This window comes from Saccostrea cucullata, unplaced genomic scaffold (genome assembly GCF_032062105.1).
Source record: "Saccostrea cucullata isolate Sc308-1 unplaced genomic scaffold, CSIRO_AGI_Scuc_v1 ctg25, whole genome shotgun sequence".
In the NCBI taxonomy this organism is placed as follows: Eukaryota; Metazoa; Mollusca; class Bivalvia; order Ostreida; family Ostreidae; genus Saccostrea; species Saccostrea cuccullata.
In genome coordinates this window covers 606589-725939 of record NW_026937967.1, presented here as the reverse complement: position 1 = coordinate 725939, position 119351 = coordinate 606589, and the positions used below count along the sequence as shown (strand labels likewise).

General features: G+C 32.3%; 5 protein-coding genes, 1 long non-coding RNA gene, 1 other non-coding gene and 1 pseudogene across 29 annotated transcripts; 4 read left to right on the top strand and 4 right to left on the bottom strand.

Moving 5' to 3' along the window:
- Positions 1-7214: 7214 nt before the first annotated feature.
- LOC134249178 (M-phase inducer phosphatase-like) lies at positions 7215-9218 on the top strand. Its single transcript, XM_062731553.1, has 7 exons — positions 7215-7265; positions 7409-7543; positions 7783-7965; positions 8076-8321; positions 8511-8644; positions 8837-8954; positions 9066-9218. Exons 1-7 carry the CDS (start codon positions 7215-7217, stop codon positions 9201-9203), a joined length of 1005 nt encoding a protein of 334 aa, XP_062587537.1. The 3' UTR covers positions 9204-9218.
- A 3548-nt stretch (positions 9219-12766) lies between these two features.
- Positions 12767-37218, bottom strand: LOC134249160 (zinc finger protein 768-like). Of its 19 annotated transcripts, none has more exons than XM_062731528.1 (6): positions 37133-37218; positions 33979-34161; positions 32215-33641; positions 31713-31984; positions 15810-16252; positions 15203-15336 (listed from the first exon to the last, which is right to left on the bottom strand). In XM_062731528.1, exons 2-5 carry the CDS (start codon positions 34102-34104, stop codon positions 15837-15839), a joined length of 2241 nt encoding a protein of 746 aa, XP_062587512.1. In that variant the 5' UTR covers positions 34105-34161; positions 37133-37218; the 3' UTR covers positions 15203-15336; positions 15810-15836. The 19 variants fall into 19 exon arrangements, 18 of the variants coding, with proteins under 18 accessions (XP_062587521.1, XP_062587518.1, XP_062587522.1 ...); XR_009988227.1 differs by lacking the exons at positions 15203-15336; positions 15810-16252 and adding exons at positions 23879-23994; positions 24094-24601; XM_062731525.1 differs by lacking the exons at positions 15203-15336; positions 15810-16252 and adding exons at positions 24474-24598; positions 24756-25195.
- Positions 37219-48114: 10896 nt separating this feature from the next.
- Positions 48115-60916, top strand: LOC134249159 (zinc finger and BTB domain-containing protein 18-like). Of its 4 annotated transcripts, none has more exons than XM_062731518.1 (5): positions 48115-48201; positions 49559-49708; positions 50399-51534; positions 51668-51891; positions 60288-60916. In XM_062731518.1, the coding sequence occupies exons 2-5, from the start codon at positions 49583-49585 to the stop codon at positions 60704-60706; spliced, it is 1905 nt and encodes a 634-aa protein (XP_062587502.1). In that variant the 5' UTR covers positions 48115-48201; positions 49559-49582; the 3' UTR covers positions 60707-60916. The 4 variants fall into 4 exon arrangements, with proteins under 4 accessions (XP_062587502.1, XP_062587503.1, XP_062587501.1 ...); XM_062731519.1 differs by lacking the exon at positions 60288-60916 and adding an exon at positions 58664-59235; XM_062731517.1 differs by lacking the exon at positions 60288-60916 and adding an exon at positions 56672-57695 and having other exon boundaries at positions 49577-49708.
- Positions 60917-61041: 125 nt separating this feature from the next.
- LOC134249177 (uncharacterized) lies at positions 61042-71074 on the bottom strand (the record flags this gene model as incomplete). Its single annotated transcript, XM_062731551.1, has 5 exons — positions 61042-61141; positions 69612-69654; positions 69894-70037; positions 70355-70608; positions 70966-71074. Coding segments are annotated over 5 exons (585 nt in total), but the record flags the coding sequence as incomplete, so codon positions are not given.
- Positions 71075-82219: 11145 nt separating this feature from the next.
- Positions 82220-91531, top strand: LOC134249176 (cytochrome P450 3A8-like; annotated as a pseudogene).
- Positions 91532-93552: 2021 nt separating this feature from the next.
- Positions 93553-100114, bottom strand: LOC134249158 (uncharacterized). Its single transcript, XR_009988225.1, has 3 exons — positions 99785-100114; positions 95206-95267; positions 93553-94376 (listed from the first exon to the last, which is right to left on the bottom strand). It is a non-coding gene; the product is annotated as an uncharacterized LOC134249158 (long non-coding RNA).
- Trnam-cau (transfer RNA methionine (anticodon CAU)) lies at positions 94150-94240 on the bottom strand. The gene is given in 2 exon segments: positions 94150-94185; positions 94204-94240. It is a non-coding gene; the product is annotated as a tRNA-Met (tRNA).
- LOC134249157 (cytochrome P450 3A11-like) lies at positions 99181-109675 on the top strand. 2 transcript variants are annotated; one of them, XM_062731515.1, is made up of 14 exons: positions 99181-99348; positions 102455-102551; positions 102680-102732; positions 102992-103088; positions 103367-103483; positions 104711-104799; positions 105009-105157; positions 105247-105374; positions 105574-105646; positions 106123-106280; positions 107227-107315; positions 107412-107549; positions 107983-108145; positions 109170-109675. In XM_062731515.1, the coding sequence occupies exons 2-14, from the start codon at positions 102489-102491 to the stop codon at positions 109242-109244; spliced, it is 1392 nt and encodes a 463-aa protein (XP_062587499.1). In that variant the 5' UTR covers positions 99181-99348; positions 102455-102488; the 3' UTR covers positions 109245-109675. The 2 variants fall into 2 exon arrangements, with proteins under 2 accessions (XP_062587499.1, XP_062587498.1); XM_062731514.1 differs by having other exon boundaries at positions 99181-99391.
- The last annotated feature ends 9676 nt before the right edge of the window (positions 109676-119351 follow it).

Sequence of the window (119351 nt, the reverse complement as noted above, 5' to 3'; positions counted from 1 at the left end):
TCATCCTCATTAATTCTTGCTTTGCTTAGCTGTTAGATCAAACAATAAATGGTTCTGTTGACACAAAATACTTCCTTTTTTAAATCTAAATTGTTTTACTAATTTCACTTGATTTATATCTTTTGAGCAATTTGCAACAGACACGTACATGTAGTATCGTTTTTGAAAAGCGGCTCTTTGCAGAGGAAACAATTTCAAATTGCCGTGGGGAAGGGAGGTTCCAAAAATGTTTATAATCAAATTATATTAAAAAATTATCACATTACCCTGATTTAAGAATAGTGCATAAAAAAGTGGGAGGGGGCAACAAGCTTTAAAATATCCATTTTCAATTTAAAAAAAAAATTGTTTGGAAACAAGAGGCCCCATGGACCTTGAATGGCACTAATACATTGTACAACCTATCATTTCTATTTGAAGCCTCTAAGTATTCTATTTATTTAGTTAAGCCTGGAAGTTCAAAATGTAGGACATTATGTGACGTACATTTTGATTCAAACACAATGAGAATCCAGGCTACACAAAATGACAAAGTTTGATGATTCGTACCCTTTATTTATCCAGATATAGCCATGGAATCACAGGAACTACATTTATATCACCTATAAATAATCAAAAACAGTTCATCATGGTTTATATACATAATGTACATGGTGTACATTACGTAAATAATGTATATATATTTATGATTAAAACTGCAAATTAGATCATACATGTAATTAATCCTTTTATTAGAGTATTTCAAATTCTTTATAATTGTAACAAGAGTTATTAAGTGTACAGCAACACTTTTACTTAGGATTTTTAAACATACATTAACATGTAAGCAAACATGCATTATTCAAAGGAATATACATTGCAATACTTCATTCTGGCCAGTAATAGATAGCAAATATTACTTTTGTATTGATCAACAAATACTTAGTACTCCAGCCTTCTGTGTAAATTTACAAGCTGTAATGGACTTCATCAATGATGGTAAAATTACATTTTACACCTCCATTTATTCATGTTTAAATATGAAAAATGAAAAGACAAGTTTTGCTCATTAAACGTACTACTGTAGTATTTAACAGAGGTCAGTTTAATATTTGGGATCTTAATTTCTGACACCTTGACCCCTTCCTCAGATTCTAATACTTTAAGCCTTTTCTTCTCCTTTTAAATTATTATTCCATGCAGTTCATTTTCTGTCTCCTCTATATACACAAACTCCAATGTAAAGATCGCTTCTGAAAATTATGTCTTCGAATAGACGAAGAAAAATCTCCAAAGAGTAAACACTGGTATTTGTACATTAAAAAAATTGTCTGTATTTGGTCTGTATTTGGTTTATTATAACCATCCATCTAAAATCTATTAGAAAAATGTTGTTTTTTTTTTTTTGTTTAATTGCGGTATTTTTTAAACGTGTTTAACATGTTTAATGTATGTTTAAAACATACATCAAAATTGCTGAAATGAAATAATCAGACTGTATTGTGTACATGAACAAATGGCTAACCTAGTAATCCTGCGGATAATTTTTTTTTATATTTTGATAGTGAATTGAATGTTCAATTACAGGTTGCATTCAGCTGTGAAATGGTATCTCGAAAATCTGATTTTAGTCCCAGATCTAGATGACCGAATCGCCTTCTAAGAAAAATACAGACTAGATGAGATGCCTGCATGTGTGAGCAAAATAATGCGCAATATTTAATTACTCGTTTATTGATGAGATCCGAGGAGGGATTAGAAAAATGTAACGATTCTGACGTTGACATTTTATTCGTTAAACAAGTTAAACAAAAGGAAAGAGTCAACAAGGTTTTGTTAACGAATATAATTAAAAAATTTCTTTACATGGGCGGTATAGGTAAAGAATTATGAAATCAGGGATTAAGTATTCTTGTCAGCTTTTAAAGAAAAATTAATCATACCAAACGTCTTGTGAGTTATTGTTCAAGAGAGAGTTTGTGAAAATGAAATGAATTCCTAATAAAACAAGAAGCCATTTGGCTATATCGCTCACCTGATTATAACTTTGGTCATGTCGTTCCTTACCAGATTTCCCCCTTGTACTACCTACTGCGACCCCACCCACCCCCGATGTGGTCATGATTTGAACAATTTACAATCTACACTACCCATGGTCCTTCAACATAACTTTTAATTTGTTTTTTTTTTAGTTTGCTAAGCCGACCTCAAGTTTTTGCATTTTCAAGTCTGTTTTTTGCACTTATCGAACCAATATCACATGTAGTAAAACCATCTAATAAAAATTATCATGCATCTTAAAATTATACTTTAAAAAAAAAACAAAATTATAATGTACTATACTGTTTATAATATAGATCGATGTATATTTTATTTTAACAATTAAGATTAGGAGTGCCTATGTTGGATATTAAAGGTTCAGAATCAATGTTCAGTTAATTAAAGAATTGTGCCTTATACATGTAGTTTACAAGTTTTCTTGGGATGAAAATGCTACACATGCAATATATTTCACATAGTTCCTTACACTGCAAATAGTCTAGATGTATCTAAACCCAAATACGGACATAAACGATTGGGCATAATTTACAAGTATTTAGAATTGTATTTTTTTTCATTTATCGATGAGGATGTCCAGAAAATCAATGGGTGATCATGTGATCATGTTTAACGTTTACCAAGAACAAAGTTAACAAAATTAAATTCACTCACAAGAAAATAAACTGACTTTTATTGAAACTGATTTTATTGGAATTTGAATTGCACATTTGTTTATAAAAATTGTAAAACATGAATGTCATTAAATTGAATGTGTCACTTATTCTTGAAGACTTTCATTCAGGTTTTACTTCCGTTAGTTGCAAAAGTGAACAGCTGTGTGTGTGATAAGAGGAATTCTTGTAGTTATGCATGACTGCATCACAGGGCTCCGAATTCCAAACACACTTATTCACGCATGCATGGCGAACGCTGCTTATTGAAGTTACCGCAGTGTAAACGGAAGTTGTTTTGATGGTTGAATAAATTGAAGAAAAGTACCTAAAATATGTGTCTCGGATGGTTGGAAACACTGTAAAAGAAAAGTTGACATTATTCATCTACTTAGAAATGAAATTGACAATGAAATCTGATGACACAATTAAATTGACGTTGCCATTAATTTTACAAGACATTCTCTACTTTCCCTTACAGTAACACGTTTGACATCCAAATCTGAAGAGGTTACGTGAATGAATGTACATTTTAAAATCGGGAATTGTCCTTAAATTTTGTATCACAAATACACAACAAGTCCTAATCATTGATAAATTATTATACTTAAACTACTCGGAACCGGTCTCAAAAATGCCTAATGATGAGAAGTTGAAATTCAAATTATACAACTTTCTAGAAATTTGAACTGTTACATGTATATGAATATCAATACTCACGATTACAGTGTGTATTGTTTATTGCTGATCGAAAAATACTGTAGCTATAGCGAGAATAATAATACTCTGTTGTACTTCTATTACATGATGTTCCATAGCTCCACCAATTATAATCTGATGAGCTAGAGAATCCCCTTTCATTTTTATTGCAGTAATCATAATAACCATCTGATGGACAAGGTTTGCATGCGTCACTTCCGGAACTGTTCTGGTAAGTTCCGGTCTCACAAGAGGTACAACTTTCTTGACCTATTTCGTCCTGAAACGTTCCTGGGGGACACAGGTCACACCATGATCTGTCCTGTAGAGCTTGGAAGCTTCCAACGGGACAGGACTCACACTCTTTACCATTGAAAAAGAAGCCTTTGGAACAGATGATGCGGTCCTCTAGACAAAATGTTCGGGGGGAAAAAAGGAAGAAAAACGGTTTGAAAAGAATTACTATGATTCTAGGTAACCGTTATTACTGGATAGAATTGTATAAGCACAATTATTTTGTCTAAAGATTTTTTGATCTTAGAATTAAAGCCTGTATTGGTTAAATATGAAATAAATGTTGAACGAAGTACATGTAATCATCTTACTTGTAACACACTTTTCTTCAGTATTGTGAAGAACAGTCAGAATCTGGTGGACAGGACACAAACTAGAGGCATATGCACCGTATTTGAAACAGCTTTTCGTAAAAGGGGTCTGTCAAATAAATATTATAAACTAAACATTATAATCAGAGGAAAATAATTCTGCAAGCAAAAATACATTTACCCCCTCCTCAATCGACGAATCCTCGAGGAATTTGGCAAAGAATTTGAAAATAAGGAAGATATATGATATTTCACAATAGATAAAGAGCATGAAAAACACACGTACTTGCTTTAAAAACAACAGTCTATAGCTAGAGAATATAAATCCCCTAAAGACACATCAGTGTATTAAAAAGATTGCGCAAAAGCATCCACAAAATAGGAAAAAAAGAGCATTAACAAATTTGGTATCGTAAACGTTTTACATCACTCGATATCTTACATGTATATATACCGCTTTCATTGACCTTTGAAGAAGATTCGTTTATAAGAGGAATAACTTTCATAATTTGAATAATAAAAAAAAATGTGAACTTTAGCCGATGTGTGTTCTTTTTGATAGATGTTAATTTTAGAAAGGTAAAGATATTTTTTTAATCTGGAGATAATTTGGTTTAAAATAAAAAAAAAGATTCGGATGAAAAGTTCTTGCCAAATATATAATTCGTAATCAAACATATTTACTAAACATTTGAATTAACTGTCTGCATAGCTTAGAAACATTGACCCTCAGGGTGCCAAATCTTAAAGTTAGAATACATCTTCAGTCAAAGAAACTTAACTTCATATTTTTTTATTTTCAAGAGAGAGAGAGAGAGAGAGAGAGAGAGAGAGAGAGAGAGAGAGAGAGAGACCATCCAGCATATCTACCCTGGTATTTGTTTTTCAACTTATTGTGTGGTAAACTGTTTCAATTTAAATTTTATATTATCATGTCTTAGTAATAAATTTTGAAAATCATATCAAATCCGAAACAGTATATTGTAATCATTTCATAACACAATAATGAATTTTTAAAAAGACCTTTGAGAAGTTTAATTTCTATAGTATCGTTGAATGTTTCGGTGCAAAAACATTATATGTTATTATTTTCTATATTTAAAGTATGTGTTGGAAAATTTGTTAAATATCAACATGACAGAGCTTCAACCCCCCCCCCCCCCCCCCCCCCCCACCCCCAAGAAAACAAACACTTACAATCAACTGTAAATCCACGAAATAAGTACCATCTTCTGTGTAAAAATCGGTATCATTGCCCACTTCTGTTTGCGCAGCGTTCAGTTCGCACAAAAAGGTAAATTTATTGTAATTAACGGACAGACATCCAGATAAAGCGCGGCAGTCCCGAATGCACATCCCAATTCCTATATTTGTTCTATTTTGGACGAGATGATTCGCCAGACGTGTATTCTCTGTGAAAGTGAAGTCACCATTCAGAAGACTTAAACTTTCACAGTACAGAATATTTATCAGTAAAATTGAAATTACGAAAATCCGAGCCATGACAAAGGATTTGTTCTGGGGTGGCTGACAGATATGTGCTATTTAGATCCTTTGCTTTTTCTGTTTTGCTGAAATATTGTTTCATTTTTTGGAGGTACAAAAAATGTCATGCAATAGTTCCATAAATTATTCATATAATTGGTGTCAAAAAGGTTAATAATTGGATTTTGAAAATGTGACATAAGTGAGCAAAGAAAGGGTTTGTTTGTATTAGAAGAAACAGTTCATATTTACTGATAATTAATAGGTCCGGACATATTGAATTTCTGAAAAATGTACACAGTACAAAATTGCTAATTATTGTATTTTCTCCATTGATTTATTTTTTTTTAAGAAAAGTTTTAAAAGTTTCCCAATGATTTAGATCTAGATTACTTATAGAAAATAAACTAAACTTAAAATTCTGAGGCCTGGATTATTAAAAAAAATTAATTATGTTTCATTCCTCTTTGAGACCAGAGTCAAAACAATTTGGATAGGAGTTATGTCGGAATCTGACAGAACAGCGGGAACGGTTCTTTACATTAGAAAATGAAATTTAGCTTGTTATTTTTATGAATCCGTTCTTTGTACACAATAAAAGTAAAAATATTGTATTTTCAAAAGAAAATCATAAATATAAGCGAAAATTTATGAGAGCATATAGCCATAGATAATAAAAGTATCGATTGTATAATTAATGATTTTAATATAGATAATTATCTATTTTATTAAAATAACGAATTCATTGATTTTGTTAACCTTTGAGTTTTTTTTTTCAGTTTTAAATTCTGAACTATATTTGTAAAAATAATTTATGATATTCCATACACACAAATGTTGTGAGAAAAATACAAATATTTTAGAACATTTCCCAAATCCTAGCTTTAAAAAATATACGTGGACAATAAGATATGTTCAGGTGACACATTAACATACGTATTAAAATAAAAATCATTCACACATACGCACACAAAAAAATAAATAAATAATTAAAATACGAAAAAAAATAAATAAATAAATAAAAAAATAATAATAAAAAATAAATATAATCACATTTCATTATTTAAAAAAGCAATGCTGTCAGTATTTGTTTAGAATAAGACATCATTCATTTTATAAATATATAAAAATATAAATACAATCTATTATCTCTATCGATAAATTATCTAAATCAATTTTTATGATAATTATAATTGATTGACATTCCGCTTGGAAAGTGATCTACATGAGAAATATATCAATAACACCGATAGGTAATTAAATACAAACATATTAATTATCCGTTATTAATTAATGCTTGGTCGTTACTCTGTCGGTCGCTCTACCGGCGGACATGACAAGGAAACTCTTAGCGGGAATCGTGAACACTTTTCAAGATAATGAAAGAGAAGTTCATTCCTGACGATGAGTTAGTCCATATTCGTTTATAAATACCCGTTTTATAAATTTTTTCAAATCATAAACTGAATTTTCTTTACAGGTAACAACGTTGGATTTCCTCGCAGGTATCGAAAGGTAGACTTAACTTAACATCTAATATGATTTTCGATTTAAAAAAAAATGAAATTAAAAAAGTAAATTGTAATAATTTACACAAATGCACTTTTTAAAATATAAATTATACTTTTAATTCTTTTAAAGATTCAATTAAAACACATGTACTATTACTAAATACCCCTAAGCACATAATTCGTTTATAATTTTTCATAATCGGATAATAATTTGCTATTCTAGTATGATGCAGTCTTTGAGGGATGCCTCTTTTGAATGCAGTCCTGTTTCTCCTGTAAGTACTTAGAAAATGTGATTTTTAATTTAATTTTCATTTTTGTTTTGCTTTTTTTAAATTGAAGAAAATTGAATGTTTTAATATTATAGTATTTTACCTTTTTATTACATGCTACATAATTTAATTTTTCCTTCTTACAGCTCACAAAGCAGCTAATGTCGACTCTCCGCTTTGACACCGTGGAGGATGAGTTATCGTCCGTGATAACTCCTAAACGAACAACAGACTCTAAAGTTGTTAGAAAAATTTCGATGGTACCTCACATTCATGAAGAGGTATTAACTCAAAAATGAATTTAATGAAGAGGGATAAAATTTTTAATGAATTTTCAATTTTTGATTTTATTGCATTGTGTTTATAATTATTTCAGTAAAACACTAGTTGTTATAAACTTTTGCATGTATAAGAAAGGATTTCTCTTGAAATTGAGAGCAAATACATTTAAAAAGCGTAATTGCTGATCAATATTATTTAATGTTCATACTGTCAATAAAATATTATGTATTTTCGTTAGAAGCTTATAGAGAGTTCTGAAGGTTTTGAAATTAGAAGAAGAAGCACCGGTTTGCAGCGTTTTGCCACCTTTGAAAGCAGACGGTCCTTGTTTAGCAACAAGAGAGAAAGACCTGAAAATGCACAATGCCAGAAAAGTAAAAGAGCGAGGCATTCCACCGGAAAACAATGTCAAGAATTCACGGTAAATAACCTCTCAGACACAATTATCGTCATATAGACAATCTCACTATGCAAGATTTAATGTTTTTTTTCCCCTTGAAATTGATTATCAATTTATATTTCTATCGACAGAATGATCAAAAAGCCTTGTTCCAAATCGTCGATGCCATGGAGGCCGTTTTGGAGAAAGACGGAATTACAGGCGACGGACAAACAACGCTGGGACTCCCAACCATTCCAGGAAAACACCCAGATCTGAACAACATCTCTGCAGAGACTTTAGGCGAACTAATGAAAGGCAAATATGCGGATACTATCGGGAGTTTTCGTATTATTGACAGTCGCTACCCATACGAGTTCGACGGAGGTCATATTGAGGTTAATATACGATTTTTTTCCTTGTAATTTTCCTATGCAAATAATGTTATTAAAGACAAATATTTATTTTAGGTATAATCTATTAAAATTAAACCTATTATCCATAATCTTTAACAACATTACAGCAGCTGGACTCTAAAAATAAACCTCGGACAAATTGATAAAATGTGTACACTTTCTTGATTATAGGGTGCCGAAAATATATACACGGAAGAGGGTATTCTTGATTTGCTTCATTCCTGCAACAAAAACAACACTGACAGCGATAAGCGCAATATTCTCATCTTTCACTGCGAATTTTCTTCAGAGAGAGGCCCCAAGAAGTGAGTTTTGCTGCCCTTCCATTTGAAAAAAAATGCCCTATTTAAATAGACTTTTCTAAGCTAAGCTTATCTATAGCAGTGTCACGTCTAAAGTTGGTAATCAACATTAATTTATAATGTAAAAAACATATATTTTCTGCACTACAATCCGTTAAGTAACTCAAATTAATTAACGTTTAATTTTAATTTTAGATGCCGACTTCTCAGAAACAAAGACAGGGAGCTAAATAAAGAGAACTATCCATTCCTTAAATTCCCAGAAATCTATCTTCTGCACAATGGATACAAAGAGTTTTATGCAACTAACAAGGTAATACTGCTTTTATAATCATCCAGAAATTTTATCAAAATAGGGATAGATATCTTTCTGTCTTTGTTTCTATATCTCGATATTTCATCAACACATATCTTGATATTTCAGACATTCTGTGAGCCTCAAAGCTACAAGCCTATGCTGCATAAAGATCACTCAAACGACCTCAAATTTTTCCGTCAGAAATCCAAATCCTGGTCTGCAGGCGAAAAAAAGAAATACGCACGTCAGTTTCTCAGATTATAAAAAGCCAAGCGAATTTTAAACTGAATATTCAGATGATAGTAAATTATGAGGGAGGGTGCAGTACCCCTCTAAGGCGGCCCACTGATGAAACCCATAACGAGGACAAACGATGGATGGATGATATGAAACACTATAGCGATTCCAATCTCTACAAGAAGGGCTTACAGGATAGGATTTCTAAAAAAAAGAATAATCTATATTCATAACATGACTGCTGAACTGTAGATATTGTTAAGTTTGAAATATGTATTTAGTGCTTTTTTGTCTGTGATATGTTTTATATTAGATATTATTGTCCATGTTACTGATGATTTTAACAGGGACCTATATAGGCCTCTGGTATACAGATTTGTTATAAATATGAAAAGTTCAATTTGATGTGTTCATGTTTTATCATTTTAACAAATTAAGTCAGGCTATCAGCTTTATAATGAACAAATTGGATTGCGTAAAATTCGGAAAAGGGAAAGGGGGCACTTTTTACATAGTATAGTCTTAAATGCTGCAGTTTTAATTTGGAAAAGTTCAGTTAGATGCTGGTTTCTGTGATGCCAAACACTGGCAAATTACAGCGTTGTTAATCAAAGATTTCGAACCTTACCTTGGCGAATACTATCTGTAAGTAAGTTAAATCTCATATATTTTTTTTTCTAGTTAGTGTACATCCTAAGATCAATATTCGTGCGTTTTGGATTAAGTAGGACTTGTGATTACTTGAAAATGGACCTGCTCAAATATTTAATCCGTTTACTTAATATATTATCGACAAACTTTCAGTCATTCTCAACAACCTAATAAAGTCTGGACATGTCCATCCTTACATGCATTTTCCATGCAGGCTTAATGATACAAGTAACAGGTCATAATAGAGCGACTCCAATAACATTTTCCTGGTCACTCAATTAGAAAATATAGGTCAGATTCATAATCAAAAGCAAGTCTTGAAGTGATACATCATCAATACTATTCTGGTAAAAGTATGGAAAAATTCACTAAGTTGGAAAACTTAGGTCGGATTCAGCATCCGATGCAAACGTGGTAGAGTCCCTAGATGCATCGTCGACACAAGTTTGGTCAAAGGAGAACTTATAGGGTGGGAATGGAGCTACTCCAAAAATGAAACCTAGCTGGTCATTCATCTGGAAAATCTAGGTCAGACCCAGCATCCGAAGCAAATGCTTAAGTGTCCATCCCTATGTGCATCATCCATGCAAGTGTGGTCCAGATAGGGCTTATAGTTACTCTGGAATGTACCTTTCCAAAAACTTTTTACCCCAGCGGTTACTCATCTGGAAAACTTAGGTCCTAGGTAATCCAGCATTCGAAGCAAGTGTGGTAGTGTCCATCTCTAGATGCATTATCCATCCAAGTTTGGTCCAGGTAGGGCTTATAGTTAATTGGATATTGACTTGCTCCTAACGTTTTTACCGGGATATTAGGAATATGCTCTTCTCGACCTAAAATTTGTTTTCATACTCATTAAACCCTTGTCAAATTATTTTGGAGATTAAACCACATTCAGCACACAGTACTGTACATCCTGAAGTGTGATTAAAAAAAAGTCTGTAATAAAGCGCAATTTTACACTTTAAGTTAGCTATTTTTCTCCCATCGCCACTTTATACGAATGTTCCTATGATAAAGTACACCTATATAGATATCCCTTTGGAAAACCCAACTAAGTGTCCAAATACACAACCACAAGTTAGTACAAAGTGTTCCTTTAAGGGGAAATGAATTAAAAATTCGTGCGAGTTTTTAACATTTACTCTATTTAAAGTCAATATTAATACAAGAGATGTTTGTAAAACATAATTTTTCTAAGCAAGGGCAAAACTAAAAATGGCACGTTGTACCCAAAACAGAACCTGACTTAGATATTCATCTGATAAATTAAATCTGTATACTAAATTTCATCTCAGCATGTGCAATGGTTGTGAAGAAAATAAACGGAAACTGCAAATTGGAATTTTTCGAAGTCCAAGGGGCATAACTTTGTCAAAAATGGTGCAATCATACCTAAAACAGAACGTGACCTAGATATTAATGTGATATATCTGTATACAAAATTTCATTTCAGTATGTGCAACGGTTGCAAAGAAAATGAACGGAAACTGCAAATAATTGAAATTTTTCCAAGTCCAAGTGGCATAACTCTGTCAAAAATGGTGCTTTTGGCCTAGATATACATGTGATATATCTGTATAGTAAATTTCATTTTAAGGGTATGAACGGAAACTGAAAATAATTGGAATTTTTCTAAGTCCAAGTGGCATAACTCTGTAAAAATGGCGCGATCGTACCCGAAACAGAACTTGACCTAGATATTCATGTGATATATCTGTATACCAAATTTCATTTCAGTATGTGCAACGGTTGCGAAGAAAATGAACGCAAACTAAGTGGACCGACAGACCGACGGACCGACAGACAGCAGCAAAGCAATATGCCCTCCCTTCTTCGAAGGGGGGCATAATAAAAACGACAATTAATATTTAGCCGCAAAATCAATCTTAATATTAGAAATTCCTATATTCCTCGCTTTTGACCCATCCAGACCATTTTACTTCTTGAATGAAACAGATAATTAATGTATATTTGTACATGTGGATAATTGCATAAACACTGTAAGTACAAACACGTAAAACATGTATTTCGACCTTGTATAGATACTAATTTATAATCAAAGAAGTTGGGAAAATGAAGCGCGCAAAATGCCTATTGTGAATGACAAATCTCAACAAGCGCAAACTGCTAACATAATGATTTTAATATAATTAAATAACATAGTTTCTTTTTTTTTTGCAAAGATAGACATAATATAGGCACTGAACATTGGGGAGTAGATTAAGCCCTCCCCTCCCCCTACTTCCAAAAGACAGTGCAGTGTAATCAAAGAAGGGTAAGCAGCAGCGTTTCAAAAGAATATTTTGGTACTGAAAGATGTTCAAATAAGATTTTTTCCATTTTTCCTTTTTTTTTTTTTAAGCAAATGAATTATAAGTTGTACATGTACATACACAAAAAGGAATATGTTTTTAAAAATTACACTCACAATATACATTCGTTTGTTAACAAAAAAAAAGTGGCCAAATGACCGACCATGAAAATACACTTTTAGTACACGGCACTTGTATATATCTTTTCGAGAAATGTTTGAGGTCCATTTAGTCAAGAGCTAGGGTCATATGTATATTTTCGTTATAGCATAGTACAACTCGTATTAATCTCAAAAAGGTTTCATCGAGTAAACTGATACTCAGGAAATTTATTCATTGGATTCTAACCCCCTAAAACTTTCTTACATTCATTTTCCACAGAGAAGTTTTGTTTTGTAATAATTTCATACTTTTCAATGAATAGAACTTATTCTTTTGCTAATGAATATTGAATGTTTATTTTAATATACAAGTACAATGTATTTGAAGCAGTTGACATTTTGCTAACCGTGTTAGCCCATCGCCTTATACCAACTACTTGGTATTTCTTTATATAAAAAATTAGAAGGGAACGTAACTCTTTTTGGAAATGCAGCAATGTAACTATCAAAGATAAATTCTGGAGAAGGCTAAACACATTTATTTACATATATATGCAATAGTAAAAAAAAATAAACATTGATATATTGTCTACTCCTTTTGACAAGAAAATGTGAATGTTACTCTGGAATCCTAAGATACTCTATTCATTTAGGTTTTTTAACATTTCATGATATAATTGGAAACAATTTCGACTAGCTCGTTCTCCAACACAAAGACACACATTACATTTGGAACACTTATATTGTGATTTAGTATTCCACCCGGACTTGGTTCTAATTTTCTGAATTTTACAATAATAACAATATCTGTTCTTATAGCTTTCATTTCTGACAGGCACGTGATCCGAGTCTGGTCCGCCATAATTAGTGCCAGAAGTTTCAAAATCCAGGATACCTAAAATGAAAACAATGAATAGATTATATTAAAATGTGTTCAATGTATTGCTCGAGATATGTTTATTTGTAACGACGACATCATCGTAAACAGACAAGGTATTAATGACATTGCCATGATAATGTAACTTTTGAAGTAATTGCAATTGGTTGGAGGTAAACATAAGTGATGCATTATAACCAATGCATAATAAGAAAGAAACCGTAATTATATAAAATTTTATAAAAAAAATTTAATGAAGTATGTGTGGTGCAAAGTGTCAATTTATTTCTTTATTATCGCTTAAAACTGACTTACATTTACAGACATCAAATATTCAATTCAATCACTTAGAAAATGGCATACGTCTTCATATTTTCCGATTCTAGTTGAAAAAAAATCATGCACAACTGCAATACTAGTACATGTATATTACTTCACATCGTTTTGTAAAATTTTCAAAGAAATCATAATTATATATTGTGGAAAAAAATGACTAGTAAATTTTACACATTTCATTTCTTTTGGGGAAAAAACAATAAAAAAAAAAAACAATTTAAGGAACAATGCTGCACAATACATATTATAAAGTAGCATTATATTATTCACATATAGTAATGTACTCCACAATTATTTATTTTGTTTTTTTTGATGATATATTTCAGGGCGTTGATCTATTCAGCTGCTCTTAAGCTGAAAACAACTTCATTTCATCTCCCATTTCGGCGAAATGTCGGGCTCCGAGCTCTTTTACAACTTCAGTTGCTTATGGTTTTCGGGCTCCGTACATTTGTTATGATCACTTGCTTATGAAAAAGCTGACGACTTCATTTTTTTTTCGCATCTCCCTATTAGGTGTAATTTTGGGCTCCATGCTCTATTAATGACTTCAGTTGCTGATGATAAAGTCGAAAACAACTTTGTCTTTGTTCTCCCCTCCTGCACACACAAAGACATACATTGCAAGCAGAGCACTTATGTCTGGATTTTGGAACATATCCACTTGTGAGCTTTAGTTTATGTGTTCGGCAATACCGGCAGTAATGTTGCCTTCTGTCTTCATTTCTCACAGCGATATGAGCACCATCTTCCATTTGCACTCTTCGGTCACCATTCAAAGCGGTCATCCAGACAGGGATGTGTTCTGAAAAAGTGAGGAACGCCCTTGTCATTTTTTTTCAAATCATGTTAGTTTTTCAGAAAATGCTAGGTAAAATTTAAGGTGTAAACAAAGTATGACGTAACTCACGAAGAATTTCTATAAAATCTAATATGGATTACATTTTATATAAATTTTTTGTGAGTTTGCAAACCTATTTGCAAATAACTGAAATTATATTAATGATATTTAGCAATAGATTATCATTTATCTTAGTCCTAGGATGTCCAAAGATAAGACACATTATTATTATTGAAGATTTTCATAAAATATTCATCGTTACTAAAAGAACTTTTTTCTCTCTAGATATATACATGTACATGTACTTGTACATTGTCTGTGTTATGAAAATATGAAATTTTGTAAATCTTAAAAAATATTTCGTATTTGCTGAATGCATGATATATTATATATTCATATATCATCAAAAGTTCAGAACACCCGACTTCAATTCATATATAATTCAAAAAGAGCCAAAGGACACGAGTACATGTACGAGTACATTCGAGCAGAAAAAGAAGCACACTCATATGTACAAAGCATATGTCTTATTCCAATTCCATTTTAAGACTAGTTCTATATACATGCACAATAACGAACAGCAGAATGAAATATCAAACTTTATTACAAAAATACATGCTTGTTACATTTTAGTATATAATTATATATGCAATATGTTTGTATTGTTATAAACATAATATTTTTCTTAAAATTCACAAAATTTACAAATCGGAAAAACGTAAATATTTCGAAATGAAAATATTAATAGTATAAACTAAGAAAATCCATTGTCCACTCTGTGTAACAAAATTCCATATCTAGAGCAAAGGATAGTGACTGTGGAGTATAAAACAGTTTCTGGTTCCTTGTTTTCCAGCACATAAACAAATATCACATTCTTTGCACTTAAATCTGGATTTGGTATGCCACCCTGATTTGCTCTTAATCTTGTGTTTTTTACAGAAGGCGCAGTATCTTTCTTTTTTATCGTCAAAGTAAACCAAAGTGTGTCCAGGGGCTGGTGAATCGAGAATGGTAAACATGTCCAAAGCCATCCTGCCTGTAAAGGAAATTGATTTTTAGTGAATTAAAACTGCTCAAGGAAACCACATTCTTATACATGTATAATCCAAAGTTTATCAGTTCTGTCATTTTTTTTAAGGAAACGTAACTACGAATTCACCTTATAAAAATGATACCTGTATAACAAATATAACACATATAATTCAATCAAAATGAAGACATATAAATAATTTGCATGCTTGCGTAAATTTGAAAAAGAAACAAAAAAAAAATAAATAAATAAATAAATAACATATAAATTTATCTGTAGAATTGCAGCCCCAGCAATCACATAAATGACAATCTTAAAACACAAGCAACAAGAAACAAACACACAAACAAACAAAAAAAAAAAAGAAAAAAAAAAAAGAAAAAAACCCACAAATTTTATTGGAAACAGATACCATGTTTGCTTCACTGCATGTGCATTTCTAAAACAATAACCAACAAGTACTTTTCTGTTTTCAGTACCTTTGGGAAAAAAACCAACATGCAAATCTAATCGTTTTCGGTATTTATTCCAAAAGCCTGCGACACCATCCTCTCAGGGCTGTTGGTGCTCCCGCCGTTACGATAAAGAATCTGATGATAGTGTAGATAACATCCTCTCTCGCCTTTACAAAGAAAGACCTCGCAAAGTCCACACTTGTGTCTCGTGGAAACCCTGCATCCACCCGCCGTTCTTCTCCTTGTCACCTTGCATATTAAACAGAGTCTCTTTTTGTTGTCCGTTAGTGGGACTATTTTGTGTTTGACGAATTCTTCCCGGAACCCAATCAGATGTTCTTCTTTGCCTAAATAACTGGGTGGTGTTCCGATAGGCTCATCATTCACGAGTCTCAAATTCCCGCGATGGAGAGGAGAAACCACCAGCATATTTGGGGGAAAGTCATGGTACCTAAGATGTGCCGGCCCTGAATAGAAAAAAAAAGAATTTTGATCAAGCTTAGATCCAATAAACAGAGTCATATAAAAACATACCAAAAAAAAAAGAAGAAAAAAAAAGAAACAAATATACCAGGGCCGTCACCGAATTGAATCACATGTGTACATGATTTACAAAGAATGACTATTGAATTTATTCTAAAATTTATTTCCAACCATGCAAAAATGTCTACACAGAGTGAGAAAAAATTATTTACACCACAGTATATTATATTGCAATACTATCTAAATTCACAAATATGTTCATGTATCGATACCTTAAGTAATTTCTTTACAATAAAAAAATCATATGAATAAAACACAAGCAATACTATTGTAATCTGCTCTAAAGTCAAATATGGAATAAATGTCCATAGTTGCAGAAGTGGATTTCATGAAAACACACCGAGACATTTATAGGATTTTTATCATGATTATAATTCTTACTAGTAATTAAAAAACTTTAATTGATCATAAAATGTCACATAAAAGTATAATTCAAGTATAAAATGCGTATCATCATTAATATTATGTCATTCAAATGCCATTTTGTTTTCCACTTCGAATAAAAACTGGTATAAAAGTGTTCACCACAACGAAGTCGCAAAGCACTGAGTACCCACGTATAAACACTGAATAATGCCTTGTAAGAATTTTCTCTCTGCCTTGTCGTTCTCTCAAGCACGAAAACTCTGGCACTTAATGATCAAGTGGTGTACAGGGCTCATTTTTCTGAGGCGTTTTGCATAGCTGTAACCACTGCTTCCAGTGATGAGCCGTGTAACAACCCCTTGGCCCTTGACACAGAGGAATATTGCATTTCTGGCAGTGGTATCTGGTTATTATCATACTTCCCGAATCATACTTGACTCCACCAAGCTTGCAGTTCCAACAAACCTTCTGCTTTCGACCTTCATTATAGATAAGAGCATGAGACTGAATGTATTCATAAAACTCTCTGGGAAAGGACTTTGTGTTGTAAGGCGATGGGATCAGACGGCGGTTGTCAGCAGCTGGTGATTGGCGAGAAATATTATACAGTTCTGAAAGAAAATTAAAATATACTGATTTCGGTATCTGTAGCTAAATGTGCTCAGCACATTATTATTAATAACCATGCAAACATGTTTTATTGTCTAGCTTGCCTATGCTATGAAAACATAACTTCTGAAATGTTTGGCAGGTACACTTGCATTCGATTCGTTATTGGAAACGTGGGAAAAATAAATATGAGATTAAATACAATTTAACGATTTTATTGGGTATGATAAGTATAGTGTATGCATGTATATTCTTCATTTTCCTTTTATTTTCGTCATGTTTTTAAAGTAATCATTTGAATAATATGATTAAAATTTCTGTAAGCTTAAACAATTTTCCTTTCTACTCATATTCTCAACAATGTTCCACTAAATGAAAGATAAAAATGAAACGAAAGAGAGGATTATTGTATATATACTGAAAAATGATTTTACAAACACATGTATATAAACATGTAAGTCTAATATAATCTTACAAGCACGTATAAACATGTATAAAACTCATTCTTATTGATAATTGCACGTTAAAATACTTCATTTTGTTTTTATAAAGTACACCTTTTCCATTTTTGAAACAGCACTTGTAGGCTACTTATGAAACGGGTACCGTACTCATGAAACGGATTCACTACCCTGGTATTATAAGCTGTCTTCATGACACTGACTAAACATGTAATAAGTAAATTGTCCACACATTAATTCCAAAACTCAACACAGTTATTTACAAACATCTTCGTGCTTTTTAAGGGATCCTTCATATTTGAATGACTTGTCACACTTTTTGCATACGAAATTCCTTTGGTTCGAATGAGATCTCAAGTGAACAAGAAGTCGACTAGAACTGGCAAATTTCTTCCCGCATATTTTACACATTGGATAATTGCAATCAGCACTGTGAAACATTTTCTTGTGGATATGGAATCCCGAAGGCGATTTGAAGCCTTTTCCACAGGACTCACAAAATGCCACCATCGCCGAATTGTGTTCGATCTTTCTGTGTTGTAACAAGTACAATGGATTGGAAAAACAGGCTTGACATTCTGGGCAAGTCAGGACTCTTTTCCCCTGCTGGCTTGGAAACGCTGCGGTGGCCCCTGGCAAAAGAAATATGGGGAATAACATCAGTCTGCAGCCAAAACCCTCTTCCACAAATATCATTTATTAGCTACTGTAATAGTCACCGCATTGCAGTCATGCAAGTACATGTACATGCAGGTGTTTACGGATTAAGCATACGTACATGTGGATACATGAAGATGTAATCTTTCAAAACACAAGGAATTGAATATATACACGTCCTCAACATCACGAACAAATAGGCATCAGAAAACATAGTTTCTTTATTTACAAAAGCAAAGAAATTACAAAAAAATTGAATATTTCATACGTACAAATGCATTTTCAACGTATATGTATACAATGTTAAAATATCTGAATTAAAAATCTACATTACAAATATATGAAGAGTATATTATAAAAAATGCATGTATTTACAATGAAAACTTTTGTTCAGTCCGACAGTTCAGGTAATTTTGCTGCATGATATGGTTCTTTGTCACCGTGACGATTAACTAAATGACGATTCATATCGGCTTTGTGTTTGAAGGTCGATTTACAGTACTGGCATTTGAAATGACGTGCATCGGAGTGAGATTTCAAATGGCGGTTAAGATGACTTCGGGACTGCGCTACTTTTCCACACATATCGCACTTCAGCTGCACTGTAGGAAAATGAACTTTCTTATGCAGGTAACATCCCTGCTGAGTTTTAAACATCAGTCCACAAATGTCGCAATACGTAACGTAGCCATGTCTTTTCACATGCTCACTGAATTCATCACCATCCGAGCCTTGGAATCCACAAATAACACACGCTCTTGGTGTTCCGAGGGAGTCCGGTTCATCTGTTGTACTGCTTGAGGACTGATTTGGTTTATCTGCAGGAAAAATGTAAGATTTAATGTGCTGATAAAAAATATTGAGGTTGTCAGCTTCTTGATTATATTTTGTATGTGTGTGATAAAAACTTACAAGACACAAATTACGTATAGGAATACGTTCTGAAAACGCCTCGTTTGTTGGAACTGTTGCATGTTATCCTTGTCTTTATTTTGTACATAAAAAACTCCAATTATCGGCGGTTGTACTAGTTATTTATTGACAAAAAATATACAAAAGAAAAAAAAAGGAACAAATGAATACCTCCAAACACATTTTAAAAGATGATATTATTGTTGTCATATAATATCTAAAAAAAAAAAGATACACGTAACTTGTTTAAAACTTAATGTTCTACATGTAGAACAAATAATCTTCGTCATAACATATGTTAGGGACTATAGGCCTGTCCAAAAATAAAAATCATACTAGTGTTATACAATAGCTTTGCTTTAATCGGTGCAAGCATGTGTTTTTAATGAACTGGCGTATTTGTAAGATTTGTGGCATCGTTCACATGTGAAAGTTCTTGATGCTGAATGGGAGAGCTCATGTCGCATCAGACGGCTTGCACTAGCAAACTGTTTTCCACAGAGATTGCATCTTGGATAATCCGATATCGCAGTGTGATACATCTTCTTATGAATCAAAAATCCAGAGGACGACCTAAATCCTTTGTTGCACATGTTACAATATGCTGCAAAATGCGCGGATGTACCCTGTGCATTTTGTTGGAAATTACGAGACATAGCTTTAGGTCTATCTTGTCTTTTAAGTTGTGTGGAAGTCTGCTGTTGTCGACAATATATTCCTAGAGAAAGTAAAAAGAATTTATTGACCATTTTGTAGGATAAGATTGGTTTTAAAGGTTTGGAAAAATACAAGTTAATTTAAAATATAACAGATACATGTAGTATGGACCAAAAAATTAAAAAGATAAGTAGATTTAATAAGTAATTTATTCTAAATTGTACAGCTAATTTTAAGAAAATTACAAAAAGAAAGTACCTTTGATTTACAAGCATTAAAGATTTTTTTTATATTCCTTTAAAGGAATAAAAGAAAAATTTCTGAAATAATCTATTCCACCGTTTTGTCATTTCGAACATGCGTTTTAAAATGAGTGCAAGTCACATGCTTTTTAAGATGATCTTTGCGTTTAAACGCACTATCACAGTATGGACAACCAAATGGCTTTGCCCTTGAATGAATGGCCATATGTCGGCGTAAATGAGTTTGGGTCTGGAATCGTTTTCCACAAACGTTGCATTCCGGGCACTCTTCCGCCGATCCATGAACCATTTTCTTGTGAAACTTGAATCCTTCAAATGAAATAAAATACTTTCCACATTCATGACAAATCGCAAAGACGTGTTGTTTCTCTACTTCTTTCATGTGGTGTAAAAATGATTTCTCATCAAGAAACCAGGCGCCACAGTTCTTGCAGGCAATCCTGCGACAAGGCAGTGACACGGATCCATTTGCTGATTCGGACGCTCCTGTAGAAGAGAGACTGACTTTTAATTTATCCATTAATACTAAAATACTTTTTATTTTCTTAAACTCTTTTGCATAAAGAATACCCAAACAATTCAATTTTAATAAAACTTTATTTGACACAAACAACTACATAAAACACATAATTTTTACAGTGAAGGAAAAAAAATCCTTAATTTTAAATCATTCAAGACAGACAAATAAATATGTACAAGTAAAAGAAAACAAAATTTACAAGTACCCAATAATATTTTAAACTTCATGTTACATGTATCAACGTTTTACATGTTTGGAGCAAACTTTCGCCCATGTTTTCTTCTCATATGGTCTGCTAAATGGTCCCTACGTTTAAAAGCATTTGAGCAAATACTGCAAATATGTGGCCGAGCTTCCGAATGAATTACCAAATGCCTTCTATAATGACATAAGAAAGTAAAAGTCTTCCCACAATGCGGACAAATGAAAGGCTCGTTTCCGCTGCTCTCTACCGGAGGCTCGGCAATCATGGAGCGCTCAATGATATTCCTGACATGTGCAGAGAAGTCACTCTCTCCAGGTACATGTTGTGCTGAAAATACAGCAAAGTCTGATTATCAGAGGTCAACTACGGGGATCAACTACTGGATCTTTCAGCACAACAAATCAAGAAAGTTAAGCTACGAGTTCATCATATAACTCCTCATAGTAAAAAAGTACAATACATTATACTTTTCAGTGACATTTATTAAATAAAAGACATCATAACATATATACAGTCGTAAATAACTTTTCTGAAATTTTACAGATGAAAGGGCAATGAACTAAAATTCAATTCAATACAGTAAAAATAAACTCTAACAAATAATTAAACGAAGAATCTCAATAAAATTAATAAAAGACGACGGGTTTTAAAAGAACGATTCTTGTAACTACACTATTATTTATCTTTTGACTGATTCAGTTGCATTTCTTGTTGCACTGTATTCTCTAAAACAACTCTGCAGAAGCGCAAATGATTTCTAGCGTTGTCTTTCAGTTTGAATGTTTTTAAACACCGATTGCACTGAAATTTCCTCACGCCAGTGTGCACCACCATGTGGCGGTTCAAATTGTAGTTGTCCTGAAAACATTTCCCGCACACATCGCATTCCGGAAGATTCTGCGGTATTTTATGTTTTGCCTGCAAGTGGTACTTATACGTTGCCTGTACAAAGAACACCTTATCACAATGTTCGCACATTTCACAGTATTTTCTCTTTTCGTCGAACTTTAAATGGTGCAGAAGAGACGGGCCATCCTGAAATGTTGTCATACAGATCTTGCAAGTGTATTTGCTGACTCTGCGACGCAACGTTTCGCTTAATCGTGAAATTCCTCCTAAAACAAAACAAACCAGGTTTAAGTCAGTATCTACTTTAATGATTTCAAAAATGAATGCAAAACTTACAACTAGCATAATTTATGAAAAAAAAAATTATGAACACAATTTAATCACATCCAGCATGAAAAAAAAATGTACAAATGTTTTTTTAAACTGGAAAAGTAGAGACATTGATATTGTTCTGTATAATGCACAACTTTCTGGATTTTGGTGTGATATACATTGTTCACTCTCTGTTAATATATTTATCTAATGACTAATACATATATCTAAAAATACTTCAAATCTGAGATATCGTAGGCCATTTATTAGAATGACATGGACTTAAAAAAATCAAACCAGATCACCTCTCATTATGATGAAATATCCAACAATGAAAATAAACCAAGAGACTTGTTTTCAATTATGAATCGCTCTAAAATTGTGTTTCGGCATACTAGTATTTTTATATAGCACAAATCGTACACAACAACCGCTGACATAAATATCCAAAGTAAAGCTGACCACTAGAAAATTCGGGTCTGGTTCACAGTAATTATATGCCGATTGACATGTACTTAACATTCAAAACTGGAGTTTTTAAAATTGGTATTCTTAGATTTCTGGTTCACTAAAAATGGTCTTACTTACAATGCTGTATTTATGTATTCTCGAATTCAATCAGTGATCATTCACTGCCACTTAGTTAAAATTACAATATAAGAGGCAATCGTAATAAATCATTTTATTCTGTTTTAATTAATACAACATAATTACAGGTACACAAGTAGAGGACATGAACCAAGTTTACAAACACTATTAATTGTACAAAAAATTAAGATCCCTGTTCATGGCGTTTTAAATGATTCTGTAAAACCCAATTAAATTTAAAGGACATTGAACACACTTTGCAGACGTATGGCCTTGAAGACGAATGTATTTTCATGTGCCGCCTCAATAGGCTAGGAGTCTGAAATCTTTTTCCACATTTGGAACAAGGATGACTAGAACTCTGATCGGAGTGGAACATCATCATGTGATGCCCATGTCCCTCTCTAGACTTGAAGTACTTCGGACAGATGTCGCACATTGCGATATATCCATGATACTCCCGCAAATGTTCCAATTTGTTGGATGGATCGACCAATTCTCCGCACAATTTACATGCATTATTAAGGAACACATCAGTTGAATGTAACGAAGATTGGTCTGTGAGTGCATGAGAGGCAACAATATGAGCCGAAACTTGCTCGTGTGTTTGAAAGTACTTCAAACATATCCTACATTGTTCCACAAACCCATGAGAATTTCTCAGGTGGTTGTCCATGACTGCACTTTCAACCAAAACTCCACAAACCTGGCACTTCTCTTCAGATAATGAAATCTCTGAATGGTCTATCAAAGAAAATAAACAAACAGTAAATAAATAGTGATTTTAGGCATCAGTTTATCTATCTACCGGTTTACGACTGTCACTACATTTCAATCATACTGCTAGGCTGAATGATTTATTATAGAGTCTGATCAACGTCATTTTCTTGCACTGATATGTGACCAGATTCATGTCTCTTCCAACTTTCTTTAAATCTAAATGTTCTGAAGCACACTCTACAAGTATACGGACGGTCATCAGAATGACATCGCAAGTGTCTTTTAACAAAACTAGGACCCTGAAAACTTTTTCCACAGATGGGACAGAAATGCACTTCGCCTGCTGAAGTTGATCCATGCATTAATTTCATATGGTAATTATAACCAGATTTAGATTTAAACGTTTTCCCACATAATCCACAAATAGCGACTTGGTGGTTCTCCATTGAATGCTTAAGAAGAGATTCTTGGTCGGGAAAGTTCAAACCATGGCAGAGTTGACAGGTGTTGATCGCAAAATGGGGATGGGTAACTTCAGCACGTTTGCCTGACAAAGAAAACAGAACCTGTATGGAATCTCTATAAGATGCTTCCAACAAACTGGCTTAATTACGCATGCATCAACAAGTTACATATAGGATCATACGTTTAGGTATTTTTAAGTCCATGTTACACAAAAAAATGTTTTCTTCATACGCATAGTCTACAACAACAAAGTATGGAATGTATGGCATATCATTTAATAATAAATGCAGGTATTTGTACAAAGGATAAGTCGCTATAACAAGTTGCATTCTAAAAACACTGAGTGAAACAAGACGCCCTGCTTAAAGGGCAACAGTCAAGTAGTCTGTAGCAATGGATTGGTTATGACTGGCAAGATGAACCGTGCTGTTTTAAGCTCCACTTATTTTTATACGACTTTCCACAATGTTTACACTTATAAGGACGAGCGTCAGAATGTGTGCGGATATGGTAAACAAGTTTAGTAGGTGTCGCGAAACGCTTTCCGCACTTATTGCATGTTGGTACTTTACTTGTGAAATGATACACTTGTCTGTGTTGTTCATAGCCTCGTTTTGTATTGTAACATTTTCCACAGTCTTCACATTGCAGTGTAGATTTTGACAATGGAGATGGATGTTGTCTAACTGCTGAAAAATATAAACCCTCTAGTTTGAAATGCAGATTAAAATTCACCATTAATGTTCCCTAGGGATTAATAATATTAAATGCTATAGAGTAAACCTTAAAATTATACACGTGTTTTTAAATCCAAGATATCCTTATTCCAAGATAAATTAAAACAGCCTCCTAAGTATCTTTTTTCAACTTTTCCTCATCTTTGCAAACAAATTCTAAATGAAGATTCAGATCTCTTTTATGCTTGTAGGATTTTCCACATCTGTCACATGAAAATGGTTTCTCTGATGAATGGCTCCTTTCATGAATCAAAAGATTACTCATGGCGGGAAAACATTTTCCACACGTTTTGCATGATGGCAGATTAGCGTTGGGGTTATGATGCATCCTCCTATGTGTGTTGTACCCTTGTTGAGACCGGTATCCTTTTCCACAATCATGACAAATTATGCTGTAGCCATGATTAAAAACCCGTTTAAAATGCTGTGACAGATCTTCTTTGGATGAACAAGTTATCCCACAGATTTGACATTTAAAAGCTTTTTCAGAGTCCAAGGAAGGCAAACTTTTTTGAAGAAATGGCCCTGCTTGTCGTAGCTGGGGTCCTAAGAAAAGATGAATACTTCGTCAAATTCAGCTATAGAGTGGATATCATACGTTATGGTTCTGGATTATGACTTCATCAACTTTATCCAATACGTTTGAAAATCATGACACATCACATATCATCATAGTAATTTAAAGGCAACAAAACATGAAATATTTTAATAAAATATTGAGTATCGGTATATACCCTAAAAAAAAGTAAATAAAGAGCAGCTCGCATTTTTTATTACTTTATTTTTAGTGCGTGTATTTCAAAATTGCAGAACACAGAAACATGTACGGTTTTAAATTACATACTTACTAATGGAACAACTATAATCAATATTCATTCCAAAAAGTCATCTTAATCATATTTACAGTATGTTTTCAGAGGTTTTTGTCAAACAACTTGTAAATCATATACATGTATAACAATACTGAAAATGTGTATTAACATTTACATTGTACAAGTTTGTGTTTTTTAAAAAATCAATCAATATAAAACATAAGCTTCTATAGAATACTTTAAGTATGATAAAGCATACAATATATAAAAGGCCACTTATACCTTTTTCAAGGACATAGAACATATGCCTTGATTATTCAATATCAAAATCTGTTACTCTTGATACAAAATATAAAATGTCAACATCGCAAGTGGAGAAAAATAGGAAGAAAAAATGTGGATGAATGGACTGACCAATAATAATGGAAATATTGTATTAAATACAAGACAGCGGAGAATAATTCTTGCTGTGGCCTAGTGAAGTTTCATGTGTGACTTAAGATTTGCCTTAAATCTGAATCCTTTGTTGCAGACTGAACACACAAAAGGTCTATGATCTGAATGACAAGCCATGTGTCGCTTTACAAGACTAGGGGACTGAAACTTCTTTCCACAAACATTGCAAGTAAAGAGCTCACTGCCAGAGCTGTGTTTCATATTGTTATGGTAATTAAAACCTAGAACAGATTTAAAGGGCTTTCTACAGTGATAGCAGTATGCTTTGTATCCATGCACACGAATATTATGGCTAGTAAATTGTCCGGAGTCTGCAAACACTATGTTGCAATCCCTGCATAGCATTCCTTTGTTGCTCTGACTTATAGAAGACTTGGATTTTGGTCCTATCAAAAACAAAAAATGGCAGTAAATGGACTGGTCTTTATTGTTTCAGAAAAGAAAATGAGAGAAGTTTACATCTTGTTTCAGAAAAGAAAAGGAGAAAAGTTAAGATATTTCACATAGCGAAATTATTAAGCAATTTCATAATTATTCAAATTCAGTGCCATTGCACATCATAATGTACATGTACCAACTACATGCACAATTACCACAGGTTCTTAGTCATACTGGGTTATTATTCATTGATACTTAATTTTTGCATTTATTACAAAATTTGGGTTCACTATTCATTTTTATATTAATACAAATTCTAAAACTGGATAAACTGATATGCAACACATGTAATAAAATTTTAACAAAATAAATCTAAGGAAAATTTGCTTATAGAAACAGTACTCTAAAGCTGACAATCTATTGGACATACTGTGCCAATTGAAAAGCACAAAGCTTGTAAAAATTCCACTAAATTGGTATACAATGATACATGCATAAAAGATTATTTTGAAGTATGTTGACATTCTAAATACTTCATCATCATAATATGTTGGACATTTATGGTACAAAATTTCAATTTCAAATCTTTAACAATATATAAAAATAAAAACATTATACAAACAACTACCCTTCCCCCCAAAATCAAATGCTTTCTTCCTTAATCATCAGGCATGTGTCTATTATACGAGTACACAAGATTTCTAGTCAGAAATCAATCTTTCAACATTTTACAGTAAACACATGACAACATATTTCCTACAAAATTATAATATCTAAAACATGAATTCATTTTTGTTTTTTTTTTTTAAATTATGACAATACTCTTATATAGGGAACAAATTAATAAAACAACTACTAGGGAAAAAAGTCAAACATAATGTAAACCGAAAACTTCTAGATACAATAATTATATGACAAACTGAACACTAAAAAAAATTTTCAACATAAATTACATGTACTGAAAACAAAAAAATATTCTTATCAATTTAATAGAATGCTTTACAAACAAGTAAACACAATTTCTCTTTCCTAATATAATTGGTCATTTTGAAATGATATTCATAGAAAAAGTACCCTTCAATCATAAACTCACAATTACTATAAAATTCAAAGTAGACTGATTCTTAAAAAACAAAATTAACAATTTGTCAATGTAAACATTACCTCCAGTCTTATAGATTATCAAACGTTTTCTTGATGACCAGGGCATCCAAGCTTTAAAAAACACGTTTAGAACATTTAATCACGATTCTCATTTACCCGTATTCATTATTCATGTAAAAGCATAAGAGAAGCTTGATTATCATATTCTTACAAATTTGCTGTCAGGTTAGCATCAATTTCTTTTTCACCTACATGTAATTCATACATACTGAATAAATCTTCTTATGTTTGATTAAGTCAATATGAAACAATTCGTTAGAAGCTAGTTCCAAGATCAGTGAAAGAATGATGTCACTTTCTACAACATTTATGAAAATACTTTTCCTGAATTTAATTGTCCATGAGATGTGCATTATTGTATTGTTTGTTGTTGTTTATCGTCCCTCTTGAGAATTTTTCACTGATAAGGTGACACCACCACTTGCCAGAGGAGGGCTGCAAATTTATACTTGTACTTAGCACTCAGGGACATTGAGCTGTGAGGGATCTTTTTCATGCCAACACCAACAGCGACACGACATCTTCTAAAGGATAGATCCCCATATTCCACAGTGGATTGGAACCCACAAAAAAATGACCAGCTATGTATCCACCTTGCATGCAACTACATTATTGTAGGATCATACTTTGGAATAATAACATGCATGTCAAAAGGGGAAGATAAAATAATGTCCCTTTAATTTGGGCATACATGTATTCTCTTATTTACAGGGGTTTCCCAATGATCCAGGAGCCAGGAGTTTTACCCTCTTAAAATGAAACAAATCTCAGTTCTGGTTTTCCACACAACCTTATTCAAGGGGTAGAACCCAATATCTCTTACTATTTTTTTTAATTTCCAGAGCTCTTTCAGTTTTTAGTGACAATCCTGAGCACAAGGTAGATTTTAAGGAGTTAAGAGAAGCTGTCCTAACTATGGTTCAAATACATTTTTAGGCCCAAAAATATCAGTTAACAAACAATTAACTTTACATGATTTGTGATCATTTTAATTATAAATATAGAATGTTATGTTTAATCAATATACTCAGTATTACAATTAATCCCTGAAAATAGCAAACTGCAGTGCTCCATGTTGCGACTAAAACGGTCGCATTTGCAACCCAAAAGTTGGTTTTGCGACTAGAAATTAAAACTAAGTCGCATTTTCGCGACTGAGAAAATTTGGGCTGGCAACGTCCATCTTTTTATGATCGGGATCGAGATTTACGTTCCAAGATTCTCTATCAAGACAACGTTTGAAGATAAATACTTTAACACACTTTACAATGCATTGTATGGACTTAGATCACGTAATGTTATGACAGCATGCTGTAATAGTTAAGTTAGATAGAACCAGGAACATACATAACATTTCTGAGAAAATGGCATCCAAACGTTGTAAACTTTCTAGAGTTTCTCTGACTTTGTTATTAGAGCATTTGGTCAATGACTTGCATATCACAATTAAGTGTTTTGGCGGCATTGATAACGACTGAGTTATGGTTAAGAAACGTAGTAGTAAGTAAACAGGTAAACATGATAAACAATTGGCAAAGTCCTGTCTTAACAATTGGCAAAGTTTTATTTTATTTTGATTAAACTCTAATTCTAGGATCAGATTACTTATTTTCTTCTGTGTACATGTACTATACAAAGGGTGGTTGTATGAAATAAAAATTTATCCTTCAACTAGCAAAAGATTTCTAGTCACAGTAATTAATAATCTTTGATTTAATACAAACATAACACAAGTGGAAGTTAGTTCATTGTTTTAATAGTGTTATTTACATGTTTTAATCATGGCGAGTGAAAAATTTGTTTATGGCGACCAAAAAAAATTTTAGGTCGCCATTTAGCGACCTAAAAGTAAGTGCGACTTGGAGCACTGAACTGTGCACAAAATCTAAAATTACTAAATAGAATGCACAATTTATCCATGTTTATCATGTGTTTCTACATCAATTTAAAAAGATAAAAACTTGAAGTCCTTCTGATTACGATGATATGCTTTGAAACACTTAAAACATAGATTCACATTGCACTGTTCACAACCAGATAAAGGTTCTTTTCTGATTTTGTGTTTAGTACACTCTTTGCAAACTCTCTTCTTGGGCATGACTGTAGGCCTATAGGTTTGCTATACATGCAAAAGTACATGAGCTACATTTGTAATAAAAAGCACAAAACACATTTTACTCACATGTTTGTCACAATGTTTATTTTAAGATGTATATTTGACAAATTTTACAAGTTTACACAAAATTATTTTGTAAAAATTTTACAATAATGACAGAAGCTACATCCAAAGTAAACAAATACATAATAAATGTAATACAATTTCTGTGTTACAATGTTCATTACGAAGCATTATGCTCATCATGCTCATTTTCAACATGTCTCTAAGTATTCTATTTGTATATTCTCCCAAAGCAAATTAAATTTGATAAACTAGACTAAGTCTTCCCTACATAAGAATGTCTTCTCTTCATCAGAACAATCTGATTATATTTTTGATTATCATTGTGAATACCAACATTGCACTGATAGATGGCATAAAGCATAATCAAAAGCAGGGTCAGTAATTTTCAAGAAGGATGTATGTTTCATACAACAATGCAGGTTTAGATTTTTATCAGAAGTAAATCATTATGACAGACTCTACTTTGACTGATATATATATTAAAATTTATTTTATTTTCACTATTTGTACTATTGCAATCCCCTTTTCTTTGAGAAATTTCTTTACACAAAAAATTTGTTTACATGTAGATTACACATGTTAAATTCAAACAATGTAATTTATTTTTCAACAATAAAACCTTAAATAATTTTGTGATATTACACACATCAGTGCAAACATTGTTTTTGCCCTTTATTCAATGTTTTTTGTGTGTTTTTTTGTATCTTCAATCAATTTCACAAAACTATGCTGTGATAAAAATTTTGTTTCTGTATAATATTCTTAGGAATTTTATCTAGAACTGTCAAATGTACCAAATCTTGTTCTAACTACAGTAAAACATGCTTAAAACAAATTGACACTTACAGCTATGTGATTTTTATTCCCTATGGCTTTAAAATATATTGTAAACTTATTCATGTTAATGGAATAACAAATTATGCATATAATGAAGCATTTCCTGACACTTCATTTTAAGCATGTTTTACTGTTTATTTATGTTGGAAAACTGAAGAATTATACCTTGAATACATCTTAATTTGTACTAATTAATATTAAGGATGGATTTTCAAATTTGCAGCAGGTTATTTTAATTTCATATATAAGTATATAATTATGCAAGACACACAGACTTGTTAAATTTGCAATCATGGGGACAAATTGAATAACAAATAAAAAATTCTACATTTTCATGAATTTATAAATTTTCTAGACTGTATTAAGACAATTTTTGATGAAATCCTTTTTAGAAAAATAAATTCAATTTATTTAGGGGGGGGACATGACCGACATGACAGAAAGGATTCAATTTGTTGCCTATCCCAGTAAAAATACACAGAGGGAATGGAAAACTATTTTAATTTTTGGTTCTTCTGGGATTATTAACCTTTTGTTTTTGTATGTACAGGGAGGGGTAGATGCTTTGATTTCTCATATTTTTGGAGGCTCTCTGGGAATTCATGAGGGGGGAGGTTACATTTATTTCCCCGTTTTTGGAGGGATTGTATTATTGCTCCAATTTTTTTTGGTCCCTTCCCCCACCTCCTTTGTCAATTACTTTCTGGTTGTCAATTTATTTTTCCTAGAGGTGGGTGATCCACCCCTCTCTGAGGTTTTAAAGGAATAGCCCTGATTTACTGCCTGCAAATATTTGAAATTCCATTCTTATAAATGGTAAAGGATGGTGAAATTTATCTTTTGATCTACAAATTCATGCAACCACTTTTATACTCTTTACACTTGGTTTATGTACTTTCAATCACTGAAGTGGAGTTTCTATGTTTGATTTAAAAAAGCCAGTTCTTCCACATTGGTAACTTTCAACTTTTCCTTAATGATTCTTTCATAATTTAAAATGAATATACTGCATCTCAAGAAATGTCAATAACAAATTAGCATGATCTGATGACATACCTAGATTATAATTAAAGGTTTCAAAGGTTACATTTTTTAACTGTAAAGACTTATGAACTTTTGCCATGTTTAACAATGTTTAAAAGATTAATACCTTCTGAAATTGCTACATGTAGTACCTAAGATGACCTCAAAATTTCACCATCCTTAACCTCAAATAAAGGAAAAACAGACCTACCTTTATTAAAGGAATCTTGCCAGGACACATTTGGGTCAGCACCTAGATTGCTGCTGCTCTCATTGGAGAAGTCATCCCTTGACCATTCCCCTGGAGGATCTTCCAGTTCACCAGTGTCTTCCGTATCCTCGGGACCATCATGGTGGACAGGCTGCTTGCTGTCCTCCGGAATATCAACATACATGTCCAGTCCCCCTGTGTCTTCCTCCTCCTCTATCTTTATAATTGTCAAGTCTGTACTCGACTCTCCTGCCTTCCCACCAATATTATCACTGCAAAAAATTAAGTCTTGTTAGAAAAGCATTCAAATCAATTATGTCTGATAGTAAAATGATACAGTCTATTTCAAGTCCATGCACTTAAAAAATTATTTAGACATACCGGTATTTGTTTGTGAAAAAAAAGTTGTACTGTACAATGTAGATTCAGACGGGATGTAAGACAATTATTATAGCCTATAACAAAATATTTTATCAGAATTAAAAGTGGAGGGCAGCATTACCTCTGTGAAGTGACAGGTTCAGATGCTGCCAGCAGCCTTTCTACATCTTCAGAGTGGATCTCAATCGACTTCTGGCCTGCAGTGTCTTTTTCTTGCTGCCTATCTATTATGGAATCTTGACTTTGTTGAAGACTATCTGTTGAAGGCTGATCAATCACAACAGTTTGCTGTCGTCTGCTGGCATCTGTTGAGGGTTTGGTGGGTGATGGCAATGGCTGTGAAGATTCTGAAACACTTCTGGGACTCATAGATACTGTGCCCATTGCAGAGGGAGGTATATGAGGACTGCTTGTCTGTGGCCCACTACCAGCTGCAAAACTGGGAACTTGTGATGCACTGCCTGCAGCAAAACTGGCCTGGGATGGACTGCCAGCAGCAAAGGATTTCTGTGTGCTTTGGACACCAGACATTGACATGTGTTTTAACTGTGGAGGGTGTGATACTTGATGTGGTGCTCTGGGTGGTGTCTGTTTATTGCTAGGTAATGCCTGGCTGAACTGCTGCTGTCTTTGGAAAGATCCATCTAACTCTGTTCTTGGTGACTGGGACTGTTCTGTACCATAAGATGGCTGTTTTTGAGTTGATCTTGTTGATTGTGAATGGTCAAAAGTAGTGGGAAGTCTTTCGTTTGTTGCATCAGACCACCCTCTTCCCGTACTTGGTGGCTTACTTTGTGGTGGTACTGCTGAACTGGAAACATTGATTATCTGTATGTCACTGTCTCCTCCCTTTACTTGGCTGGACACTGCAATGGACATACTCTTCTGAACCGGTGGTCTGTCTGACTTCTTTGGCCACCCATCTACATCTCTCTCTGGAGGTTCAGTATTAACCAACTCTACAGAATCTTCTACAATTTCTATTACTCCTGGTGGCGGTTTTGGTTGAGAAAAACCTGACCCGAGTCTTGGAACACGTTCAAATGGATCTTGTGTATAACTGTGAGCCATGCTGTACCTGTCGTCTGCCCTCTGGCCTATTGCACTTGGACTAGATGGATGTACTCTTGGCCTTTTACTGCCTGGACTAGGGGGTCTACCTCCACTGTCTGAAGATCTTTTCATTGCACCTTCTTGAATTGTCTTTTGGATGTTAGTGGAACACACATAGCGGAATTCAACACCATCTTGAACCTCAAAATTAGCACCTTCATATGATGATATGCCAGATTTGACATTCAAACATTTCTGAAAATCGATGCAGCATTTTGCTACACTGTCTGCATGTAGCAGCTTTGCAATCTTTTCCACATCTTTGCAGTTTTCTTCTGTCAGCATCATGTAGCCTTCATATAAGTACTGAAGAAAGGTGTTGACTGAATTTTGCTTGATATCTGCATTTAGGCGAACTTCTAAATGAGATCCAACTGATGCATTTTCCATATGTTGAAGCATAGGACAAGCTGCTATCAACACCAGCCTGTGTGCCTAAAATAATCAAAAAGAACAAAGTCTGATCTTAGTTTCTTTAATAACTGCAAACAAAAAGATTCACAACAAATTACCATCAAAACAAAATAGCATTATCTAAATTATACAAAATAGTATTATCTACAACAATGTAATACTTTATAAATACAAACCACAACTACATAAGGCTTCTAGAATCAAACAAACAATTCTTTTTTGTGAAATTTTATTTTAGATTTTATATTTTTGTGCTTAAATAAGAGTTAATTTTTAGATAACGAGAAATATTCACTTTTTGCCTAAATTATAATTTCTAACTTTTCAAATTTTACTATATTCTTGGATGAGATTTTACCTTAGTTTGAACATTGCCAGTTTTAATGACAGCATCACACAGTAGCTGGTTCTTCCACATCTGAGCCACCTGTCTCATGATAGAGCTGGAGTAGATCTGGTTCATGTAAACCTTCTGGTAATTCATGGTGATTGTTTGCGTAGGTAAATGGAATCTTCAGAATCAAAGGTATAGAGTATTTACCTGAAATTACAGTCAATTTAAAAGTAAACGTAAATGATACAGTCTATTCCAGGTAAATCATGTAAATGGACATAAATAGTGTCTTTACAATAATTCTATTGGTTATATATGTACAATAATACAAGAAGCCATGAACTGATCACAAAATTTTATAGTCTGTTTTGCACACATCTATATTGAAAATAGGTGGTTCTGAATTACTTGTTTACTACCAGATTACTTTACTTGAAATAAAAATAACTAAGAAAAACTGGAGAACAACACATTTAGTTTAAAATTGTGGAAGATTCTCATGTACAGATACTGAAAGGTATTCAATGGGAACTGTGAGAATGCAGCAGTAAGGCAAAAAAAAAAAATTAATAGTTTTACAGGCACCGCCGCATCAGTTCAAAAACAGTCGTATTGATCAATTTTATTGACATATTGAAAAGGGAAATAACTCAATACAATTTTCTATTTTTCCAAGTTGAAAAAGAAAATTGAATTATTGCCCTTTTCATAAATGCTAAGTAAAACATTTTTATTAGAAAAACAATATTTTTCTTCCAAATTTACAGTATTTTATAAGTTAACTTTTAAATAAATGTTTGGAATAACATTATTTAAAGTTGAATACATATCATTACTAATTTCAGAGAACAAAACTTAAGAATTAGTAGATATTATCATTTTGTTGAACAAATTACTTTAAAAAAGTGTAAACTAAATCCTGCTTTAAAAAAGAAAAAAAAAAGCCTGCCTGCCGCATTGAATTCTGATTTTTTTGGCCTGAGAAGCTATTGATTAATTTTTTTGGCCGAAATTTATTTTGTTATACAAAAAAATTTACTGCTGCATTCTCACGAAGTGTTGGTGATATGTTTTTTATCTTTTAGTTTACTTGAAATATGTTCAGACAAAGACAGACCTAGCTGGACAGATGTAATAGTTTTCAATAGGCCTGAATTTAACAAGACTTATTTCCTGTTGGCCACCATATTGGGGGTCCAAGAGTAAATTTTCCTCTTTGAGCAGCCAAATTTTAACTTGTATGGCAGAAAATATAAGGGTGAAAATCTTCAATATACTAAAATTATGAATTAAAAGAAGTTAGTGTCAACATAAATTTGTAAGAAAAATTGTGTTATCTGACCCAAATGCCCAGCATAACAAGTTTAAATTAGTTGAATAATGAAGGAATTTGTGCTTGTACATCTCCAATACGTGGAGCAAGGGGGTAATAACTTACTCAAATTGTTTCGATCAAAAAATATCTATAGGTTGATGTCTACATGTATAAGGAGCATAGGGACACTTAGCAAGGCTTTTACTAGCAGGAGTACTTATTGAATTCTCATGCTTTACTTATATTTTAAAACCTATAAAATCAATTTATTTTTAAGACCAAAAGATGAGGGAGTCATAATTTTTTTTTTTTACAATCATCAAAATGTTGCATATAATTATTTAACGAAGTATGAATGTTTATTTTTATTTTTAAAAATACTTTTTTTGAAAAAAGACTTTGAGTTATCCCTCCTTTCAGTATTGATCAATGCATTGTGCTGTTATATTTTGTTGTTTTCAGTCAATCACTCAAAATGGCAGTGTCTCTCAATTTTCAATTGGTAATGAAATAATATCCAATAAATAAAATTCTTGTTCAAACATTTCACGACTTTCTTCCAAAATTTGTTAGATATTTGATGAAATGGTGTTCAGCAGGTCTTACAGATCAGTGATTGGGATAAGCTAGGGAGTAAATGTGACAATGGCGCACTCCAAGTTAGTTTCAATGTGACATTTCAAAATTCAATGCGCCGAACAGACTTTTTAATGGGACATTTCCTAGTTACAAACTTGCAGTTGATTACTTGCTGTTAGAATTTCAGTTGATCTTGACTTGACTTAATTGAAATTGTCAAATTCATTATCCTGGCGTCATATGACTATCGGAAACATATGACGGCACGATAATAAAGATACAAAATTAGTATATTTAAATTCACAAGTGTCAGAAAATAAATAAATAAACACTGCAAATTAATTTCAATTCTTTATTTTTTGTCTCCGATGTTTGACATCTTTAAAATGATTTAAAGCCTTGTTTAGATCTATACTGCTTCCCTCCGATTCATGTTAAATTTTCGTTTTGGTCTTTCCTCCGAGACTACAACAGTCTTACCGCCAGATTCATCTCCATTCGTTCTGTCAGCATGTTATACTTCTTCCGCGACATTTTCTACCGATTTACTGGAATTCTATTTGTTAGGATTGTTAAAATTAAGAAAAGTGTGCCCTATATCGGTACAAGGTATTTTCTTAGGCAGCATGCTGCACTCCTAACACCAGTTTATTTCGTGCGCATTAGCCAATCAGAAAACACGTAACTGTGATTAGATACTGGAGAAAAGAAAGTCATAAGAACGCTTTAATTGAACGACAGTAAATACTATTTTATCAAGCGTAAATTAACAGCGATTGTTTTGGGAAACACTACAAGCGCTTGGGGGAAAGCTCAAAGTTTAAAAGTTTGTAGTGCATGATTATATATGCGCCACGATGGCGCAGCGATTTTAATTTTAATGTGACATTTTGAAATTTAATGCGACTATGGCGCAGGGCGCGTGCTTATCCCAATCACTGACAGATTTGTAGTAGTGTCAGTCCATCTGGTCCTTAGTTTGTACAATATTTTAAATACCCTCTGGCCCTTATGTTGTGTCTACTGTATTTGAAAACAATAAAACTAGATATCATTATTTTAACAAAAGTCTTTACATTAATTAAAACATCTATAAGAAGTATAAAAAATATATTTAATGTGCATTTCTTTGTTTCATACGAATTTTAAGACAAAGAGTTGTCGGTCATGCGACGCTTGTGAGAGCTAAAAATAGATACTATCACCCACTGACCCTTTCAGCATAAATACTCTCAAAAATGCATTAATATACAATTATATATGCTCTTGTCCAAAAATACGCACCAAATTACCATTAACTTTGGCCTGAATTATTGAAATCAGCAATGATTTTTCTCGCACCTGCTATCCGCCATTTTTTCTTTTTTGTCCCTGATCTTTATAATTTACAAATCATGCCGGTAAGTCAAAATATATCCGGATAAGTTTCGCCTACCTATATTAGCCCAATGCCCTGATAATTTCCTGAATTATTTTCAATAATAAGTGGTATTTGTTATTTACGTCCAAATTCGAATTTTCACTGATGTTGAACTTAAATATCCCCACGTTTCTATAGTTAAATTGACTTTAAAAATGTGGCATTTAATTCCGTGAAAATGTGATATTATCTATATGAAACGCGATTAATTTACAGGAAAGTGATAGTCCTATCTTTATAAGAAACAAAACAGATAGAAAAATCTTTTCAATTAATTTTAGTTATCTGAACTTATCAAAAATACGCCATATATGATTGAATAAATTAATGAAAAATGGGCTAAAATTCACCTCTTTTAGTTTTTGTTATTCTCTGCAGCATTCAGTGAATCACCCCCATGATAAGACATGTGTATCTAGAATGTTGATTTTATCAAAGCGTAAAACATTATTTTTAAATTCATTTCTTTCTTTCTCATAAATTCATTTTCACATACTAGCTTTGAACATACAAAAAAAAAAAAAAAAATAGTATGCATCCTCCACTTTACCACCCGAGCATCTATAAAGGTCGTTATGAATACACAATGACGCCATGTATAGTCTGGTTTGAAGAACATTAGTCGTCTGTTACTGTAATCAAAGTAAGAAGGTGGAGCAGATCTTGATTTTTTTTATTGCTAATTATGCGCCCGGATCGATAGATCCGAGGCGTATATTGTTTTTGTCCTGTCTGTTTGTCTGTTTATCTGTTTGTCTGTTTGTTTGTCTGTCTGTTGCCAACTTCAACCTTCACTATAACTTTTGAACCATGAGAGATAGACTTCATATTTGATATGCATACTCCACCAATGAAGCTCTTGCAAATCACACCAAGGTCAATGACCTTGTGACCTTGACTATGACCTATATGCTAAAAATAGCTTTTTCGAACTTTCGCCATAATTTTTGAACCATGAGAGATAAGACCGCGGAACATTAACTGGCAAAATCGGAAATATACAGCTTACGTCATTTCTATCTGTTACAATCAAAACATTCAGTGATAGACAATGAAATGGGCGGGTACAATTCAACGCGGACGTGGGGAAAACATCGGATTGAAATTGCAGATCGAAATTCATTTTCAATCCACCTCAGCTACGCTAGAAGGCACATTATTACTGATTGACCCAGAAGACAAATAATTTCAATTTTGGTACAGTTTGATTTTTTTTTGTCCAGTGTTTTAAATAAATTAATATTTAAGAGACAAATATTTCATTTCTGTTTGGTAAATATATGTATTATATCTTTGTGTTGGGGGGGGCGGTTTTTAAATAAAGTTGTCCAACAGTTTTCAGTGAGAATAAGTATAAGACTCATGCACTCTTATAATCCTAGAAATAAAATATATTGTCATGTTAAGCCATGACCCGACTCGACAATTTTTTACCCCCCCCACCTCCCCCTTCTAGAATCAAATATTTCCTGAAAAATAATCTTCACACTGCTCAACGCGTTACTCGGTTGTTATCGGACACTCGGTTGATAACAATTTTTGACAGGTTAGTGAATTATTTTAAATTAACTCTGTTAAAATAGAAACAGAGAATATTCATTGTGCTTTTTGTAACAGAAATGAATACGAATACAAAATAAAGCCTCGATACGCATTAGTACAGCATTTGTTAGCTTTGGAAGGCTTTAAAAGTCACATTTGTTATATTTTGCAAGTTTTTCTCCGATTGGCATTGTTGTAAATAGCCTTTTTTCTTCAAAATCCTTATATTTACCTTGCGTTGATGATTGTCCACAAGAAGACTTCCACAAAATCCTGCGAATATGTAATTAAAGAGCAAAAATTGCCCAATTTTAACTTTCAGTATGTTATCGGAAATGCGGTTGAATAATGCACTTTGTTATCGGATAACTCGGTTTTGGTTATCGGAAACAAAGGTTGTCATAGATTAGGGAAAAACGCAAAGAAATGACAGAAATCCGTATGAAACCTAAATATTTAAAGTGGCTGGCACGATTTTCTAATTTTTGGCTTTAATTTGACTCTTTTAAGAATTTATAACTTTTAAAAAATGAGTGCATTTTTGGCATTTCTCACTGAATTCTGCATGATCTTGACCTGTTCGAAAATATGGTATAAGTTTTAAATTTCATTTCAAGGTACCGAGGTCGCCCGTGTGGCGCAGTGGTTAAAGTGCCTGCTCTAGAGCCGCCAAGTAAGGAGTCGATCCTTACGTCGCGGGTTCGTATCCCACAGTGGGACGTCGCAGTAGGTGCTGGCACAAAAAAGATCCCTCACTGCTCAATGGCCCTAGGTGCTGAGTATAGAAAAATTTTGAAGCTCTCCGCCGGCAAGTGATGGCGTCTCCATATGACTGGAAAATTCTCAAGAGGGCGTTAAACAACATACAATCAAGGTGCTGAGCGCATGGAACTGTTGCTACCCATTTTTAGGTCACCTGAGTCACTCAGGTGACCTATTGCTATCTGTTTTTGTCCGTCGTCGTCCGTCGTACGTCGTTCGTCGTACGTCGTTCGTCGTCAATCGGTCGTAAACTTTTGAACATTTTCAGCTTCTTCTCTGCAACCACTGAACCAATTTCAACCAAATTTGGCACAAAGCATCTATGGGGGAAGGGGAACAAAAATTGTGAATTTCATGATCCCTGCCCCCCTGGGGCCTGGGGGGTGAGGCCAAAACCACTACAATTAATGCAATCTTTAAAAATCTTCTTCTTTACTCTTGGACATCAAGCAGTCAAACTGTTTGCATGATTGTAATCAGCATTGAGTCCTTTACCAAAATTGTGAAATTCATGGCCCTTGGGTCAGGGGTTCTTGTGCTAGGGCGGGGCTAAATAAGTATATAGTGAAAATGCATTATTTCTTTGAAAATCTTCTTCTCTGCTCCTGAATATTAAATAAACTAACTAAGTACATAGTTATGATGAGCAAGAGTGCCTCTACCAAAATTGTGAATTTTATGGCCCCAGGGTCAGGGGTTCTGGTGTTAGGGCGGGGCTCTATTGATTATATAGAGAAAAGACATGAATTCTTTGAAAATCTTCTTCTCTGCTCCTGGGTATTAAATAAACTAGCTAAGTACATAGTTATGATGAGCAAGAGTGCCTCTACCAAAATTGTGAATTTTATGGCCCCAGGGTCAGGGGTTCTGGTGTCAGGGCGGGGCTCTATTGATTATATAGAGAAAAGACATGGATTCTTTGAAAATCTTCTTCTCTGCTCCTGGGTATTAAATAAACTAGCTAAGTACATAGTTATGATGAGCAAGAGTGCCTCTACCAAAATTGTGAATTTTATGGCCCCAGGGTCAGGGGTTCTGGTGTCAGGGCGGGGCTCTATTGATTATATAGTGAAAATACCTGAAATCTTTGAAAATCTTCTTCTCTGCTCCTAGGTTTTATATAAACTAACTAAGTACATAGTTATGATGAGCAAGAGTGCCTCTACCAAAATTGTGAATTTTATGGCCCCAGGGTCAGGGGTTCTGGTTTTAGGGTGGGGCTCTATTGATTATATAGTGAAAATACCTGAATTCTTTGAAAATCTTCTTCTCTGCTCCTAGGTTTTATATAAACTAACTAAGTACATAGTTATGATGAGCAAGAGTGCCTCTATATACCAAAATTGTGAATTTTATGGCCCCAGGGTCAGGGATTCTGGTGTTAGGGTGGGGCTCTTTTGATTATATAGTGAAAATACCTGAATTCTTTGAAAATCTTCTTCTCTGCTCCTAGGTTTTAAATAAACTAACTAAGTACATAGTTATGATGAGCAAGAGTGCCTCTACCAAAATTGTGAATTTTATGGCCCCAGGGTCAAGGATTCTGGTGTTAGGGCGGGGCTGTATTGATTATACATGTATAGTGAAAAAACATTAAATCTTTGAATATTTTCTTCTTTGCTCCTAGGTTTTAAGCATATGAACTACCTATACAGTTATGAGTATTCCTTAATCTTCAAGAATTGAAAATTTCAAGGCCCCAGGGTCAGTTGTACCATAGAGGGGGGGGGGGCTGTACTTATATACTGAAAATGAATGAATTGTTTGAAATGTGCTCCTTGGTATTAATCAAATATTTTTGAAAAGCAAGGATGCCTTTCCAAAAATAGTGCAATGTGAGGATCTAGGCCTAAGAGTCAAGGGTTCATGTGTGGTAGTGGCACTACTGATTATTGCTGAATATTACTTAGTTGAAATGCATTTGTTGTTCCCCTATCCTGCCTATGGGTATAAAGTAACCAAACTAAGGAACTGCTAAATGTATAGTTATGATGACCAAATTGTAAATGCTATAGCATCTGGCTTAAAACATGGATCAAATTCAATCACTGGAAAGTTTTTGAATAATGCTCAGGTGACCTATAAGGCCCATGGGCCTCTTGTTATCGAATAAGGTCAGTCACCGCCGAGAATCAAATTCACAACCTTTAGAACACGAATACATTTATAAGTTTGGTATATACATGTAAAGCAATTAAAGAATTTAAACTCAAGGGTGGTTAGATGAATTTCCAAATAGGTGCAGTTAGACCAAAATATATGACATAGAATTCAAAATTGTGAGGATAATAGAGGTTGACTTTAAAATATTACAAAATCATGCATAAACACAGATCTCTAAATCACCGGAGGTTGTTTAACGTACCAAGAAGGAATAAGAACCCCCTGATGAACGGTCATATCCCGAAGTGTGTTCAAATTCAATGTGTAGATAGAGCTAAATGCTCGGATGGAGGGGTGTGTGTGGCTGACATAGATTTTGCATTGCTATTGGATGTTTGCGAAAGCAAAAATACTCTGCCCCCCCCCCCCCTTGTAATTGAAAACGCAAATAACTGTTTGTAGAAAAAGTTAAACATACGAGGAACTGAAGTGAAACAATCAGCACCCCTTCCTCCTAAGTAGTAGGTATTTTTAGCGTTTGGAAATTGAGTTATATATATTTTTTAATTAAAGTGTTTCTAACACAATAAAATTCCAGTCGGCTCCCTTTATCTTATTTTTTTTTTTAAATATTTTTTTCTGGACCATGTTTTTTTGAAAGGATAGTCTCTTTAATCTACTACATATCCAAATTACATTGTATAAGAAAAAATTAAGAATTATTTTTCTTTAATGTTGACAGCTGTCTGATTGACACAAGATCACATTATCAAGTATTTAAAAAGTCCTATAAAGTGGGTGATTCTATTTTAAGCTTCTAAAAATATGTTAAGGTTCTTCTGCGGAGCAACATAAGTCCTGACGTTACAGTCACTTGTTTCATATACGGGGCACCCCTACTTAAGCCACACCTGCTTTATGTGTAACTGTGACGTGATAATAAATTGACATTACTGGACAAAAAAAAATTAGTTCCCCGGGCAATGGGGTAATTGAACATTTTTTAAAATTCACGTATCTGGTATATGGGAAGTCTAAAGCAAAATTGTTATGATTAATTAAACATATTATATTTACGTCTGAAACCGCCTGAAGCGAAAACAAGAAAAATGATTGAACAGGTGAGTAGTTCTCTTATGAATTTATAATTATTAATTTTATCTATATACATTCATATCAAAACAAACTTTTACTTTTGCTATTTTCAAGGATTGGCAGATTATGATGGACTTTTTTCAATCCATTTATGAAGTTAAAGGAAACTTTTTAACCTGGGTTTCCGATAACATACACCCGTCAAAAACCGAAGTATCCGGCAACATCAACCGTGTTGCCGATAACATGTTTTCAACTAACGAGACATTTTAAAAGACTGTTTACTAACCCTTAATTTGGATTTTTCATCTCAGTTTGCTGATCTAAAGGTATCTGATTGTCCATAGAATAAGTAGATTAGTTTGTTTGATAGAATAAACTAATTTTTAATTCTACAGAAGTAAAAATGTGATCACATATTCCGATTTTTTGGTAAAATATCATTTGAAAGAGCTGTAGATCTTTTGAAAGAGAGTGATTTGGTTTGTGCTTGCTGCTGCTGAAAGTATAATCAATTATATGTCATAGATCACAAATTTTGTTTGCTGAAATACATATTTATCGTAGAAATATGAAATTTAAAATTACCCACATTTTCTAAACATTGCTTTTCTTGCACCGAGTGTCCGATAACAACCGAGTAGCCGATAACGCGTTGAGCAGTGTGATCTTTGTCTTATATGATCTTTCGCGTTCTTAAAGGTACTTGGACACAGATTTGAAGTCAATTTTTTCTCTATAATATTACGACTTATATATTTTAATAGCATTTCACACAAAAATCAATTAAAAATCTTATTTTATTTATAAGTTATTAAATTTTTTATTTTTTTGGCGGGTTTGATTGACACGTCCTTGCACTTTCACAAATTTTAACTTTATTCTCAATCCTTAGGGAAAATGGCAATCTTGTTGTGTATTAATGAAAAATATTAATACTATAATCCAGAAAATTAAGAGTAGACATGTTCGAAAGCAAAACACACACACAACGTATTGTCAGTCCGTGCAGTTGTGGTGAGCAGACTTTGGCAATTAAACGCACCCGGTGAATCGTAAACACAAAACAATAACACGCTCTTGCCTTGTTTACAAAAACTGTGTACATAACACGAGTGTGTTCGATTTGCTAAACTCTGTACACAACGGAATGACAATACTTGTGAAGGAGTTTTGCTTTCTAACATTTCTACTCTGATTAAAATTTTTTTCTGGATTTAAGTTTTAATATTTCCCAATAATACACAACAAGATTGCCATTTTTCCTAAGGATAAAGAATAAAGTTAAAATTTGTGAAAGTGCAAGGATGTGTCAATCAAACCCGATCACAAATCAAACCCGCCAAAAAATTTAAAGTTTTAACATCTTTTTAATGAAATAAGATTTTTAATTAATTTTTGTGTGAAATGGTATTAAAATATATAATTCGTGATATTATAAAGAAAAAATTAACTTCAAATCTGTGTCCAAGTACCTTTAAAATTATAAGCTAAAACTCAAATTAATATGAACTTCAAACAATATGTATTTGGGAGATGATACATTCACTCTTTGCTTTGAAAACAGCTCAGGTGGATTGAAAATGAATTTCGATCTGCAATTCCAATCCGACGTTTTCCCCACGTCCGCGTCGAATTCTACCCGCCCATTTCATTGTCTATCACTGAATGTTTTGATTGTAACAGATAGAAATGACGTAAGTTGTATATTTCCAATTTTGCCAGTTAATGTTCCGCGGTCTTAGAGACTTCATATTTGGTTTGCATACTACACTAATTAAGTTCTTTCAAATGACACCAAGGTCAATGATCTTATGACCTTGATTTGACTTATCTGCTAAAAATAGTTTTTTGAACTTTGTTGTCGCCGGGCGCATGATAGTGTTTCACAAACACACCAGGTTTTAGATTTGAATTTTGACATTGACTGTAAATTTCGAGTTTCGATTGGAATTGAGCTCCATTCGTTTTTAACTATACAGTAGGAATAAATGTCTTACAAGTTTTTAATCGACATTGTTGGAATATCATAATTTTGAGAATTCCTTGTAGAGGCCTGTGTTACAGCGCGTATCTGGAAATATCGTCCATGAAGTATTCTGGCACTAATTAAATTATTATGAAGTTTGAACATTGTTTTTAATCTAGCTTCTTGTCTTCTACAACTAAGAGGTTCCCATTCCGTTTCAAAATAGAGTGCATCTTTGGAGTTTGGAACCTATAGTTGTTAACCCTGTTAAAATTCTATAGCTGCATAAAGTTAAGTTTTTCTAACTTATCATTATCACCATGCACACTGAAGCGTAATTAAGTTGCTGTCTTATGAATGATGTATACATGAGTTTGAGATAGAGTTTTTCGATTTACTTTAAATTTTAATTTTTTCAAAAGAGATGTTTTATAGGCATTAGACAGTATATTCATAATATGAGGTGATTAACTAGCATCATGTGAAATAGTACTCTGAGGTGTGTTCAGTAGTGAAGTCTAATTGACATTGTCAAAAAAAGCTTTAATTAATTAATTAGGATATTCAATGCATGTTTTTCTTTGTGCTAAAAATTATTGCTTTAGTTTTAGAGGGATAAAATTTCAATAACCATTTTAGACCAAAGTTCTATGTCTAGCATTTAAATCTTTATTGAAGTCTCTTTCAATTATTTTCACATTATATATGTGACGAATGCTGCAAAGAATTATCATCAGCAAATAATCTACAAAATGTAACCATATTACCATCAGCATCAGTCACATAAGTTAAGAACAAAAGTGGTCCTAAAACCAACCCTGGGAAACACCAGCTAGCTTATAATAAGGGTCTGGGTGTTGATAACAAGAAAGTTTTTGTGTTATGTAATATTCAGATGCAGCATTTTTAGAAAGCGTCAACTTCAGATAAAACCAGTTTCAAAATACAGAGAACTCCCGCTTTTGATAGCCCCTTTTTGCCTGAAGGAATTGTAGCAGAAACCAACAAATGAAAGATCCAACTTTTTTGTTAGATTGGTAGATTAGCTGTAAATTTGACAATTCGACATTAAAAAGTAATGCATTTCACTACAGAATGCATCATATCCATCTAAGAAAAAGAGTATGACAAATTATGCAAATCATACATTTTTCAACGTATTGTTCTTACTATGAGTTTCTATTTTTGATGAGTAATTAACATTTTCATGAATAATGTTTGCAAATTTCTTATTACTTTTTGAATTGTACCATCATGACTCTAGATGCCAATGGTAATATTTACATAATTTTATTACTATTGTTTTCATTTTACATGCTTTTACATCCAAAATATTTCTTTTTAACTGTGTAATTAACTTATCGGTAAAACAAAAATATCTAATTAATTTTTAGCATTTGTGATGTCCTGCTGAAATAGAAAATAAAAGTCTTAATAAATATTTTTAAAGGTAAACCCGACTTGATTTTTTCCATAACGCATGGTCTGTAAAATGGCCAGGCCAGGGGTTCGGACCGCGGATGATTCCGCTAACTGGTTATTATACCGTAAATTCGTCACCATTATAATGCATGTGTCGAAGAAAAGCGATACGTACATGTACAGGTTTATCTTATAAATAAATATAAATTTTCACTTGACTCCTGACCTGAAGAATGTTACGATGTTGTCATATTTGTTTTAGAAAATAATTGTATTTAATTCCATGATACTGGCTTCAAACGCAGGTCGGTTTATTTCGTTAATTATGGAAGAAGTAAATGTACGTTAACTCATGTTTTGACACTGAAGTTAAAATTATCTATTGTAATCTTGAAATGAAATCCCCCTTTTAAAATTAAAGTCATAATATACATGTATATATGCATGATTTTTCTTATCATTTATTTAATTATTTGATAGATTGATTTTATTTATGGCATATTCTTATGAATTAAAAAAGAACGCTTCGATAGCTTCTTAAGTTGGCCAGTGCGGTAGGCATCAAAAGCCTGAATGTTAATTCGATGGTCGGTACGTTCTCCAGACATTGAAGGTATACAAGATATACACAACAGCAGAAAGCTAAATGTCAATCAAATCAAAGTATCCAATCCCATGTTAATTTCAGATAGCTGAAATTATCAAAAGCCTGAATGTTAATTCGATGGTCGGTACGTTCTCCAGACATTGAAGGTATACAAGATATACACAACAGCAGAAAGCTAAATGTCAATCAAATCAAAGTATCCAATCCCATGCTTAATTTCAGATGGTTGACGGGGTTCCAAGACCAGGTAAATTTGAAGGAGTTGCTTATTTCCACCCCCCTTTAAGGCGAAATGGGAACACCCCTTTTATTCGTGCCAACACCTGTGACACGTACAGGACCTCGGTATATTCGGTCTCACCCGAAGGACCGGCCTCCATGATTGTGGGACGTGGCCAACTCCTTACTCCGCGACTGTAGAACAGACGCTCTAACCACTGAGCCGGGGGGGGGGGGGGGGTAATAATTTTGGGTATGAAACATACAGGACATACGCTACGCACCTCACCTAGTTCATAGATAAAAAAAATCATTGTGCAATACCAGGTTAATAAAAAAAGTTATCAACTGTTGAAAAGTCTTGGATGAATCAAAGAAAAATATATTAAAAAAAATTCTAAACATATATATTCTATATGTTTGTTTTATCAAAAAATGTTTTAGAAGTGTACAACACCATATGTAGACATTTTAAAATATAGCACACAGTTCCTTCAAGAATTAAAACTCTTCAACTCCATGGAAAAAGACAAAAAAAGTTCAAACTACGTTGCGTATGTCCTTAAGTGAGAAAAACCGTGTTATGATCCGGAAGAACTTATTTAAAGAACAAACGAGCGAATGAGTAAGACCAGTGCTCACAGTACCTCTTTTTTTTTTTATAACTTAATTGAAAGCAGGAGGGGGGGGGGGGCAGAGAACAAAAAGTCACCTCCCCCGAAATAACTTTACAAGCAAAAAATTAATAGTCATTTCCGGGGGGAGGGGTCAGGTTCTTTTAGTACAATTTTTTAAAAACTCAATCATGCGACATTACCCTTATTTGACTGAACTACAACATACAACAACAATGTTCAACACAAAGGGGGTGTTCAATAAGAGAAGAATTTTTGTTATATAAATGTATGTTACATATTCTACAACATGTTACTATTGAACGAAGTCTCTGGTATGAATCAGTGGAACTGAACTAGAGCTATGTATTTCTCAACCAAGAAATTTTGAACATCTGAAAAAATTAAAATGTGCGCATGACGCGTACATTTGTTATATTATTCCGGGAAAGATACGTCCAGTTTTATTCATTTTAATCATTAGAATTTAGTCATATCCGGTTCGGGAACTGCAGGAAATATTGTTTCATTTTTTACCGATTATTGTTTGGTAGTCATCGTTGGTGGTTCCTTGTTCTTGTTGATTTAGCCATCTATGAGGTGATAAAACAATCTACAAATAATTTTTATTTTACATGACTTTCCACGGTAAAGGTACTATTCAAATTGAATAAATACACTTTGTCCAAATTACCTCCCTTTCAGCTTCATATGAGGCTTTTTTGGAATATTTTATTGACTCTTCGTACTGTCTTAACCGAATTTCCAACATTCTGTGTATTTTTTAAAACTGCTCTTTTAATGTTTGTTTGTGAAAAGAGACTGATGTTAGTGAGACCACTTTTTAAAAAAATAAATACCGTATAATCCCTATTAACAGGTCCGGCACAATGTCTTGATTAAGCTATATAGCTTAATTTAGCTATATAGCTTTATTAAGCTATTCAGAATAGCTTGATTAAGCTATTTTTTCATACTTTTTTCTCAAATGTGTTATTTTTTCAACATGTGCAAAAAGTTTCATTTTCACTTCCTGCAGTGGAAATATTAAACTTTGTTTTCTTCTGAATACAATGCATGTAAAAATTACTCACCAAATTGCGTCTCATTGAGAGACTTTGTACTCAAAAATTTAAAAGTTTTGTGGCTATTGATGAGTTACAACACAGTTATTTCTTGAATGAAATTATAAAGGAGGCCAGTTATGGCCAACAGGATAATTGATTAAACAGTTCACACAATGAGAAGCAATCATACTTACCCATGCCTCACTGCACATTCAGTTCCTCAAACAATGGAAATTCTTATTTTGCTTAAAGTATTCAACAGCAGCAATGTAAGAATTTTCTATGATTTAGGTTGTATTTTTGGTAGTCCATAATACATATATGAATAGTCAAATACTTGCGACTTTTTGTTTATTTCTTTCAAAAAACGTTTTTGTGAAAAACTGCATATAAATAGCTTTATCAAGCTATTCTGAATAGCTTAATAAAGCTATATAGCTTTTTAAAGCTATATAGCTTAATCAAGAGATTGTGCTGGACCTGATTAACCGCCCTTAGAAAAGGGCGCTTAGAAAATTGCGAAAAGGGGCGGTTATTTAGGTATTCTCTTTGTAATATTTAATATCAACTTCAAAAAATAATTTGAAACAAAAATTAATTCAAAGAATCTCCAAAGTAATGTCTAAGTTTACTTTAAAGAAAGATAATCCATCCAAATTATGCTAAATGAATCATTTTCCACCAAGAAATTGGATAATGAACAAGTTTCATTTTCACTTCCTTCAAATTTTGGTAGACTTTTGATATGATTCTTGATAATTCTAATCACTGTACAGGGGGCCCTTATTTCCTGACAATTGAAAAAGACCTAAGGGGGCGCTTATGGGGCAGGGGCGGTTAATAGGGATTAGACGGTATTCAGATATTCTTACTCTGAAATATATTTTCAGTGAAGATAATCATTTAAGATCATCATGAGTTACCAGAAGGTTTACATGAACCAGATCTACTCCAGCTCTATCATGAGACAGGTGGCTCAGATGTGGAAGAACCAGCTACTGTGTGATGCTGTCATTAAAACTGGGAATGTTCACACCAAGGTATGAAAAAAACCTCTTTCATGATGTAATATGTATCATGAAATTTTGTCTGCGTTATTATCAATACAATACATTTTGATGAAGGGGGCAGCGAATTCAACATTGTTTTGGGTTGTATTTTACCAAGCCCAGTCAATTTATCTAAGTACAAATTAACTAGAAGACATTGATTACAATGAACATGAATTGACTGTTTAAGTTTATTTTACAAACTATCGGTCATCACTCCTGAAAACTTCACATTTTAAAATTATGTTAAATTAATTTTGCTAATACAGTCTGATGTTGGTTTTATATTCACCAAAGGGACGTCAGTTTTATATAAAATCAACATATTTTTATTTATATCAATTTCCTGGTGCAACAACAGTTAATTTTTGGTTACGATTGTTGAAATTTTTTGTAAATTGTGTAAAATGTCGTATGCCAATAAAGATAAGTTGAAGTTCGCGGTCAAATGTCATGGAATTCTACTCGTGCTGAATGAATAAATTTAACCTTTTTTAATAGTTCAAATTATCAATTATATAATTGATTGTGTTCTTCCGATTCAATTTGATAATCGATAGTAAAATTTGTCCGATTTTACAACACTAACATCTACAGAGTACAGAATGCATTATGATTCCTATGAATTTTTTCCTAGAATTTAATGCAATTAATATGTGAATTTCCTTTTCATCTTTTCAGGCTCATAGGTTAGTGCTAATTGCTGCGTGTCCTATGCTTCAAGACACAGAAAATGCCTCAGTGGGATCACATTTAGAAGTTCGTCTGAATTCAGACATCAGTGAATCATCCGTGAAAATATTTCTGCAGTACTTGTATGAAGGCTACATGATGTTAACAGAGGAAAACTGTAGAGATGTGGAGAAAATTGCCAAAATGCTTCATGTAGACAGTATTACAAAATGTTGCACTGACTTTCAGAAATGCCTGAATGCTAAGATGGGATACAGTTCATCCCAAAGACTGAATTTTGATTTACAGGACAGTGCAGATTTTCGTTTTGTCAACACAACAGATTTGCAAAAAATGGTTCCAGAGGGTCAGCAAAAAAGACAAAATGAAATGATTTCAGGCAATCCGGCATCCAAGAGACCCAGATTCCAGTCATCTAGCTATGTCTCACATAGGCCAGATGATCACTTATCTATGAATGACAGCTATAACTCAGTTAGGAATTCAAAAGAAAAGGAGGGAATCATTGACATCAGTGAACAAAGTGTAGAACTAATAAACATTGGGCCAGGTGCAAGAGATTCAGATGGATGGCCTATTAACACTGATCTACCACCTATCAGAACCAGTTCCTCAGTCTCAGTGGCTAATCAACAGGAAAGAGAAACAGATGTGCAAATTGTTAATGTTCAACCAGCCAGAGTTGACAGGGCATCACATCAACCATCTCAACAAGGCAGCACTTCCACATTTGGGAGACACCAGGACCCAAGAAGCAGCACCATTGTGGCTGGTCAATCTCAAGTCATACCTGAAAGACCGTCAATTGTTCCAAGTCATTCACCAAAATCTACAAGGCGTCCTGATGAATCTCCACAGTATATGTCTTCAAACATTCCTCAGTTGTCACCCTTAAGCTCAACTTCACCAAAAAGTGTTCAGAAGCACAGAGAAAATGCAGATGATCATGACAGGCCCTTTGCTCTAGGCTCAGCCCCAACTGGATCAAGGTCTTTTTCTCTGCCCTCTTCCTCCACCATTCATCCTGTAGATGTTGTGAAAAACACTAGTCTGTACGAGTCACAGAAATTCACTTCAGACAACACAAAGCAAAATAGCACGACAATGGAGACAGGAAATAAAAGGTTTGCTTTTGAAAGTTTTAGAAGAACATGAAATTTATAGAGCAACAGAAAATGTAAAATGGCATGTTGTGGTCCTTATGTTAGAGTCAAATTTTATGCACATAGAAAACTAATTATACAGTTTATAACACAGAACTTCAGCTTCCCCAGAGCCAATCATTGTGAAGTTAGAGGATGATACCACTGAGTCTGGAGATATAGAACTGTACATCCAGAATCCTCAGAATGACTCCTTCAGCACTGATCCAGGAGATCCAGGTGGAGAAAGCCAGAGTGAACTGGATCCAGATATGTCTAATGATGGCAGCATGAGTATGGAGCCAGGGCCATGGCAGCAACAGGAAGGTCAAACACAAGGTGAGGACATTGGTTTTATAATAAGTAAAAGTTGCTGCAAACACCATAGGAATGCTGGTATGTTCTAGTTTTGCAAATAATATTTTTGAACATGTGAAGAGCTTTTATTGTAGTTGGACCTGGTACATGTATAATGCATTATACATAAATTATTATCCCAAAGTGACATGCCTATAATCCAGTAGCTGTCCGATGAAATTCATTACCTTTTGCAATATCTTCATAAATGAAAATTTTCAATGCAGAAAGCTCCTATTCTTCTTAAATATCCATAATCTTATCCATTTTGCAGAATGCCTACAATTCCCCTCCTTGAAATTATACAGCATTGTAAACTATCATAACTGCTATTTATATATGATTCAATTTTACAAGTGAGAATTAAACTTTAAATTTTAAAAAGAATTCTAGAAACCTTGAGAAATTTTCTTTTTCAAGAATTAACTTTTTTTCTAATTAGTTGTTTCTTTCCCCCAACATTTACTTGGGGCTAGTGACCACTGCCATGTGTGGGCTGGTGCCATTAGATTTTATTAACATTTTATTACTAACACCTTTTTTCTAACGACTTAATTGTTTATTGTGTTTATTTAATGTGGCTTACACCTCCCTTTTGAGAGAGAGAAAGATTATGAAACATTAACAGTTTCATCATGGCCATTGATCAATTCATTGGCATGCCATGAAGAGAGGCAAGACTACCGTAGCAACTGGAAGTCAATCAGCTGATGATCAATTTACACAGTACTGTCTCCTTACAAGAGTTATTCCAACATGTTCACTTTCTGAAAAAAAAATTACATATTACAGAAAGTAAAAGACGGGAACAGTTACAAAATCTAATAATTGACAAACATCAGAGCCAAGTTTTCTTGGTTTCTTTTGCTAGAGAAAATTTAACTTTCAAAATGTCCTACCCCCCTATTTTAACAAAGCACCTTTGTTTTGTCTTTCTTCATTGTGATATACGTTTTCATAATGAAGAAATAGGTATCATTTTAAAACATCTATTGGGATATAAATACGGGTTGGTCACGAGATTAAATTCCATAAGGCCAGAAGGGCTTTATGATGAATTTAATCTAGTACCAACCTGTATTTATTGCCCGATAGATGTTTTAAAATGATACCTTATTACTTATATTTACATTTGTGACTTATTTATACTTTATATTTGCCTGATTGTGACTTTTAACGTGTCAAATGCATCATTTTTCAAACCCAACGGCATGTATGTAATCCACTGAATGCGAGTCGGCCCTTTATGATGTCACAGAGAAATTTACTTCAAACCTTTATCCATACGCACATCTATGACCTCTTGACCCCGTACCTGTATTTATACAGTTATAGATACGCATTGCTTTCAGTGGTGTTTTATAAAGGAAAACCTTTGCAAATGTAAATATTTTTGGATTATCAAGTCCAAGTTTTAGACCAAAGTACCGCTAATAATATAACAATGTTTTCATCATCTCCTGACCCTGCTGAGCTGTTAGAGTTTACTTCAATTTGTACATCTAATGTTATATGAAAGTGCCTAACACTGTTTTTAAAGTGCTGAAAGATGTGGAAAGATGCAGTGTAGAAAAAAAAATCACAAGGACTTGTTCTAAGAGTAAAAAAAAAAACAATTAACTATTTAAACTTTCTATTTGGTAAACATAATAAAGTGTATATAATTTTAATAAAAAAAAATATTTGTTTTTCTTGGGATCAAGCCTCTTTAAAAATGCAATAAAAGAACTTAAGAAGGGAAGTTAACAAAAATACATTTAAATCGAATGTATCATGATGTATTGATAAAAATGTGAAAAGCTTAGGCTATATTTCGATCTTTTTTGTTACATTTGAGTTACCTAATTAGCATTCCTAATCCTTCTGCATGTCCATCGTGCTTTGTAATGTTAGTGTCCGTCATGTTTCATTGTTGTGTACTATTTTTTTTATCCTGTATATATATTATGCGAACATAAACTTTATCAAAATAGAATAAAAAAGGTTAAGAAGCTTAAATTGAAAAAAAATTATCTTTTACTTGTAGTAAAAAAATGGTTTAATGTGTTTGCAGCAACTTATATCATGATACTACTGTAAAAGCACAAATTTTTGGGGAGATAAAATTTCATTGATTTGTCATCTGAAATAGGGTTGTCAGCATTTAATTTCATTGTTATGAAAGTAACCCTATTCAAAATATAGTCGCATAAAAATTCTGTGTGGGATTTAATTCTGGTAATAATTGTTAACAAAATAACTGAAATTTTAAATTTCCCCCTAATATTTGTTCTTTTACACTCTAATATCTTGCATATTTTTATGATATTAATACTTTAAAATCTTACATCGTAAACATTGTAAGTACAGTGTACTGGTAAATAATCCTTCTGTTTTTTTTATGGCCAATCAATTTTGTTTCTTGATTGGAGGGGATGGGGTGATATGATTATGATATGTTGCCTGGTAAGAGAGAGAGAGAGAGAGAGAGAGAGAGAGAGAGAGAGAGAGAGAGAGAGAGCTACAGGTAAATAAGATATATCAGGTATGCATGATCCAGGAATTTGAGATAATGTTTCAAATTTAAAAGCCTCCAAATTAAAAAATTAAACACAACAATATTAAAAATGGTTGAAGTAAAAATTATGTTACTAACGAGCAGTCAGAAAACTGTACTTTTTGAGTGTCTCAGTTTCAAGCATTGATGTAAAACATACATGTAAAGCAAACTGATAAATGAATTGGTTTTCTAAAAACACACTCTTTGTTACTGTTTCATCATGAAGTATTGTGATGTCATTTGCTGTGCCAGATCACCAAAATTGTAAACAAACAAGAAGGAAAAAAAAGTCCTACCACGTTTAATTCATGGCTGTATTTTGTTCCTGTCGAGAAATCTTATTTGAAAATATATGACCCAGTCCCATTAAGGGGGGACCTATGTCATTCTACGTCAAAGCAGCGTTATGTGACGTCACAATAGCAACGTTTGTTTTTTTCCCGCTGACTTTTGCAACTGTGATTATAGGCTTAACATTGTAATTAATCAATAACGTACACAGTTTACAAAAAGAAATGTTTTTCATCATTTATAACAGTTTTATTTGATTTATGGAGTTTTTTAATATTAAAATTCTCTACCTTTGGTTGATAATTCATAGCAATTTCAGTTGTGAAGAAATACCTCCATGATATGCTGATATAAAAATGCAAAAAATATAAGATAAAGTTCAACAAAGACAACGGCTTAAATCAGGGAAATATGTTTAATTTTATGATTACCATGAATTGTATTTTCTGGATTAAACTAAGAAAATATTAAGAAATGAACTTGTACCTATATTTTATTAATTTTTAGTGTATGTAGATTCTATTGTATAAAGTCAATCCTAGGTTCTATTAGGTGTTGGTTGTTGACGGGGGAGAGGGGGGGGGGGGAGCAGAATGATTAGAAAGAAGAAGAAAAGAGTTTTATCTGTTTAAATTCTTTCTTATCAAAACAAAATACTTCTTTTTTTGCAAAATAGATTTATATTCAGATGTTTGTCAGTGCTAACTTTCCCTTTTTTTAGTGCAGAAAGGTCAATATTTATGACAGAAGAGTACGAAAATAAAAGAAAACGTCATATTTCTCGTTTATTATATCATAAAGGTATACTTTTTTCTTTGTTAAAATAAAGAGAGGCGTCATTTCTTTCAAAAAATATTAATTACAACATTTTCACACAAAGACTTTTTAAGATATTACCTGTTATGCATGTCGGAATTGTAAAAATTACGACAAGAAAAACGGGGTGATACTTACATTGTGCTCCTGTATAATTTTTCATGCGAGATGAATTACAATGAATCTGCCTTCATTTTCAAGATACAAGTCATATAAATTAAATACATGTTGATTTCGAATGTGATTTGACATTTTTGGTTCTTTTTAGCGCATATTTGGAGTAGAACAATAATGTCTGAAGATAATCTTTTTTTAGCATTCCACACTGTTTTTGCACGTGCCCCTGTGTAAAAATAAGCATATAAAGGTATTGTTTTTAATACCTAAAAATTAAAAGCAAGTGGTCAGGAAAGAAATGTCAAAGTTTTGAAAATTTCACACAAAGACTTTTCGGACATAGGTCCCCCCTTAATACTTGTATACATTGTTAAAAATGGTATCATCCTTATTTCAAAATCTTTTAAAATCCCTGTATGTCATTGTGTGGATCAACTCCATTGAAATTTTATCCTTCATTTATGATAGAAGAATAAATATGATAAATACATGTTTGCATTCAATGTACATGTACATTAGGTTATTCCAAATATTTAATATGATGATGTTGTAATTCTTTGTATAAAGTTACAAGCAATTAACATGATTAATAGAACGTGAAATTGAAAATTCTTTATTTAAAAAAAAAATCAAATTACAGTAAAACTCAGTTATAGCGAAGTCACTGGGTCTTGTCCATAATTCGTTATATCCGTATAAGGAATATGTTAAATTCACATGCTGGGGATCAAAGATAACTTCGCTGCATCTGTGAATTCGCTATATCCATGTTCCTACTAAACGAGTTTTGCTGTATCAGCAATACTTGTATATTTAATACACTGTTTTCTGATTATGTTAATCAAATATTTTTATGTATGGTAAGAGTAATGATTCAAGTGGTATTACAAAAAAGTCTATAACTGTGTAACATAGATATATCTTATTTTGAATGTTCCCAATAAATATGAAAGAGAAAGACTTAAAAGCGTATTATCATAGGACTTCATTGTACTTTAGACCCAGCAAATAGCTTTATGAAGAAGACAGCTGTTGGAAATAATAATAACTGCTCAAAGGAATCATCAAGAAGGAAAGCCAATATCAGTGGAGTGGAGAAGCTTACAACACAAGTGAATATCCTAACGAAAGACATGTCCAAACTTTGCGAGAGTAGTTTCTCAATTCAATATATGGTGGAAGAGCTGGTAGAAAGTTCCAACACTATTGAAAAACTGTTGATAAACATGACACCAGGAATGGATATTGATGAGGAAATAGAGGAAACGGGGACAAATGGAACTTTAGGTGAAGGTGGAACTTCAAGAATCCCTGAGTCCTCTGAGAGTGACCCGGTAATTGCTCAGAAGAAATCAATGTCCAACACTGATAAATTCTTTGCAATGGCAGCTGATTCTGCTAAGACTCAGGCCAAAAGTAGGCGTAGAGATGATTTTTCTGACATTCCAAAGTCTTACCGAATATCTAAAGTGGCACTGGAGGAAATGAAAGCAAACTCAAAGAATGCTGGGGTTTTTGCTGGAAATGTCATCAAAATGTTGTTTCCAGAACTGTTTGGTCCAAGCAATCTGAGATTTAAGTATTCCTTCTTTGGTGGTGGTATTTTAAAGAAGAATGAACTGGATCGTCAAAGGAAGTCATACATGAGGCGTTATGTGACAGCAATGTATCCAGGAATCTTTTCTGAAGGGGACTGGAAAGACATTGTCAACAAAGTGAATGAAATGTTACGACGTCCTGCACATACAAGCAGAAAAAATGTCAAAAGTGAAATGGAAGAGAATAACGACAATTGACAGCCATACTATTTCATTTACAGCAAAGATCAGTAATTCTGGCAAAGTTCTTACGGAAATTCCCTCAAGTACTCTAAGTAAAATACCCTAGTGTCTGTCAATAATCACTTTTGAACTTGAAAATAACTTACAGATTAGAGAAAATGTTTATCTTGTTGATTTTAATATGTAAAATTGCTTTTTTCAGCATCATCTTAAACAGGTGTTTCATAAATATTTTTTGGGGGGCTTTATCCATTGATTTTACATTGTGATTTACTTTGATAAATTTTGGAAGTTAAGAGAGGAAGGGATAGAAGAACATGTATACATACATTGAAATATCTCAATGTAGATTACAAGTGATATTTTTGAATATACACATGTATTGAACAATCAAAATGCATGTATACAATGTAATAAGGTATAGTCTGAGTGATAACCAAGCATCTAATCTGTATCATTGGAGGCTAATCTGAGAGACTGGTCGGAATAGACGGGATTCTGTTATGTTTTTTTTTTTTTTTTAGATTTTTTTAATTAAATATTTTCTGAGATTTTTCTTATTGGATATTGAATTAATTAAGTATATTCAATAGATTTTCCTCCAATGAAATAAATATCAAATAATATTACTTGCAAAAAAAATTTGAAAAGAAGAGTTGGAATGGACATGGAATTTAGAGGAGTCTATCAATTGCACTTTGAAAAAAAACCCCTTTCATATGTTAAATACTAGTACCAGGTAAATTGCATGCTTTCATAAAGTTCCTTTTAGTCTTTAATTTGTTCAGTTTCTTTGCAATTATAGATTTAAATTGTAGAGATTGGAAGTTTAAACTTGGAAAAAAGATGAGATAGGACTCAGAATAAAGGCTATATTTAATACATCCTAGCTAGGTTTAAAAGTAATAAAAAGGTTTTTTGTACATGGTCAAACTTCCAATAAGATAAAGAATAGTTTAACTTTGTGAAGTAGGAAAAGTACTTAGGAGTGTGAAAGCATGCTACAGTATATATCTTTGAAATGTACAGTAAATTTCATTTCAAGTAGGGTTAGGATATAAGAATAGACCAATTTATAAGTATGCCCTGTTTTGCATGTGTCTTGCTGGGTTATTAATGATTCAAATAACTTATTTTATAAAAATAATAAATTTCCTCATTATTTTTTTTAAAGTAAAGAACTTCTTAACCAAAGTTTTTCTCTTGGTAGGTGTCCATGCCTCAAGTTCAAAGAAAGTTGTTTCTCAGGAGGCACCAGTTGTTCCCGTGGGCATGCCTATTTGTGCAAAAATTGCTGGTAGTTTTTTCTGCAAACATTGCAGTGAAAGATTTTCATATGAGATAGACTTAGTTCAACACCTCCAAGCTGTGGAGAGGTTAAATGTTTGTAGAGTGTGTCGTGTTTGTGGGAAATATTTCAGGTCTTCGAATGGGCATAAATATCATATGCTAATGAATCACAATGCCAATAAAAGTAATTATCGTTGTCAAATTTGTGGAAGATTTTGTCAGGGTGCCAGCTTTTTACGAAAGCATTTGAAAACTCATGACAAAGCTAAAGAGTAATTAAAATTTAGGATGCATTTGTCTTTTATCCCATCTCAAGTGATCTGTGTCATGTGTCATGTTTGTGAATTATATTGAAAATTTCCAGCTTAATGACGTATGACAATTGTGAGTTTGTTTAGTGCATATTGCAAATTGTTCTTTGTAGGGTTTGTTCACTTGCTGTTATATAATTTTTTTGAAATATCATAGAATGGTATAAAGTGAATTTCATTGTCAATATAGACAATACATTTACATTTTTGAAAAATCAGTGCATCATTGAATTAAATGATTTTCATGAAAACAATATTTTTGGTAGTTTTTGGAGTTTCATTGGAATGTCTAATTTTACTAGATTTTTTGAAAATTCAATTCTACACATGGTGTTTAATTTTGTTAGGTGAAGATAGTGTTATTTTTGGATAACTTTGAATATCAATATGATAAAAGTACATGTATCATACATTAACTTGTATTGTCTCGAACCCTGGCTCACTTATTTAAGAAAATGAAATATCACTATAACATGTATCCACATTAAAATACTAAAGTTAAATTTTAGTGACAATTACCTCTCTGTAGAATTAATTCAGTGGTATGTATATTTCTAGTTGTAAAGATTTATAATTAAGTTTTTGAGTTAGAACGTAGTGTTGGTAAATGTTATGTAGCATTTAGTAAGTGTTATAATTTTCCATTATACATGTACACAAAAGTTTGAATGATAAATTGCAAAGGCAATAAATGATTTAAAATAACTTTGTATTTTTATCTTTTATTTATTTATTTTTATGATGATCAATGAGTTGTTTTAATATTGCACAAATGTCATACATTAATGAAGGAAACAAAACCTCCACCATTCTTAGAATAGAAATATATTTGCAAAATTATGACACTAGTATATACTTCCTATCGTGACACACAAAACAAACCATTTAGATCTTTTACATCTCTAAACATTTTTAAATGAAAACGTGTCTTGGGATTTGAATTACATATGTAAAAATTAAATGTTAGCTGAAGGTGATTGCTGCAAATGGACCTGTATGGCAGCTTAAACAAGACCCAGTTCATGTAGGAATTGATCTTAACCTATAAATGTTTAACTTATTATTTACTCAGTTCATGCCTATCACTATTTAATAAAGTTAGTTAAACATTTTATTAATTATAGTACTGGGTCATTGTAAAAGATATCATGTCAGTTCCATTTGCTGTGAAGAAAAGAAAATGAAACGATTTCTCTTTTCTCTTTGTATCTCTGAACTTTTCTCTCTTCTTAGGGATCAAAGGGACGGGAGAAGTCGGATCTACAGTTAGACCGAGTAGTGGGTCGTTCCAGTGTAAAAAATGTGGAAAGTGTTTCTCCGATAGCGCGTCACTCGTAACACATCTTAAAGAGGTCGAAAAGAAAAAATCCGTTCAAGTATGCGATCGATGTGGAGAGGTTTTCTTCTTAATGCGAACATACCGATATCATTTGCAAATCAGCCATGGAATTGTTACCAAGTGTCCCAAGTGTTCAGTTTGTGGAAGTTATTTCCAAGACAATTACAATCTCAATCGCCACATGATAACCCATCGGCCAATGCATACGTGTAACATGTGTGGTCATAAGTATAAAAATCAGTCCATGCTATCGGTTCACCAAAAGTTTTGTCTCAAGAATATTCAAACACTGGAGAAAAAAGGTGTAAATTAGTTTGTAATGATCTTGCAGGAGATAAAGCTTGCAAACTACTAATGTGATCATAAATTTGAATTTGCAGACATCACGACGAATGGTCTGCTGTGTCAGTTCTGCAAGAAAGTGTTTAATCGAGCAGACGAACTGTTCCAACATGTACGTCTAGATGAAAAGTATGACGGCATCGTAGAATTCTGTTCGTCCTGTCGTGCCGTTTTCTACACATCCCAAACTTACCAAGATCACATAATGAAGCACCATTCAGGAGCTAAAAATCAGTGCCCCATCTGTGGAGTCATCGTAAAACATGCTTGCAACTTCCGTCGCCATGTTGCGAGTCATTCTATGGAAAGACCATTTTTGTGTGGCAACTGTAAACACAGTTTCAAAAGGAAAGATCACTTGAAGGACCATCTTATGAAGTGTAACAAAAGTTCCAAAAGCTAACATCTGAAAAAAAGTTTTTCTTTATACTCGTTATTTAATTGTTCTTGTTAATAGACTGCAGCTGAAACTAGAGAAACACGAGAGAAACAGTTTGTAAAGCATTCTTAGCCTTCAAATTTTATATAGCTTGTTTCATGGTGAATATACATGATGTTTGCAGAAATACCTGAATTGTATAGAATTTTATTTTTACATGTAGATTAGTTGCATATTGAAGATAATAATAGTGTGTTTTTTTAAACATGTAAATTAATATTAAAAATTAAATTTGTGAAAAACACTTGTATTTAAGAAATTTATTAATACTTGACTACAGTACTTTAGACCGAAAGGATCTCGTTTGAATGCTATAATTTTACTTTTCATATTCCAAGGAATCGTTTCAATACGCGTCTACAACGAAAATTATTGTAATTTGTAGGTAAAATATATTACAAGATTCAATTTATCATTTGTGGTGATGAAAAATCTTGATTAATGGTGACCCACGAACATTGGTACCTCAAGAAAAATGGCGATTCCACAATACCTATATTTTATGAACTAATTCAGTTTGTAAGTCACACTCACCACTTTTCTATGGTTACTGACATCGGATCTTAAACACGTTTTGAAAATAAATATTTCGAAACAAAACCAAATCCCAACCTTGTACATGTAATTGTTTCCAGCTGTTTGAGTTGTCAAATTAGAGTGTACTGTGTGATAATTCCAGTTCTGCCAAAAATAAACACAATACATGTAAATTCAATGAGTCATTTAGAATTTTGTGTACAATTAAAACTAGCCAAATAGTAGACATATAAAAATGTTCCCATGAACTCCGGTCTATTTACCTATCTTGACGATGTTTTAAATTAAAATAAAGTGAATTTTTCACAAATTCTTTAAAATTGTAGAGTTATCAGTGGAACATGGGCTGCGGTGCAAATTTTGTGAGAGAAAGTTCTCATCAGAAATAGAACTTGTTTGCCATTTAGAAGTAGACGAAAAGTACACTGAAAATGTCAAAGTGTGTAAAATTTGCCATGTAGCTATCTACACGGCGCAGGAATTTTACGACCATGTTATAAAGATTCATCCAAACTTCCGATCTCATTGTCCTGTATGTGGAATGGTGATGAAACATCAGTGCAATTTTCAACGACACCTCACTAGTCATTTTTCGGAGAAGCCTTTCAACTGTGTGAATTGTGGAAATAGCTTTAAAAGGAAAGATAAAATGAAAGCACATGAACGCAAGTGTATGACGCATTCGGCAAACCTCGGGCAGGCTTTCATGAAGGATAATTATCTTGATTTAAAGTTCGACCAAATATAATGTTGGATGCAATATGGCAACATTGTTGAAAAAAGAAATGATGGTTTCAATTTAGAAAATTTCCTGGACATATATGCTTTCATTCATTTTGATTGCTTCAATTGTTGATTTGATCATGTGTTGGATATAGAATTACCTTCGAAAAAAGATTGGGATATTTGCTTATTGAATTAAAATATTTGAAATTGTCTGAAAGGATTTGAATTATTCGACAATGGTTGTCTCGAGGAAATATAAAAAAAAATTGTATACAATATCATCATTGAATGGATAAGAATTGTAAAATATATATGTTTTTATAGTTGTATAGTTTTCGAGTTTAAAAACAGAAATTTTGAACATATTAGATATTAATTTTTTACCTTTTTTAAAAAGATATTTCAGAATGTACACATATAAAATATTAACAAGTATGTAAGGGACATTGTCTGCTAGATATTATCAACTACTGTTAATTATTATTTATTGGGAGAGGGCTAAAATAGGCTTTGCTTGCTGCCCGATCCCATTCACTTTATGTGAATAAAATTTTGTATAAATAAAAAAAAATAATTATTATCATTAAGTTAACTTTGTTAACATAGACGTAAGAATGAAAGTGCATATTTATTTTAATTTATAGGAAGCACTACAAACTCGGGAATGAAGTATAAATTCTGCAAGATTTCTTTCAAAGATGTTCAAAATCTCATCTCGCATTTACGTTTGCACCAAAATTACACAGAAAACGTCGACGTTTGTGCAAAATGTGATCTGGTATTTTACTCTGCCCCTGACTTTCAGAACCATTTGTATAACCAACACTCGGAGGATAAGGATATTTGTCCGGTCTGTGGAATTACAGTGAAGCAAAAATTTCGCAGACACCTTGCGTGTCATTTTGTTGACTGACCATTCGAGTGCTCGATTTGTGGCCGCCGGTTCAAACGAAAGGATAACATGATGGGGCACCAACGTAGATGCAAGACCAAGTCCTAGTGTAATCAAAAGGAGATATACACTCTAATATATCAAATTATCGCATTTTAAATGTCTGTGGCATGCAAGTAATTTGTTAGATTTTTTTGTTGAAATTATCATTTCTGTCATTATCCTTGTTCCTTTCATAGTTATCATTGTACTGTCCGTGCGTGTTTCCACTGTGTTGAAAATTACTTGTTGATTTAATACTGTATATTTTTTTTCCGTTTTTAAGTTACAAAATTGAGTATTTTAGATATTTTCAGAATTCATTTGAAGAATGTTTTTTCCTTATCAGTCAAATGAAAAAAGAAATTTTCAACGAAAGTATCTAATTAAGATAGTTCTAACTTATCTAGGAATAATTCTCAAGGAGTCGTACATGTAAAGAATGTTAAAAGTTTTTTTTCAATGATTTTAGATTTTGAACATGTAATCGTGTTTATACTAGTAGTATGAATCATTGTGTTTTCAGATTAAAAATAAAACAAAATATGAGGCTTTTAAATATCAAGGACAGCACAACTCAATTTTTATTTTAAAGAAGATATGAATTGACTTTTGAAATAAAGCATTTCACAAAATTCACCCTACGTGCTTGTATCATTCATTCATTATTTTATTTCATTAATAACAGTCAGATCTAAAATAATTAACAAATATTCAATTTTTAACTTAAAGTTTATTTCTATTTTTTGATGGGTGAAAAGAAAGAAACCACGATCGTAAGAAAAAAGGAAGGAGTATTTATTGACATTTGTTGAATAAGCGTTTGCTGCAGCTTCCTGTTTTAAAACTAAATTATTTTAAATTTGCAGGCAGCTTACAAGTAATTACTCAGGGACTACAGTGCCATTTCTGCCAAGAAAAGTTCCCACGGCTACAAGATCTTAGTCTTCATTTAAGAGAGAAGGAAAATTACACGAAGAATATCCAGTATTGTTTACATTGTAATCTGGTTTTCTACGCTACCCAGATTTATCAAAACCACATATTTGCAGAACATTCTGAAAACAAAAATTTCTGCCCTATATGCAAAATTCCCATTAAGTATGCTTGCAATTTTCGGAGGCACGTATTAAGTCATTTCGTGGAGAAGCCCTTTCTGTGTGTCAAGTGTGGATGTTGTTTTAAAAGGAAAGATAATCTAAAGAAGCACCAACAGAATCGACATTGTACAAAATGGGAAAAATGTAGCAAAACTCAACCATTAATATTCTAACATCTCAACTGTGTCGATGCCAGCCCACTTGAAAAGCAGTTATAAAAATTTGTTTACGCCACTTGCAAATTCTGAACAGCTTTTTTAAAAAAAAAAAAACGTCTTTCAAATTCTACTTTTTTTCATCATTCCAACGTGGAAAAATGTATTTCTTTGATGTTCTCACAGGAATGACTTTGTTTAAGTGTGTGTTAGAATAAAAGATAGGTCATATGACGTTTATAATTAATTTTGTTTGTATGAAAAAGGTTATCAATACATGTAATATATATATGTATATATATTATAAAGTGATACTTCTGCATTAATAAAAAAAAATAACAGTTGGGTTTGTGTGGAATTCTAATCGATCACCTTTCCATTTTATCAGTAAACAAAAAGTTACAGCGAAATTCAACAAATCGCAAAAGGTACAGCTCTATTCTTTTCTTTATGGAAACGTTTGAGGGTGCTTGATTCACACAAATTAAAAAGCTATAAAGTGTATACTCTCATGTTTGAGAACAAAATAATGAAAGCTATATATGTGTGTGTCTACATTATCTAAATGAGGAAACGTTAATTTTTGACAAGACTTAAGCCCTGTTTTGCTCAGACGTACAGGAATTATAATTATAAAGTTTTGGATTTATGTATCGGATAAATGATCAGGCTACGTTTTAGAGCTTGATCATTCTAGTATAACTAAAAACCTGTTTCATATATATATAGGATATTCAATGTTTTGTATATATATATATTTTTTATAGCCAAGGCTGATAATGCTATGGCCATTTGTGCGGTGTGCGTCGTGCGGTGTGCGGTGTGCGGTGTGCGTTAACTTTTTAATATGGGCCAAAAAAACCCCTTGGCCAATAAAATTTGTCAGTTCCTTGGGGGCTACCATTTATACTAAAATAAGTGTAAAACAAGGGGAGATTCAGGAAAACAAAACCAAAAGTACTGGTTGCAAAAAAATCTTCTTCTCCAGAACCACCGGGCAGATTTTCACCAAACTTACATACAAGGATCAGGATATGTTGATTAAAAATTGTTCAAGGCATGACCCTGGGGCAAAGGGCGTGGTCTCAAGGTCACTTCAAAGTTGAAAATTTACAGTTAATGAAAATGTCTATATTTTGCTTACTATACATCAAATCTTGTAAGTTGATGCATCACAAAAACAAAAGTAGGTCACAGTGACCTACTTTTTTAATTTTGCAGGCATTTGTTTTCAAATTGATTTGAATGCATATTTTGGACACTTTAAGGCCTATGATCATTAAACTTTGTCAGTTGATGCATCTTGGGTCTTCAACTTAAAAGTAGGTTCACACAAATCCTTTTTAAAACAGCTTATTTCAGACAGAGAGGGTGTCTTGTAAGTTGCTCATCTTGGGACCTAAAAACATATTCACTGTGACCTACTTTTAGAATTTTGCAAAATAATGTTTCAAATTGCTTAAAAGGCATATTTTGATTACTATATATGATCATCAAACTTGGTCAGCTGATGCATCTTGAGAGAAAAATGTCGACCAAAATGTAGGTCACCGTGACCTATATATGGCATATTTCAGTATCTAGGTATTTATTGGCTTAGAATAATCAAACTTTGTGAGTTGATTTTTTTTCAAGAGTGACGACCAAAAATTAGGTCACGGTTGCTCAGACTTTCAATATGTTATGGCTATATTTATGTATCTCCAGTACTTATCGGCTTAGAATATAAACTTTGTTAGTTGATGCATCTTGGGTTTTCAGACATTACTTTTGACATTTAATGGCTATATTTATGTATTTCTGGAACTTATTGGCTTAGGATCATCAAACTTTGTTAGTTTATGCCTCTTGGGTTTTCAGATAATGTCGACCAAAAAGTAGGTCACAGTGACCTACTTTTGGCTATCTTATTTATTGGAGCTTTATTCTAGAATTATCAAACTTGGTCTAGCAGATGCAACTTTCATAAATGTCAACCAAAATGTAGGTCATCTACATTTAATGACTATATTTAAGATCTTCAGATATTCTTAATGTTTTTATGTACCTACTTTTGAATATATCAGGTATTTATTGTTTAGAATATCAAACTTTGTCAGTTGAATTTATTTCACGATGACCTACTTTTGACATTTTATGTATATTCAAGAACAGGATTTTTGTCATATGCATTTCAAAATGTCGAGTAGGTCACGATGACCTACTTTTGACATTTTATGGCTATATTCAAGTATCTCCGGTACTTACTGGCTTAGAATCATCAAACTTTGTTAGTTTATGCCTCTTGGGTTTTCAGAGAATGTAATAGGTCATGGTGACCTACTTTTGAATATCTCATATTTATTGGTTTAGAATTATCAAACTTTGTCAGCAGATTTTGATAGTGAAAAATGCTGTCAGAAACCTGGTTATATTTAATTTTCTCTGGTACTTATTGGCTTATCATCAAACTTTGTCATTATGCATAAGGTCAAGGGTCAAGGTGACCTATTTTTTTTTACTTAGCTTCAATCTTAGTTTGTCGTTAGTGAAAACTTCAATCTTAAAGTAGGTCAAGGCTTTAAAAATATCTTCAGTCCTAATTGGCTAAGAATCATCAAACTTTCTATCAGTTGATGCAACTTGGGTTTTAGGGTACTTAGGGTTAGAGGCTTCAAATACAAGTGATAGGTTGTACAATTTATCAGCAAGGCCCTTGGGCTGATATTTTTACGAGTGCGAAGCGGTCACACAAGGAAGATTTTTTTTACAGCAATCTTCGTTATGGGAAGGAAAATCGAGAGTTTTCCCGCCCTTCTGATATTCGTCACACTGGGTATCATTTTGATATCCTTTCACACTGTGACAGGATATCATTTTTATTCAATGAATAAATCATTGTATTTCACGGGTAAAAATGTAATAATGGCCACTACAGGACTTGCTGTGGATGCTGGAACGGTCCTGTTTGATTTTAACATATTTTATGGTAACTTAATTACAAAGGGATTGGGCACATGTTCTGAAAACTTATTACGCCATGTCCTGTGTTTTCAGTATGATGACATAGACCTGTGTTTCTGAGCAGATTCTTTCCATAGTAACTTATATGGATAATGACCAAATGTATAGAGAAGTTACATCTAATATACACTGGACAAAATTGCTAACGCACCACCTAAGAGAATTAATATTTTACTTTTAAAAAATCAAAAAATGTTTAATGTCAAACCTTATAAATTACATGTTAATTGGATATATAAATATGTTACTTTAACAAAAATTCCTATTGCGTCTGCAGGCATATTAATGAATTTCAAACCTTGTTTATAAATCACTTAACAAGCATGTTAATTATAGTTTGTGAATTGCCGCCCGCCTCATTGAAATACAATTCATAAAAAAAAATAAAATCGTGTCTATTTTTTTACCATTTTAGAAAAAGGAATAAAACGCTCATTTTTTTATGATATAGGGAATTTGTATTTGTGTTCTTTCCATTCAAGCGTACTAATTGAAAATAAAAGGTGAAAAAAAATTAAAAATGATATACCGTATACGGCGTTTGACGTTGCAGAATAGAGCGTGAAATTAAAAATATCGCAGACAGTAAATTGCGTCTATTCAAATACAAAAGGTCGGTTTTGAAACTTAAAACTTTCATGGCCAACACTCTAAAAATCTGTAAAAAATAAAAACAATGAAATAAAAAGCTTTTAAAAAGATGAATTTCAAAAAAGATTTTTAAAAAGGTGTTTCAAATTATAGAGAAATTATCAAACATAAAAATGTTTATATAATAAATAAAGAGGAAAATCCAATTGATTTTAATTTCTATTAAATAGCTTCATTAACTTAGCAGCATACAATAAGTTGAAAATTGTTTCACAAAACTGCGTCAACCGGAAGTGGAGTGGATTTGGTATGGACAGTAAGGTATCAGATGATTACTAGGAGATATGAGGGTCAATGACTGCTTGTTATTTGATTTTTATTTGACTGGGGGACTACTCCTGTGGCAATCACAAAGACCCCTTGAGTGATCAAGAATTTCATATCTGTGCAAAAATGGTGCGCAGTGCACAATTGAAAATGGGTTTTCGGACAAGAATGTAATTCAAGGGTTTTTTCATGATACCAAAACATTTGTCAGTCCCACTGCTTCGGAAATAATTGCATATCATATACACTAGTACCGATCCGACAAATGTTCAAATCACAAATAAAAATTAATAAGTGGTGCGTTAGCAATTTTGTAAATATGTACACCTTAATTTTGGATGTTGGATCCGACTAGGTTATAGATTTTTGGTTTTGGTGATAAATGTAGGAATGAAAATACTTATTTGCTATAGATTTTGGATAAGATCTACATTTGCTGCACGAATGGCAAGCCCATGCCGACCAAATTAGCTTGGATTATGCATCTAGGGATGCATACTACCAGACTTGCCTCAGATTTTGCAGATGATTGAATAGAGAAAAAAATATTTTGGTAAAGTTTATTCCTTGTTAACAAATTTCAACATCATCTGAAAATTACACTTTAAGGTGTACCAGGTATACGCTATACTACGTAATGACAATCTATACATGAGTCATTTTTCCTAAAACATATTTGCATATGATTAATTGATAATTTGGATACTTAGGTAGTGTTTTAACTTATTTACTTAGGAAACAACTTGTATGAATGGTGAATTTTATGGCATCATTGAACTAAAAATACATGTAAGGACAACTCTATTGTGATAGATTTTACAACCTACATTATTTGTGTACTGTTAATAAATAAACATAAAATGCTATAATCTTCCAACTTCTATATCAAATGAAAATACAAAGTTATGCATTAAGCGAATAATTTTGTTACTGATGTTGTACAATTTTACATTCATTTGTTAATGTTTACGTATTCCTGTTAGCGCTGTTAATTAATAAAGCTATCGTTGTAGTAATTGCGATGATAAAGCCAAAGATGGCTAAAGCACTAACGACAAGAGACATACATTTGTAATATCTTCTCATGGGATAAAAACGTTCTGTTTTTGCCTGTAAGATAAAGAAAAAAAAATTGTTTACATATTGCAGCAAATTGGCTGTAAAGTTGTAGCAGTTAAAGTTAAAAGTCTTTGCTGAAAGATAAAAACATATTGACGATGTCTGTAGATGAATAAGAGAATAAAGGAATCAAAATATGCAGTGTTTATTAATTTGAAAAATAATATGCAGTGCACATAACTGAATAGTTCTTCAAATTACTTAGCATGATGGTTAATTATGAAATTTACCATATAAGCGTAGCAAACGGAGAAAACACCAACAGGACAATTAAGCACAAGGCTTGTAATGGAGCAGCATAGCATGATAGCTAAGGAGACTTCCCTCTTGGTTTTATTGGATTGATTTCCATTACCGTTAGAAACCGCGTTAACCTATAAGAATAAAAAAAAAAATGCTTAAAAATGACATAAATTTTGCATGGAGGTGGGGATCAATTTTCGCGGTTTAATTGATGGTACCTTGGAATTTGACTTCATAATTTGATGAATTTCACACGACACCCTCCTATGAAATTTAAACATTTCATGGAGGAGATAAATTCGTGCATGGTTCTCTTCATTCCAAGAAAAACAGAGAAAATTAGCTCCATGAAAATTATTTCTCACCACCAATTTGAAAGAATGAAATCATTCAACAAACAAAACAACAAAGTTCAGTTGACGGTTCTTGTGAGTGCTACATCCTGTACCTGTTGATAAGGGGGGCTATATACGCGGTCTGCCAGTCTTTCGTACTTCACAGTTCCTGTCCTGATCCCATTCAATAAGTCATCATACCTCTCGTTTTCCCTCAGTACTGAGTAATTGTGACATTGTTCGTACCCTAAAGTGTCATAGGGATCTATCTCCGAGGTAATTGTGGGAACCGGTGGCTGATTGTTAGCGCCAGGGGCATTATGATCGTGTAGAGCAGATTGATTCGTTGCATTTCCAGTCACTGCCACTAAGATAAAAACGTTATTTAACATTATTTACCATGTTCAAAATATATTGATATACATTTTTTGAAAACTGTCAAATCCGAGACTTGTTTAACCGTTACACTGTAAATTACGATGTTACATTCCCTTCCCATTTTACTATTTTTCATGTTTCTGTACGCTGACCAATCTGACACCCTGTTCATTCCGACAGAAAATTCCTTTCCCAGTTCATGTCGGATAGGACGGGTTTCACTGTATTTACAGTTTGATATTCTTCTCTTCTGTTTGCTTCCTGTAACCGTGTTTAGATAAATAGCAGTCTTAAAAGATAGCTGTGAATTACTTTGATATTGAGAAATATTTTTATATACATGTACCTGTAATTTCTGCAAGATCACTTGGTGGGTTATCATGCGAGATTGGTTCCAGGTAAGAGGATGCTGTTGACTTTCTAGTGTTGTCTGTTATTGAACAAGACGTGTACCAATTTTAAAATCTTATTGATGATTTTACAACATATAGATTTGTGAATGTTAGTGTTCATGTAAGTATACTCCATTATGAAAATATCAAATTACTTGTATTTAACATTTTTCACGACAGGTTTGTTTTATTCATACTTGAATAGAAAAATTTTAAAAACGTCTAGAAAATATCGCTTATAATTATGCAAGACATTTTAAACGTCGTGCTTAACATTTTTCTACTTAATTTTGTAGACGAGAAGGAACATGCTGACTAGTACTTTAATCACTTCAAATTTACAGAAAAAAAATTTGTGAAATTATTTTTAACGTTTCAAATTCAAAAAATATTCATGTCCTCCTGTATAAAGATTAACCCATGCGATCATTTTTGAGTAAATTAAATTTAAAGCATCATAATATTAATCTATTAAATAAAAAAAAATACAAACCTTGCATTTCATCTACCTATCATATATACATATTTACATAGGTTTCAATGTGTAATATTACACGTATTAATTGCATTTCCTCTATCTATCATGTACACTGTATGACAGAGGTTTTGTACAAACGTCATTGTTCTACATAATGGCAAGCTTTTAAGGTCTTATTGGTTCATTGTTTGCTAAAATTAATGATGTCCTTATAAATTTATAAGGATGTAGGAAGTAAGACTTGTCATAGCTAACTGTCATTAAGATGAGTAAATTATAAGTCAAGTACTTCCAAAACTCGTGAAGTAAACAATTTTATGAAGATGCAATTGAACACGTATCCCGTGCTGATGATAGTAGATGTTTGAATAAAATATACAAAATAATTTATACAATATGTATCTATGATACCCATTCATTTGAATTGTCTCCCATTGAAAGGGAACACGACATTCCTTTAAACACACACAAATCGTTCTTGTTCCAAGAATGCTTTGTAGCAATTTTGATTGAAATTGACAAAGTGATTTTAGGAAGAGTTTGAAAACGCGAAGGTTTAAACACACATTAGACGGCGCACATAAACCTTTGACTCAGGTGAGCCAAATTGTATGAAATCAAATTGTCAATGCCTCATCAATGTAAAAAAGGAATATGAATCCAGAATTTTCGAAATGCAGATCATCTCTTATTTTTATATTGATCTGGTAAATATTCCCCCTTATTTTTAGTGGCTACCTGTACTACTTCAGTATGATTTCTAGCGTAGTAGCGCTTATCCTGTCATTGCTGATTTCTCCACCTTAATTTATTTTCCTCCACATAATATGACTTCACTTTGAATCTTGGTGACTTGGTGACTTGGTGACTTGACATTTAGGATTTGTTTTGTATATGTACTATCCTCTTTGCTTAGATAGACTGTTTTAAGTCTGAAAATCAATTCTGTTTTGACACATCTCCTGTGCACTCTGATTTGTACCAACACAATGCATTTCATTGAAGATTTTGTTATTGTTTGTGATACAGTTGGAAAATAATGTGTACAGAGATCAGAATCAAGTATATAAGTGACAATTAAATGCTTTATCGAAGCCATGTCATTTCAATTCATAAACCATATAATAACGGCCCAAATTATTATTTCAAAATCGGTCAAATGCCAAGTACACTGCAACGCAGAAAATTTTCACAACATTTTTTTTTCTAAGACATGAGAAAAACAAACTTTCTGTGACCATGGTGATCGTTTTGAAAATATCGATAACATTTAATTAATAGGCAACCACTGTTTTCCAGCAAAAATAGCAACACTGTTCCATAAAACTATTATGGTACTGCTTAAAATATATAGAGAGGATTTAGAAATTTGGTTTTCTACTCTTTGGCACCCAAGGTGAAAATAATATAATAATCAACACTTGCAAAGTATTGTAAAGTATGTATTTAAAAAAAAATATTCAAATGATAATGACTAAATCATAGAAGTACATTGTAGTTTGGAAAAAAAATTTTGAGTGAGAGACTGAGAGACCACTCTGACCAATAAACAAAAACGTTTTAGAAAGTGCATGTAAAAAATCAAAACAGAAAATAATTTGCTGTTATGTGATACTAGCTGTTGTAATTATACTTAAAAAAAAATACAAGTTTCAACTGATCATGACAAAAAAGTTTAGTTCACTGAAATAGTACCTGTATTGCATTTATGAATTTGAAAATTAGGTTGCAATACTAATTTAAGTCCGTGAGTACTTATCGATCAATAATACGCTTGATCTATATCTGTTTTCAATAAAACTATTTCTGTACGTAGAACAAACAATTAAGTCTTGTTTAATTTAAAAGATAAAGAATGAATTAATTTTTTTCATCAGTTTTAAATTAATCTTTAAAACTGCTGAAAGAACTTTAAAAGAAAAGGTAAACAGATGTGTAATTTAACAACAAAAGTTACATCAATCATAAAAAGTTGCAGAGTTTAAGTAATTTTTAAAAATTTCAGCAACACTCATGGCATATTCTAATTAATTGTATGTTCATGACGTTAAAAGAAATTGATTCCTGAAGCAATTGCCCACAACACCTTATGGGTTTTTTGGCATCTCAACCCAAAAGATGACAGAATTTGCCGTTATGATCGGATGTTTGTCTCTGTCTACCTTCATGAGGGTGACAATGTGTAGCTATATGGAAGTAGAATCGAATCTTCAAATAGAACTTTTGACAGGGTACAATTTCAACGTTCGCCCTACTTCAAATGGAACCGAGAAAACTGTTATTGGATATGACTTCTACATCAAAAGCATCAACGATTTCAAAGAAGCAGAAGGAAAACTGTCTCTTACAGGATTACTTTCAGTTTTTTGGAGAGATCCTAGATTGTCATGGTCAACCTTATTACCACCTTATAACGTAATTAATTCAACGTCATTTAAGTCATTTCAGGTGTGGACCCGCATTTTATTTTATCAAATGCGTTTGGAAGCTTTAGAAGACTTGGCGTTGACAGTGGGGCAGTGCATTATAGCTCAACAGGTTCTGCTCTTATGTATGTTGCAGATATGTTTGAGGCTAAGTGTCTCTCAGATGTTCGATCATACCCATTTGATGTGCAAAAATGTCAACTAGAGATTGTACCTTGGGGTATAAAGGTACTACATTAAAAATTATTTCCCAACAGGAACCTGTCTCGCTTCAGTTTTATACCATGAGTGGCTTATGGGATATCAAAAATACACCCACCTACGTATTGCCTCTCCCATTTTTTGACCAAATTACAGTTTCAGTTGAAATAGGTCGGCGTACACTGTACCATATGATCTTGTTGATGATTCCATTGTGTATTCTTAGCATGCTTCCCACTTTGGTATTTCTGATACCAGTAGAATCTGGAGAACGATTGGGATACGCAACCACAAGTTTGTTGTCGCTCCTGCTTTATCAGACAGCCATAGCTTCGAAGCTTCCAGAATCATCGATCCCTGGACTTTCACTGTTAATATTAAAGACATTTGCAGAATTCCTACTAGCTTGTATCATATTAGTTATGGCAGTTTACGCCATAAAGTTTTACTATTATGATGAAAATACACCAATTCCAAAACTTATGATTTTCCTGCATTGGATCATGACAAGGAAAAAAGAAACTGTAATACATAATAAGAAAGTCCATTCGGAATCGGAAAACGAATCCAAAGTGAAGACAGTATGGAAGGAGGAACCTAGAATGACATGGCAAGACTTATCCCATAGTTTTGATAAATTCTGCTTGCTTTTTTCAATATCAATATTCATCGGGGTGAATATCGTGTTTCTTGTTTTGATTAACACACAAAAGTAAACATCGATTGTGATTTCTCTATGGTTGTAAAGGTGAAATGGGTTCCTCACAAACAAGATGACATAAACACATTACATAAATAAGTATTGTAATAATGAAAAAATATATACGCAAAAACTATATTCAATTTCTTTATTACAATTACAATCAAATGAATGTGGGATCAGTTGAAGATATAAGAAAATAAATTTCCTTTCCTCAATGATTATTTTCAATTTTTTTGTAGAAATGTTTGTGAATTTACACACAAGTACTCTATTATTCACATTAAATGATGCTTGTGTTTCTTCATATGAGTGACAAATTCTTGAGAGAGAAGTTAGACAACAAACAAACAAAGAAAAATCATACATGAGTTTCAAATTGAAAAAAAATATATGCAGATTTGTTAGATCAAGTCTTCTGAATTTACACTGGTACCAATTGCGTCCCGTTATGCATGTTATAAGTATAAGTAGATCTGTTTTTGTTTCGATCATATACTTACATCAGATATTATTCTAATAATTCTTCTTCAAAAAGTCACTTGCGAATTAACATTTAAATACATCGATGATTCCCTATTAAAAATAATCATTTTTCATTTCAACGTTTATTCATTATATCCTTGGAAAATCGTAATAACAGATACCAAACATTTGAGAGTTTAACATACATGTATCTACGTACATGTAGTATATATTTCATTTGGAAATGTTGCAAAAGCTACAATGGACCTCTTATTTGGAAAATTCGAAACTCATAAAAATTTAACACCTTAGTATTAGATGTAATCAGTGAACAGGTATCTTATCTCTTACCTCTCTCTGACCCGCGGGCAACTGTAATTAGGTCAAACAGCATGTCTTGATATTGCATCTGTGTTTTATAAGTATAGCACTATATTCACGTCAAATTCAACCTCTTGCATTCATTTCATATATATATAGAATTCATTATCGTGACATTAGGAATATTAATAACTGGTGTGTTGATTTTTTTTTGTGTTCTTCTGTTATTCTTCTTTTAAGTATTTAAAGTACAGCAACACAATAATATCTAAATATTTGTCGGAAATGTAGTATCATTCTGTACAATTGTACATTTCAAGCATAATCACTATCAATCTGAGCTAGATTTTCTATTTTTCTCATTCTGGATGATTTGGCCGTTGTGTGAGCAAAGTTCAACCTTTAAATTTCAGATTATTGCTAAATTTTAGTATTATCTTTTACTTTATCCATACTCGATACACAAGTGTATAGGAGTCTTGCAACAATTGTCACTATATAAAGTTTGGTGGCTGACCGAAAGCTCCATAAATGAACTGTGCATAAGTTATAAATTGGTATTGCACAATGTATTGATTATTGACAACTGTTTCTAATTAATGTGTATGTTATTATAAAGATCCATCCAGATAGAACGCTTTATCGATACAAGTAACTAAAATATTGAAAAACTGTTTTACTTTATTTGATGCTTCTTCAAAAAAAAGTACATTATCATCATTTTTATAATAAAATCATATGAACTGCACTTCTGTGTTTGAAAATTCTGTATCACTTGAAAGTAATTTCTAGTATATGCATGTAAACTCAAATCATGATTTTAATATATTTGTCTATAAAGAATAAAAAGATACGATGAAAATAAAAAATAAAAAGCAAATATAAAGTAGGACGTGTATTTTCATGTGGATCAACTTGAAAATTTGAATTTACAACTATTTATTTTCTATGGCAAAGTAAAGAATCACCATCTACATCTGATTTTTATTAATAAATGTTAACCAAGCTTCTCCGGCACTCATAACAATACAGTGTACTTTTGCTATTCATTACCAACACACACTTTAATGAAACATATGGAGATAAAGAACAGTATTCAAGTTCAAAAGTCCATAAAACAATGCAAAACAGGAGCAGAGCAAAAACGGACCTCCAAAATATCAGAGATGGGATCAGGTGCCATGAAGGACTGAGAATCCCCTGCTAACCGGTCACACCCAACGTGTGTTCCTTGTCATGATCCGGAATTAACGGGAAAATTTGTCATCACCTCAGTGTATAAATAATGGACTAACAATTAGTATGAAAAACGTCAGTCGGCTTTTGACTCAATTATAAATTGTATTTGCTAACAAGGTCACTGTATCGACCTTAGAACTTACGAAATAATGACTTTAAACGACATTCCTGATATTCTTGTTTTATCAACTTGTTTGTCAATAGTTTACCTCATTTTAGAAATTGTTCATACGTAGAGCATGCTCTTGCGTATCGATCAACTGAGATGTACATAAACTTCGTGTGCAAGAAATAATATAGGATGAATTTGTATGATATTTTAAAAAAAACGTGGTAGTCATCTTGATTTAAGAATCAAATAATACATGTAGTATCTGAATCTTTTAGATACACAATATGAAATTTCGGGATTTTCAAGACAATGTGAGTCAATGGACCAACCCCAAGTCTTTTATATGGAAATCGGGGCACAGTTGCCAAACTGGTAATATGAAGAAGAAAATAAAATAAGGTGTATGAGAATTCTTCTTTATATTCAAGGGCATTGCAGACGCTGATAAGTTATGGTGGAGGGAATATGGACATGTGTTCGGGTACAGTTTCCATATAGTTTTCATTTCAGGCTCATTAGTTTTCGATTTAACGTACAATCATTTCTGATAAACAATCAAGAGTGATTTTATTTAATGAAAAAAAACCCACATAAATTATATTAATTATAATATTATAATGACAGGCACTTTGTTACGATCACCCATGTTAGTTGTGGCAGATACGGATATATGTTAAAGGAAATTCATGTAAAGCAGTTTAATAACTTTACAGATGGAGTGGTAAGACGCACTTTCTAATAAATGATTAATGAACCATAACAATCACCTGTGTGAATTAATGAATATCATAACATGCCATTCAATTTATACATATATCATTGAATAGTCCTGTAGTAATGTGTATGCTCCTGATCAGATTTTATAAAAATGATAAAATTTCATCGCTTTTGTTTATATTCATATGAAGCTCTCCTTCTTAAGGCTGGACATCAATACAGTCTAAAAATGAACCACCTATCCCTCTTTAATAACCACGTACTTTTAAACTTTATCTTATGTATATTTCTTGATTGCATTGTCACCTAAGTAATTGGTAGGATAGAATGTATGAAAATTCAAATCTTATCACTTATTAATAATAATGTTAACTTGTTTTTGGAAATATATCTTTGGTCTTTAATTAAAATTACAAATGTTTTATCACTAAATGTTCAAGTTTAGATTTTAATTAAAATCTTCTTTACGTACAAATGTTTTATCACTAATTGTTTAAGTTAAGATTTTCATCATTTGTTGCACGTGCAGGTTCTGCGAGGTTTCAGTGGTGATGAAGAAGAACATTTAGCATCATAGCAGGGCAAAGTATGGAAAAGTTCTTATGTGTGCATTTACAGCTGGAAAGTTAATAAGGGGTTCCATTTGTGTGGTTCTATTAAATACAATTATTCATTTTTTCAAACTTAGGTGATATGATTCTATTGAATTAGATAGACCCTCTGATCAACGAAGCTGGCGATGCACTTGTTCAGCACATGAAAAGGAAAATCAAGGAAAGTGAAGAGGTGGACTTTGCAAAGTAAGGAAATGAAGGACCTAATGTAAGTTAATGCATGGTGCGATACATAAAAAAAAAACTTTTAACAGCAATATAAGTAAGATGAACCACGGACAACATGATAAAAAAATCTCTATCAGTTTTACATATCAATACAAAATTGAAAACCATTTTATATGTTTTGATTTTTTTAATGATAAAATTATTTGATTTTGGTGCCCATAAACATATTACCTAGTGCTATTCTATTAGAATTTTTGAGAAATGTAGTCTGTAGACCTCCTTTTTAAAGTCTAGATGTAGTACCATGACAATAATAAAAAAAAAGATATTGAACAAAAATGAAATTTAGAAATAAAATGTACCAGGTAAATACCTTTATTTACGTTTTAATCTGTCTCACAGTCGCAAGGATATCATGATACCGCCCCTTAGGTGATGACCTTCTCATTTAAGGTCTTGAAAGAGATGGCAATTGCAAGCAAATTTTCTTCGAACAACTCAAAATCACTTTTAATAGTGTTTCATGACTGCCAGAGCTATCCCCGAGTTAAGGGCAATTCACAACCCTTATCTCTAAAATTGGTCTGTTTTGTCATAATCCAAAATCATTGTCAGGCAGACCCTAATACATTTACCGAGTGAACATAGTGGGGGGGGTGGGGGTGGGGGGGGGGGGTGCTGGTGGTAAAATGGTGGTGTAAGCTTCCTCAGCAACCTGTTAAATGGCAATCAGCTTAGAGTGTTTCCATCCCGTGTAAATTCAGTTAACTAAATTTTATCAGGACTACTCATGACATTCGTCCACATATAAAAAAAAAGGGGGGGGGCATCCTCAGCCCGTCGCATGTATTAAACACCCTTGATAATTTACCTCACATCCTTGTAAATCATAACCAAGTTCCATTTCTCGTTTCAAATATTTCATTTAATAATATTAGACTTCAATGAATTATATAACAAAACAGTCAGTACATCTATATAAGTCCTAGCTTAACATCTCTCTGGCCTAATAAAATACAGTGGATTGCGGTGTCCGTGCGGTGGAGAAATTATACGCTACTTAATTAATTTGTATTAGTTTACATTATTTTCTCATACCTTAGTCGCTAGTAATTTACAGTCAGTGATGTTGATGACGTAATATGATCTGATCGTTATGATCGTCGTTGTGTTGAAACTGGCGTTCGCTGCTCATATATATAACCTTCTATAATGGTCACGTGATCACAACAAACCAATGAATAATTGTCCTTTCTGGAGCAACTCAGAACTACTTTACATACATATAGTGTAATACAAAGAAAGTAACATCGCTAAAAATGTCCTTTCTACATGTAAAGTGGGAGCTATAAATTCTATTCGATACACATAACAAAATAAGTTCAACAAACAATCTGTAATAAAACGGACACACACAATCCATGGCGTAGTAATACCGAACAATAATGCATACACATAAGTCTTACGCTACACATTCAAGTTCCAAAACATTTCGTCAAATAAAATATAATTAAATGACAATTATATACTGCAATAAAATAACATTTAACTATCAATTATAAATATTTGACGACACGGACAGTGTTATTTTGATCTTATCAGTTGTAAAACGACAATGTTTATGTCACATGACTAATTTCTTCGTAAGAAAGTGTCCCTTACTGTCTGTTCAATACAAAAACAGCATTTGTTTACATATCAATGTCGAAGTGCAATGTGTATTGCATCAATAATTCAGGTAAACAATAAGATGATGAAATAACATGAACAATAAAACATTTCTAATAAATTTACAACTGGATGCTACCTTACTTCACAAAAAAACACTCCACCATCAGCCTGTGATTAATATGCAAAATTCTAAAGTCCAACCCCCATGCATATAACAGTGGAATAGGGAGGCATTCTAGGTAAAAAATTAGGGATGGCATATACAGAATTGCCAATCGGTTAACTGCAAGGCGTGCCGACCGATTAATCGTATAAAAAATTCTCTGCATATGTCATCATTTTTAGCACTCATAAAATAAAGAGGGTCAAGAGGATGTTACATGCAGAAATAATATGCTCATATTTTATCATAACACTGTTTATATTTTATTTCAATTTAAAGAAACAAAGAAAAATAAAGGAACTCAGAAGAAGACATGCAAGTCTCAGATACATATGAAAAAAATCAGGAGATGTAATACAAGCTCATTCCGTTTTGTCACAATAATCAAAATGAGGTCTAAACTCTTGTTTAAATTACAATGTTTGTTTTATAATATACTTGTAATTTGATAGGTAATCATAACGGATAGAGGGGGAAAATATACATTAGTTTACGCTGCTAATCAATCAATTAATTAAAATCATTAAAGAAACGCAGGACTGGCTGGGTAACGACATGGTGTTTAACAACAATTAACATCTCGAAAACTGACCAAATACCCCTAAGATGTCAATCCGGAGAGCTTTATTATCTACAAATCACCTTTAATTGAAAGTCAAAAATGCAAACATTTTAAAAAAAAATTTTGTGTTTTTTAAAATTGTAATTTTAGGATATTGTGTTTAAATTTACACAAAGATATTTTTTTTTCGACTAACGATTATACATTTTCAAACCGATTACCATTGTTCTGATTGAGTAACCGGTTAACCGATTAGAAATTGCCATCCCTAGTAAAAATAGAACATTGTTTGGAGTTTGAATACAGAGCGTTTAATACTAAGAACATTTATTGGAATAAATAGGACCATTATACTTTTCATCAGATATCTGGCAAACCACATTGTTTTGAAACTTAACAATCTTTGCCTACAAGTTGCCTGTTTTCCTTGATGTCAGGGTATTTCGGTGATTGTAAATGTCATACCTCCTGACAGACTTTTCACCCAGTACTATATTGAATTACGGTCCAGCGATTCTTCACTTGCCTAAGCTCTTTACGATTGTTGAACTTGGTTATCAACATATCTGTACCTGGAACAACGTCTTTGCAAACGCTGGCTTCAAGCGCATCTAATTAAATAGCGATCATAACCTGTATGAGCTATTTAAAATTAGATTAATTGCTCTTTCGTAGTATATTAAAACAGGGCTGGCAAATATATGGAATATATGCAAAATGTACATGCATTGGCGTAATTAACCCAATGAAGCCAGTAAACATGTACAAGATTGAATTTATTTTAAGTTATTTTCAGTCATGCTTCTGTACTTCAGTATTTACATTTTTCAGCATATATTTGCTTTACAAAGTTTTTGCTTCATTGAATGTTCAGAGAATCTTTGGGTGCTACATAGTAGATGTTATTGCTTCTACTGCATCTGGATTGAAAATGAATTCACGGGAAAATCCCGAGGACAAATTTTTGCAAATTTTAGAAAAAGTTTTTGAAATAGGAAATTTAGTTGATATATTTGTATTTTTAACTGTAATTCCATTCCTTGCAAGACCGATAGCAAAATTCTGCAATGTTTTGTTTTTAAATGAAGAGACATCTGCATTTTTAAGACAACAATTGTAAATGAAATGACAACAAGACATTTACGGAAAAGGGTAATTGGTTTTCTTAACTACATTATGTCAGTAGATTTAATTGAAATCCAAAAACTTAGTAAAGAAACACATAATTGCTAGTGAAAAAAAATTATTGTATTGTTTTGATTCAGAGAAAGACTTCAGACAGTTCCATGCCTCTTCCCTTTGTGCTTCGCTTTCTGAAAGCATTACATTGTATAATTTTATTCCCAGGAATATATTGACTTCATTCAGCTTATGATGGAAGCTCATAACGATAACCAGACGGAGACGGACGGAAAGAGAGGCGAGTTAATGTTTAATTTATTGTACATAACTGACTCTATTATACGAAAATTATTCAGCTTCAATATGTTAACTTTTTAAATGTTCATTATAACTTTACATGTTTGAACACAATATTCTAAAAAAAAATCGAAAGGTTTATGTGTGGAAGGAACCAGAATCAGAAATGCACTATTTCTTTATGACAGCGTCTAAACCCACACTCCCTCAAGAGTAAAGGTGTTTTGGGGATAAACAGAGAGTTAATGATTTGTCACACCAACAATATTCACCATATCTGTCACCTTTTAACTTGGTTCATTTTCCAAACTTGAAAAAACCTTTCAGAACGAAAAAAAAGCAAGTCCAGGAAATTATAGGATCTGCCATATTCCAGTATATGAAGGCCCATAATAAAAATGAGTTCTAAAACAATCAGAATTGGATAAAAATGTTACGGACATGTGTTTTAATTAAAAGAGAATATTTAAGTTAAATCATTAAGATTAAATCATTGATAAGCGTCATTTGCTTCTTTCCGAGCACCGAGGACATTATTTATTAAACGAGCTCGTAGGTTGCAATGATTTTTGTTTTTAAGCTTTTAGTGTTGAATTACATCTAAAAAGATCAATAAATATGCTTTTCCGATATTTCCTTTCAATAAATCTATTCCTGTACGTAAAACAAACAATTAAATACACCTTGTTCAATTGAAAGGAAGAAATTGAATTAATTTTTTCTTCAGTTTTGAAATTAATCATTAAACTGATGAAAGAACTTTAAAAGGAAATGTAAACAATAGTGTAATTTAATAACAAAAGTTACATCAATCAAAGAAGGTTGTGGAGTTTAAGTAATTTTTTAAATTTCAGCAGCACTCATTGCATATTCTGTTTATATTGTATGAAAATTGACAAAAAAGCAATAAATTGATTCTTCTAGCAAATGTCTATTACATCTTGTGGTTTTTTTGCATCTTAACCCAAAAGATGGAGGAATATACCGTTATGATCGGATGTTTGTTTCTGTCTGCCTTAATGAGGGTGACAACGTGTACCTATATGGAACTAGAATCAAATCTACAAAGAGAACTTTTGACAGGGTACAATTTCAACGTTCGCCCTACTTCAAATGGAACCGAGAAAACTGTTATCAGGTATGAATTCTACATCAAAAGCATCAACGATTTCAAAGAAGCAGAAGGAAAACTGTCTCTTACAGGATTACTTTCAGTTTTTTGGAGAGATCCTAGATTGTCATGGTCAACTTTATTACCGCCTTATAACGTAATTAATTCAACGTCATTTAAGTCATTTCAGGTATGGACCCCAAATTTTATTTTATCAAATGCGTTTGGAAGCTTTAGAAGACTTGGTGTTGACAGTGGGGCAGTGCATTATAGCTCAACAGGTTTTGCTCTTATGTACGTTGCAGATATGTTTGAGGCCAAGTGTCTCTCAGATGTTCGATCATACCCATTTGATGTGCAAAAATGTCAACTAGAGATAGTGCCCTGGGGTATAAAGGGTACCACTTTAAAAATCATTTCCCAAAAGGAACCTGTCTCGCTTCAGTTTTATACCATGAGTGGTTTATGGGATATCGAAAACACACACACATACGTATTGCCGCTCCCATTGTTTGACCAAATAACCGTTTCAGTGGAAATAAACCGTCGTACACTCTACCATGTGATCCTGTTGATGATTCCATTGTGTATTCTTAGCATACTTCCCACTTTGGTATTTCTGATACCGGTAGAATCTGGAGAACGATTGGGATACGCAACCACTAGTTTGTTGTCGCTCCTGCTTTATCAGACAGCCATAGCTTCGAAACTTCCAGAATCATCGATCCCTGGACTTTCACTGTTAATATTAAAGACCTTCGCAGAATTCCTTCTAGCTTGTATCATATTAGTTATGTCAGTTTACGCCATTAAGTTTTACTATTATGATGAAAATACACCAATTCCAAAACTTATGATTTTCGTGCATTGGATCATGACAAGGAAAAAAGAAACTGTAATACATACTACGAAAGTCCATTCGGAATCGGAAAACGAATCCAAAGTGAAGACAGTATGGAAGGAGGAACCTAGATTAACATGGCAAGACTTATCCCATAGTTTTGATAAATTCTGCTTGCTTTTTTCAATATCAGTATTCATCGGGGTGAATATCGTGTTTCTTGTTTTGATTAACACACCAAAGTAAACATCGATCGTGATTCCTGATCCTGAATTTGTTTAGCAAATTAATATTCTTATATTCCACGAGAACCATTTTGAATTAATCGAATTATCAATTGTCGTTAAACAATCTTATAAACAGAGTTAATCCCATAAAGTAATTTTCACACCTTGACCACGACAAGGACTTACGAGTGATTTTTATAACAACACTGTTTACATTGTTTATGTGGCATGTTGATTTAATTGTCCATCTATTGAATGTCACTCTTTTACACTTAATTTCTTCTTTGTGTTTAATTTGTTTTACTCAAACTTGTTATTTGTTAGTCAGTTGGAGACGGACAGCCATGCCGTTAATAAGAAAATAAATTTTCTTACCAAGTCAATGATCATTTGCTATTTTTTTGAAATATTTCTTAAAAAAATCCAGAAAATATCCTAAGTTGTTTTATGAACATCACTTCATTATTTCTGCCTATAAAGTGAAACTTGGTTTTTTTCTCCAAAAACCTTATCAAACGCTTTAATGACATTAGGCTAAATACATCTAACAATTTGTTTCTCCTAAATCTTTATTTCAGTGAGTAGAGGTAGAAGCCCTTACATTGATTTTCTGGTTTGTTATCTCCAAATGTAATGGAATTGATATTTTTCTTTACTTGCAATGTACATAATGGTAATGATTACAACCTCTGTGTTCTATTCTTTATGTCTAGGCTATCTTATCCATCTAAATAAAACATGCCATTAGTGTGCAAATTATATAGTGACTCTAGTTCCTGATATATGTAAAAATCAATGTTATTAAATTCTAAGGAATATATACAATTGACATTCTTTCAATGCTGCCAAGAATGTATTGATAACACACGCGTGAGTTATTCTTGTCCTCGAGAACCTTGCTCCGTTTGTTCCGCCTGACTGACAACTGTACATTGAAACATGCATATCTCTTTATAGTGTTTCTTATATCAAGATATCAAGAATGGGCATGCATAAAGGATAGATAATTTATACACAAGTTTATAATATTGACATGTCTGGCAAAGGCGAAAATTCAAAACTTTAAAAGTGTATACCAGGTGGATAAACCCCCGTTTAAAATGTTTGTTAAACTAAAAGTCAGCGTATATATCAACTGAGCTAGTCTGACTATAATATAATGTGGTATAAATTTGAAGCAGATTATCAAAATCAGGTTTCCTTATTTTTAGGTTTTTTGTGATCTGTAAAAAATCCTATCTTAAATTATTGTTAACTATAGTTTAAAATATCACAATTTTATAAGGCCTGCCCTAAGTTTATCTTCATGTAAAAATAAGCTTTAACAATAGATTTTGGCCAACTTTGGAGGTTTATTGTAAATTTTATATAATAAATTTTAGGTGTAAAATACAAATTTGAAAAATTTAGACATATATATGGTAGAAAACGACAAATCAAGATTAAATTTTAGATGTCACTTTTTCCGGGAAATTGTTCTCTCCTATAGGTCAATTCTTTTGTCAAAGTAATACATCCTTCTTGAGAGAGATGTTAGACAACACACAAACAAAGAAAAATCATGGAGGAGTTTTAAATTGAAAATATCTACAATTTAAGAGATCGTGAATTTACATATTTATCACCATCGTCCCCATATAAATTTAGTTAACAGTTTGTAAACTATAGTTTATTCAAATAATTCGTGAAACTGTATTTATCAGATAATCTATGTTTTGCAATCGCAAATGATTGTTTTCAAATTGTTAAGTATAGTTCTGTGAAAAAATTGTCGCGTTAACTATGGTTTACGGATGTAAAATATAGATTAACGTTGTTAACAGTATCATTTTACATTTCAACGTTGACTTATATCCATGGAAATTCGAAATAACAATACCTAGTTTTTGACATATCTGTGAATATTTCATTTGTTTATCTCATTAAAGTCATTGTGAAAAAATCGTGTCATAGAATTGTGTTCTTAATTAAATGTAACATGAACAATCGTGTAATTTCATCAAAATATTGCATCTGTGTTTTTAGGCCAATGTCACCTTATAAGAAATATATCTCTTGCAGTTATTTTCTAAAATTCTTAATATACATCTCGTTGTGTTGATTTTTATCATTTGTGTCCTTCTGTTAATTCCTCTTTAATTTATACATCCAGAGAGACGGTTTTCAAATGTATGATAATTGTACATTTCAGGCAACTATATGTCAATTGAAATAAAAGTTTCTGATTTTTTCCTACAGTCAATGTTGGAACTATTTTGAAAGTTATGGATTTCATTTATCTTTTACTTTATCCATATTTAGTTGCAGTGGGGTGATCAAGTTATTTATTGTGTTTTAGATATATATATATATAAAAAAAATGTACATCTCAAAAATTTTAATCACAGCTCGGGTATAGATAAAAAGCATTACCTGTACAAACAACTAAATACATTAGAACTCTTTTACGTTTTTTGGATTTCGACTATGCCTTTAAACATTGCCATTTGGCTAATTTGTTGAACTGTTGGGCTACAGTTTGTATGCTGTAACATTTGCATCCACCCGGAAATGACTTTAATATATTATGCTCTTGCAGAAGAAAAAGCAATTATTGCATGGTGTTTGCTTTCAATAAGACGCTCAATTTATAATTTGCTGCTTCGTATAAACACATTTGATAATTAATAAAAATCAATTTTCAGTTTCATCTTATTTTTCAACATGACCAATTTTCTCCTTTTGTTGCGGAAGCTATTATATAACAAGACCGGTATTCTATTTTCAAGACGTGCTGAACATTTTAGATACACAACGTGGATTTGGACACTTTGAGAGACACTGTCCCCTAGTTTTTTGCAAAAATGAGACAATCTGCCTTTTATGTAAACAAGGTCTTCATTATTCAGACAGGAAGGTAAAAACCATAAACTATTAACTAGATAATCTTCACACATTCTTTTCTAATAAGGAGATGTATGTATGTCCATATATTCCAGGGCATTTAAAGTCGCAGGTATTGTGTGACGGCTTTGTTCTTTTCCAGGTATGTTTAAACGGCTCTGTATTGAATGTAAAGTGTTCACTATATCATCTGTGCAACTTTTTCCTTTACCAATATCAAAAGAAAGTTCCTCACGCAAAGCCTTTATTTTGCTGTCGATATTATGAATTAAATCAGATATGTTAAGTTTGTGCAAGCTTTGATCGAGTGGAACATTTGTTTCATGAACCATAAAAATCCTGGTACATTTTAAATCATACACCACACACAATAACTTATCTAGTTTTTCCCCTGATGTTAAAATTTTAAAAGTCATTTAAAGTTCCTGTTTTTTATGTAATTTTGCTAACTGTAGCCATAATTGTGTGTTGCAATCTCAATATTCTGGCGTTGGATTTTAGGGGTCAAAAAATAATCCATCACAAATAACTTAATTTCTAAACATGATATCTGTTCAGGTCCGTTATTTTCTATTTCATACAATACAAAATTTGACTGTATATCTTTGTATGGAGCTCTTCTCACCAATACCGAATCAGTGTCCCGGTGATCACAACTTTTTTAAAACTTATCTTGTAATGTTTAATTGCATTGTCTAAGTGATTGGTAGGATCGCTGCCGTAAAATTTAATTTTATCCTTTTTCCTTTTATTTTTCTTAGGCATTATATGTACAACAGAAACTTTTTATCAATAATTGTTTCAGTTCAGATTTTCATCATTTGTTGCACCTTTTTGTTTCAGTGGTGTGAAGTACATTTAGCATCACAACATATTTCCATCGTTTATCCAGATAAAAAACGCAGAGCGAAAATCCGTGCGTCCATCTTGTTTAAGTCACGTAACATATATAGACATCCATGTCACCCATGTGAAATTCCTCTCGTGTACTCTCTAATCAATGAAGCTGGAGATTTGTTCAGCACATAAAAAGGAAAATCAAGGAAAGTGAATGGACTTTGCAAAGTAAGAAAATGACACTTTTTGTAAGTATGCATAATGGTTCCTCACATATTACCTACAATACCATTTTTTCTCTACATTTCATTGCATCTAAACATTATATAATGAAATACGTGTTTTTAAAAAGAATTGCATCAATAACCACAACATAAAAAGTCGCTTCAAACAATGTTTCCTGTGCCAGAGCGAAGGTAGCCTCAATGAAAGACTTAGCTAAAGGGCTCTCCATGAGCTGTCATCCCCAAATGTTGTTCCCCCGCCTCCATATCTCAGTTTATAATGGCAAATTCCATTTTTTGCTGTGGCCGGAAAACCAAAACCCAAAATATGTGTCAAGTGTAAAAAAATTAAAATAGGATTTTATTAACAGGTGCACAATGGCGAAGTTTGTATCTAAAGATTCTGTGAAAGTTTCATCAAATTTCATTCAATGGTATGAGAGGAGTTGGTGCTTAGGTATGATAAAATAGGGCTGCTGGCAAAAATATATATCAAAATGACGGAAAATAACGGACGGAAGGTACGGTACAAAACTAAATTTATTTTGATTTATTTTCTATATACCCTCCCGCTTTTCAATCTTGCAGCATATACAGTTGTATTTGCATTTACATCTTTGGTTGTAAGAGATGTTATTCTTTTCATTTATTAAAAGTACAATTATATAAACGTTGGATCAATTAAAGATATACGAAAATAAATTTTCTTACCATGTCAATGATATTTGCAATTTTTTGTAGAAATGTTACTGATTTTACATACGAGTTTTCTTTGGTTGCTACACAGTAGATGTTATTGCTTCTAAGGAGTAAGGAGTTGATCCTTACGCCGCGGGTTCAAATCCCAATATTATTAAGTTAATACATTTTTATTTGTAGCTGTAATTCCATTCCTTGCGGATGGTTGCAAAATTCTTCATATTTTTAAACCGAGGTCCCGTTTTTTAAGACAACAATTGTAAATGAAATGACAACATGACATTTACGGAAAAAATTGGTTTGTTTAATTACATTACGTCAGTGCTTAATTTAAATCCAAAAACTGAGTGAAACCGAAATTTATCGTATTGTTTTGACAAAATTTAGGCAGCTCCCCACTTTCGGCAAGTTTTGGCATATATTGACTCCATATGAGTGAAAAATTAACTCAATGGGGACGTTAATATAATATACAATCAATCAATCATAAGGAGTTGATCCTTACGTCGCAGGTTCTCTATTATATAAAAATTATTCATCTTCATTATGTTAACTTTTTAAAATGTTCAACATAACTTTTAATGTTTGAGCACAATATTCCAAAACCCATGAAACTGGTCTTGTGGATAATATCATATTCACTGGCACTGACAAACACAAAAAAACATCCCTTACTGCTCAAATGCCGTATGTGCGGAATAGATGTTTTTTGCAGCCCTAGGCCTCGAACTGCAAGTGGTGGCGTCTCAATATGAATAAAAATCTCTTGAAGGGAAGTTAAACAAACAAAAAAAAAAAATATCCTTTACTAATATGCATCACAACTTTATTTCAGATCATATCTCTTACTTTTCAGCACGACGCCTTAAATATAAGAATTTATTAAGAGTGTTTTTATTGTTCACAGGATTGACATCAACCGAGATTATCGCCAATTGTCTGATATTTTTCTTCGCTGGTTATGAAACCACTGCCGCAACTCTTGCATTCTTGACCTATTTTCTTGCCCTCTACCCATATGTTCAACAAAAGATGTTCCAAGAAATTGTTTCAGAACTAGGAGATGTACGAAAGAAATGTAAGAAATTAAATGTAGACAATTCTGATTTAGTCAGAGTTTAGAATCTTTAACCTTTCTAATGCTCTCTGAATACCAATCTTGGTGTTTTATGTTATAAACAACCAATTTTGCTGTTTACAAAAAAGAATTAAGAAACGCTGAAACTTTATTTTTTTCCTCCAAATGGTGTAGCAGTGTAAAGGAATAGATTGTACGAATGCAGCTTTGGCATTCGTCTCCCTTAAACAGCGTCACACAGTTATACATTGTATTTGATAAGTCACAACCCCCTTCCCCCCAAAATGCTATTAAAAAAAATTGCACCCCCCCCACAATTAAATAATTTTTACCAATGTTACACAGACTTTTATAATCATCAAAAAATTCACGAAGAACATAATGTTCACATTATTCTATTGTAATGTATACTATCAGTTGTTTTTCGAAAAATATGTCTTATAACACAGGTAAAAGTATTCTAATAGTATTCTAGCAACATCTACAAAAGCAAGAAAAAGAATGGTAAACATTGCATCTTGTACTATTGTATGTCAAAAATAATTCACATTTACATTTTGCATGAAAGCGTACTGGCACAAATTCCATTTATAATGAGTGTTGAATTGATCCAGCATTTAGCATTTGTTTCCACTTTTACATGGATTCCATACACTTTTTTCTCCAAACACTAAAATCTGTTCAAAAGTTTAACTTTCTTGAAACGGTAAAGTTTCTGGAATGGGTAAATTTGTAAAGTCTTCAATAATTATTCAAAAATAAACAAAAAAAACTTTTGAAATTTGCACGCCATCTTTAGATGACAGTGTCGGGAAGTTACAGTATATGAATATGTGCATTAATGAAACGATGAGAATTTTCCTATTGCACCAAGGTAATCATGTGAAGAGTTAACAGTTTATTCTTCAAAGAAAATTTCGAGTATCTCTAGTACATGTGTTTCTACTGCATGATATGATGTTTTTAAAGATAATTAAAACAGAATTATATGTAGTTGTATTGCATAGTAGATGTAAATAATTCTTGTTTTGAGCATTCATTTTTAAGGATTTTTTTTTTTGTCACGAAGAAAAAAATATCGTTTTTAGTAAACATTTCAATTTATATTTTAATCTGACCTGTTTATATTTCCCTTGTAACGTGATGATAGATTGTTTACAAATGGAGTCTCTTTGAGGAGGAGATGAAATAAAATATACCTTGCAATTGCTTGCAGAACAGATGGAGTATGTGTTCAGGGTACTATCAATGGTTTGAAGATTCCTAAAGGTATGAATATATGAATACCAATATGGATTTTACATCATTCCGATAAACTCTGGGAAGATCCAGAAAAGTTTGACCCAAAAAGGTTATTTTCTTGATTTTTTTCCCCTATTAATGTGTCTTTAAATCTTCAGTATGAAATTTGTCTTCGCGAAAAATGACTTTAAGTTGTAATTAAAGTGCATTTCATGTTATTCTGTATTAACCTTATGTGCCATTTCAATGCACTCGCACTTTGAAAAAAATTTTCAAAGTGCGTTAAAAAACAAAATCAACGCACAAAAATTTTTTCAAAGTGCGTTAATCCCTTTTTTTACAGTTAAACGCACTTTGAAAAAAAATATGTATAAAACAAAAATTCTAGACTAAGATTTTAGTAATTGAGATAATAATTTGTAATAATTACATCTTTCGAAAGCCTTTTTAATTTACATGTATTGTTTTAACTTCATTGAGAACAAGGAGAAGACATGCTTTCTTTTTTTTACATAGCCGACGGTAGCAAATTGAACGTAGACAAACCCCCCCCCCCCCCCCCCCCCCCCCCCAAAAAAAAGGCAAGCCCCAATTTTCAATGTCTATATTATGTAACTATATCTTTGTAAAACATCTGTGTGTCTACTACCCCTCTCCTGGTAGATATCAAACACCCAAATATACGTAGCATAACTACTGTGACCTTGAAAATTTCAATAAATAAGAGAGTTTGAGAGAAAGAATTTTCAAAGAAAAAATCAAAATCGCTCATTTTCACATCCTGAAACCTTTACACTTAAGTAATACTTTTGTCGACCATACACATTTTTTTCGTAAGGAAAAAAAAACTTATTTTTGGCTTTTGTTTATAAGACAGTTTCCAGTCATAAGCGCGAATATCATGTGTAACAGGTTCCACCAAAATTAAAGAATAGTCTAAATCTTGTTTTGTCAGAAGATATGTGGTTAAACGTAGTTTTACGATGAATTGATGGATACAAGTTGAATGAAAAAATAATCCATTTACATCAAGCACAAAATGTGGTATTTTACTATTGAACAATTAAAAAAATTTACAGGGATACGGTTTACTCTTGTCAATGTTGAATAATGATTTAAAATTAAATTTGAGATTGAATAATTTGTATTTAAAATTGTGTAAACATTATGTAAAAACACATCACTAAAAACATCTTTGAATAATGAATTGATAAAATTAAATTTCAAAAATTACGCGGGCTTGTTGCAGAAAAAATATTTGACGACATAATCGGGCAAAATGTCACACATAATATAAAAGAATCTTTACTCATATGGTCTTCAAAATTTCATATCAAAATGTTGTAAATTGGTATCAATTTTGCTTATTTGTATTATAGCAAAAATCTTCATCATGTGTTTCATTTTTTCAACATTATGAAATATAATCACATCACTTTCTTGTCAAAAAATCATTAAACAGGTTTGAAAACAAAAACTGCGGATATATAGTGTGATATCTGTCCCAATCACGAAGAAATTGATAAAATTATACATAATTGTTTCATTTTGCTATTTGTGGACGAATGTCACGAATACCCTAGTTTACAACATGTTTTATTATGTATGTATTGGATTTATGTTGGCTACACGAGCATAACACATAATTTAACAAAAGTGTGGTGTGCCGTCAATTAACGAGACGTCAAAGTTTTACACGGGAATCGCATACTATATTTCTGTTTTTATTATATAACAAAAAACGTAAAATTTTTAAATTTTGGATAACCCATACCGATACTTTTAGTATTTTTTTAAAATACAGAATTTTTGCCCAAAATTTATTTGAATCTTTAAGAATTGTGAAATTTCATAAGTATATGACGCCTGTAATTTTTTTGAACGGCCCTCGTAATTGTCAATTTCCCCATATTCTAGTCAGGACGCAAAATAGATCGTCAAAGTTTCCAGATACTGTTTTTATTATATAACAAAAAACGTAAAATTTTTACTTTATAACCCTTCAGTATAATACTTTCTCAGAATTGCGTATTATAATTTCAATATGTCTGTCAAATAATTTTGCAAGAAAGTAAAAAAAAGGATAATTTGATAAAAATCCTTGAAACATGAGACAAAGTCCATAAAGATGAGATGTCCTGATTCGTGGTCTAAAAAGTTACTTAAATGATAAATATTTCTCAATAACAAATTTATAAAATAAAACAGAGATGGAGAAAATTAATCAAGCTCAGAAGTTCAGAGAAACAATACAATTTGGGAGCGGAGCAAACACGGACCTTTAAAACTTCGAAGTGCGATATGCTGTTGAAGAGAAGTAAACATTCCCTGTAGACCGGATATACTCGCCATGTGCGCCTTATCATGATCGGGCAACGGAAAAATACTTAGACAATTAAGTGTGCGACCTTATTAGAATGACAAACGTCAGGAAAACTTCAGAATTGTACACTTGCTGACAGGGTCATTGTATCTATCTTAGAACTTGCGTATTCTTGACTTTGAATGAAAGTTTTGATATCCTTGTTTCATAAACTTTTTTGTCAATAGTATGCTATGTTCTAGAAAAAATTCGAACGTAGAAGTTCTTCTTCATCGAATCGACTACACATACAAGTGATAAGGGAAATTTGCTTATAAATAAAACCAGTTGACGGTTGAAAAGTTAAAGTCATCACGTTGCTGTCATCACTCCAAAAACTAAAAGCGTAGTTTAACGAAAAAGGAAACTAAAAATGGATGCCCCGGGTGAGGATCGAACTCACGACCTTCAGATCGCTCTTAGCTTTATGATTATGAGACTGACGCGCTACCTACTGCGCTACCGAGGCACATATTACATAAGGAAACAAGATTGAAAGACTTATAAAGACAACTCAGATTAAATAAAATATTTAAAGGAAAATGAATGGAAGACCGTTTGAGCTGTTTTAATGTCCATTTCTTTGTGTGTTGTATACTTCGTCTCTTAAAACAAAGAGAATTAAACGACTTTATTATGTTTTTACCTAATTAAAGAACACGCTACAGTCAAAACAAGTGGAAAGAATTTAAATCTCTTTTAATTCACGTTGACAGAATGCATTGTTCAAATAAGATGTTTAAACATGTTTTCTGACAATTGTCTTGTATAATCAAACAAAAAACGGTAATTAAACATGATCGACGTTTGTGGAAAGGGTGACACTTTCTTTGTAAATATTTATCAATAATAGGTTTAAATGAGGGAAGATATTAAAAATATATTAATATATTATTTCTTCATAAAGATTTCTAAATGAAACTACAAAGCAATTTTTCTGACTTTTGTTTAAAAAGGAATTGTTAATTGCACTATTTTTTGCCAATGACCAAAGTAATTATTTGTTAAAGTTTTTTTTTACATACTTTTAATTTTTATTAAAAAAGCTCCATTTCATCAAATGTATTTGAAATATCCTGAAGCAATGAAAAAAAGGAGTGAAACATGCATATAAAGAAAATTGAATGCCAACACTTCCAAATTTTAAAATTGATCTAGAAATCCTCAAAAGTGTGAGCCTGCATTATAAAATACACTTTATTTTTGGAAATACTTTAAACCAAATCATCATGTCTCTGTGTGATCCTGCATTGTAAAATACATTATTTTTGGTAATACATTTACTTTAGACCCAATAAACATTGTGTCTCTTTTAATTCACTTCTGCCTTACGTCTATAAAAATAAGGTCTTCATCACATTATACTTAACTTTGTTCGGTTTTCTTGAAAATTTTAAAGTGAATATTTGGAGAAAGTAAATTTTAAATACTTACTGATATGTTGATGCTACAAGGATTTCAACAACCTCCGTCCGAACGTCTGTCGATCCGTGAGACTGTAAGCCATAAAACTTAAACTTCAATTTGAGCATAATTTTTCAATGAGTGAAGGTAGTGCTTTTATTTTTCACTTTTACATTATCTGCTAAAATATGTTTTAGAACATATACACAATCATTTTCACTACTTTTGCTGACATTTACGTTTGAGCTATATTTTTACCTATTTTAAGAATAACTTTTGCAAAAAAAAAAAAAAAATATATATATATATATATATATATATATATATATATATATATATATATATATATATATATATATATATATATATATATATATATATATATATATATATATATATAAATGTGTTATCACCTGTGGCAAAACCTTTCTAAAAACACCATGATTTTTTGACCCCATGACCAAAAAGGTTTGACTTACTTTTTAAAAATTTAAACATTAATTGATATTGGCCATATTTTTTAATGAGAGATAGGGCTTTTATATTAAACATGTGTATTATCTGTGACAAGACATTTCTAAATACACTATAATTTTGACCGGACATTGAAGTTTGACTTACTTTTCAAAAACTTTAACCTTGGCCATGACTTTTGAATGAGAAGACATTGGATTATCATATTAAACCTGTATATTGCTTGCGACAAGATCTTTCTAAATACATTATGTTTTTTTATCTTGTAACCTTGAAGTTTGACCTACTTTTCAAAAATGTTAATATTTCTTATAACTTTGAGAGAGAGAGATCGGGCTTTCATATTTGACGTGTGTTATCTGTGACAGGGCATTTCAAAATGTGCTATTAATTGTTCTCCTTGACCTTCCACCCATTCTCAATATAAGGGCACAAATGCCTCTCTGATTTTTTAAAAAATGAAGTTCAAGAAAACAATTTTTCTATCAATTACCTTTGAAAGAAAGTATCTGAAGACTTTGTTTCCAGATTTTTTTCATCAAATTATAATACATGGAATAATGACAAGACGATAAAGCAGAGGGTGATTTTATTCAAAAATGTAGCTTGAAATGTATGTTACTCTTTCTTCAATGTCCAAAAAGATGTGTAAAAAAAATGTGGTCATTAAAATCACAATTGGAATAGCTCATCTTAACACCAGCACATCCTACCAACTCTGTCAGCAACATATTTTCTCGGCATACGAACGTACGTTGATTTTTCCTTAATAAAAACAATGGTTACTTTTTGTTCCAGATGTATAAAAATATTTTTTAAATATATGCTTTAAATTCTTCTCTCTGTTTTGTTTAGACTTTATAGATACTTGGAACCTAACATGTACATGTAGTAAAATTCTATTTTGTAGTTACTGTCTTTTTTTAACATATATCCATGCCGATTTAGAAAACTACGTAAATGTAACGCACATTTCAAGATATATTTCTGTTTAATAAAAAGCTTAAAATTCATCTAAAAATTCATCGTTTTGTTTCAGTTTATTAAAAGAAAGATTCTCTATGTAATCACATTGTGTTATATGTCGCAATCACAACTATAAAGACACGATTGCCTCAGAATATGAGTAGGTAACGTACATTTCAAGCTTGTAATAATATGTAAATTAGTAATAAGAAAATTTTGAAAAAAAAGCAATTATTGACATAAAAATCATTTTAATGAAGCGTTTTAAGGCAGTAATATAAGAAATCATAATGTAACAAACGAGGTTATTTGTCATCAACTACATGAATGTCTCGTCACTTCGGGTTCATTTCAATATTATGTGAGTCCCCTCCATGCCTTACCATTCTTTTGTGCTGTCTCGCTGAAATTGACACCGGTCGTAGCCTAGTTACTTCTACCTGTGTGCAAGGGTACAGACAAAAAATCAGACGTCTTTTGCTATGATCTAACAAATGCTCGTGTTTGGCCATTGAAACTTAACATAAATCTATTCCGAATATATCCATCGACAGTTTGTTAACAATTTCATTTAGTATGTTGCAACATAAAAACACAAACATGCGTGCTTTTCAGCAGATCTGGAAAAATATAACCCAAAATGCAATGATTCAAACAAAACTGAGTATTGTGTGCCTTTCAGTATTTGAAATGTATTCTTGTGTTCTGGGTTTAATTTGTTCCTTTTTCTCTATTTTTTGTTTCTTTTTTTTACCAATTATAAGCCTATGCATACCTTGTTTTTAATTATCATCAACAACGGAAAGTCGCATATTAAAAGTAAACAACTGCAAAAAGGTTGCCAAAGATGAATTAAAGACACTTTGAAATAAATTTTCTAAAGTTAAAACTTTTACAGTTTATAATTTTTGTGGCCAGTTGTCAAATGGATTGGTAATTTTGTTTCTCTCGTGTAAACGCAATTCATTGACTAAATTAAAAAAAAATGTATCAGTAAAATGATAAAAAAAATACATTTCAAATAAAAATCATTCTCTTCCACAAGCGTACGTTAGACACGAATATATTGATTATTTGAACTTGCATATCATAAAAATGCATATACAGGTTTCAAAAAATATATACCAGGTATCAAAATTATATTACATATAATTGACCTTAATATACTTTTTTTCCTCAGAAAACGTTTCATCATTTTTGCATTTAGACCTCCAACCTTTGAAACTTTCCTTTGTGTACACATTCGAGATGTGAAAGTTATACATGAAAATTCGTGCGAGATTCACTTAATTCGAATTTCATGGTATACATTTCAGTCACGTACATTTCAAATGATCACTTTTCATGTAAAAAAATAATTTTTAATTGTGTTAAGCAAAACGTGTTTACAGACTTGAAAGTGAATTTTCTACTTAATATATATTCTGCAAGAATATAGGTAACGTACATTTCTTTCTTATCTCTACGATTGAAAATGTCTTTCATTCCGTAAACATATTTATAAAAGTTGCTCAAATTGTTCAATTTCATGTTACATTATCTAAGTAGGAATAATTAATCCTTTGAAATTTCAAATTCAGCCCATCAATAAATAAAGGAGAACAAAACTATCAGTTGTATAATCTTTGTGTTTGCTTGTAATGTGGTTGAAATAGAATTAAGCGACAGGGACATTGCACAATAAAAATTATTTATTATCACAAAGAAAATGTATTTATTGTTATGAAAAGAAATATATATGATACAAGGTTTAACTTAAAAAAAATTTTTAAAAACTATATATTATCACAGTAAAACTTTCTTTCTATAATATTTGATATATTTCAAATAGGCTACTATATTTGAATTTGAAACATTTTCAGACTAATTATATGAATTCTTATTCACTATTTATAATGTTGATTTAGAAATTACATCAGTGGTATTTCTTTTAAATGAAAATGAGGCGACATCATTTGAGCCCTTATATTGAGAATGGGTGCTTCACGAAATACTTATTTAAAAAAAAAAACTTCGGTGATAACTTCTGAATTACATATGATAGGGCGTTCATATTTGACACAATATGCCATAAAAAAGACATCCAACCCACAGAGACACCGAAAGCGGAGGATAACAATTCTTTGAATTTGCTTAAAATTATTATTCATTACCTCATGACCTTGAATTTCAACCTTCCTCTAAAAAAATAATTTAGCAATTTAATTTTAAATTTAGCAAAAATATATTTGTAGCAATATGTTTTGAATGAAATTTCGGATTTCATGTTTTCTCTACACACTTACTTTAGTTTTGATTTATTACCTTGTCAGCCTTTATTTTAATCTCTTATTTCATTAATACATATATGTTTTGAACGAGAGAAGATGGGGACTTTTACATTTCTTATTGTGTACAAGGAAAGAAAGAAAAACAATTACAATTTGTCAATTGGTCAATAGGATCCCGATATACTCTCGTACACTGTATATTCTTCATATAGCTGTGTGTATAAAATCGCAGTCAAAACGCTTTTGATCCTAGTGGCGTACCATATTTCTGTATAGCTTGGTGTGTTGCATAAATGAGTAAATACGCTTATCATCCACGTTCGTTTTAAACAGGTCACCCTGATATTACAGTGATATTATGCAATTCAATGGAGACCTCCGTGATTGAATTGATTTATATTTTATACTCAGTCATTCCATAAATAACGGTTCATTATGGTGACATTAGGAGTTTTAATTACCGGTGTGTTAATTTTCATCATTTGTGTCCTTCTGTGTTTCCTATTGTAAGTATTGTGAAAGCCTTCGGCAATCATAAATAATAAAAAGTTAACATGTCCAGCACAATCTCTTGATTAAGCTATATAGCTTGATTTAGCTATATAGCTTTATTAAGTTATTCAGAATAGCTTGATTAAGCTATTTTATCAGACTTTTTGCTCAAATGTGCTATTTTTTCAACATGTGCAAAAAGTCGCACCTTGATGCAGTGGAAATATTAAACTTTGAACTCTTCTGAATACAATGCATGTAAAAAATCACTCACCAAGTAGCGTCTCCTTGAAAGACTTTGTACTCAAAATTTTAAAAGTTTTCACCAGAATGAAAGGAGGTCAGTTATGGCCAACAGGATAATTGATTGGTAGGAGTGTAGCACAATGAGAAGCAGTCGTACTTACCCACGCCTCACCGACGCAAAATAGTGGACAGTTACTCAAACAATAGAAATTCAATTTTTGCTTAAAAGTATTCAACAGCAGCAATCCCGTACGAAAGTTTGAGGCGGAATAAGCACGGCTTGGGCACTGCTAAGGCACGGAATCCGCACGGGTTTTTAAAAAATGGCACGGGTTCTGCATGTCCAAGACACGGACACGGATTTCGTGTCTGAAAGTGAGGAATCCTTGCTCACAGAAACCCGTGTGGAGGCACGGAATCCGTGTCCCAGGGAGACGGTTTTTAATTCAAGCGGGTTTTGCTTCATACTATTTATTCCTATCTCACGGCTTTTTACTGAGCATGCTCAATCATAACTTCCTTTATTTGAATATTAAATTGGAGGGATCCATGGCCATGAGCTAAGCATGTGTATTTTTTACTTTAGTTAAAGGATATTAAACTAACAGATATCAGTTGGAATTGTATCTATGTCAGTCTGGGATGATTTTAATTATCACTTTTGAACTAAACGCAGTAAGTGTAATATAAAATAAACAAGTCAATTTTTCAATTTTCATGATCTTCCTATATCATTGCAACGTTGACAATGTATGTGTTGAAATAGTCTTTGTTTATTTGAATGACTTTAGTGGGATTTTCACTAATCAATATATAATTTATGTGTCATCACATACAGTGCTATAGAAAGTTTAATTTGATTTAAAATCTTTCTTAGATTGTGCAAACTTAGCTAGATTAAGTTATAATTGAATTGTACATTATCATTAAATTCTTAATTAAAATCTAGCATGGTTTGTAACTGATTAAATAAATATTTAACAGAAAGTAAATGGACAACTTCATATACGGTTTCTAACTAAGCATAAATGTAAAGCATTGTGAAGTTTGGTACCAGTCACCATTTTGGCATCAACTGTTGCATCAGGAGATTCTCTAAATTAAAGGCCCTGACCTAGATCTAGACAAATGCACCGATCCCGTGACTCCATATATGGTATGTCTCCCGGATTTTTGCACACGGGTTTCCAAAAATCCGTGTCTCCATATATGGAAAAAGACACGGGTTTCAGACACGGGTTTTCAGAATCCGTGAGTCCATATATGGAAATTAGCACGGCTTTTGTAAAACCGTGTGATCTCATTTCAATAATTTGGCCAATATCCCGTGCCGTGTCCGTGCCTCGACTATTTTAAGGCATGGCTTTCCATACATATTTTACATAGGAGCAGGAATGCTATAAGCATAGGTTTCTGGGAACGGAATCCGTGCCTGAGCCGTGTCTAAGCCGCCCGGACTTTCTGTGATTTAGGTCGTACTTTTGATAGTCCATAGTACATATATGAATAGTCAAATACTTGTGACTTTTTGTTTATTTCTTGCAAAAAACGTTTTTGTGAAAACAGCTTATAAAAAGCTTTATCAAGCTATTTAGAATAGTTTAATAAAGCCATATAGCTTTTTAAAGCTATAATAGCTTAATCAAGAGATTGTGCTGGACCTGGTTAATATGACTACTCTAATACATACATAGCGAATTGGGTGTAGATACGTTTGGTTTCATTAGTGTCTTTAACATTTAACAACGTGTGACGAACAATATGTATTTGCATTGTTTTGTATTGCATTATACCTTTTCTTTATTTAAGTACACTTTTTGGTGATGATAAACCATACGTATAGGTACTTAAAAAAAAGGAATTAAAAAGAATATTTTGGAAGATATCCAATAAAAATCTTGATATCAGTAATTTCAATTTTTGATATCGAAAAGTAATCCTTCAAATCAAAAATTGAAATTGTTCGTATCAACAGATCATTTTCTGATATCATGAAGAAATTCTTGTTTAAAGTTGAGTAACCATTATCTTTGAAAATGCATTTTGCCAAAAAGAAGAGTAAAAAGACCAGCAACAATTTTATAACACTGTTTTCATAGTACTGTATTTAATGCTCATTAGCTTTAAAATGTCTATATTCACATTTCAAAGCTTAACGACTTTTTTTTTTTTTTTTTTTTTTGATAAACTCATATTTTTTCTTAGATAAACTTGAACATTCTAAAGGAATTCTGAAACTGATATTCAGAGTTGGTAGTTGTATTTTGTATGAATAGCATAATATTTCGAATATTTGATTTAAAAAAAAATTGCATATCAAGACTTTTAATTTTTAGTATGGTATCAAAAAATCATTTCCTTATATCATTTATAATTTGATTTTTTATATATAAAAAAATAACTTTGGATATCAGAAATTTGATTTTGATATCACTCATTAATAAAGATTTAGTTTATATCAGGATTTTGATTTCTTGATATCAGAAAGTCAATTTTGATATCAGAAATCGATATTTGATTTATAAAAATGCTTTTAATCGTTGATATAAAAAATATTTTGTTGATATAAGGAAATAGACATGGAAGAAAATAAGAATTAGCATTAATGAATGTTCTTTTATTTCTGTATCAATTTAAAAAAACATAATGTACGGTTTAATTTACTCTAAATTACTTTATTATCATTTCATGATATAAAAGATTTAAGGAAAGCCCCTTAATGAAATAGTCAGAAAGTTATATATATATGTTAATAATTCGATCATTCTGATTAGATTAAAAAATGTTTTTGCTTTTGTTAATCATTTCAATGCATAATCTTCACATTTCAGGTATTCAACATGGAATTTCGGAATTTTCAAGAAAATGGGGGTAAAAGGACCACCTCCCAATCTTTTTGTTGGAAACTTCAAGACGGTCGCCGAAATGGTAAATTGAAAGAGAAAAAAAGTAATCATATATGTAGCATGCCATTGAAATTAACGTGTAATTACCAAAAAAATGCTCGATATAGGTCTTTGAAAATAAGAAATGTTCCAAATATTATATTATTTTAGGGAACGGCTGAAGCTGACATGATGTGGTGGAGGGAGTACGGAGATGTTTTTGGGTAGATATATTATGATCATTAATCAATCTAATAAAAATCAGACTTCTTAGATCCGCGCCGTATACATTCTTACGCAGAGTGTATAGGGCGCGGATCTATGAAGCCTAACCCTAACCCTCACCCAGTATATTGGATCATCAATGTTTTTCTTGTTTTTTATTTGTCTTTTTTAAAACAAATATTAATTATTTTTATGTTTATTAAACAAAAAAGTCAAATCAGTCTTTAATTTCACAATTGCATACTTTGATAATCATAGGCACTTTAATGGAAGATCGCCCATGTTAGTTGTTGCAGACACGGAAATGCTGAAGGAAATTCTAGTGAAACAGTTTCAAAATTTCACTGATCGAGCAGTATGTTGAACGTGCCCTTTATATTATTGAATATCAGCTATAAACTAATCATTTTAGTTTTAAGATTCTAAAACAAAAATATAAAATGTTTAGTTTCTGAAGGAGGCTTTAATTCCCTTTCAGCTTTGGGATAATATTAATAAATATACATTTCTTAGAAATATTTTATTGTCAGGTAAACAATTTTTATTAAGATGAATTAAATGTCAAATTATCAATTTTTGTCGCAAATATTTTTTTTTTACTTTTTGAAAGCTATCAATTATCTGTAATGACAGGTTCCACGAGGATTTAGTGGTGACGTCGAAGAAAATATAAGCACACAGCAAGGAAATGTGTGGAAAAATTCCCGGGCAATATTGTCGCCAACCTTCACAGCTGGAAAACTTAGAAAGGTGGATGTTAAATTTGCTTTTGGTATACATGTATTGGATGGGCCTACATTCAACTTTAAAAATCAGTTTAGTACTACAAATGTACCGTTATCGAAATATCATGGGCATAAAGTTTTATTTTGATCTCTCCGACTGTCGACTGTCTATTTGTCTGTCCGCCAAAAAAAAATTATGCTTACCAAAACTTTCATTGATTTGAGTTATGGCTTTCATAGGTCACAATTTTATGTTTTTTATGACAAGAACTTTCTCTGAGTACCAATATATTTTACCCTAAATTTTGTATATTTTAAAGTTTTAACCCTGGCCATTTTTATTGAACAGTTTGAGCTAGGGCTTTTACACTTTAAAAAAACCAATCTGTTTTTTTTTTCAATAAGTTGCTTTCCTAAGGAATAATTTTCATTTTTTTGTTTAGCTTTAACTCTGTTAGCTGCAACAATATAGCCCTCTCCGATTTTTTTCATCTGATGTTTTCTGGAGAGGGCTACAATTCCATAGTATCTCCCTAATGGTGCAAATTTTTTTTTCAAATAGGAGCGACTGCAGGCAAAACTGCATGTTTCCTAGTCGTTCTACTCAGCAGCCATGACAGTTTACGCGTGACGTAATGAGACTTTCGCTTGAAATTTCGAACAACCTAATAAAGCAAATGTCGGTGTATATAAATGAGTGTGCTGAATTGTGTCACAAAAACATCGATAAACAAAACCATTATAAGTGTTATTTTTACGCAAGCAGCGATATTTATGCTTGAAATATGGGAATTCCTGAAAGATCCGCTCCTATAGAACCTAAATTCTCATTGGCTGTCCCAAAATAAAATCTATCAAGGTCAGTAAACATGGCGGATAAATTCAAGTTGTGATGTTGACATACAAGAAAAATAACTGATATCTGGATCTTTCTGTAAATATTTGGATTGATTTATGTCTTGGATGACTACATTTTTGGAGTCAAGGTAAGAAATGTTGATAAAATAGCCATTTACTGACAATTTGAGCCGAAATCCGTGCGGGAGCGAATCGCTCCCGCTGCTGCACCATTACGGAGATCCTAAGGAGTTGTAGCCCTCTCCCACCAAAAAAGGGGGAGAGGGCTACATTATTGCAGCTTTCCTAGAGTTTGACACGATTTTCAAAGATTTTTTAAAACATTGTTATTTGAACAGTGCTTTTTAATAATTTTCCATCTTCAGCATATAAAACTTTAATTTTTATGCATTAGATGGACCCTCTTCTCAATGAAGCTGGGGATAAACTTGTTCAACATGTTAAAAGAGAAATCAAGGAAAATGACGAGGTAGACTTTGCAAAGTAAGTATTTTGAAGAATAATGAATAAAAATCATCGCCAAAAAGGGATATATTTTATGAATCCGAGGAAACTGACACGAATTGGTACATGTTACATGTTATATGTAAATATTTGCTTTTCATTTTTCTCCATATCATAGTATCACGTTAATTAATGAAAAAAATATGATGTTGATGTAAGGTTCTAGTTGATATATGGGATTTTTACAGTCTCTTTGGATGTTACACGGTAGATGTTATTGCTTCTACTGCATTTGGAATGACGGTGAATACGCAGCGGGATTCCAATGACAAATTTATGGAGATGGTTTCAAAACTTATCTTTGTGAAACGTACATCACCCCTTCTAACCCTTGCATGTAAATATCAAACACTTCATTGCACTTGATTTGATTGTATAAAAGTAGGCGTTTAGTATTTAATGAGATTTTTTTTAACGCCAATTTAGTTGCAATTCCCATTCTTGCAAGGCCAATAGCAAAGTTCTTCAATGTTTCATTTTTGAATGAGGAGGCATCTGTATTTTTCAAGAACGCTATTATAAAGGAGATGACAACAAGAGATTCATCCAAAAGGGTATTTAAATGTACATAAATTATGTAAATATAATGTTATTTAACCAATATGTTATAAAAGCAAATTGAAAAATTTGAATGAAAAAAAAATCTGCGAATTTAATTTCAAATTGCTTTATGTGTGTTAAAAGGGGATTTACAGAATACATGCAAAGCTGCAGCTGTCTACGATTAAAATTAATGCAACACTTAATTTTCAGGAATACGTTGATTTTATCCAACTTATGATGGAAGCTTATAATGATGACCCGCAAAAGATGGACGGGAAAAGAGGTTAGGAACTCTTAGATTCAGTTATTTCCTGAAGATTTTTACCGTAAGGGACAGACTGAGTAGAATTAAAGTAATAAATTTACTTTAGTACATGTGTATTGTCTGCTGACGGTACTATAATACCATTCTCTGAAACAACAGTAAACTTTTCAAAATTTGCTTCACCAAGACTTCTTAGTTAATAACTATCTTACAAACGGTTGGCTTTTCAAGTTATATTTTTTTATGGCCCAACTGACCTGTTTATCCACAATTATGTTCGTAAAGCTATTAAAATGACATAATTGTTCATCGTGAACACATGATCCCACCTCTGACATTCCCAGGGGACAGTGTAGATATGTCTGTCTCATTTTGTATTGATTGAAGAGTTAAGTACTTTGACTTTACATAATTTCAGTGATATCAGAGTCAGAGTATAAGTAAATGTAAATAGGGATTTTAGCAGGTTTATGAAATATATTTTTTATTTTCAGGGTTGTCATCCAAAGAGATAATCGCTAATTGTTTACTGTTTTTCTTCGCTGGTTATGAGACCACTGCCGCCACTCTTGCTTACATGGCATATCTTCTAGCTCTTCATCCAGATGTTCAAAGGAGGGTTTACGATGAGATAGTAAAGGAACTGGGAGATGTAAGGTTATACTGATAGTAACTTAATAGCATCTCACTTCGAAAATTTAGAAATCAGTAGAATTAACAAAGTTTTATATTATCTTGTATAAAAAAAGGTAAATATAGAAGATGTGTATAAATAAACGAAAAATATTGTTTTTAACCGAGAAATTTAAATACATTTTTTACAAACTTAAGTGGGATCAAAAGTTGTTCATATATCAACCTACAGATAAAATATAAATGTAAAAAAAAATATGAAAGGACAAATACATTTGTACCTTATACCTTCGACCGGTTCAGAGTATTTAGCATCATGATAAGTTATTTAAACAATAAAATGCTTTCTTTGTTTGTTATTACTGGAATTAACGGAAGCAGCTGTTGCAGAAAAAATACATAACCCGCGTAAGCGGGTTATGTAAATTTTTTCTGCAATAGCTGCGACCGTTAATTCCAGTAATAACAAACAAAGAAAGACATTTTATTGTTTATATTTATATCTGTTTAAATAATCATTTAAAGAAGGATTAAAACGGTTAATAATTGTATTAATGATGCGAACGTCTTTATATGTTTCATTGATGGAACAGCCACTGATCAAGAAATCTGTACAGGCGACATGCCTAATATAGTTCATGCAGTGATTAACCCAATGGGTTTTCTTAAGAAATAAGGGAGAAAATATTCAGTGGATGTAAATATATTGATGTATAGATGTTTAGCTTTCTTTTTTATGCATAATGGTTTTTAAAATCTCTGACAATTTTCGATAAGAAATAATATAAATATAAGTATATAAATAAAAGAATATCATTGAGAGACACGTACAACGTATATGTAACATTTTATTTCATTAGTGGTTACTATAGTACATACGTGACTCTTCCTAAGAATTTGAATTTTTTTTCTTATTTAATAATCTAAAAAATACAAATAGAAACAATTATGTATCATGTCTGTAGGAAGAACCAGGGTATGATAATGTAGTGAAGTTGCAGTATATGGACATGTGCCTGAGTGAGACAATGAGGTTGTTCCCTGTTGCCCCTAGGTAAGAATGTGAACAGAATGCAGTAATTTCTTTGAACGTGAATATTTAGCATTTAGGGATCACATGTACATGTACATGTATCTAACTTATTCGCAGGACAGATAGAGAATGTGTACGGGATACTGATATCAATGGATTTAAGATACCGAAGGGCATGGCGGTTGCAATACCAATATGGATTTTACACCATTCTGATAAACTGTGGAAAGATCCAGAGAAGTTTGATCCAGAAAGGTTTGGTTTTAAAAAAAAAAACAAATTAAACTTTCGTGTTCTATTTTGAATATTGATAACTTCAATTTAGGAATTCAATTTGTTAGAGTATACCTTAACTCAATAAATATTATAATCGGGGACCTATATACTAGCTAAAACATTTGAATTTCTATCTTTTTTAGGTATTAAAAAATAGAGTTTTTGGTCATAAGTAAAAAAAATAATTTCACAATTTAAAAATATGGCAAATGTCCGAAACTCGTATTTCGCATGACAAAAACCTTGAATCTCTTTATTTCTTAAATCTATAATTTTGTATTTTAAACTCCAGAGAACATTGCTTTCTCTGCAAAATGTTCATGATGTTAAAAACCACACACAACAATTGTTCAAAAACAAAATACCAATATGTTGGTATAGACTAGTTTGAATTTCCTGTAAAATATTTCAGATTTACGCCAGAGAACAAAGCCAAGATGAATCCGTATCAGTTCATGCCTTTTGGTTATGGTCCAAGGATATGTATCGGAAAAAGATTGGCTCTCACTGAGATCAAAGTAGCAATGACAAAAATCCTTAGAGAGTTTGAATTAACTACGTGTTCCAAAACAAATGTAAGATCACATTTCATTTAACCAAATTTAAAAAAACAACAACACTTTTTTTACAAAAGAAGGGAAAGAAAAAGAAATAAGACCAATTTAAGAGTTAATTAATTATATATAGCAATGAGAATATCTTTGTTTAAGAAATTTTGCCAGAAGGCCTATTGCATTTTGAATTATAGATATGTTTTATAGTTACATAGATTTTTATTAAATTTGATGTATTTTCTGATTTAAATGGAATAAATTTTATCAAATACTTTCGAGAACAATCTTGTGTAGAAGCGGTAAGGTATGATACACCTTTTGGATGAAATATATAGATTATCCACTAAGTAAAGTTAAAACAAGATCTGTTTGTGAAATACTGATGCCTCCGCATGACAACAAATGATGAAGGTTGAAGTTTCTTAATTGCAAGTCAACCACCAAGGTCGAACTCAAAAGGTCAAAATTGTTGGTATCCAAAGGAAGGTCTTGTCATCAGAAAACACTTTTGAAATATGAAAACCCAAGTATTTACTTTTCAAAAGTTTTAGCCAAGATCAAAGTTTTTTTTTTGAAAACTGGGTCAAACTCTCAGGTCAAGGTTAAAAAGCCAAAACTATTCATTCCCACTGAAAGATCGTGGTACAATGAATATACATGTGGAGTATAAATGCCATTGCACAAACTGTTTAAAAGTTATGGCCTTGGTTAAAAGTTTGGTAATTTTTGTAAAAAAGGGGGTCAAACTCTAAGGTCAATGACAAGGTGTCAAATTTGGTGGTACTACATAGAGAGGTCTAGTCACAGAAAAACACCTGTGAAATACGAAAACTATAGCCCCACCCACTCAGCAGTTATGGGCAAGGTTAAATTTCTGCGGAAAAAACAGATAAACTGACAAAAAGACAGACAGACAGACGGACAGGGCAAAAACTACATGCCTCAGAATCTTCGACTATAGGGGCATAAAAAGTTTTAAAAAACATACAAAATACAGATATTCGAGTGAAAATTAGGAACGCTTTTTATTTTTTATTTTTCGTAGATACCTCCGAAATTTAGGAATGGTGCCAGTCTTGTTCAACCAGTAGATATGTGGCTGAGAGTTACTGAACGCTGACCAAAATCCTTTTTCTCAACTGTTATATTTTTGTATTGCATAGCATGTATCCTGACTTCATGCTACCTCGATGTGAATATGCTGAAAACTCACGTCAAAAAATACAAGATTGTAAATAAATGTGATCCTTTGGTAGACGTATTACGTTTATATTGAATTTGAATCCTATACAAGCCTAGGTGACATGTACCTTTCTTTTTTCAACATGAATCAAAATGTGAATTTAAAAATTTCAATGAAAAATGTTTTGGGTACGCATCTCTTATCCGCAACTCCTCTTATACCTCTGAATGAAGTTGAATGAGACAAAATCTTTGTTACAAAGTGACATTGTGTGACCTTTTGTTTTTCTTATATACGTCACATGTATTGGGTTACCTATAGTGAAACATGGATGCTGCCATCTTTTCTATTATACTGAAGGGTACCCATCTCTTAACTCCTTCTATACCACTGAAAAAAAAATTAATGATACTTTTACTTATTCTTTATTGTAAAATGCCATTGTGCGACCCTATTTTACTTTATCTGACACATATTTAGGGTCTTTCCGAGCCAAACATAGAATTTGCTATTAAAATCACATGGTTGGTGAGAGTGGGGGTGGTAGTGGAATCTTTTATTGATCTCATGGCTCACAGTACAATTTATATTTTCTTGGTCAGAATAGACAAAGCTTACAATGATTTACATCCTTAATAAGTACTTCCTGACCTGATAAAGATTCAATTTTATTTTAAATCTTTCTCACGGACACGTCATGCACCAAAACAAGGGGGATCGATGTTTCCCTAAAGAACAAATAGGAAACAACGTACAGTTTCTTATAGATTGAAGAAAGGTTCAATTAATCGTATCGATGTACAAACCTGAAATGTAAAGTTTGCCCAAAGCTAGGTTTTTGAGGCGTTAGTGAAACAATTATGAGGAAGTTTACATTGCATTTATTAAAAATATTGACAGGTAATCAATGCGTTTAAAAGATGTTTGCGTCTAGCCATTCTTGAGAAAGTGCAATTTTGTAAACAGCTAAAATTGCACTTTAAACAGGCAAAAAATTTAAGAGGTATCATTATACTAGTAAGTTTCACGGAATAACAACCTATCTCATTATTTTTTTTAAAGATGAATATATTCTCGGCTTAAAATCAAGATGTGGTTTTGTAATACTAGTCAATGAAGCTTTTTTCTGGTAGTTTTTAGGATCAAAACATTGATAAAGTGTGTTAAAAGAATACAGTCATGTAGTAATTTTTTTAAACGTATGTTTAAGGGGGATGTACAAGCCATATTGGATCTAGTCTGGTGAAACTAAGAAATACCAAGAATGCGCTTAATACTCTACTAAACTAGCTCAAAGTTACTCAAAGTGCTAATGCACTAATTATCTACTGTTAGAGACCAAAATTAGTAAACAATTAAGTTTATTTTGTCTTAATTAGAAGAAAATTAATCATGTTAGAACTGCGCAGCTACAGCATTCATGAGATGAAAAATGCATTGAAAATGGAGTTAGTTTGATTCATTGATAATATGGCTACAACCATTTGTTTCGTTTTTTTCTTGTAATTATCCATAATTCTTGAAAATTTGATTTTTCATATGGGTGTCTTCCTGAGGCCATGTGTTTATTTCGTCCGCCATTCCTCTGTCACACAGAGTTCGAATAACAATGATTTTAGAATAAATGCGACCATAACAACACCAAGACAAGAAATTACTAAGTAATAATCATTAGGTTATATTACTTACTACTTTTATTTGTTGCATTGCATCGTCTGATTAATGAAAACACGCGATTTTAACCTCACTCCAGCAAATCGGGAAAAACTTTTCTGTTTACAACCCGAAATTCCTCGCTAAAATTATTCCACTAAGCACATGGTTGGCATGTGCATATATCTGCTGTGGATAAATACGTTTATTACCATGATTATATTTAATTTTTCATGGAACAAGTCTTGATAATTTGTTGGTTTCTTTAAAACTCAAGAAAAAAAGATAAAAATGTCCTATACATATGTGTTTACGGTGGGTCTTTTTTCTGTGGCGAAAGAAGTTATTTTCAAATGGGGCACTGCAAGGAGGATGCTAAGCATTTAATTTGAAAATGTTAAACAATACGCAGTGCATGAAAAATAAATTGTAATTACATGTCTTACATTCGAAAAGTTGGTACATATGTCTATTTTGTTTATAAGTTAGATAGAAAAAATAGGCATTTATAGGATATCCTTCAGGCACCTCACATAAATAGCTAAAATGTTTTCAATGACCTACACATTGTATGGGGTCATGTTTGGACACAAAAACGCATCATGTCTCATTATGTTGACAACGTTGTAAGCTCTCGCTCATTGAACATACGAAGCTTGATAAAATATAATGAGTTGTTTCTATGAAATTTAGAAGAGAGCACAATGTTTGCAATGAAAGGTCCATTGCATATGCTATGTCTATCATCGCAAAAAAGTGAGTGCTAACCCCTCCCCCCCCCCCCCCTCCCCCGAAAATCCTTTGTTTGTTTTTCAAAATAGTGTCAAAGATTAAAAAAAATTGCATTACTAAGTATGTGATGGAACATGCACTAGCCTTATAATACCACTTGTTATAAAAATATTTGGTTGCCCTCTCTCCCGATCTACTGCCTAGAAATGGCCCGACTCATTTTTTTTAACATTTCATTACACGATATTTTTTTCTTTTTCTTCCGTAAACAAATTCTGTTTAAATTTTAAGGATTTTTTTTTCTCACCTATAAATACGGACCCAATAATTTTTCCCTGAGTTGGGAGGACCACCAAACATCATTTTAAAGATGTTTATAAGTTGATTTTTTCTCTTTACTTTGTATAATTGTAATTTTGAAAATATGGGCAAATAGAAAAAAAATTATGTTCAAACTAAATAAATTACTTCAAGTCACACTATAACACCTTTCCTCTTTTTAAAGTGTTCATATTATTTGAAATATTTTGCAACTGTAATTCTCTTCTACATTTAAAGATTGTTATGCCCCTCCATATTCAGAAGAGGTCTGGAAAACAAGATTCTGTGCTAAAAATAGATCACGTGCTGCTATCCATGAACTACTTTCATGGTTCTTTACACTCTTTTTGAAGACAATGGTACCTTGTTTTGAACTTGAAATTATCATTTAAAAGTGCAAAATTTAGACATTTTCTCAACAAATGGTTGTAGAGAGAACATTAATGCACAGTTTGCATATTTTTTTGGATTTTCTAAGGCTCTGCTGAATTCTGTAGCTGCGCAGTTCTAAGGAGCATATCAAAAGCATTTTTCTGCAAAAGTATAGATTATATATGCACAACATGCATTCGGTTATGCATATTTATTGTATCTTTATCAAAAAGACTTAAAATTTGATCAAAATATAATGTATTTTAGCCATTTGAAGAAATGTTTACATTTTGCGTTCACTGCACTAAAGGTGGCCGTACATCCCCCTTAACGAAGATTTAACATTTCTTTGTTTAATATATTATTCACATCCACGTACGAGTTATCGCGCTTTGTTGGTAGTTGGCATATAATCTACAATTTTTTTTCAAATTGATACATGAATTAAAAGAAATAAAATTTTAACAATTAATGAATTAATCCCTCGGCTATCTGTGTCTTTAAGTTGGTTTTACAGAATTATTGTTAAATGAAGTACATGCCCTATAAAAAAAATACGGATGTAAAGTTGTAGTAATTTCCTACACTTAACTATTAGTATTCAAGTTTTTATCACATAGAATGAAAACAGTGAAGATAAGAATTGTGATCCATCTATAAAAAGACAACAGCAAACAATACATTAGACTGAAGATGGAATAACACACAGACATACATATGGAAAGTCCAGTGGCGGAGCAAGGTGTTTAGAAGTAGGCCTAAGCATCCTTCGTTAACCTGTCACGCCGTGTGCACTATGAGCATATTGCATGTATTAAGTAGACGGAATATTCCATTGTCAAATCTTGTACAAAAACAAAAGCCTAACAATTGAATAAGTATGAAAAACGCCAGTCAACGTACAATCCAATAATAAGCTACATCTGCTAAAAAGGTAATTTAAATACTTAGAATAAACGAAACGATGATTTATAAGACGTTGTTGAAATCTCTGAAATAACTTTTCAGTGGTCAGTATATGTTTCAATTTTGATCATACTAATAGTATTGTACCGTTAAACCTGTGTTTTTTTTTAATTTAACGTCTTCCATCTACCTCTCCGTCATTAATACATGTATATATTTTTTACCAGTGTTCTGATTTTTACATCAAATAAGGGGCCAGATTTAGCCTTTTATACTACCTTGTCCACTCTTGATCCAATTGATGTGCATTAAAATCCTCTTTAAGAGAAAAATACGAGGGTTTATACAAAAAATGTGCGGTTACTTATAAATCTTTCATAATAAAAAAAATCGACAACAAAATTTTATCAGGTAAATGAATCCTTAAATGTTTTTTTTATTTTCTAATTTTTACACATCAAGAAATTTCAATTCAACGTATCAATTAATCAAATGATATCTCCTGTCAATGAATTGTTTTTCTTTTACGAAAAGAAACGTTTGCCTGAATTTCTAAAACAATATAGTTCTTAAAATAATTTTAAAACTTTTAAATTTCAAACTAATAAAAATGGTTATCAGTGTCTTCAGAACGTTATACATTGATGAGTTACACAAATGTACCTTCTTATATCACTGGCGGATTTAAGAAAGGCGTGGGAGGCGCACCTCCCCTCCTAAAATTTTCAAAGTGTGATATGACTAATATTAATAATGCTATACTTTGGTTTTTTTTTTACATAACTAACCAATACCAAAACAATTATCATGCCTAATTTTAAAACTTTTAAAAATACACAAAAAATGGTTATCAGTATCTTTCAGAACGTTATACATTGGTGAGTTTACACAATTGTACCTTCTTACCCCCTGGGCCCCCTCCATTCAAAGTATGATATGACTAATATTAATAATGCCATACTTTGACACATAACTAACCAATACCACTATTATAAGGTCCCCACCAGGGCTTTGCCCTGGACCCACTGGGGGCCTTAAGGCGGCCCCCATACCCCTTGCCTGAACGAAGTTATCCGCACACATCCCCTAATCACAAATCCTGTATCCGCCCATGTATACCACCAGTTGAAAAGTGGGAGGGTATATGGTGTTCGGGATGTCCGTCCGGCCGTCTGTTCGTCCATCCGTCCGTCAGTCTCTTACGCTTTGGGGTACCCATTTTTCATCCGCAACTCCTCTTTTGCCACTGAATGAAATTTAATGAGACTTTCACTTTCTTTGTTTCATAGTGCCATTGTGCACCTTCTATTTTACTTTTTTCATTTGATACATATTAAGGGTATTTTTTTTTCAGAGCAAAACATGGGCCATTTCTTCTATAATATTGAAGAGTACCCATCTCTCATCCACAACTCCTCCTATACCACTGAATAAAATTTACATGTACTGATACTTTCACAGATTCTTTGTAACAGAATACACCATTGTGCACCTCCTATTTTTACTTTTTGATCTAACACTTATTTCGGGTCTCTCAAGCAAACCATGGACTTTGCCATTATAACCATATGGGAGGTGGAGATATCATTTAGTAAGCTCATTGCTCACATTACCTCTAGTTTATTTTATTTTATATATACAAACAAGTAGACGAAAAATATAGTAACCACACTATAGTAAACATAAGTCTAATTTATTAACACTGATTTTGTCATTAGATGGTAATAACATTTGCAATGGGTCCCTTGGACCTTGACACATTTCAGGAGTTAAAATGCAATATTGAGGACGACTATTGCAGGAAAGATTTCAAGGTGTGTTAAATTTCAAGATTTCAAAATTATGTTTGCCGCGTTTTCGTACATGATTAGTGTTCGTGTCAGTGCACGTCTCTCTTATTACGTGAGGCGATGGTCAAAATGATTTCAGACTGATAATCTTTGGGTATTGGTAAATGCATGTTCCTTTTAAATTGAAACCCTAATTAAATAAGGAACGCCTTTAATATATATATATTTTTTTGATTTTGCTGTACACGTTTGAATAATCTTCTTGTATTTCACAAAACGTAAAACTAAAAAATCCTTAATTTAATAAGATGCTTTTATTTTGGTAAATGAATTATTCACTCAATTTTGCGAAAAACTCGAGGTACTGTGAGCACTGAGCTCAGAAAATAATAACCCCGTCTCCCGTTTGATTATAACAGCAAATTCCATTTTTTGCTTTGGCAGTCTCAAAATAAGTGTCAGTTCGAAAAGAAAAATAGGGGTGTACAATGGCATTGCGTAATAAAGATTCTGTGAAAGTCTCATAAAAGTTTATTCGGTGGTATATGTGGAGTTGAAGATAAGAGATGGTACCCCTCAATATTATAGAAAATTGGCAGTGTCCATGTTATAACCATTGTGTGCTGTTGAAAGCCATGGTCGTCTTATGTTTGGTGTTTTATTGTATGATCATAATTATATAGTGAGGGTTCATTATTTTATGCTGCAGATTCTTAATTATATGCGGTTTCATTATTATATGCTATGGGTTCATTATTGACATTTAATGTATGTTTAGGGTATAATAAAATGCTGTGATGTGGTTTTATAATAACATGCTGTTGTTTCATAACTATTTGTTGTGGTTTATTTAAACAATAAAATGCTTTCTTTGTTTGTTATTAGTGGAATTAACGGAAGCAGCTGTTGCATAAAAAATACATAACCCGCTTGCGCGTGTTATGTAAATTTTTTCTGCAATAGCTGCGACCGTTAATTCCAGTAATAATAAACAAAGAAAGACATTTTATTGTTTATATTTATATCTGTTTAAATAATCATTTAAAGTAGGATTAAAAAGATTAATTATTGTATTAATGATGCGAACGTCTTTATACGTTTCATTGATGGAACAGCCACTGATCAAGAAATTTGTACAGGCGACATGCCTATACTGTAGTTCATGCAGTGATTAACGCAATGGGTTTTCTTAAGAAATAAAGGAGAAAATATTCAGTGGATGTAAATATGATTATATGGATGCTTAAATTATAAGTAGTGGTTCATTTGATATGGTAGATTCAGACCTGAAAAAATAACTGCAGATCTTGCATGCGATTTTTTTGCACATGAATTCAAGGCATATAAAAGGCATGGTGAGATTGAGAAACGAGTGTGTTAAATATGGAACCATGAAACAAGCGTAAATTGAAATCCCTCAACACCCATTTAATCAGCTTTGAGGAATATGTCGCCATTACTGTTTAGGAAATTTATAAGAACCCTTAGATTTAATTTAAACAAACCATAGCATATAATTATGAAATCACAACATATAGTTATGTACCCACAGCATTAAATTATGAACCCTCAGCATATGATACATGTAATAGACCTTCATCATATAATAATATACCTACAGCATAATAATGATCCACAACATTTTTTAAAAAATATCTAACATAGGACAGGCATGGCGTTCCGTAGTCCCTGATGCAAAGAGATAATTTAGAATAATGACGACACATACATGTATCGTTGTATTAACTTAGTTTTCTAGCATATATGGGCATGTAATTACGGTATTAATCGTTGGCAACCCATAGAAGAACTTTTCAATCATCAACTTTCCTTACTTATATGCAGCAATATACCTTCAACACGTGCATACGCAGTTTATATCTCTCAGTTGATTCTATGCGCACGAGCTTGTTCTACTTTTAATTTTGTTAAAAACGAGTTAAGGTATTGAAAAGCAAGATGCTGAAACAAGAATATCAACAGTATTGTTTAAAGATATTATTTCGTATACAATTTATCATTAAGTCAAATGCTGACTTACGTTTTTATACCCTCCGCTTGAAAAGTGGGAGAGTATATAGTAGTCAGGATGTCTGTCCATCTACACGTCCGTCCGTCCGTTTGTGCGTCCGTCTATTACGCTTTGGGGTACCTATCTCTTATCCACAAAACTCCTCTCATACTACTGAAATTTGACTTTCAGAGAATCTTCGTTACATATGCCATTGTGCATCTCCTATTTTACTTTTTGATCCGACACATATTTTGGGTTTCCCACAGTAAAGCATGGACACTGCCATTATATTCATATGGGAGGCGGGGGTATCATTTAGTGAGCTCATTGCTTACATTTCCTCTAGTTATACTAATTGTTAGGCCATTATGCACACACTGAGTTCTCGACGGATTTCCCCGTTATTCCCAGATCCCGACAATTAGCACAAAACGGATGTGCCCAGTCGGCAGGGGATGCTCTCTCTTGCATGGTACCTGATCCCACCTCTGATGTTTTGGGGGTCTCCTGTTTGCTCTGCTCCTGTTTTGTAATGTTAAATGGACTTCTGAGTTTGAATACTGTTTGTGATCTCCATATGTTTTATCAAGAAACTGTACCTTTATGATAAGGAGGAAATAAAGATTGATTTCTTTAACACTCTTACATAACAAAAATGTTTTGGCAATTGGGTTATTGAAAAAATTATAGATTTTAAAGATCAAGCTAGTCAAATTGTGTTTCACATTTTGCATGATGTTCTGGATATTTGAAGTAAAAATCTAAGAGTTGTGTTTATTAAAACGTTGTAGGTTGTCTGTTTAAAATCTTAAATTTCGATTTGGCTCAAAAGGTTTCAAAATTAAAATTTAAAAGTTATCAATAAATAAAAACGTTAACTGTGTTTAGAGTTAACCTCCTGATAATAAGATTGTTCAAGACTTTAAACCTTTGGGAATTAGAATTTTGAACATTTAAGGTAGAACTTTGAAAAATAAAATTAAAAAAAACAGAAGTTTCGAAATTCAAATTTTTGAACTAAAGTGCACTTGTATTGAATTTCAAAATCAGAATCAATTTGAGTTTTGAAAATTCAATTTAAATAATAAATTTATATGTACCTCTTATTCACTTTAGAAATTTGAATTGCTTACTGTCACATAAACCCAGTAATTCAGTTCTGTCGTCCGCTTCATGAGCAGATTAAAGTCTTTTGTTTGTTCTTACGATGGAATTGATCTTGTTTAGTCAGCGAAACCTATCAAATAAGACGATATTTCAGATGCAAGGTATTGCCAATTCAAAAGATGTCGCTTACGATATAAAGTGCTAGGAAGAGATAGTGTGTGCTGGGCTGGGAAGATAAAACGGAAAGCTATGTAGAGTTACAGTGTACAGTTCATGCCATAACCCGTGGTTGTTTTCTGAAACGCAGCCACTCGAAATTTAAAAGTACATTTAATAATAATCTAAATATCGAATTTAATGTGACGAAATGTAAATTTAAAATGTTCTCTATCAAGTAAAGAGTTCATTGACTCATCTATTTGTAAAGTATATATTTAGATATTGTACGTACCAGTAATAAACACTACGTGAAACCCCTTATAGATTGTCATGTCCGAATAAACACAAATTCATGAATTAAATATAAAACTTTTGTTGCGGGAACTGACAAAATAAACAATTGATACGCCAAAACATGCTAAAAATGTGTTTCAATTCCATACAAAAGAGTTAAGAGCTTAAAAAGAGTAAGACAAATGTTCCATTTAAATATGCAAATTTGTGCAATGTCAAAACAACTGATTTATAGCGGAGATATGCAAAACACAACTGGATAATGGATGTAGATCGTGTCTACTTAAGACGACACGTTGAAAGAAGGTTTATAATTAAAAACCGTTACGGCAACGAGTTCGAATCACGACCGCGAATGACCTAAGTAGATTTAATAATGCTGATGCTGTTCCTTCGCCCTCCATTATCGAATCGATCTCCGATGAACATGTTGAAGCAGGATAATAATCAAAATAATTATCATAATAAGACATTGATCAATTCAGGTAACCCTGATATTAAATCATAATATCATGCAGACAACATACCAGCACTAAAAATAAAAGGAATGGAAACTTGTATCTACCACTGGACATTTAAGGTACTTGGACACAGATTTGAAGTTATTATTTTCTCTATAATATTACGACTTATATATTTTAATAGCATTTCACACAAAAATTAACTAAAAATTTTTTTTTCATATAAAAGATAATA

Coding starts and splice junctions, on each gene's coding strand:
- LOC134249159 (XM_062731517.1), top strand. CDS start 49,583: ATGAGTTACCAGAAGGTTTACATGAACCAGATCTACTCCAGCTCTATC. Junction 51,535..51,667: donor ATGGAGACAGGAAATAAAAG/GTTTGCTTTTGA, acceptor TTTATAACACAG/AACTTCAGCTTCCCCAGAGC. Junction 51,892..56,671: donor ACAGGAAGGTCAAACACAAG/GTGAGGACATTG, acceptor ATTGTACTTTAG/ACCCAGCAAATAGCTTTATG.
- LOC134249157 (XM_062731514.1), top strand. CDS start 99,321: ATGGTGACATTAGGAGTTTTAATTACCGGTGTGTTAATTTTCATCATT. Junction 103,089..103,366: donor AAAATTTCACTGATCGAGCA/GTATGTTGAACG, acceptor CTGTAATGACAG/GTTCCACGAGGATTTAGTGG. Junction 105,647..106,122: donor AAAGATGGACGGGAAAAGAG/GTTAGGAACTCT, acceptor TTTTATTTTCAG/GGTTGTCATCCAAAGAGATA.
- LOC134249160 (XM_062731521.1), bottom strand. CDS start 34,104: ATGAATTACCAGAAGGTTTACATGAACCAGATCTACTCCAGCTCTATC. Junction 33,642..33,978: donor CTGGCAATGTTCAAACTAAG/GTAAAATCTCAT, acceptor TGATTATTTTAG/GCACACAGGCTGGTGTTGAT. Junction 31,985..32,214: donor GAACCTGTCACTTCACAGAG/GTAATGCTGCCC, acceptor AATTTTTTGCAG/TGATAATATTGGTGGGAAGG.
- LOC134249178 (XM_062731553.1), top strand. CDS start 7,215: ATGATGCAGTCTTTGAGGGATGCCTCTTTTGAATGCAGTCCTGTTTCT. Junction 7,266..7,408: donor AATGCAGTCCTGTTTCTCCT/GTAAGTACTTAG, acceptor TCCTTCTTACAG/CTCACAAAGCAGCTAATGTC. Junction 8,322..8,510: donor TCGACGGAGGTCATATTGAG/GTTAATATACGA, acceptor TCTTGATTATAG/GGTGCCGAAAATATATACAC.